Here is a 144,179-nt window from a genome sequence, read left to right as displayed (position 1 = left end):
CTGTTTGCACACAGGCATCATACAGTCTGCCTTTCACTCTGAGCAAGAGGCCCTTTGTTACTAGCAGAGGTAGGAGCTCTATGAACTTTGCGCAGCCTACTCTTATTCTCAGGGTGGATGCACAATGGCCCGGTGGTTAGGGCAGTGGACTTGCGGTTGTAGGATCGGGGTTTTGATTCCCAGACTGGGTGTTGTGAGTGTTTATTGAGCGAAAACACTTGAAGCTTCATGACGCTCTGACAGGAGGTGGTGGCGAACCCTTCTGTACTCTTTCACCACAACTTTCTCTCACTCTTTCTTCCTGTTTCTGTTGTACCTGTATTTCAAAGGGCCAGCCTTGTCACACTCTCCCCGCAAACTACATTAAGGGTACACGGGTACACATGTCTGTGGAGTGCTCAGCCACTTGCATGTTAATGTCACAAGCAGGCTGTTCCGTTGATAGGATCAACTGGAACCCTCATCAGCATAACTGACAAAGTGCCACGACTCTCTCAGAGCATCCACTCCTGCTACTAACTTGATCACTTAGGTAACGGAAGCTATCTACTACCTCTAGCCAACCCCCACGGCAGTTGATGGAATATATTTTCTGTACATGTTCCCTGTTTATTGTACCTGTGCATCTACTGTATACAAAAGCTATCTTCCCTATTAACCTACTTCTGATATTGCTGCACCACTTATGTGTCCAAGGCTTACACTGGGTGCATCTTACAGGCTATTCTTATTCTAGCAACTATACTCTCAGAGCATCCACCCCTGCTACCGACTTGGTTACCTAGGTAATGGAAGCTATCAACTACTTCTAGTTTTCTCCCCTGGCATTTGATGGAATCAATTTTTTGTACATTTTCTGGAGTTTATTGTACCTGTGCACCTTCCACACCCAAAAACTATCTTCCTTGCTAACCTTCCTCTGATGTTGCTGCACCTCTTACGTGTCCATAGCTTACACCAGGTATTATTTACTGAAAATATAATTCTTACTGAAACTTTCCATTGTGTGTAATAGAAACTTGTAATGTTTTTGCAGACTAACCAATGGATAAATCGGGCCAAAATATACTGATTTTGGCCAAACTGAATGAAGTATGTGGCAACTCAAGTACAGCAACCCGAATTAAGTAAGTGTATTATGATCACCACTTGTCTATTCTTTTATCCTGATACCATTAAATCGAAAATGCATTTTGCATGATAAAAGCTTTTTTTCATTAACATCTGTTTACATTCTCTTTCTAGATGTCACCTTGCGAAAGTAGGTTTCCATTGTATATTACAAGATGTTGGCTCAACTGAGTGTGTTGATGCTCTTCTGCAACAGCATCAAATATCAGCCATATTGGCACTGCACGCTTACCATTCAGGAAAGATTCTTACAAGTAAGAAATATCTGTATATTACAATTAACATTCATTTTCTTTATTGTCTCAGTGACAATCTAATCCATGGCTACCACCCTAGATATAATGTGACTTTTGCCAAAACACTCCTAGTTTCTCACACACAGACCTTCTATGCCTCTTCTCTCTGGTTTTTCTACCACAGCCCCTGTTCTTCACAGCTGTCTGGACTTGTGCCACGTCCACTCAGGAACTCCCAACTCACTTACCTCTTATCATCTGTATTGTAGTCACCCCCCCCCCAGCACTTTAATGCCCAGTTCTTACTTTTTAGACCATTGGGCTTTTTTTTTGGAATTCTTTCCTGTGCATTTCCTGCAGTGTTTTGAATTGTTTCTATTCAAGAGGAACGCTATTGGCACAAAACCAGCAGTTAGGGTAGAAGTGCATCACACCAGCCCCCCTCTGCTCAACTGGTTTATTGTTTTGTTGACTTAAGTCAACCTTGGAGGAATTAGAAATCAGAACATAAAGACGGCCAAAATGCTGCCAACCATTTTGCTTGGCATGCTAATGATTCTGCCAGCTGTCTATCTTATTTCAAGGGCAACTATATTGACTCACAAATGAGTGGTGGAGGTGGCTGTGAAGGCCATACATATATCTGCCCCCCCCCCCCCCGTACAATATAATAAAACCAGTGACTCACAAAAAGTAACCCTAGTTTCTTACTTTCTGTTGTTATTAAATTAATATTACAAATCTTTAGCCAGTACATTTGTATTCATGCTTTCATGCAGTGGGTTGACTGTATCTGTAAATTCACTTCTTTGCATGGATTTCTGCACCAAAAGTGAAATAATAGAAGCATCAATTTTATTGCTTGGTGCTCTGAGGTATGAGCAAATGGTTTCAAGTCAGTTTGCTGCCAGACTTTAAGCCAAAGAACTAACATTCCACCAATGGCATTGCACTGTATCCCTGTGCAAAAGTACTTAGCATCCAGTCACCCAGTGCACTAACTGTAAATATACTTTGTGGATCTAAGTTCATTGCTACAAGCAATTCAAATCCACAAATGGATGTAGCCCAGTGAAGCCACTAAGATTCACTCTAGTAAATTCTTTTTCAACTACCTTTACATAAAGTATTCAATGGGCCCCAACAAGCTATACTACTGCTGCTTAATCTACAGCAAACTAAATTTATATCCATGTTGAAAAAGCATAAACCTTGGTCTTGAGTTCTTTAAATCCTACTCTTATATCCTTCAGAATTTAAAAAGAATCAATGTTTGGTGTAACACTCGAGCATCAGATAAAAATTCTACCAACACCACTTTCGACAATGGCTAGGCTAAGCATCATTATTATTTCTCTCTTTCAGATAGTCGTCTAAACATACCATATGCTGTCGTCCTTGGTGGAACTGACGTCAATGAATATCATAGAGATACTGACAAGATGAAAATTATGTCTTCAGTTCTTAAACATTCCAAGTAATGATTTTCACAAACTATTTCTTTATAAAGCAGATTGTAATCCTTTGATGTTGTTTCCTAAGTCAGGGTCTCTTTCCTTACTGAGATTTCAGTATGTTTGAAGACTCTGCTACACTTTTTATATTATATGGCAGTTCTGAAGTAGTTTCCCTGATCTTTTAATATATTCTCCTTTTCCTGACTCAGCTTGGCTGACAAAAGCTTATACTCTTAATTCAGTGTTGAGTTCTGAGCACTAAGAATGATGGCAAAAATCATTCCTCTAACAATATATAAATATTCAAGTAATTTTGAGTTTTTAGCATGAAAGAAGCAGGAAGATGGGAGAAGAGGAATTTCTTAAACAAAACAGTGCTTCTGTTGTGTTCAACAAAACAATAACCAAGGAAGAACTGTTCATTGAAAAAATCAGGAACTGACTTAAATCTCAGATATTTACGATATCTCAGCTGAGTTTTCAGTTGATTAAATAATTACAAATTTTTAAAATTTGTGTTATTGTTGAGTAGTCAAGAATACTTTTTTTTCTATTTTTTTTTTTAATACTGGTTGTTGACTAGCAACATCAATCTTCTATTTTTTAATTTCTAATTAGGGTCCTTTGTGATAATCAGGAATATCACCATTTGTCATTTAACCCTTTAAATAGCAACCCTTTCCTTCTGTGGAGAATCTGTCATTTCTCAAATTATTTGACCTTTCATGTTTAGAAATATCCTTCAATGGGTGATTCTATTAAATTGATGATAAGAGCTTGTGACTGTCACATCAACAAGAAGAATTCAGCTCAACGCTGCTAGCTAACGAGAGATATGTTAATGTTAAATTAGGGGGGGGGGGCGAATATTCGTAAAGTCCCTTCTCAAATTGTGGAAAGTCGATTATAATGACATTTAGTCTGTAGAATAGGGCCCAATGCTCTTCATTTTTAAACTGCCTTCTTAAACTAAGGCAGATCATTGCAGCTGAGGATTGATTTGAATTTTTGTATAAAAGGAACAGATCGGAAGAGAAGTTGTTCTTGGTTGAAAGGATTAACATGGAATGAGATTCAGTATATTGCAAAGAGGAGGAGGAGGAGAGATCTGTTGCCTGTGCTAGGGAGAGTGGAAGAGTTGGCGGGATGGAGGTGGCTAATTCAGGATGACAGTTATCAAAGCAATGTTTTAAGATACTTACAGCTAGATGGACTTTGCCTTTGAAGTGTGCTGGCCACGAAATCAAATTCAATGACTGGCATCAGTGCTAGTGGAGCGCTAAGAGTACCATACGAGTGAGATCGTGGCCAGAGCAACAAGCTGGCCTCCGAGCCGATGGCACGTTAAAAACACCATTTGAATGTGATCATTACCTGCGTTCCCTTACTAGCACTTGTGCTGGTGACACGTGAAAAAACATTCGAGCGAGGTCGTTGCCAGTGCCGCTGGACTGGCTCCTGTGCAGGTGGCACAGAAAAAGCATCATTTGAGCATGGCCGTTGCCAGTACCACCTGACTGGCCCTCATGCCGGTGGCACGTAAAAGCACCCACTACACTCTCGGAGTGGTTGGCATTAGGAAGGGCATCCAGCTGTAGAAACTCTGCCAGATCAGATTGGAGTCTGGTGCAGCCATCTGGTTTGCCAGACCTTAGTCAAATTGTCCAACCCATGCTAGCATGGAAAGCGGATGTTAAACGATGATGATGAGTGCCTTATACAATATATAAACAACCCCTTAGGAAATTGTTCACTAACCAAATCTCTTCTAAATTCTACACATCTCTTCAAGATAAACATCAAATTCTGAAACATAAAAGAGATCCAAGAACTAGTATCCACAGAATAACGACTTGGCTCCTTATCAAAGACTCCAAGATTAGTAGTGCTTATAGAATGATATACACCTTGATCAAAAATTCCAAGATTACTGAAGTCCATAGAATGATTTACAGCTGAACAGTGGTGGCAATTTACAAAATTCCAGTTAAAATTTGTCAACAGAAGCAGTATCTCATTACTGCTAAATCTGTCACTTGAATTTCTTCCTTGAATAAAATGGGTTTTGTACTTTTTATTTCGTGTCTACTTTCATAGAAATCAGCCTGTGACATTTTAAAATGTCTTATATATATATATATATATATATTGTATGTCTGTTTTATTGTGATTTTGTATCTGCTTTTCCACATGGGTTGTTACACTCTACCCAATACATACAATTGTGGAAACTTTTGAATTAGATATCTTTATTGGTACACACCCATCATGTTGTCCAATGACTCAGTCATGCAACCGAATGGTAATTATAGATGTATCTTACTTGAGGTTTACTTTATGGCTGGGTTAACTGAGATAATTAAGTAATGGTGGGTGTTTTACCTGGGCCAACAACTAAAATTATTTTCTGTACCAGTTACAACTTCTGGACAATAGATATTTAGGTTAGTGCAGTATTTTAACCAGAAAACCGCTTCAGAATATTAATTGTAATATTGTTTAAAACTGCTTTGTCACTCTGCTTCTTCAATACAACTGCCTTTGCTATTCACATCAAGTAATATGAACAAGATTTTTGCACAAAAGTTAAAACCTATTGAACCATGTCAAGTTAAAATTGCAAAATCATTTGATATTGAAAGCAGTTATAGAAATATTTAGAATTTCTGTTTTGTCATTTTTACATAGAAATTTTTAAACTTTCTTTTTTCAGGTACATAATAGGATTTAGTAAACAAATGGTCAACACAGCAGCAAGATTATGGGTAATGTTGGTTTTCATTCTCCTTTCACCCACATACATTTTTATAAGTGGGTGTGTGTATTCAAAAACTATGTTAACATGGGCAAACGTATCGATATGTGACTAAGGTATTTGCTTTGCAACCACGTAGATACAGGTTCAAATTCACTGCATGACATCTTGAGCCTTCTGCTATAGATTCAACTTCATCAATATAAGTGGAAAAAGTCTGTCAACTGCACTTGTGGGACTGAAGATATATAATGTATGTGTGTATGCATATATATATATATATATATATATTTTTTTTTTTTTTTTGAAAAAAGGAAAAAGAAAGACTTTGCTGGTAGTTCTAATCAGTTTAATTTATTATTTTTTCATATAAATTTTAGTTCATAAATCTTGTTTTTTAACTTGGATGTGGGGAATTTTTTTTCAAATTCTTGGTTAACTTTTTTGGACAACTTTCCCCCACTGCATTCGTTGTCAAACAGATCTGAGGATTTGGGGCTTTGTGATTCTATAGATGAGATTTGGGTGTGTTTGGGGTGGGGTTGGGCTTTGTTAATCCGTGTGGGTGTGAACGACTTGGTGAATGATAGCTGAAAGAAAGTAGTGAATGGTCAGCACAAGATACTTGATTGGGGGTGGAGGTGGGAAGTGGTGGGATGTTAAAGGAGTGTTTTGTGAAGCCATTTGAATAGTGTACATGGGGGGTGGGCATGGTATTGGTTCCAGAAACGACGAGGGAACTAGGCTACTGGAGTTCTGTGATGCATGTAACATTTTGATCTGCAACACTAATTTCGGGAAGCCAGACAGCCACCTGATAACCTATCAATTGGGGGACTCTGTCAGCCAGATTGATTTCATCCTCACCAGACAATGGGACACAGGGTTGCTCTTAAATACAAAGACCCTCCCGGGTGAAGAATGTACCCCCCAGCATAGGCTAGTCATTAGTGACTTTAGGCTCGAGGCCAGAAGGATGTCAAGAAGCAGATCAATTCAAAAAAGAAGGATTTGGAAGCTAAAGAACCCTTCACATAGTCAGAGATTTAGGGACATCCTCATCAAGAAATTTGATGAGAGGGAGGAGGAGCTACAGACATCGGACATAGAAGGTAGCTGGAAATTCCTATGGGACAGTTTGCTGAGTGCCACAGACCAAGTCTGTGGATGGTGCAAAGTCCCTTCCAGACCTAGTTACGTGGTGGTGGAATAGTACGGTAGACAAAGCCATTAGAGCAAAGAAACGGGCCTGGAAAGCCTAGAAGGGTGGGGGTAACAGGGAATATACCAGGTAGCCAAAAGGGAGGCTGGGCAGCAGGTATACATAGCTATGGGCAAAGCAGAAAAGAAGTTTGCCAATGTCCAGTGATGTAAGGACCAAAGAACTGAGGTATTTCGGATTGCTAGACAGTGTGTGAGAGAAAATAGTGATGTTACAGGAGAGAAATGTGCCCACATGGATGATGGGCACTTGCTTTTAATGATTCAGAAAAGACAGAGGCTTGGAGAAGCCATTATGAAAGACTGCTGAATGTGGAGAATGAATGGGAGGAGGAGAGCCTTCCAAATGTTGACCCAGTAGAGGGACCAGCTATCCGAATAGACAGCTCCCTTGTAGATAAAGCATTTAAGGGTATGAAGCCAGGAAAAGCCCCCAGCCCATCAGGAATCACTACTGAGATGCTTAAAACATCTGGTAATGTGGGCTATGGCCTAGTCACCTGCATTGTAAACCAGGTAGTTCATAATGGAGTCATACCCAATGAATGGCGTAGCAGCACCATAGTCAACTGCTACAAGGGTAAGGGTGATGCTCTAAATAGAAATAACAACAGGGGTATCAAACTGCTAGATCAGGTGATTAAGGTCATGGAGAGAGCCATAGCCCATCTCATTAGGGAGAGAGTCTGCTTAGATGAAATGCAGTTCGGTTTTGTGACGGGTAGAAGCACCACTGATGCTATATTCCTGGTTTGACAAGTGCAGGAGAAATACCTAGCTAAAGATAAACCCTATACTTAGCTTTTGTGGACTTGGAGAAAGCCTTTGACAGGGTCCCCTGATCCCTTATCTGGTGGGCGATGCGGAAACTAGGGATTGATGAATGGTTAATAAGGGCTGTACAGGCCCTATACAGAGAGGCAGTTAGTAAGGTTAGGATTGGCAATGAGTATAGTGAAGAATTCCGGGTAGAAGTAGGGGTCCACCAAGGTTCAGCCCTCAGCCCCATTTTATTCACCATAGTTTTCCAGGCAATAACAGAGGAATTCAAAACGGGTTGCTCCTGGGAGCTCCTCTATGCTGATGACCTGGCTATCATAGCAGAATCACTACCAGAACTAGAAAAGAAATTTCGGGTGTGGAAGCAAGGTTTAGAATCAAAAGGCCTTAGAGTCAATGTAGCAAAGACCAAAGTTCTAGTAAGTAGGAAGGCGAACTCATCACACACACCCTCTGGTAGGTGGCCCTGCTTGATCTGTAGAAAAGGTGTAGGTAGAAACTCCATAAGATGTACCCAGTATAAGCTATGGACACATAAGAGGTGTAGCAACATCAAAGGAAGATTAACCAAGAATATAGCTTTCATGTGCGGTAGATGCACAGGAGCAATAAACACTACGGATGTTCAGAAAACAGATTCCATCACACTCCAGGGGAAGAAAATAGAAGAACTTGATAGCATCCACTACCTAGGTGACCAAGTTAGTAGTGGAGGTGGATGCTTAGAGAGTGTTACCACTAGAATAAGAATAGCCTGGGTAAAGTTTAGAAAGCTTCTACTCATACTGGTGACAAAGGGCCTCTCGCTCAGAGTGAAAAGTAGATTGTATGATGCATGTGTGCAATCTACCGTGCTTCACGACAGTGAAATATGGGCTGTGACTGCAGAGGACATGCATAGGCTTGAAAGAAATGAAGCTAGTATGGTCCGCTGGATGTGTAATGTCAGTGTGCATACACGACAGAGTGTAAGCGCCCTGAGAAAAATGTTGGACATAAGAAGCATTGTATGTGGCGTGCAAGACAGACGTTTGCGCTGGTATGGTCATGTACTACAGATGGATGAGGAGAGATGTGTGAAGAAGTACCACTTCCAAACAGTTGAAGGAATCCAGAGTAGAGGTAGACCCATGAAGACATGGGATGAGGTGGTCAAGCATGACCTTCAAATGTTGGGCCTCACAGAGGCAATGACAAAAGACCAAGACCTCTGGAGATATGCTGTGACTGAAGAGCCGGCAAATAAAGTGAGTTCATGGGTGTATCCTACACCAGTTTCGCATAACCAGCCCCAGCCCATTCAAAAGTACCTTGGATTGTCGGACGACCTGCTGTGCTTAGGGAGACCTATTGAGTCAAGTACATCAACATCAAAAATTCAAATGAAAATTGTGGTTGTGATACCTGTGCCAGTGGCACGTAAAAAGCACCATCCGAACGTGGCTGATGCCAGTGCTGCTTTGACTGCCGTCCGTGCTGGTGGTACGTAAAAAGCACCAACTAATCGGCCATTGCCAGCCACCTCTGTCCCCTGTGCCGGTGGCACGTAAAAAGCACCCACTACACTCATGGAGTGGTTGATGTTAGGAAGGGCATCCAGCTGTAGAAACACTGCCAGATCAGACTGGAGCCTGATGCAGCTTCCTGGCTTCCCAGACCTTGGTTGAACCATCCAGCCCCATGCTAGCATGGAAAATGGACATTAAATGATGATGATGACTTGGGAAAGTGTCTCCTACTGTAGCCTCTGGCCAACCAAAGCTTCATGCATGGATTTAGTAGATGGAAACTGAAAAAAGCCTGTCGTATATGTATGTGTGTGTGTATATATATATATATATATGTGTGTGTATATGCATGTGTATATATACATATATAGATATATATTGGGTCATCTCATAAATAATACAGTTTTTTTCAATTGCATCAACTAAAAGTCAGGGGACAGGATAAACTACCTGCATCAACTTGCTATAAAAGCAGGTAATAATTTTACCTTGTACTTATTCTTAGTGCAAATTTTGAAAAGTGCAGTTCGATTTTAACAGTTATTTTTTCAAAGCTATAATGGAAGTGACAAAGAAGAATATTCGGCATATTTTGCTTTAAGAGTTCAATAAAGGCAACAACACAATTGAAAGTGCGAGGAATATTAATGCAGTGTATGGGGATCGGACAATAAGCGTAAGTCAGTGTCAAAGGTAGTTCCAGAAATTGCTAGCTAGAAACTACAGTCTAGAAGATGAGCCTTGTCCCCAGAAGATCCGTAGAGCCCAACAAGGACATCGTGCAAACCCTGGTGGAACAAAATCCTATCGTAACTTTTGAGGAACTAGTAGAGAAGCTTGGATTTGGTCATTCAACCATTCATCGACACCTGCATGCCATCTGAAAAGTCAGCAAATTGGGCCAGTGGGTTCCTCACAAACTTTCTGAGTGTAATCACATGCTGAGAGTGAATGTGTGCACTTCTTTGCTGTCCTGTCTCATGAATGAACCTTTTTGGGGGCTGAATAGTGACTGGTGATGAGAAATAAGTTCTCTATAAAAATGTCAAGCACCGAAGACAGTGGGTAAGGAAACACTGCCAGCCCAGGCTAAAGAAGGTCTTCACCCATGTGAAGTGTTGCTATGTGTTTGGTGGGATATGAAAGGTTTAGTCCACTTTGAACCTTTAAACCCAAACTAAATGATAACAAAGGAGATCTACTATGAGCAGCTTGAACAGCTTAAGTCAGTACTAGAAGGAAAATGACCATCTTTTGTTTCAAGATGAAAGGTGTTGTTCCATCAGGATAATGCTCAGCCACATACAGCAAGGATGACATTCCAAAAGCTGGAGCAGTTTGAATGGGAAATGAAGCTCCATATTCCTTGGACATTGCCCCATTTGATTATCATTTATTCTGCAATCTTCAAAATCATTTGGACGGAAAAAATACGAATTCTGTAGACGAGGTGAGAACAGTACTGGAGGAGTATTTTTGATCATGGACAAGTGAATTTTGGAAGGGACTACCTACAACTCCAAAATTACCCTTGAAATTAATAAACAATGGGATTATAAAAGCAATGAAGCTAGACATTATGCAACTGAGGACACCAAGGAAAAAGTTGAAGAAAATACTATTCCATTTGTCAACACACATGATCCAGGAATGACCAACATATTTAATGCTATAAAAACAAATCTACTTTTACTTTTCGAAAGCCCCAAAATGAGAAATCTGGTTGAAGAAAATCTCATAAGGAACTGCAAACATCAACCCAAAAAATTATGAATCACCTGACAAGGGTCAAATTCGCATCAAAGGATAATTCTGAATTCTCCATGAATTGAACAACTTCAGAACAGGGCCTTAGGCTTGATTCAGAGATAATAAATTGTGGAATATGCAATAGCAATTTCAAATATAGGAATACTGGATCTCATATAAAATTCAAAAGTGGATTCTCCTTCCAAAAAAATGCCTCTCTAAATAATTGGATGAATTCTATTCCTTATCAGCCAGTGAACAGGTGATAAAAAAACAACAACTTTATCAGCCATTTAATGACTAAAAGCAACAATTCATTGCAATTAATAAAAAGTTTGACCTCTTTTAGTCTGTCATAAAATTAATTATCACAGAAAACACCTTTATCTTTTTTCTTCCTTTTCTAACCAAATCTCCAAAACTCTAATATGCAGTGTGTTCAGACTAAATTGCATGATTTTTTTGTGTCTCCTTTTCTGAGGAGCAACTCAAATTGATGTTTTGGTTAACTGTCAACAGTACTGGAGAACATTGATTAAGGTTGTAGTTGAGGAAAAATTAGCTGACATGAAGGACTGGAAGCCACCTGAATATTGGGAAAGAATTCCTTGTGTCATGATGATTCGTGATGCTGGGTCTCAAAATGCCGACATCATGACTGCTACTCAATGCTCTGTTGACTCTGTAAAGGCTGCAATGGAGACTACAAAGCTATGACCAGGAGGGACACAGCAGGTGTTCTAACTGCATTTGCACAATGGAATCGAACAACTTCAGAACAGGGTCTTAGGCTTGATTCAGATGGTTATGTCAAGCTGCTGAAGAATGTGGTCAATCCCTGGCTGGAGAGAGTTGCTGCTAGAAGGCCATCTGTGTGACAGCAGGGTCTAGTCTCTTGCCATACTTCTAGAAATTACTGGTTGTTGGAACATCTCTCCTCCACTGGCCCCAATTTCTAGCCTCCTAATTCCCAAGATTGTAATCCAGTGGATTACTATGTGTGGGGCATGGTTGAAAAACACACCAATCTCTCTCTGGTGACCAAAATCAAGGAGGCATTTAAATATCTTCCCATGGACAGTGAGGAATGCATTGCAAAAGGCTGATGGCAGCTACTTTGAGTAACCTCTTATCTTTCAGCCAGAATCTAGTTGATATTTTTTGATTTTTTCTTAAAATGCTTTTATTTTTTGATGTGATATTGTGTTTTTGGTATTTCTCTTTTATGAAAACTGTCAAATTTAGCTGGAACACCCTTTAATAATTTGTTTAAAAATTCACTACACACACACACACGCATAGATTCAAAATGAAGAACAGCTTAAACATTCACTTTATTTACATTATTTACATTTGACAGATATTTGTCCTCATCTTGTTTGTTATTAGCACAATGTTTCGGCTGATATACCCTCCAGCCTTCATCAGTTGTCTTGGGGAAATTCCGAACCACTACGCCATATGCCCATGGGCATATGGCATAGTGGTTAAGAGCGTGGGCTATTAACCCCAAGATTCCAAGTTCGATTCCAGGTAGTGACCTGAATGATAATAATAATAATAATAATGAAAAATACCTTAGAAATAAGAACCCAGGTTCAAAATTTTCCCAAGACACCTGATGAAGGCTGGAGGGGATATCAGCCAAAACGTGTTAACAATGAACAATTGAGGACAAATATCCATCAAATGTAAATAATGTACATAATTCCTCATCTCTTAAATATAGAACTGTATTAGCTCAAACATTGCTTTCCCAAAACCCAAGAAAACAAGATAAACTCTTGACCTTTTTCAACTAACTCGTATTTCTATAAAAAGGCAAATTTTTTAACAGCCCCAATAATTCATGATGAATACCGGAGAAGGAATGAAAGCTCTCAATGAATTGTGTTTATCTAAATTCTGATTCTTTTATTAACACACACACGTGGGTGGGTGTGTGTGTTGTGGATATTATTGGAGAGAATCTGATATTAGTGCAGCAGTCTTGTGAATTGGATTCTTTAAAGTATCTAATTTTGTCATACTTTCATATTTAAATCTTGTCTGAGTCAACTGTGACTTAGAGCCTTCGCTAATTGTTAAGATAAGCAACAGAAAACACATTAAGATTATTTCCATCAGCTCTGCTTAGCTTCCTTTGGAAACTAATTTCATGTTCAATTCAAAGATTTTCTAATATTTGAGAAAAAAAATGGTAAGTGTTCTGAAGTGACTGATGACATCCTCTCAATCTGTTGAATTCCCAGTTGAAGTTCTTTCACTTCACTCGCATCACTATTGCTCTTGACAAAGGCACAGATGTCATTTAGTGATTTCTTCTTCTCTAAATATTTGGCCCCTATGATTCAAAAATCCTTATTATTGCAGACAAGTAAAATGTCTATTTTCTATTTTAATTTCAGAAAAACATAGATGCTGGGATATTTATATCTATCCCTCAAGGTACCTATCATCTGTTTTAGAACCTGGTCCCTAATATTTAATACCTCCCTGCCATGTAACAGTAATGACAAACAAATGTATAAAAATATTAGAATCTAACTGATTAAGGGTTATTGGTTGGCTGCCATCTTATCCATTCTAAATTTGGATCAGCTGGGTCACTATTTCATTTTGATGCTATAAAACTAGTAATATTCCTTATACCCTCAAAGTCTTGTTACCTGTCTGTCCCATCAACATCTACACCTTGTTACCTGTCTGTCCCATCAACATCTACACCTTGTTACCTGTCTGTCCCATCAACATCTACACCTTGTTACGTGTCTGTCCCATCAACATCTACACCTTGTTACCTGTCTGTCCCATCAACATCTACACCTTGTTACCTGTCTGTCCCATCAACATCTACACCTTGTTACCTGTCTGTCCCATCAACATCTACACCTTGTTACGTGTCTGTCCCATCAACATCTACACCTTGTTACCTGTCTGTCCCATCAACATCTACACCTTGTTACCTGTCTGTCCCATCAACATCTACACCTTGTTACCTGTCTGTCTCATCAACATCTTCACCTTGTTACCTGTCTATCCCATCTCTTTTGTGTCTATTCAGTCAACGTGTACATGCTATGTCTGTCTGTTAGCCAACTTCTACACTCTGTGTCTATGTATTTATCTCTCCAACAGCTACTCACTGTGTCTGTCTCTCTATTCAGTCAACAGGTAATCACTGTTTATCCAAACTCCACACATTCTCTATCTACTTCCTACTCAACATGAACCATATTTTGGGCCTATATATCTATTCAACCAACATCTATACATCATCATCATCGTCGTTTAACGTCCGTTCTCCATGCTAGCATGGGTTGGACGGTTCGACCGGGGTTCTGGGAAGCCAGAAGGCTGCACCAGGCTCCAGTCTAATCTGGCAATGTTTCTACAGCTGGATGCCCTTCCTAACGCCAACCACTCCGTGAGTGTAGTGGGTGCTTTTTACGTGCCAACCTGCACAGGTGCCAGGCGGGGCTGGCAAATACATTGTGTACATATATCCAATTAGCACTCTGCTATCCAGTATCCAATCAACACACATTATACATTCTTTAATGAACCCACGCACGCACTATACATCTACACACTATTCAAGTGAAATCGGTTTTATATGTTTAGTCAACAGAAATAATTGAAAATGTCTTTTACATGTATTTAATGCATGAGGAACTCAGATCGAAAACATTAATAATTAATTTTTTTTGTTCAACTTTCCACCTTGATTAAATAGTTCCAGTCACGGAGGTTACGGAGAGGGTTATAGCCCAGTTAATTAGAGAGAGAGTTAGCTTAGATGATATGCAGTTTGGGTTTGTGCCAGGGAAAAGTACTACTGATGCTATATTCCTGGTAAGACAGCTGCAGGAGAAATACCTAGCCAAAGGTAAGCCCTTGTACCTGGCTTTTGTTGACTTAGAGAAAGCCTTTGACAGGGTCCCCCGATCCCTTATCTGGTGGTCAATGAGGAAACTAGGGATAGATGAATGGTTAGTGAGAGCTGTGCGAGCCATGTACAGAGACGCAGCTAGTAAGGTGAGGGTTGGCAACGAGTACAGTGAAGAATTCCGGGTAGAGGTTGGGGTCCACCAAGGTTCAGTCCTCAGCCCCCTCCTATTTATCATAGTCCTCCAGGCAAAAACGGAAGAATTTAAGACAGGATGCCCCTGGGAGCTCCTATATGCTGATGACCTTGCTCTAATTGCTGAGTCACTATCAGAACTGGAGGAGAAGTTTCAGGTGTGGAAACAAGGATTAGAATCGAAGGGCCTTAGAATCAACCTAGCCAAAACCAAAGTCCTAATAAGTAGGAAGGTGGACCAACCACAAACTTCAGGTAGATGGCCCTGCTCGATCTGTAAAAAAGGTGTAGGTAGAAACTCTATAAGGTGCACCAAGTGTAAGCTATGGACACATAAGAGGTGCAGCAATGTCAAAGGAAGGCTAACTAAGAAAATAGTTTTTGTCTGTGGCAGATGCTCAGGAGAAATAAACACTGGAATGTGCAGAGACCAACTTCTACCACATTCCAGGGAGACAAACTAGAAGTAGTTGATAGCTTCCGCTACCTAGGAGACCAAGTCAGTAGCGGGGGTGGGTGTGCTGAAAGTGTAACTGCTAGAGTAAGAATAGCCTGGGCAAAGTTTAGAGAGCTCTTACCCCTGCTGGTGACAAAAGGCCTCTCGCTAAGAGTAAAAGGCAGACTATATGATGCGTGTGTACGTACAGCCATGCTACATGGTAGTGAAACATGGGCCGTGACAGCTGAGGATATGCGTAAGCTTGCAAGAAATGAAGCCAGTATGCTCCGATGGATGTGTAATGTCAGTGTTCATAATCGTCAGAGTGTAAGTACTTTGAGAGAAAAGTTGAACCTAAGAAGTGTCAGTTGTGGTGTGCAAGAGAGACGGCTGCGCTGGTATGGTCATGTGACGAGAATGGCTGAAGATAGTTGTGTGCAAAAGTGCTACACCCTAGCAGTTGAGGGAACCTGTGGAAGAGGTAGACCCAGGAAAACCTGGGACGAGGTGGTGAAGCACGACCATCGAACTTTAGGTCTCACCAAGGAAATGACTGAAGACCGAGTCCTATGGAAGTGTGCTGTGCATGAGAGGACCCGGCAGGACTAGTCAGGCCATATCCCGTGGCCCCTACCTGGGACGTAGTCGATCCACCTGTGCATACCTTCCTTCTTGTGACACTTGTGAAGACCTGCTGAGGCAAGTGAAAATCAATCAAAATAAATCAATCAAAATAGATGAACATCAATGGAATTTGTATCTTTGTGGTACCAGTGCCTGTGGCACACAAGAAAACCATCCGAACGTGGCCGTAGCCAGTACCGCATCGACTGGCCTCCGTGCTGTGGGAACATGGTGGCACATAAAAACACCATCCGAAGACCCGGCAAGACTAGTCAGGTCATAACCCGTGGGCCCTACCTGGGACGTAGTCAGTCCACCTGTACATACCTTCCTTCTTGTGACACTTGTGAAGACCTGCTGAGGCAAGTGAAAATCAGATCAAATCAAAACAAATCAAAATAGATGAACATCAATGGAATTTGTATCCTTGTGGTACCAGTGCCGGTGGCACACAAGAATCCATCCGAACGTGGCCGTAGTCAGTACCGCTTGTGGTACCAGTGCCGGTGGCACACAAGAATCCATCCGAACATGGCCGTAGTCAGTACCGCATCACTGGCCATCGTGCTGTGGGCACATAACAAACACCATCCGGTCGTGGCCGTTCGCCAGCCTCATCTAGCACCTGTGTCGGTGGCACATAAAAACACCTTCCGAAGACCCGGCAAGACTAGTCAGGCCATAAACCATGGCCCCTACCTGGGACGTAGTCAGTCCACCTGTGCATACCTTCCTCCTTGTGATACTTGTGAAGGCCTGTTGAGGCAAGTGAAAATCAAAATCAAATCAAAATAGATGAACATCAATGGAATTTGTATCTTTGTGGTACCAGTGCCGGTGGCACACAAGAGAAAACCATCCGAAAGTGGCCGTAGCCAGTACCGCATCGACTGGCCTCCGTGCTGTGGGCACATGACAAACACCATCCGATCGTGGCTGTTCGCCAGCCTCATCTAGCACCTGTGTCGGTGGCACATAAAAACACCATCCGAAGACCCGGCAAGACTAGTCAGGCCATAACCCATGGCCCCTACCTGGGACGTAGTCAGTCCACCTGTGCATACCTTCCTTCTTGTGACACTTGTGAAGACCTGTTGAGGCAAGTGAAAATCAAATCAAAACAAATCAAAATAGATGAACATCAATGGAATCTGTATCTTTGTGGTACCAGTGCCGGTGGCACACACTTTGTGGTACCAGTGCCGGTGGCACACAAGAGAACCATCCGAACGTGGCCGTAGCCAGTTCCGCATCGACCGGCCTCCGTGCTGTGGGCACGAAACAAACACCATCCGATCATGGCCGTTCGCCAGCCTCATCTGGCACCTGTGTCGGTGGCACATAAAAACACCTTCCGAAGACCCGGCAAGACTAGTCAGTCCACCTGTGCATACCTTCCTTCTTGTGACACTTGTGAAGACCGGTTGAGGCAAGTGAAAATCAAAATCAAATCAAAATAGACAAAATAGATGAACATCAATGGAATTTGTATCTTGTGGTACCAGTGCCTGTGGCACACAAGAATCCATCAGTGCCGTAGTCAGTGCGGTGGGCACATGACAAACACCATCCGATCGTGGCCGTTCGCCAGCCTCATCTAGCACCTGTGTCGGTGGCACATAAAAACACCATCCGAAGACCCGGCAAGACTAGTCAGGTCATAACCCGTGGGCCCTACCTGGGACGTAGTCAGTCCACCTGTGCATACCTTCCTTCTTGTGACACTTGTGAAGACCTGTTGAGACAAGTGAAAATCAAAACAAATCAAAATAGATGAACATCAATGGAATTTGTATCTTTGTGGTACCAGTGCCGGTGGCACGTGGCACATAAGAAAACCATCCGAACATGGCCGTAGCCAGTACCGAATCGACTGGCCTCCGTGCTGTGGGCACGTAACAAGCACCATCCGATCGTGGCCGTTTGCCAGCCTCATCTGGCACCTGTGTCGGTGGCACATAAAAACACCATCCGAGCGTGGCCGTCTGCCAGCCTCGTCTGGCACCTGTGTCGGTGGCACATAAAAACACCATCCGAGCGTGGCCGTCTGCCAGCCTCGTCTGGCACCTGTGTCGGTGGCACATAAAAACACCATCCGAGCGTGGCCGTCTGCCAGCCTCGTCTGGCACCTGTGTCGGTGGCACATAAAAAACACCATCCGAGCGTGGCCGTTTGCCAGCCTCGTCTGGCACCTGTGTCGGTGGCACATAAAATCACCCACTACACTCTTGGATTGGTTGGCGTTAGGAAGGGCATCCAGCTGTAGAAACACTGCCAGATCTGACTGGACTGGTGCAGCTTTCGGGCTCCCCAGACCCCAGTTGAACCGTCCAACCCATGCTAGCATGGAAAGCGGACGTTAAATGATGATGATGATGATGATTTACTAGAGTCTTGTTTAATTAATTGTTATCCTCAGGTATCATATACTTTCAACCATCCTCTTCTCAGTCTCTCTTGTCTACTCACTATACACTCACTGTGTTTTCGGTCTGTCCAGTTCTTGTCATCCATCCACATTTTTCTAGGTTTTCTATTTGCCGTTTATAGAGTTTGTATCTTTGTTCTGGCCTCTACTCTTCCACACGTATTGGTTTTAGTGCTGCTTTCACAAAAACGGATCATTCTGTCACGTCTTTGGTTTCTTCCCATCATTCATGTTGACCTTCCAGCTTATGCTCTAAAATCTTACTTTATAATTGTAGTTTCTTTAATTTTGGTGTATTATATTGCATTTTTAATTTGTTAGAATTCTATCTCCTCATTTCCATGTCTTGGTGTAGAAGCATATACTTGTATGATGTTTACACATCATACAAGTTGAGAGTTATGGGAGACAAGTGTCCTTTTTGTCCACATTTATTTTTACTAAAACGGGAGATATGACAGACTTTCATAGGTATTACACCTCACAAATCTACCACAAATGCTTTTTCCTAAATGTGTGATTTTATGTTAATCATAGAAATCATTATCAAGAATGGAGGAGAAGTATGTTTTACTGGTCATGTGAGTAGCACATCAGAAAGAAAAAGTTTGCAGGATACATAAAGAGAGAGAAACACACACTGAAACTATATATGTATATGTGTGTGTGTGTGTGTATTTACATGTCTATATGTATGTATATTTTATGTATCATGCCTAAGCATGTTTATCTGTTTGTCAGCTCACCTGGATTCCTCTTCGAGCCACTATTTATCCTCACACACTTGGTCGTCAATAAAGATTTCTGAGTGTAAGTTCAAATCCTTTGAGCACTACAAAGTGTTTTCTACATTGAGCAGCATCTCTGCATGCTTACCCCCCACCACCACACACGTATATGACTGTTTGTACAGGTAATTGTGTGTGTGTGGTTATGTATTTGTATGTGTGTGTGGTTATGTATTTGTAAGTGTGCGTGGTTATGTTTGGTGTCATCCTTGTACAAAATGTCACGAGTTTGCAGTTTTCCATGTTTGGCTACTGTTCCCTTCATATTCAAAAGACAGGGATGATGGCAGAGTGAGGAGGGGATGACAGGAATAGTGTCAGACTATAGAAAATCTTTCTCTGCCCATTCAAGCACAGAAAATGGACCACGGCACCCACACCCACCAGATTCTGCCATGTAGTAATGGTTAACCTTTGGTTGAAGCCATTTGGCCAAGAGGCCACACAGTATGATTGCACTAAGAATTGTGTAGTTGTGAAGCAGCCAACCACACAATCCTGCCTCTTATGATTTTCATCCTCTCTGAGTAGTAACTAAACACTGTTACAACGGTGTCCTATGCTTGCAGACCATGCTACACACAAACACACAAATTCATATACTCTACTCAAAGGGTATTTATATGATTAGAAATTAAATATAAGTCACACAGCTGCTAGACCTGCTGTAACTCCTTCATATATTACTCCTAACATGATATATATCACATAAGTGATATATTTATTAAACCTAATTCCTTCATATATTACTCTTAAGTATTGCTAGCATTTCTCTTCCATCTGATTCTATTTAATAACAATGGTGTTATCTCATGTAACCCATCTTCAGCATTAGTGTCCTTCCCTCATTGAAGTTTTAATCCCATAATATTAATTCTCCATTTAACAACACAGACACCATTGACAATATCCAATTTATTGTCCTTCTCAATATCACTTTAAAATTTCATTCAGAATTTCTCTGCTTTTTTTCTGTTTCCATGCCTACCCTTTACCTCTCATCAAGTTTTCATTCTTCTTTTCATTTTGTCACTTCCCCACAATGTACAAGATGTAACACTCGTTAAGCTCTGCCATTCCTTTGATCTCATACAATAAATAATAATAATTTACATCTACTTCGATTCATCAACCATCACCATTGGAAACCTTAACATCTACATTTTTTTTTTTTTGCATTACTTGACAGAATTATCCAGCCTTTAGATTTGTAACAAGGCATGTAGTTGTCTATGTCTCTCAACCAAGACAGTCAGGATTAGCTATGATTATTTGCAAAAGCTATCAAAAAATCTGGGAATGTCTGGGTTCTTTTATTCCTTCAACTTAAGCTTACCCCGCTTGTAACCTTCACCAGCTGCAATGGCCAGTTCCCCACTTCCCTCTGCACTTTACTGTTCACTGCCTTGCTTTTCTTTTGCTTGATTTTAAAGCCAGAAATTAGAAAGTGTTGAAAGTCGAACACCATGTTATGACACTCTGTGCATCGAGGATAGGAAGCACCTTCTACATTATGCACGCATTTGTTTTATGTTTCCAAAGTATTCCATATTCCAAACAGTATGTTTTTTTTTTGTTTTGTTCTTAAAACTGACTCCTTTTCTGTTGCTTCAAAAGTTTTGTTTTTTTTGTTTACAATGAGCAACTTCAGCACAAATATAAAAAACAATGTAATCTTATGAATCTCTCCATGCAACTTAAATGTAGAACCCACAAGAAGCATTTTTTGCTCTGATTTAAAGTAACTTCCATCTAATTAGTAACACTAATTAAAGACCACTTTCACCCAGTTATCAACAGTGCAAAATTGCTAATCAGATTCAAGTTCATTTTGTAAATGCTTAAAAAAATGTCTGAAGAATTATATTGAGTACATTTAGGGGGGATACTTTGGAAAAACACTCCAGAAGCCAAATGTGATTGTATCCTCAATTAATCTGTTGCTAATGTTGTGCATTAATATAAGGTCAATCTAGTGAAACTATTTAGTGCTCAATTGATCTATGTAACCAGGATCAGCTGGAAGCTTAAAATTCGCTGCCCATGAAATTGTGAAAAGTCATCAGTATTGAAAATATTCTTTAGGTGAAATGCCATCTGATGATTGCAATTCAATGAAGAACTTGAAGTACTTTAAAAGTACTCAACTATAAATCAACACACACATCTATAAAAGCCTGTAGATATGAGTATGTGTATGTATATATATATATATATATATATATATATATATATATATATATATATATATATATCACACATATATGTATAATACACGCACACACATATATATATATATATATGCACATAATTATGAACTACAAAATATCTCTCTATATAAATGTGTTTTTTATTTTAGCTGTTGAAACATATCCATCAGACTTTTCCCTGCCAGAATACCTGAAGGCACACAATCACATTCCTGCTGGACTGTCAGCTCAAGATTTGGACATTTTCCTTCTAATTGGTGGTATCCGGTCAGTAAAGGACCCCCTCTACCTAACAGATATATTTTCAGGTTTGTTGAGTACCCACCTCCCATCTTTTTTTCAACATCTTTCTTTAACATTTCTTTGATGGTGTAAACATTTAAAACAATGTAAGATAGTGCAGTGCAGTGGTATTGGTGTAGTAGAGGTGTTAGTAGTGGTAGATGCTCTGAAAAGTGGAGAGAGACCATCAGAGGAATAAGGCTCTCTCGTAAAGACCGCTGATGTGCAACATAGGAGAGTAAACTTGTATGGTGCATTACAGTGCTGTTGAAATCACTGATGTTCACTGTTATTTAGCCCCGTGCTAAGCTTGATCCAACAGACCTATAATCAAAGGCATTCCATTGGCAATCGCTCTACATTTTCTGCAGGAACTTCAGGGCCATGTTACTGAGCATTTTTTTTAAGAATGTAGGACGTGATGGGAAGGAAATTTAGTTGTTACTTCTGATATTCCTTATGTTGGCTCAGTTGCTGGGGATGTGAAACCCCTAGGTGTAAACGGGGTTTTGTTGAATGAAAACATTGAATCTTAAACCCAACAGAATAACAAATATATTTGCTTGATCGTCTTTAAATTTTAATCTTGTCTGTTCCAGTGGCTCACTCCCTCACTTAATAACAATGAAGAGGAAGAGGTTAATTTGTGTAATTAAGAGCTTCTTTAAAACATTTATCTCGGAATTATTCCAATCTAATAATTATAATTACCTTGTACTTACAGAATGGCACAGAGAACATAGAACGTGTTTCTTTGTTATCATCGGTCCCAAGGTGAGTATTTCACTCAAACAAATATTGTTTTTAATTCTGAATTACATTAGATCCAAATGTAATTAACCCTGTTGACTTGTTTCTTTCTTGTAAAGACTCGTCATTAGCTCCCGAGTTTACATTGTTGATGGTGAAATAGATGAAGGGGCATAACTCAGTGCTGAGCCATTACTAAAAAGCTTTCTTCCTCAGTTCACAGAATTTTTCATATCCTTTATTGATATATATTAACAATAAGACAGACAGACAGTTTCTGTCTATTAAATTTCTCTCACGACGTATTGGTAGAAGATGGGTGGTTGAGCAGGACAGCTGGTTGGTTTCTGTCAATAAAATTTCTCCTACTGTTGGCCAACATAAATCAATGGAAGAAGACACTTGTCCGCAGTGCAGTCCACTGGGATTGAACCTCGAACCCTGTGGGCGTGAAGCCAAACAGATTAACCCCACAGCCATGCTTGTGCCTCTCTTTAAAAGCGTTCGTCTAATTTTCATTCCTATGTGTTTGTCAGTCTCTGCGCTTCCCTTCCTTTTCTCAATACTAACTTTAAAGTATTGTTGAGATGAATTTCATTTATACATAAAACGGTATACAATAAAAATAATAATGATTTTGACACAAGGCCAGCTATTTCGGGGGAAAGGATATGTCGATTGCATTGACCCCAGTGTGTAACTGGTATTTATTGTCTCAACCTCAGAAGGATGAAAAGCAACGTTGACCTTGGCAGAATTTGAAATCACTATGTAAAGATGGACAGACAAAATGCCACTCGGCATTTTGACCAGCATCTTAACAACTCTGCCAGCTTGTTGCCTTAATAATATTGAATAATAATAATAATAATACTTATTATTAATACAAAGGTGGCGGACAAAATGCTAAGGAGCATTTTGTCTGTCTTTACGTTCTGAGTTCAAATTCCACCAAGGTTGATTTTACCTTTCATCCTTTTGGGGTCAATAAATTACCAGTTGAGTACTGAGGTTGATTTGATCGGCTGTCCCTCTCTCCACAAAATCCAGGCCTTGTGCCTATAGTAGAAAAGATTATTATAACTGAGTGAGAGAGCAGTGCATGCCATCAAAGTGACACTGGGGTAAAATATATAAAACCCAGTGTTCCCACCATGACTACCCGTCTGATAAAAGTACATCACGCACATGCATCACAACAATATGTGCATGCCATAGTGATCTCATATCATGATAAACAGTGCATGACCTTGCAGGTGGGGCCCAGTTAGAATTTTCTTCAGGTCGAGTAACCCATCCTGCTCAAATGGTCCCTGAATAAAGGTTGTTTAAAAGTGTTGAACAAAACAGCCATGTTTCCAAAGGTGAATTATCCAAACCACAAAGAATTCTTCTTAACACATGGCTATGATGCTCCCCCATTACTTCTCCTCCTGATTAGAGATGCACATATCGTCAGCCACTAAGGGACATGCTCAACTGGTTGAGGTCAAACAACTGACAAGTAAATCTGTAGTATTGAACAGAATATTTGCTGTAGCCCATCTTTTATACCAAGACAAAACAATGTACATGATAACACTTCCAATCAGTTAAGATCAGAAACCATGGGAGCCACTGCCTGGCACTGCATTATTATTTCCAATACAAAGCCAACAATTTGTAAAGGACTTGATACAGTTGGCCTCAGTGCTTGACTGGTTCTTTATTTCATCACTGCCTGAAGGAATGAATGACAAAGTTGACCTCTGCAGAATTTGAAGTTCGAATATAAAGAAATGGAAGAAATATTTTGAAGCATTCATTGCAGTTCTTCAAGTTTTACTGAATTCAGCTCTGAGTTTAAATCCCACAGGGACATCTTTTTAAAATACCAATCCACAATAAAAAAAAGACTGATGGAATTGTAAATGTTGGAGAGGATTCCTTGTCTTCTGTTTTCTGACATTTTGCATTCTGAATTCAGATTCTTCCTTCGATAACCCAATTGTCCCTGGTCAGATCAAATTTAAAGCCTCAACTGCTGCCATCTTTACTTGAACCTGAATCCTGACACCTTCCCACTTTTATAATAAATAAAACATGCTCCCCACCTAATGTTTTAATGGCTACAAATTTTACTTGAAACAATTTCTTACTTTATAGATTGAAGATTGTTATTATGAAAAGTTCCTGAAGAAAATCCAAACGTAAGTTATTTGACTCCTCTTCCTGTCTCACTTCCTCCTTTGTTTAGTTATGCAGATGTGATGTTGCCCCCTCCACCTCATTTCCATCAATATTCTGGGTTGATAAACAGATATACTCTTTATGGTTAATTAATTACCACCAAATAATGACTCTAACAAGAACCAATATCAAATGGAAGCGAAACTGAAAAATGGTTGTAAAATAGAAAAATACAACACTTGGTTTAATGCCTTTGTTGACTGAAGAATTAATCCCCCAAAATAGCATTATTGAAGATAAGAACTTTTAAAAAGTATCTTATATATTAAAAGGCAAGTTGTCTGTCTGTGTGTTGTGTGAACCACTTCTACTCCTACAATTTTCAACCGAATTTCACCAATTTTGACATGTGTGCTCTCTTTGATTTAGGACACTTTTTCTTATTTTTTCCTCAAAATTCCGCACCCTCAATATAAATAGACTACTCTCAATTTGCCTAGGATTAGGTTTGAGCCAGCAAAAAAGCATGACACACACTCAGCTCTTATCAACTGCTTGCACAGTACTGCCAGCAGTATACATCTGCGAGTTATGATTTACTTGTTTTCATGTGAGCGCTCTTTTTCATATAATTATTCCAACTTAAACTAGCCACTTCAAAACTTACTCAAAATTAAAAATCCTTGATTCGGTGTTTGATTAACATTTTTGCCAACTACATTTTACTATTTTTTGGGTGCTAGACATTTACCGCTTTTTCCTTAGGACTTTTTATATTGCGTAAACTGATAATTTTCCACCATGCCTCAACACAAAAGATCCAATAGAGGTTGAGAAACAAATGCTGCAAAGGAAAGTAAACGTGTGCATGCAAATGAATCTGCCAAGGACGCCACCGGGAGGAACTCTCTCAATGCACTTAGAATGGCTTCAGCACGAAGAAGGGAAAGTGAAGAGCAGCTTTGTAATTGGTTTGCACATATTGCAGTGCAGTGAGCAACCCAGAGCAATGAGCAATGTTCAGCACGCCGAACAAGAAATCCTTCCTCTACTGCTGCTACACGAGCTTCAGAGACTGCAGCACAATGTGCAGATCGACTTACAACAGATACTGCTGCATGCGCTACAGAGACTACAGGGGAAAGACAACAATGATGGGAGGCTACAACTCAGCGAAGGGTTGCGTGATGTTCCTACTCAAGGCCATGCTCCTTGCATTGGTCAATGACAGCATTCAACTATGATCCTACAATTGACTCCAATAATCACCCTGATGTTCAAATAGGCTGCATGTCCACAATCTGCCAATTTTGCAGAGCTAAAAAGTGGCCTGGAGAAACTCCCAGCATGTGCTGCTCCAACGGTAAGATTACAGTACCTCTTCTACAAGATCCTCCACCCCTTTTGACAGGGGCATCTCCTTATTCTCATGACTTTCTCAAGCAGAAACATGCCTACAACTGCGCGCTCCAAATTACTTCCTTTGGTGCCAATATCATACAAGATGGGCATTTCATGCCTTTAAAGTACAGGGGCAGATTTACCATTGAATTGGTTCCCTGCAGCTGCATGATGCTGCCTCGCCTCAGTTTCTTCAGCTCTACTTCGTGGGAGACTACGCTGACCAGGCATACTTAACAAACAGCCCTGGGCAACTCTGGGTACGGCTGCTAGTTACCTATAAAACTGAAGGCAAACATTTTAATAACCAACCCACCTAAGTCTGTTTATTTCAGTGAAAATCTCATAACATGAATGTTAACTTGATATTTCAATTGGTTGACACCAATTCTACAGAATCCAGTCAAGAAATGGATTGGTTAGAGAAGCGACAAGCAAATTTCCTTTTTTTGCGCATTTTCTGATTTTCATTCAAATCGTGTGCTATCCATTTGTTGAGCTTTTTTGATTTTCCAATCACATGCAAATGGTTGCAGGCAGTTTTCTGGTTAACTTGAAGTTCTTTTGCCAGTTCTTGAGTGGTTTTACGTGGATCTTTAATTGACTGTCATCAATGATAGATAGGTATCCACTACATTCACGATCTTCAAGGCTCAGGTCTCCACTGCAGAATCATTTAAACCATTTTCGAGCTGACCACTCACTGGTCATTTCCTCATCAAATGTTTTGTTGATATCATGAGCAGGAGTGGCTGTGTGGTAAGTAGCTTGTTTACAAACCACATGGTTCCGGGTTCAGTCCCACTGCGTGGCACCTTGGGTAAGTGTTTTCTACTATAGCCTCAGGCCGACCAAAGCCTTGTGAGTGGATTTGGTAGACAGAAACTGAAAGAAGCCCGTCGTATATATGTATATATATATATATATGTGTGTGTGTGTCTGTGTTTGTCACCCTAGCATTGCTTGACAACCGATGCTGGTGTGTTTATGTCCCCGTTACTTAGCAGTTCGGCAAAAGAGACCGATAGAATAAGTACTGGGCTTACAAAAGAATAAGTCCCGGGGTAGAGTTGCTCAATTAAAGGCGGTGCTCCAGCATGGCCACAGTCAAATGACTGAAACAAGTAAAAGAGAGTATGAGTTTCACCGCTGTTTTACATCCTTTTTTGAAGTTGAATAGCAAAATTGATCGAATATCGCACTGAGTTCCATTTCAGATGATTGTAACAACAGTAAAAAAAATATATCAATGTTAATTTGTTGATGCATTTGGGCAAGTCTGTGTCTGTCAGGCAATTGCAAAAAAAAAATCAAAATTCTGCAAAAATCCAGTACAAATTCTTCATGATTCAAAATGTTGCTTACTTTTCACTCACCCTGATAATTGAGAATTCCTACATCTACCTCTATTTCCTCTTCTTTAAATACTGATGAATGTGATCTTGTTATTGATCAAAAAAAGGCCTCAATTCCTTCGCACTTCAACTCATAGCTCCTCCTTACATCTTGACCTTCCTTCACCCAGCCCCTTCCACATTTCTTCCTTTCACTATCCCAAACCCTCTCCATCCTTATCTGTACCCAACACCATTCTAACTCTATCACCCTGCCCTTGTTATCTCTTATCTTATAAACTACAGGTTACCTGGAGTAGTCTACATAAACGGTCTCATTCCATCTGACACTCATGCTTCAATAGAACAAAGTTGTGCTGTGGTCAACTCTTCCCTCAGCGAAGGAATGTCAACAGCCATTTTGGAGGTGAATTCTCTTTCTTTTTTTACTGCTACTATTGCTTTTGATGGGGAAGTATCCATTCATTTGCAGTGGGGGGGAGGGGTAGATAGCCTTGCTGCCAGCAGACTCCAACCTATCCTGAGATGGAAGACATTCCATTTCGTACATCTAGAATTTCATTAAGCAATGTATCTTTTTTTACAATGGTAGGATGTAATTTCATGGAATTCACTTGTTATTTCTAGCAGGTTGCCTGTGTAGATGTTCCCTCATTGACAAAGGTACCCAGTGTCATTACTGTGTGGCCAACTCGACAAGTGGCCTCCATTTAAAGCCACTTCCCTTTTGTTGTTAATGTCTTTGAAACAAGCATGAATTTCATCGATACAGAATGTGTATAATCAAAAGGAAACGTAATATTCGAGCCCACAGCATTAAGATCTACCCTAACTCCTAATCACAACACAGCCATGTATCAGAGGTGATGGAGGTTATCATCATCATCACCTCATCATGTCGCTCTGTCTCAGTCTCTCCTCAATGACTTATTTTCCAGTGAAACTGTTTCCTTGAGTCCCAAATACCTTCAGCCATCAAAGCCAAAGGAATCGACACAAGAGCCTCATGACTCAAATACCTTCTGCCCTTGGGCTTCATTCATTTCTTGTGAGCAAGCCTCTACATGGTCACTCAGTCTGCTAGAAATAACAAATAAATCTCCTTCAAACAACATGTTCGTAAAAAAGAGGATGGACATTGGATAGCAGTTGTAAATACCTGTAAAGCCACTGGATGGTCATGACAGGAATACTGTTTGATCATAAGTCTGTTCAATGAGGGCTGACCTGGGGTTAAGCAACAACGACCTTCTGAACAAGTGACCCCTGGCCAACCAATACACTTCTTGTCTCTCCTCATCATCTTTCATTCATCTGATTTACTCTAATTCTTGTCCTCCAGAAATGTTTTTGTGTCTACATTTTCCCCAAGGTAATCTCATCAGTCCAGTTAGCCCTACAAAAAACTATGGGCATGTCCCTTTTCATTAACAGGTATAAAACCAGTCATTGAGCAGTCTTCAACAACAATTCTGTACATTTTTTTCTTTTTTTTTTTGATAAGTCAGAAAAGAAAGGCTAGCACCTTTGACCTGTTATACTTTTAGGGGTTCCAACACTGGTGGAAGGCAGGAAGTTATCATCAAACCAAAGATTTCTTTTGAATGCATGTAACAGTAATCTCCATTGAACACAGTCACAGGGTGGGGGTGATTGGAACAATTACTGCCATACATTTCATCCAGTACTTATTTTCCACCAATCCACTGCCCTGGGTTGGTTCTTTATTGGAAGAAAACACTTTCTCCTCCACTCCAACAAATCTACCAGTTTACCACCAACAAAAATATAATTGTGGACAAATACTTAAATTATGAATGGCTTTATTACTTTTATTTCAGTAAATGTGTAACAAATCCATTATTTCTGTCATTCAAAACCCATACTCTCCCAAACACCATTTTCTTTTTTTATCAAATTTAAGGCAATGCAACTTGGCACTCCAGTGATTGCTCGCAACATTCCTGGCAATTCTGCTATTCTCCAGGATGGTAAATCTGCTCTTCTTTATAATACACCGCAGGTCAGTATTACTTTTGGTTTGCTTAATTTTTGTTATGAAAATACATACATACATATGTATGTGCAGACTGAAAAGTGAGGAGGATGTTGTTACATAACATTAAGGCTGCAATCATTTTGATTGGCTGGAAGAACTATTTCATTACTATACACTGGTTTGAATGCTTAATTAGTTAATTGATCAATTAATTAATTAAGCAGTTGACCATCAACTAATACCTTTCAAACCTTAAAGCTCTGATAGATTTTCAGTTTGCAAACATCAAGAGCTGCCCATCCCAGTGGTTCAATGGATGTATATGACTGACTTATCAAATTACCTTCTTTGCCAAATTCCGTCAGTGACAGGGGAAAAATGTCGTGTTTTAAAAGAATGAATTTAGAGAAAAAGAAACTTTTATATATCCACTATTATAATTGGAGATTTGAAACTAAATGAAGAAATGGAGGGGCAGTTCTATCGGATGTGTAATAAATGTATCTAGAAAATTGTCAATCATTTCCTACTTCTAACACTATTAGATTTACTTCAGACAAATTCAAATTTTCTCAGTATTTTCATTAAGAATGTAACAAATATTGTCAGTAGGAGTGATAAGTAGCTTGCTTACCAACCACATGGTTCCAGTTTCAGTCCCACTGCATGGCACCTTGGGAAAGTGTCTTCTACTATGGCCTTGGGCCAACCAAAGCCTTGTGAATGGATTTGGTAGACAGAAACTGAAAGAAACCTGTCATGTATATGTTTGTGTGTCTGTGTTTGCCCCCCCCCCCCCACATCCCTTGACAACCGATGCTGGTGTGTTTATGTCACTGTTTGGCAAAAGAGACCAATAGAATAAGTAGTAGGCTTAGAAAGAATAAGTCCTGGGGTCAATTTGCTTGACTAAAGGCGGTGCTCCAGCATAGCTGCAGTGAAATGACTGAAACAAGTAAAAGAGAGTATATGCTGCTGCCCTAGCTAAAGCATCATTATGATATTCCATTTTCTGTAAGAAAATCGAAGAAGGTAATTTGATAAGTCAGTTATCAACAACCTCAACCGACCGAATTATTAGGATGGACAATTCTTGAGGTTTGTAATTGCTACTGGAAATTCACCTTCTTCCACTGTTATAGGTTTGCCAGAAACTCTGAAGACTTTCCATAACTTTAGGATCTGATGAGAATTATTTGAGGATTAATTAATTCATTGATTGATTATACATTGAAATCATTGTATAACAAGAAAATATTTCCTCTAGCCATTCAAAATGATCAAAAACCTTGAACAAAATTAACATTTTCATTTTTGAGTCTCTGATTACCGTTCTGCAATTAATGCACCAACCGAGAACTGGAACCCATTCCCAGATTTCTCATTTCACATTCTGTCAGCCAGATTTTTCACATCAAATACTGATTGATGTAGTTCACTTCAGTCCCTATTTTCTATCAAGATATAAAATGTGTATATATGAGTACATATATATAACATAAAGGTAAGCTGACTGGGATATATAATGTGTATGTATATACATATTTATATCGTGCATATAGCTTATGGTGTTACAGTAAACTGACTCTTTGGTGCATTTTAGTAGAATGCACTCAGTCAAATGGAACCAGCTAAGTATTCTGTCTAAAGAGAACTTACTTTGTTTCTTCCATCTGTCTTGGAGACTCAGAAAATGCTAACAGACACTGTCCTTTTAATTTGAAAATAATTTTTAAATGTTGTGTCTTTTCAAAGTATATTTTTAAATAATTCTGATCTAATATCAAAAGGTGAATTCTTCAGTGAATAACTTCATTATTGCTTTTTTGCAGGAGTTCTTGGAAAAAGCCAAACTATTACTTTGTGATCCAACTTTATACAATGAAATTGTGATTGCAGCAAAACAGAGCATTGAGACATGCCATAATTTAGAAGAGGAAGGAAGATCCTACACAATGGTAGTACATGACCTTTTGTCTAAGATCCATCACTGAGTCTTTAAAAAAAAAGTATCTAAGTTTTTTTTCTACATTTATGGAAAAGCTTTAGAAAGTTTTAAAATATCTAATATAGTGTGAAAATTCATTTTCTAGTTTTCATTGGAGACTAATAATCGTTAAAAGAATGATAGCAAAGATAACTAAACACTTCTCTTGGTCATTAAATTAGTTTTAAATTTTAGTGTTTTTCACTGAGGTTACACAGATAACATTATACAGAATTATCACCTCCAAATAGGATTATTAAATTACATATATTATGGAAGTTTCATGGCAATAAAAATATTTATCCCTCCCACCAATTTTTTTCTTTCTAGAATTTAAAGGGATCTTGAAAGACAATCCTGATAATCTCCTATTTTCCCCTCCTCTGTAAATCTAGTGGAAAAAAAAAAAAAGACACACAGGGGCAGAAAGGACAAAGTAAACTTTATAGTGACTAGTCCTTTCTCTTGAGGTTCTGAGTTCAATTTCTTCTTGGATCAATGTTGTCTCAAAACAATGAACCGAATTGATTCCACACAATTTGTTTGAAATGTGAGGAGTATCTTGATATTTGCAGTTCTTGCGAATTAAACTTTTTTTTTTTTTTGATGTCTTATATAATTGATTGGATTTAATAAAATTTTACTGAAATGTGAAACTATTTTAGTCTTCTACCTTTCCCTTTCATACACCCTCCACTTTTTCTATTGATCCTCCACACAGAAATGTTGCCGAACCCATTGTCAATATTTGCCCCCATTTCTGTTTTTCAGAGATAATCTTAACATCTGTAATCTTCATGAATCCACCTCTGTATATAGTGATACCACTATGCCATACTTAGCAATATCACAGTGTGATAACCAAAATATATTGATATAGCTATACATATGTCTTATATCCAGTATCTAATGTGTAACATTATTAGTTCCTCCGATTAGATCAGCCACCACAAATGAGACAGTTATAGGAACTGAAAGGTAGAGGTAAATTTATGAAGAGTGATGTGACACGAGGACTAATTGAACCCGCAACATCCATGCTGATTACGAAGCATTTCAAGTATTGGTAAGCACCATTTATAATTAGGGGGGGTCCCCCATTTCATGAAGTATATTCCAACACAAACAGAATGTTGTTTAACTGAGTTGTTATATGGAGGGACAGAAAACGAATTAAAAATACCTTTTTGCATCAATACAAGATCACAAGAGTGAAATCAACACCAGTATATTACTGGTACTTATCTTTATATAAACCCAACAGAATCTCAGAATGTAAAATAGTTTCTAGCATTTGCACAAAGTCATAATTATATTGACCCCAGTATTCTGCTGTTGTTCACTACTTTAAGAAGGATAAACAGCAAAGTGAAGAATAGGAACATCAAAGAAAAGAATTCAATTTCAGAGACACAGCATTCTTCACTCCATTTTATCTTCTCTTCAATAATAAAGACACAACATGTTTTGAAGGAAAGAATGGTCAATTGTATAAAACGAAGTACTTCATAGGTACTTTATTTCATCAACCCCAAAAGGAAGAAAGGTAAAATTGACCTCAGCAGAATTTGAACTTGGAACACAAAGAGCCAGAAGAAATACTGCAAAGCATTTTGTCAGCTGCTCCAAGAATTCTGTTCAGTCCCCTGCCCCCCCCCCACTTCTCACTAATAACAATAAATCAAACTCAGTTTGGACGTTTCTTTATATATATATATATTGATAAATATATATATTTATATTTTTTCTTGCATGTGATAATAGTATTTTTTTCAATTTGAAATCTGTGATAATGCAAGAAGAATCACATTTTGGCAACAAAATGGCAAATGCTGCCAGGTGGAGAGAGAGAGAAAGAGGGCAGCTCAAAGTTCAGCAAGTGATACCTTGTGGCAGTGGCATGGATGGATCTTGAAACATATGTCACTTCTTCTGTTCTCCAAGATCATCAATATTGTCTTCATCAATCTAACAGAAGAAATAATAATAAACAAAATATAAGAAAAAAGCATAGCATACATGATTCTGATGATATCTCCTCAAACAGGGCTAAAACAACACGAGATCTGCTCATTCATTCAACCTCATCAACTTCCCATACAAAACTCTTTAAATCTGTTGCTTAAACCTATTCTTTTGGACTGATTTAATTTAAATTGTGAGTCACAGTTGGCCGATTCTTAATGTCAGCCTATTAAACACCAATACAGCACCCTCAGGGGTCAAAAAAACCCCACTTTCATTAGTCCACAGTAGAAATGTAGTGAAACTATGTAATTAAATTGTTGGAATAAAATCTTTTGTGAGTGTAGGCCACAGATGTAACTGATATAATGCAACAATAAGAAGAAACAGGCTTTACCAGATACAATCATTATGGTGGTATCCATTCCTGCCAAAGATGGGGTCTTTGATGGTGACCCTTAAAACCAAATAATTGACAAGACAGACCATGGCTCGGCTTGTTATCTAAATCTCCAAACACAAATATTAAGGACAACAAGTGCCTTAATCACATTATGAACAATATTTGGGATAAATGGTGCTAAAAATAGAATCTATAATAAGAATAGGCAATGGTAGACTGCAACAGAATATGGCGTTTGTTGTTCATGAAAGATCAGTTGGTGAATATTGATTGATCATTCTAAAGAGACACTTTTACATCAACAGTGAACATTTGCATTATTGTTAAAGTTAAATACAACACTGTGAGACATAAAGACACAAGTTCAAATCTTATGACAACCAGTTTCCACTCCTACGTTACAGTTGATTGACTTATAATTTTAATTGCTCTAATCAGGTAAATCCAATTCTTTTTAAATATTTCTTTTATATATATATATATATATATATATATATATATATATATATATATATATATATAGAGAGAGAGAGAGAGAGAGAGAGTTACAAAAAAGACAAAGACAGGTGGTGTACAAAACAAACAGTTGTATTAGTATAACGCTCAGGAATAGAAAAAGTCTTTTCCGTTTCGAGCCTACGCTCTTCTACAGAAAGGGACACAGAAAAAAACAAGGAGAGAAAAAAATGTGTGTAGTGGCTAACGATCTATCATGGCATCATGAGATATATATATATATATATATATCATTACCATCATTTTATGTCCACTTTCTATGCTGGTATAGGTGGGGAGGGTCATCACAATCCCAGTCAGTTCTAATTCAGAGTTACTGTCCTCCTAAACAAGTCGAAGACTATGTCGGAATTGAGGCTTTCCATTTCTGGCTTCATCTCTACTGTTTGGTGCCCTTCACACCATCTGCCTTGTTACACAGCGTACAGGGAGTTGTGTCATAACATAAAATATCTTGTCCTCTGCTGAGACTAGAGAGAGACCTGTCTCCATCGGTTCTAAGACAAGCATGATGGCAATGGTGACAAGAAAAGAGGATCAGGGTGTGATAAGAGGAGGGAGGGGTGAGGGGATTAATCGAAGAGAAGCAGGGATTGGAAGAGAAACAGTGCTGAGGTAGTAATAAAGATGAGTGACAGTGTGAGTAATGGTTAGATACAGAGAAGGGATGAGAGTGGTAGGGGTCAAAGTGACTCTTTGTAACACAAAATGTCACAATGGAAGAAAGGTGATGGTGGATGGAGGGATTGACTACACAAAGATCAAATACCATTCCAGACACAATAAATAGAAGAAAAGACAACAGTGGGAAACTTCAAGGAAATAGAAGAGGAGAGAGATAAAATGTAGATATTAGACATCTCAGCCGCCAACATCCTCCAGCCCTGTGCATCATCACTCCTCCTTCATGAGGCCAGTCATCAGCACTTTGTTCTGTATCTTCAAATTTCCCTCTTCTATAGTTAAGACACACACAAGTTTGCTTTCCATGTGCTTTCAGATTCAGTCTCACTGCAAGGCACTATAGGCAATTGTCTTCTACTTTTGCCCCAGGATAACCAAAACCTTGTGAGTGGACTTGATAGATGGAAACTAAAAGAAGCCTGTTGTATATTGTGCGTATGTATATATGTGTGTGTGTGTGTCTGTCTGTTCTGACATTGTACAATAGTTTTCAAGGAGTGTCACCTTCACACAAGCCATCTTGTTTCCAATCTTCCCTGAAAACATGTCTGGTAATGAAGGAAATATTACATTGCTTGGAAACAAATAAGGGCATTTATCCATAGAAAATTTGTCTCAGCAAATTCCATCCAACCCATGCAAGCATGGAAAAGTGGATGTTAAAACAATGAATATATATATTAAGTGCAAGCTGCTCAAAGAGGAGAGAATTCGTTGGAAAAGGAAACATACGAAGACAAAGGATGAAGTGGTGAAGACTGACCACAGAATATTGCCACTCAGGAAGATTTATAGGTTCAGAAGGACTGGCAACACAGAGGGCTTGGGAAACCATAGACACTGGTGCGAGGAAGACAAAGCAAATATTAAAATAGTGGCAGAGGAAATGACAACTGGCTGAGGTCACCTGCTCAACCTGTGATACACTGATGATGAAGAGCCAAAGACCCTTCATTGTAAAGTGGTTGGTGATAGAAAGAGTAAAAAGACATTAACCATGCAGAAAGGAAAAACCACTGATATTCACTAAGATAAAGGGTTTACTCTGTCGCTAGATAAGACAGATGTTGAAGGATCATCCCATAAAACAAGCATCTCACGATGTTTATAATTCCACCCAGACAGACAAAGTCACTCACCTGAGGCCACTTTTCTGGGATGATATCAAACAATTCATCTTTTACATCTCCCTGGATAACAATCTCGTCGGCAGTCACTGATGAACCACAAGAAAACTTGGTGGCAAAGTATTTACTGGCTTCTTTCAGATCAATGTCTGTGGATATAATCGGAAAAAAAAAATACAGTTGTCTATATCAAAAACATTGGGGTTTTTTGAAGCAGCATGGCATCAACCAACTATCTGGAACCAGTGATTGTCCCTAGAATGAAGAGATGGGAGTTTCTAATTGAGAGCTGTAACTGCCATGCAATCAGTGGATCCACATGAGGAACTATAGTTGCCATGTGGAGACAAAGCGATGCTAAAATATACCGAGAAACAACAATATACTTTTGGTCTCATCAAAAGAAAGTACCAGCATATTCCTCACAAAGATGAGCTGATATTTCTCATTTTCAATCTCTTATGCAAATAAAACAATTAGTGATTGTTTTATCCAGTTAGTAATTGATCGTTAGATGTATTCATAATTGTTTGGTTAACTATATTAATTATATATCAATGGCAGGATTTGTACTCAGCACTGCCATTTAATCACATACAGTGTTTATAAGTTATACTTCTTTGTGGTACCCATTTACAGCCACGTGAACTATGCTAGTGAGAGTGACAGAGTACAGTGAAATTACTGTGAGGAATGGAATACATTTGAGAGACTTCCCCTGGCAAATTCACTGTTTTCTTTCTGTTGGTTTTTCTAAACAATATAAGTCTTACCAACACAAACCACCTGTGTTTTTGGATTCTCTTTTTTAATCTGGATTAGTCAGTACGAATGAAGTGGCCAAAGAGCTCTGAAATAATCAGTTGTGAATGTGTAAAGTGAATGTTTTTGCTAATATATTTAAATTTAAATCTCATATTTTCTGTATCTGCTCTGTTGTTTATCGCAGTCCCATCTTTATTATCATAGTACCCCAATTTGGGGGATAAAAAAAAGCAAAATATTACATTCAGTTTCTGTATAAAATACTTAAATTCCAAAGAGAAACTGAAATATATCAATTATTTTCTCATAAAATTTCAGAAAAGAAAAAAAGCCAGCATTGTCACATGTGTTTGATAAATTCTCTCCAACAATGACCCTTTGCATCATGCTGGTCTTTTTACTTATTGCATATGGTGCTCCCTTAAAGACAGTGGATTGATATTTGGTTGCTAATTCTAGTATGTCAATCAACCAACTGAATTAATCTATGAAGGCTGGAACTGTCTTCAACCACTTCAATCATAATACTTTATTAAAAGCTTTCCTACAAAACATCAAACCAACCCTTTTAACACAACTGTTATCTTCACAAAAAGACAAGAACTTTTTAATCAGAGTTGTTGCTTACCCAGTCTTCAAGCTAAACCCTTCTCCACATGGTAGCATCTCTACAATGAGCCTAATCAACTTAAACACAGTACATACCGTAAGTAGCAAGTCCAGCAACAATTGTGACTCGTTTCTTCTTGCCTCTTGTGGCTGTGGACAGCTTCAGACCTTGCGGTTCAGTTTTCTTTTTAGCTTTTATCACACCCCTACCACCCCGAGTCTGTCGCTTCTTCTTCTCTTCAGTTTCTTCTGAACCTAAATTTTCATCTCCTGAACAATAAATATAGCAAGAATTAAAGTATTACAATAATAATGAGAATAATTGTAAAAACAGATGAAAGAGTGGTTAATATACAAGGCAAAATTTCACAAGTGAATATAGCACCTTTTACAAACCCAAATCCAGCCATTTCACCTTTAACTACCCCTAGCCTAATAACTCCAATGTGCATAGGAACCATGCCACCAAGATGAAATAGTTATGAAGTCATGCCAAGACTTTGTCACAGTTGTATAGAAAAAAAAACATGTTTAAGTAAAGATGATCCAGCTTAAAACACAAAGATTTCATAAAGGTAACATAGTAACGACATTGGATTAGAGCAGAAATGTCTAGATTAGTAGATACCTCAGGTTAATCTAGGATTATTCAAGAGTGATTATTAAAGGATTTCTTAAACTGGTAAATCTTTGGGAGCAGGCTACGGTAAAATAAGATATCAAAATGCTGAAATAATGACATTTACAATAACAAAAGCCCAAACCAACAACACTTTTGAAAATTGTGATACAGGAAAGAAAACTGCTGACAAAATACTATTTACGTTTGCAGAAGCATTTGTCAAGTGAAAATCATGAAATCATATGTGAAACATTCAGTAATACAAGAAGTTATTTGTTATAACTCATCGTGGCATGAGGCCACATGTGAAACATGTGGCATTATTGCTATGAAATACAAGTTTCTCTCTCCTCCATTCATAAGAGTGAAATAGATGCAGCCATCAAAAAGACAGAAATTGAAATGGTTGACTTTGTCTAAAGATCAATCGTGTTTGGAAATGATTATTTCTTGTTTTCAAAAGAATCCAGGCTTCTCTCAGCAACAAATATGTTTTCTTACATAACAAAAATATGTGAAACAAAACAACATTTAGAAATACTTAATAAATTCCATTAAATGCCAGAGATCTTTCAAAAGAAATTCAAAATACCTTTTTTAATGTTTCTTATTAAAAAAATATTTTTCTTTCATATGAAAAATTCTTTCTTCTTTAAAATATTAGTTTTCTTTATTTCATTAATTAGCATAATTAATATGTATTATCTAATAATCATTATTAAAATTTAGATTTTATTTTCTAAACTTATTTTTGTTTGTCCAAATTCTTTACTGGTGCCAATAATTAAGAGCTATTCATTATACCAGGTTTCCAATTATACTTCTCAATTTTTTTTCTATTTACATAAAGTTATCTAATTAAGTGGTATTCATGATACTACATAACTTATTTACTGTAGCCCTTTTTAGTAGGTAATAATGGTTCTTAAAAAAAAACTTCCTAAACAACAAAAGAATTCCTATCATTATCTCAAATCCCTGAGATTGCTGTTGTTTGGGAAATTTAACAGTAGCAGAACTTCAAAGAATTTTTAATAATCAAAATTCATTTTCACCTGACAGTTGCTTGTGAAGACATGTTGGGGCAAGCGAAATCAAAATCGAAATCGAATTGAACCAGCCAGGATCCCTGGTCTGGTGGTACGTAAAAAGCACTATCCGACTCGTGGCCGATGCCAGCACCGCCTCGACTGGCTTCCGTGCCGGTGGCACATAAAATACACCAATCTGACCGTGGCTGTTGCCAGCCTCGCCTGGCACCTGTGCAGGTGGCACGTAAAAAGCACCCACTACACTCACGGAGTGGTTGGCGTTAGGAAGGGCATCCAGCTGTAGAAACATTGCCAGATTAGACTGGAGCCTGGTGCAGCCTTCTGGCTTCCCAGAACCCCGGTCGAACCGTCCAACCCATGCTAGCATGGAGAACGGACGTTTTACGATGATGATGATGAGGTGCAGTAAAAGTACAAACCAAACTTCACCTGCAGATCAGTTTGTCAGAGTTTGTTGAAGTTGTGACATTGTCAAAGTCAGAAATTTGCTTCCAAACAGCTGAACTTCTTTTAGGAAATCACAGAATTTCTAACTAAACAATTATGAATTCAAACATAATCCTGAATCAAAATGAAGATTTAACAAACTTTCAATGAAAACAATGAAATAAAGATAATCCTTCACAGGAAAACTCACCTTTGCCAGCCATGAGTTTTTTGAATTGATCAGGCATGTTTTTTTCAAGCCAAATTTTACATCTTTCATAATTTGGATAGTATTCACAATACTGCAAGAAACCAAACCAAAATTATTAGAATTTTAAGCAACTAAAAACTCACATTCAACAGGTGGGGCCATCAATTGAGAAAACAGAGTAATGGACAAAACAGATACAGCAGTATTTCTTCTAGCACTTCACATTCCGAGTTCAAATCCCATAGAGGTCAAATTTGCCTTTTATTCCTCGAGTGTCTATAAACTACCAGTCTACAATTATATTCTGCAGTTTTAGGAGAGTATAACAAGTGAATCTAAGTGGGAATAGCAAGATGTTGAAGGAAAACTCCAGGGAACTGATCTAGACACACATCAAGTGTAAAGGAAAGCAATCGCATTTCATTCCAGATAAAGTCAGACTGCATATGGATTGTAATCAGTTGCGTGCAGAAGTTCTGATCACTTAAAGTGGATGGAATTTGTGGAAGAGGGACACCCAAGAAGTACTGAAGGCAGATCTCAAGACATTGAGTCTTACAAAGACAGAGGAGTGAGATATCTGGTATCTTAATGTACTCATTAAGACAAGTTCGCGACAACAGTACTAGTACTGGTTCGACATACAAAGCACTCGTGTTGGTGCCAGGTTAAAAGAACCCAGTACACTCTTTGGAATGGTTGGCATTAGGAAGGGCATCTGGCCATAGAAACCAAGCCAGATCTGAATATGGAGTGTGAGGCAGGCCCCTAGCCTTATCAGTTCCTCCAGTCAAACCATCCAGCCTATGCCAGCATGGAAAACAAATGTTCAACGATGATGATGAATTACAATACTTCAGAAACCATGAACAATACAAGGCATAAATCTGACTTACCTCCACCGGCATCGTACATTCTGCAGAGAAGAAAAATAAAATATTCACAGATGAAGTAGAAATTATTTTAACATTTTATATCAGGCATAAAATATAATGAGTCACAATTTACTTAATTAATCTTGATTAATAAAAGGAAAACTAAAACAGTATTGTTGTTCTAGTTGTAAGAAAGTGCATTATAAAAGATTTCCTAACACTCGGTGTAATAGGTGTTCCCATAGCAACATAACTAGGGTGGTTTTAATGAAGATATTTGTATATTGTTTGGGTCATTGTTTATATAGGTTATTTGTCCCTTTTTTAATATTAATTTTGGAAGGTCTCAAATTTGGCAGGATGGTAAAGTTGACTAAGATTGAGCAGAGTTCTTGATTGGGTTGGTAGGTAGGGCTCTCCCAAACATCAACCACTTTACACAATGTACTGAGAGTATTTTATCTTGGCATCAGTATGAGGAAAGCTGCCAACAAGAAGACTAGGTCTCCTTGACCGTTGCAGTTCATTAACCAATCATTCTTCTGTGACATACATTCTAATAATATTGCCCTGTACCCAACAAAAGAGGGATCCTCACTGTTCAATGTTGTCTCTATTCATCCAGGGTAATGTAATCAATACAATAGGTGGGAGCTACATGTGTGTGTGTGTGTGTGTGTGTGTGTAAATATAAATACGCACATCAATTAGTTAAGAGATAACTTAATATTAGTAAGATGGATAGAAAATTCACATTTGGATAAATTGTTAAGTGAACCACTGACCACTGTTATATTTAGCAAACGCCACTCAATGTGTTCAGGAAGATTACAAAATGCAAGTAAAATTAGGATTTCTTCTACAGAAACAGTAGATTCCTACTTAAAGTGAGACTGTTTGACATTCATCTATTTCCCAAGTCAAGATGCACTCCAGCTTGGCCTTAACCATGATGGCTAAAACAAACAAGAATCACAAGTAAAAGGAATTCAGTGCAATCAGAAATTGAAACAAGATCCCAGGATTGATGGCTCCCTGAGAGATAAACTCTATGGGGAGTCATTTGATCTTAGACTTAGCTCCCTGGGAGAAAATCTCTACAAAGAATCACTAATTTAATGCAAAAACAATTGTAATAAGTTTACCTCCACAATATAAAACCTCAATGGGGTAGTTGACATCTTTACGTGGGCCATCATAGACAAAAAATTTAGAATTGTCCATAATTGCTGTTGTCATTCTGAAAAGAAATTTTGAAAAGTTTTCATTAAAACATTCTTTATAATCTGTTGTGTCTGGGGAGAGTCATTCTCTTTTAGTGCCTTATTATTTAACACACTCACCAGTAAAATTTCCACTTATTTCTTATTTTTATTTTCTAAAATTTTCGTTGCGTGTTGCAACCTTTTCAATAGTCTTGACTCTATAATAAAACCTCATAAAATCCCTGATCTGTAGAACATATTCATTTGAAAGGACCCATGTATGAATAGCAACTGTATAGTGTGTAGGATGAACCCACAGGCAAACTGTAAGATTAAGACTATAGTCTACAAGTATACTGTGTGCTGCAGAAACAGGTTAATGACATACAGTGGGGAGACAGCATGTAGTATTAAGTGAACAGACAGGTGAAGACTGGTGGGAGCTCAAGGAGAAAATCTTGTCTGTTCTCTACCAACATGCTTATTTAGAACATGGAGGCTAGATAGATAACATAGATGTTATTAACATATACAACAGACTACAGAGGCCACACACATAGTAATAGACTGAGCCTCAACATAAAACATGAATGGAATATCCCTCACTCCACCACATTACATGACCTGACAACTAAAGACAGAATGAAAGAAAAGAAATGACACAGATACAAACAGTAGAATACATAGATCTATATTTATACACACAAGACATATATACACATACTAAAGACGAAATGAGAAAGGAAAAAACAATAAATAACTAAAAGACATGGATTGTAAGCAAACTCATACACATGCATACAAAACATACATACTAAACACAGCCGGGCACACACACAGATACAAACACATGCACATAAGGATACATAACAGAGGAAGACAGAATGGACTAAGCTGAACAAGAGGAAATGCAGGATAGAGAGTCACTGAAGGGATGACAGGATGTGTGACAAAAGAGCTTTGACAAAGAAACAGAAATAACCAGAAAGCACTCGGAGAGCACAGACCTCCGTCAAACCAGAAGGAGCAGCACTATGACAATGACCACCACAACTATCATACCACTATCACCCCCACCACAACCACCACCATCATCAGCAACATTGTCACTGCTTCCACTTCAACCACATACACCGCCATCAATGTTATCATGACGGTTACCTTGACAGTCACTTTCACCACCACAACCAGTATAACCACTGAAATACCACCATCACATGACTAACACTATCATCAACACCACTATTACCACCAGCACCTCAGCATCACACATCACACCGTTCCTGTCACCATTATAACCACCGAAACTGTTTTATCCTCCCCACCCCCCATACTTGTCTCGACCATTGTCATCATCAACACTGTCTCTGCTTTCACCACAATCACCACAGTCACCCATGGGACCAAGATTGTTGCAGATTTTTGATTTTTCTAATTTCGGGGTGCCTCTGTTGGCAACAAATGGTTTCTCTCTATCAAGGCAGATTGTGTGATGCTCATATACAAACAGTAATGTCATGTGGTAGTAAGATCTGTGCTCTGGCTGCAGGGAACATGCAAAAGGGAAGAATGAAGTTAGTAATTCTCCATTGGACGTACAATGTCAATGTGCAAATAGATTGAGAGAAGAACTGCAACGAAGAGCCATTGCAAGAGAGAAGAACTGCAACGAAGAGCCATTGCAAGAGAGAAGACTACACTGGAATGGTAATGTGATGTGTATGGGGGAGGGCAGCTGCATCAAGTACCAAGTGCTAAATGTGGATAAAATCTGTTGAAGATGGAGACTCAGAAAAACATGGCACATAGTAATGAAGGCTAATCCCAAGATGCTGAGCCTCACAGTGAAGATGACGAAGAACCAAGATGGTTGGCAATTTTGTTATGTGCCAAAGGATCCATCCATCCAAGTAAAAGAGAGGTCCTCTACTGTAGTCTGCAATTTTTGTCATGGACAGAAATTTGGAAGAAAACAGCGAAATGAAATTTTGTATTAAACATGAGAAGTCTGCTGCAGAGACATTGAGCATGCTTTAGCAAGCTTACAGCAATGAGGCAATGGGTCATATGCAGTTTCAAATGGCACAGGTGCTTCAAAAGTGGAAGAACATCCCTGGAAGACCTGCCACAAGCATCAACCCTAGAAATGTGAGGAAAATTCATCAGTTTGAGAATCGTTGGAGGACAATCAACGACATTCCTGATATTTGTTCATCTATCATATGGGTCCGTGCCAGCAATCTGAACCTCTGAATTGAACAGGCAACACCACCGAGTTCTCTTCACTCATGAGTTTCCCACCTAATAACATGGCATCACTTTCACACCCACCCTATTCACCAGATTTAGCACCTGCAGACTTCCATCTCTGCCCCAAGATGAAAAAGGCAGATGAAAGGTCACCATTTTAACACTGTTGTTCAGATTTGGAGTGAAGGTCCTCGACTTGCTTACAGAAAACAACTTCCAGGCCAGATTTCAAAAGTGGCAGCCATGCTGAGACCAGTGTAGTGCTATGCAAGGTGACTATTTTGAAGGAAATTAATTTCAAATTTAGGTAAATAAATTACTTTTTATTAACCATAACTAGTCTGGGATCTTTCTGATATCACCTCGTATGTCTCCATTTCCTTGCCCATCACTCCTTACACATCATTCTACCCCCTACCTTCTAGTCTATACTCCTTCCTGAGCAACCTTTCTATCACCTTAATCACTCTCCATATTTCCTATCAACTTTACCTGTGTCCTTGATCCTTACTACATTCACCTCTAACCCTGTCTCCAACCATCTTTTCTTCCTTCTTCCTTTACTCACTACCCATATCTGTTCTTATGCTTGCCTCCTTGTACCTTGAGTTCACTCTGGCACCTCATCACCACCATCTCTATCTTCTTCCCAATTATTCCCCCACCCTTATATAATGTAGGATAGCCATGCACCTCCTCTCTAGCAAGACACCTATGCTTGTCCCTCTATCACACTTTAGCTTCTCAACACCAGGCATCAAGTCACCTCCCCCTCTCAAATAATCCCCCCACTTAGTCAAGGGGGCTTTTCCTTTTCTTTTCCTGTCTTGCAACTTACTTGGAAACTACCCGAGTGCCAGTGGCATGAAGGAAAATCAAACAGTACACTTTGTAAAGTGGTTGGCATTAAGAAAGTGCACCCAGCCATGAAACCATGCCACAACAGACATTGAGGATTGTCAGATTCTATCAAACTATCCAAACCGTGCCCACAATGGAAAACAGATTCCAAATTAATCACTTTTACCAATCTCTTTCATACCAACAATAGTTACAATCTTTCAGATGGGGAGAACAGGTTAATTAAAGAATACATGCAAAGACATTAAACATTGCTGAAACACAAATTAAAAAACTTTGGCAAGATTATAAACAAGAGCAAAAGGAAAATCAAAATGTTTTCCAACCAAACTATAAATTAGACATGAGAATGGTGGCTTTCATTGAATGATTCTGCCAAGTTGTTTCTTTAGATTAAATTTCCCTTGGGTGAGATAGTTCTGCAAATTTAGAGGACTACATATAGATTTAGTGGCAGATGACTTAATCAATACAGTTGGTTCCTGTCAAGAATTAGTATGATAGTGAAGGTCTTTACCTAATTCACCACTTCAATAATATATATTTAAAAGAAAGCTGTTTTTTTGGTAAAAGAGACTGAATGGTGATGCAACACACCTTCACTTTCTCCAACATACGGTAAATGAGGGGGATTGAATGAACGAAGGGGAGACAATTTCTTACCGTCGACAGTCCACTTAGCTGTAAAATGGAGCATGCAAAAACAGAGTTTTCCCTTGAGAGTGAGGAAGGAACTCTATGGTAACTGAGTATTTTTGCTAGCTTGAAGTGCTGAGTTCAAATCTTCTCTGAACCTGAAGAAAGAACAGAAAATTCTTCCAGCATTTTCCATTGAATCTTCTTTACATCAAGTCCAACAACCCAGTAAATTAGAGAAATTAACTTAATTAAACATTACAGTTACCGGAGGTTTCTTCTTAAGTTAGACACTCAATTCGTGTGTACCATATCGTCAACTGAGGCAATCAAAAAGTAGCCATTCTACCTTTGTTACAGTAACTAATGTGTTTTATTTAAGATCAAATGTTTAATTCACTGATAAATTAAACGGTTGTTTCGACTGTAGGACTAATTAGAAGAAGCAGTAATTTTTGATCGTAATTTTAATCTCTCGGATTACAATATTATAAGAATATTAAAAAATGTGAAGAGTAGAAATTTTAATAGAAATACTTTTGAGAAAACTGGAACTTCACAGAATAGCAGAGATAAGTAGATGGAGTTCTAGAACAATATAGACCTACCGAAAATATGGGGAAATGGGACTTGAAACCAAAATTTAAATACGCAATTAAAGTTAGTTTTTAACTACAAAGTTGTGCTTTTTTTTTTAATAAAAAAAAGAGCAACTTGTTATGTATTTATGAAGAATTACAGTCAGAGAACGACCACTGGGTAGTATTTATATTGCGTGGGTTTAAAACAGATCACCAAACATTTAGTTCTTTTATGATTCTCAGTATCATACACTGGCAACTCTGGTCAAAAGTTTCATATACTAACTACTATAGTCAGGGCAAATACAAGTTACGCTCAGTTATGTATTTACAGAACGAAATCCACTTTTTATCTCTTGTTTACCATGCGGGTTGGGCTTTCTAATTCGCCTTTGTAGGATATGTTGCCGGCCAGCTGGAGTCATATACTCGAGTAATACCAGTAGAGTATTAACTGCAGTGGACAGAGAGTAGAAATGCTATTAAATGAAAGACCTGCTGAAAGTAATGCAAGGGAATCGGGAAATGAGGCAGAATTACTCAACAGAAGAATTTATTTCATCTTGGAGAAGAAAGACAGAAGAATGTTCTTGTCATTCGAGGAAGATCGACTTTTTGTCGGCGAGGAAACTAAACTCTGCAATTTGCACCTAACTGTGATCTACATAGAACAATTAACACCTCTAATTATAACAGAGTAACAAAAACGTAACAATAATAAAGCATAATTAATGTATATTAATTAAATATGGTTAATTAGTGAAGGTTGCGTATTAAATACTAACAGGTTAATCGAGTTGAAATAAGAATTCCAGTCGTAGTGACAACATGAAAGCGTTGGAGAGAAGGAGGTGAATAAGAGAGGGTGAGTGACGGTGTCTTACCTGTTTTACCTGAGTAATTAATTAATTAATTAATTAAAGACGACGGAACAAAGAATTAGTAATTTACAAGAATTGACACCGGAAGCACGTGTTTCGATTGTCCTGCCATCTGTCGAGACCGGTGCGCATTCAGAGGGGAGGTCACTCTAGTCTTACTTCAGTTCAATTCTCACCAAATATGGAAAAGAGCACCAATCTGCCACAGAGAAGGGTACCTTGTAATCAGTCGGTCACTGTTTTATGGGCTGTCGAAAGATAAGGGGAGAGTTTTGCCTCTTAAATACAAGTATGGTAGTGTCTGACAAAGGAGTCTTTATGAGGTCGCTTGACTTGCTGTAAATAAAAGATAAATCACCCTCAAAGCTCACTCAATTGTCTTAAATAAAGGAAGAACACAATAGTGATCCGGAATACAAGAAAATATGAGATGGTCGTAACTGAAACAGTTTTGATCACAGGTTTACACGATCAGGACTGACCTAGGGCTAAACAAAAACTGAATCTTCTGAAATACATCAAAGAACATAGTCTGATGAACAGTCATTAGGAATGGAAAATGTTAAAGGGGAGAATAAAATCTATGATGATTCAGATAAAAATTATTGCATTTTAATGGCATTTGCAAATAACATTTTTTTTTAATGTTCAACGTTATGTTATTGAACATTTTTTGTAATAATTTATAATTTATTTTACTCTTCTGCATTTTGTTATTTAAAATCGAGAAGTAAAAATCTTTTGTTTCCGTCATGCCGGGGTACCGCCTTAAAGGGTTTTCGTCTAACAAATCAAACCTCATACTTATTTCTATTAAGCTAGGTACTTATTTTATCGGTCTCTAATATCGATCCACTAAGTTACGCGGGACATAAACAGAACAACACAAGTTGTCAAGCGGTGGTGGTAGACGAACAGACATCATATAGTTTCGTTTTTCATCAAAGTAATCACGCTTTTTGGTATTCTTTCGATATGAATGCGGAGAGCTGGCAGAAACATTAGCACGTCGGGCGAAATGCTTAGCAGTATTTCGTCTGCCGCTACGTTTTGAGTTCAAATTCCGCCGAGGTCGACTTTGCCTTTCATCCTTTCGGGTTCGATTCAAATAAGTACCAGTTACGCACTGGTGTCGATATAATCGACTTAATCCGTTTGTCTGTCCTCTCTGTGTTTAGCCCCTTGTGGGTAGTAAAGAAATAGGTATTCTTTCGATATGACTCGACAAAATCAAAACACTTCAATTCGGCTGTTTCCGTGAAAAGTATGTGCCTGTGTCTTGTCAACTGTCGGTTGGCGGAATGGCAGGAGGAGGAGGAGAAGAAAGCTAATGGATTGTACGTGCGTGCGTACCTGTTCCTCTGTGCTTTTTCCCTTTGTGTCCGTGCTTGTTCTTGTCTGTGTGTGCCTGTTCTGTTTTTATCTATCTATTTGTTGTGGATTTTAGAGATAACGAAATTATGCCAGCAATGTTTCTACACAGGCACCGTACAGCCTGCTTTTCACTCTCTGAACTTTGCCGATTCTTATTCTTTCAGAACAACCTCCACCACTAGTAACTTGGTCACCTAGGTAACAGAAACAGTCTTTAATACTTCTAAGGATCCCCACTGAGATTTCAGGGAGTCTATTTTCTGGTACATACCTGCTGTTTAATGTACCTGCACATCTGCCACATGTAAACATTACTTTCTCTCTTAGTTTTCCAGTAATACTGCTGCACTGCTTATGTGTCCACAGCTTGCACTGCGTACACCTTATGGAGTTTCTCCTGACACCTTTTCTACATATCGAGGAGGGTCATCTCCCTGAAGAGGTCTGCAATTTGTCTGGTTTTCTACTTATTAGGACTTTGGTCTGTGCTAAATTAACTCTAAGGTCCTTTGATTCCAGTCTGTGCTTCCATACCTGAAATTTAGTCTCTAGTTCTGACAGTGATTCAGCAATGAGAACAAGGTTATTGGCACAGAGGAGTTCCCAAAGACAGCCAGTCTTAAATTCCTCAGTTATAGCTTGGAGGACCATGATAAATAAGAGGAAGCTAAAAACCAAACCCTGGTGGACTCCTACATGTACACTAGACTCCTTGCTATATTCAGTGATGACTCTCACTTACTAACAGCATCCCTGTAGATGACTTGTACAGCTGTCACTAACCAATCATCTATCCTTAGCTTCCACATTGCCCACCAGATAAGTGAATGGGGGACCATGTCAACAAAAGCCAGATACAGAACTTCTAACACAGGTGCCTCACCAGGAAGATACCATCGGTGGTGCTTCTCTCTGGCACAAATCCAAACTGCATCTCATCTATACTCTTTTTGTAATTTATTGAGCTATCTGCAACTTTCATCACCTGGTCTGGTAATTTGATATCACTGTAATTATTCCTGTCAAGAGCAACACTTTTGCCTTTGTAGCAGTTGACTATAATGCTGTTACACCAATCGTTGGGTATGACTCCCTTGTGGACAACTTGATTAACTATATGGTTGGCCAGGTCCTATCCCACTCACCAGATATGATGGGCCAGAGGCTTTCCCCGTCTTCATATCCTTAATTTATTTATCTACCAAGCTATTGTTGATTCAAATAGCCTGCCCCTCTGTTGAGTCCACATTAAGCAGGCTCTCCTCTTGTGCGTTCCCTACATTCACTAACCTTTCATAGTGGCACTTCCAAGCCTCCTACTTTGCAGAATCACTAACTGCAAGTGAGCCATCATCCATGTGAACACACTTCCCTCCTATCACATCACGATTTTCTCTGACACACTGTCTTGCAATCCAAAACACTTGAAGCTTCTGGTCTTCTCATCGCAGAACACTGGCAAACTCCCTCCTTTCTGCTTCTCCCCTGGCTGAGTATACCTGTCTTCTAGCCTCCATTTTAGCTACCTGTTATAGTTCACTGTTACCACCATTTTCCCAATCCTGTTTCTTTGTTCTCATGGTCTTGTCTACAATACTGTTCCCCCACCACCTCAGCCTAGGTCTGGTTGGGACTTAGCACCAACCACATATTTGGTATGTGGCATTCAGCAAGCTGCCCGACAAGGACTTCCAGCTGCTCTCTAGGATACAAGTCTGTAGTTCCTCCTCAAATATCACAGGGGATTTTTGTTTTTAAGTGAAGTAGATGTAAACTGCACAAAGATCCATTGTATTGTATGTATATATATATATATATTTAGTTTCAACTCAAAGCTGTGGCCATATATATATATCATCATCATCATTGTTGTTTAATGTCTGCTTTCCATGCTTGCATGGGTTGGATGATTTGTGTGAGGACTGGCGAACCAGATGGTTGTACCAGGCTCCAATCTGATCTGGCAGAGTTTCTACAGCTGGATGCCCTTCCTAATGCCAACCACTCCAAGGGTGCTTTAACGTGCCAGTCAGGCGGTATTGGCAATGGCCACGCTTGGGTGGTATTTTTTACATGCCACCTGCACAGGAGCCAGTCCAGCAGCACTGACAACGACCTCGCTCAAATGTTTTTCACGTGCCAGTAAGGCGATGCTGGTAACAATCACATTAGAATGGTGCTTTTTACGTACCACCGGTATGGAAGCCAGTCAGCTGCTCTGGCAGCGATATATATATATGCACATCATCTATGTAATAAAAATGGATGTGTGCGTGTTCACCCATAGGAAGGAAAACTGCCGTGTCAATATAAAAGCTAGAAGCTAATTCTTGTGTAAAGGTCATGCAAGGATCATCCAAGTATAAAATTATTTGACTCAACAATCGGATGAGTTTACTTTCTGCATCCAAGTCACCAGGAATGTTTCTTTTTGAGGCTGCTTCTTCATAAAACAAGAGGACTGACTCCCTTCTTCTTCCTAAGAACGATTGATGGTCAAACTGTTCATACTTATACAAAAGCCTGTTTAGCCTTCAATTTGTGAGATGACAATCCCTGGGATAGAACAACAGCTGAGGCTTCAGTGTCACACATAACTATTTCTTTCAGAGATCTTTTAACAATTCTTCTGATTTGTATAGTGAGTAATCCATTAACACTGTGGCACAAATGTAAGAATGATTTATCAGAAGACTACAAATATTTAGCACAATTAAGATTGCCTGAGAGGAGGAGAGGAGCTCAGCAAGTTTGGCTAAACTGAATCTCATCAAAATGAGGTGAATAATTTGATCCCAAAAGTTTTGCGAGAAACTTCATGATATTGATTCATTGACAAGATTCCTTGAAGAAAATGTCCCGAAACTTTTGTCAGACCAACAATTTGCATATACAACAATCACTGACCAAGTGACACATAAGAGAGGAGGATAATATTTTTAGACGCACCAGGAACTGGGAAAACTTTTGTTACAAATTTAGTACCAGCCAAAGTACGGCAAAAAAAAGGAAATAGCCTTAGCTGTAGTGAGCTCTGGAATGGCTGCAACTTTACTCCCAGGAGGTCGAACAGCTCATGCAGCATTCAAGCTGCCATGCAATCCAACTTCAAATGATGAACTTGTCTGCAATATTAGTAAAAATTCTTTTTTAGCTCAAGTTCTCGTGAAAAGTTCTTTAATAATATGAAATGAAGCCACAAAGTCCCATAAACAATCAGTAGATGCCGTTAACAGAATGCTGCAGGATTTGCGCAATTCCAATTGTTTGATGTGAGGTGTGACAGAAGCACTTTCAGGTGATTTCAGACAAACTTTGCCAGTGATTTGCAGGGGCACAAAGGCGGATGAATCAAAAGTATATTTGAAATCTTCTATTTTATGGAAACATATCAAAGTCTTAAAGCTTTCTACAAATAAGCGGACACAATTGCATGGGGATCATTTGTCGGAAAAATTTGCCCATACTATTTTGCAACTCGGAGAAGGAAGGCTAGATACCAATCATGAAGGTGACTTGAATCCATCAGAAATCTGCACCTTGGTCAGCTCGGTTGAGGAATTCATTGAAAAATATTTTCCAAGTATAATTTAAAATTCCACAAATGCTGCTTGGTTGTGTGAAAGAAAAACCATGGCACCAAAGAACATTACCGTGAATAATTTGAATGAAAGTCTCAAGAAACTTTCACCAGGAAATGAATATACTTACAAATCTGTTGACTCTGTTGCGGATGAATTAGAGTTCTTGAACTCACTCTGGCCACCAGGAGCTCCTCCTCATTGCCTTCCATTGAAAATTGGCACTTTGATCATGCTTCTGCACAACCTTTCTCAAGCAAAGCTGTGCAATGGCACAAGACTTGTTGTCAAGAAATTAATGAGAAATGTCAAACAGTAATTTCTGGCTGTGGAAAAGGTGAAGATGTTTTTATTCCTCACTTACCTTCAATACCTTCCAGTGTACCCTTTGAGTTCAAATGACCTCAATTTCCAATACGTCTGTCTTTTACAATGTCCATTAATAAGTCCCATGGTCATACTTTGAAAGTTGCTGGTTTGCAATTAAAAGAGGCCTGTTTCTCACATGGTCAGTTATAAGTTGGGACATCCAGAGTGGAGAGCAAGAACAATCTTTTCATTTTTGCCCCAACTGGTAAAAGCCGAAATATTGTCAACATGGAAGTTTTCACCATGGGATCAACAAATTTGCAGAATGAATAATAACTTTGAATTGATATTGACAACATCACACTATAGTCATCTATTTTTGTTTGTTGTACTAAATTAGAGTACAAATGGTTTTAGTTTTCCCTGAACTTTTATTTAGTGACCTTGTACTAAACATAGACCAAAATCTGTGCGATTATTGATTCATTTATAAACTGAAATACTATAGATCATAGATCAGAAGTTTATAGGCACCCATGATAATACTGGCCAGAAGAAAACACTTCTATCGTTAACACGACAGTTAACAATCATTTCTTACATATATTCAATACAATCTAAGTGAATAACTTTCAAAATTCATAGTACAATTTTGGCATCTCTTGCAAACCCAGTCAATGACAAGCGCTTCTGTTAGTATATATATATATGTAAAAAGCACTACTCACCTCGTGTGTGCTTGTGCCATGTAAAAAGTACTAAGTCCACTCTGCTGAGTGGTTGGTGTTAGGAAGGGGATCCAGCTGTAAAAATCCTGCCAAAACAGTTACAGAAGTATGGTGCAAGCTTTGGCCTGGCTGGCTCTTGTGAAACCGTCCCACCCATACTAGCATGGAAGTTGGGTATTAGACGATGATGATGATGATGATATATGCAACACATACTCTTGTATGTGTTACATACAATGAGCCCCTCTCTAGATGAGTTATACCATATTCATACACACAAGACATCAGTAAACTTGAGGCTATGGTCGAAGAATTGGCCAAGGTACCATAAAGTGGGATCAAACCACGAAATACATGGTTACAGAGCAAACTGTTTAACCAGCAATGCTCCAGTATGGCCTTGCCTGTAAACCAATTAATGATAACTAATAAATGAAAATTGAATATCATTAATTGTAACAAATTAGTTCAGAAAATCAGATAATTTAATTATTTATTTATATCACACATTGTTTACAATTTTTGAAGAAAATTTTTTAGTCTTGGGAATAATTTAAAGGCATTTTGGGTTGTTATCTCACAGACATGACTAACATCAGTTCCTTTGATTCTAGCAATGTATTCAGCAGATATTTGGATATTTTGAGGTTCGTTTCTCATCTGGAAAATAAATAATTCAGAAAAAAAGAGAAGAAGAATAATACAAGTGAGATACATACATATATATATATATATATATATATATATATATATACTATAAGTAATACTCATCGTTGATCAGGCAATTACTTTTACTGTTTCTTGGGAGCCACATTCAAAGTATTCTTATAAACATAATTTACTCCTCCTGTATGTGTGCGTTTTTATAAGAGAAAAATAATAATTGAAGTAGAAAAAAGATCAATTTCATATATGACCTTCTGTTTATTATATGACCATAATAAATGAGTTGTATGTGTTATTCCCCCCCCCCGCCCTTTCTCGGAGAGGCACAAGCACCGACACACACATATACACAAGCAGCAGTAACTTCCGCCTACCAAATTCAATCACAAAATTTCGGTTGGCCAGGTGTAAATTATATATATATCATCATCATCATCATCCTCATTTAATGTCTGCTTTCCATGCTGGCATGGGTGGTTTGACTAAAAACTGGTAAGCCAGGAGGCTGCACCAGGTTCCAGTCTGATTTGGCATAGTTTCTATGGCTGGATGCCCTTCCTAACGCCAACCACTCGAGAGTGTTGTTTATGTGCCACCAGCACAAGTGCCATTGACATCAACCATAATCCCACTTGGCTTGACAGGTCTTCACGCGCATGGTGTATAGCCAAAGATCTTTCCATGGCACCAGCTTTAGTCACAACCATTTCACTTGGTTTGACAGGTCTTCTCCACACAGCTTTTTGCCAAATATTTGAAAAGTGCATTTTATGTGCGAGTTACATGACACTGGCCTTGGCCACAACTGTGACCCCACTTGGCTTGATGGGTCTTCTCAAGCACGGCATATCGCCAAAGGTCTCGGTCACTTGTCACTGCCTCCGTGATGCCCAACATTTGAAGGTCATGCTTCACCACCTCATCCCATGTCTTCCTGAGTCTACCCCTTCCATAGGTTCCTTCCACAGCTGTCCTCGTCCATAAACATCACCTGACCATACCAGCATGACATAATATATACACACACACTCACACGGCATTTACTCATGTTTAATATCCAATCACTCTCCTCTAGTATTACAATGTATCACCAGATTTATTATAACCGGATTTATTATAACCAGATTTATTATAACCGGATTTATTATAACCGGATTTATTATAACCAGATTTATTATCACCGGATTTATTATAACCGGATTTATTATAACCGGATTTATTATCACCGGATTTATTATAACCGGATTTATTATAACCAGATTTATTATAACTTGTGTTAAAAATAAAGACACTAAAAAAGATAGACATGAAACAAAATAAGAATCGAATTTTAAAGTAACTTTTGAACTTCACTGATTTAAAAAATAAAGTGCAACAGTTTGTTAACCCTTTCGTTACTATATTTCTGACCAAATTACACCCCTTATGTGTTTCAATTAATTTCTAACGTAATCATAAATTTAGTCTGGTTTCATTAAACAACTATAACTTTTTTATTTATCGATATATTAATCTGATTTTTGGAAGATAATTTAATGAAATATTCTCAACCAATTCTATACTATAATTTTTGTCACAAAGTGACACTAATTGCAGGTAGATACAGGTAAATTCAACAAAATATAAAATTATTAAAATTTTGTTCAAACATCGCTATAGAAAATGGGTTATTAGCTAATATTCAATTGGGTATACAACAAAATTTTACGATAGAATTTGTTATTCTGGGTAACTTTCTAATACCCATAATAATATTTATGGCAAAATAGTCTTAATTTCATTTAAGGTTGTGGGAAACCACAAACTATCCTTTCTTTCGCTTTGTTTACGTTTAGCGTAATGGTTCGTTTCTGCCGTAATGATAGGCTCATTCGAAAAAGTAAATAGAAATAGCCTAAGGCTTTACCCTTCTGGGAAAGTCTGTGGCTTGGTCCAGTTTCTTCAGAAAAATCACCGAAAGAAACAGTTTTTAAATTTTCACTCCATTCAGGTGCCAATTCGTTTTCTTTATCGCTATCGGAGATCTCAGATTCACTGTTTTCACTTTCGGAAAATGAAACATCAGATTCATTATCAAATACCACATGCTTTTTTTTTTCAGTCATAGAGTTAGATTTATGAAGGTCTTCAGTAGAAAATCCTTCAAATTCTGACTCGCTGCTTGATATAATGAAATTCGTATCCATTTTTTGTAAGAATTACAAATTTTGAAAACACAATAGGAACAAATTTCGGAAAAAAATCTCCCAAAATTCACGGAATTAAAATTACACTTCGATTATTGTACAAAACTGTAGTTGAACTGTTTACGAAGTATAATATGTGTTTTCACGAATGTACTGAAGAGATTTGCTCTGATATTCTCATTTAAATATGAATAGGTAAATTCGGGCGGCTTTGGGCGGTTTGGTAACGAAAGGGTTAAGTCACGGCATCATAATTTAACATCTGTTTTCCATGCTGGCATGTCTTGGAGATGATTTGACAGGAAATGGCCAGTTAGTGGGGGGGGGGGGGCTGCCCAAGAAGCAATTGTCTGTTTTGGAATGGTTTCTACAGCTGGATGTCTTTCCTAGTGTCAACCACTTCACTGAGTGTATTGGGCACTTCTATGTGCCATGGGCACAGGTGCCTTTATGTGGCACTGGCATAAGTGCTTTTTACATGACACCAGCAGCCATGATCCCACAATAGAAGGAGCTCTTAGCTGAGAGAGGGACACAGGGGACATACCTGTATATATTGATGGCCACAATTTTACTTCCCTTGGCATGTCTTCTCATGCAGAGCAAACCACCAGAAGTCTCAAACCCTTGTCATCTCCTCTGAGACCCAACATCTGAAGATTGTTTCTCACTACATCATCCCACATCTTCTTGGGTCTAGCCCTTCTACAGATTCCCTTTACAATTAGGGATCAGCACTTCTTTACACAGCTGTCCTCATCCATATGCATCACATGACCATACCAGTACAGTCTTCTCTCGTGCACACTACACTGACATTATCCAGCAGATGGATAATGCCGGTGAATAAATATGTACACACACACACACACACACAATGTAACACTTTTACATAGTTACTCTTATACACATATAGACAAGTGTAGCTATTTTAAATCACTAGATTTATCAATCTGCCAGTCAAAGAATTTATGATTCAGCTCTGATTTAAAAAATTTTCCCATTTTATTTTCATTAACAACTTACAGGAGGATTGGCAGCAACCAGGAGCGTTTTTAGGGTCTCAGGGCTTCTCTGACGCTGGTGGGAGGAATAAGAGGAGGTTATCCTTTGGCCAGACATCTGGCTTGAAGGTTTGCAACAGAAACTGTTCACAGAAAGGCATTCAAGGGCCCAGTTAAGGTCTACCACACAAAAACAGGAACACATAATAGAGTACAGACGAGACGTAGCTTTATGGTCTCTGCGCGATGCATTCAGGCATCTTGCATGAAAATGGAAATCTGATGAGTGTGCTCACTACACGTCTGTACTGCAGGCATAAAAGCCACAAACTCCTGACACGGAAATTTCCACAGATGCACAGGAATCGTGGCATAACCTCCCACTCAAAGGATTTTGCTTTGACAGCGAACAATAAAATCAGATCCTTTATGAACATAGCTCGTATAGCCACACTGAGACACTGGACACAACTCATCCAACTGCCACCCTACACAACATCTGGGGTGCAAGACCCAGGAGTTACACTTCTATGCTCACTTAGCTGTTGCCTCGTCACATGTTCACTCTAACAGGTCTGTGCAAGGGACGGAGGCAATAGTGACAACAACAGCAACAATAAACCAAATAAAAAAAACAGCAATTAAAAGGAAAGCAAAGCTGAAACAGACCAAAAGTATGTTGACATCTTGCAACTGACCTGTTTTTGAGGCGCAAGGGCTGGGGAATCCGATTCGAGAAGCAAGCAGTCCAAAGGTAATTGTTTCACTAATTTCTCCTTCTTGGTGAAACGACAGAACAGAAAAAAGGAAAACAATTATGAATTTTGTCGATTTATTGCTATCAATATTTAAAACAAGACAAACAGTTTGAATGAAGTCGCTTAAGCTGCGGATCACAAAATGAGACATGCTTACAAGAGTTACCTCCCTTAACTCCAAGCCGGAATCTCTTCGTTGTTATTCAAACAACCAGAAATAGTAGCTAGATCTCTCCCAAATCACACCCAACCTCTTACAAAAAGAACGCACTGGATAAGAAAGGTTAGAAACACTACAGCCGAATAAAAGAGGGGATGGTCATGGCTAGATATTCTCGATTTGGCTTGATCTGAGGCGACACCATCTTTTCAATGCTTTTTAGATTTAAATGGCTCCACAATAATTGTGATTAAATTTACTTTTATTTCAGTTAACAGCTTCATTACTATCACCGATAATTAATGTGACAATGAGACATGTAAACAGCTGGAAAACATTAAATGTCTCTGGGGAATGGGTTGGGGAAGGGATGTGTACAAAACGGTCCCTCGAGTCAAAAGAGTAAGCAGGGAAGTGATCCTGTATCCCATTTAGTGCACAGAGAAGTGACCCTGTCCATGAGACTGCTTCAAGATATATTTGAAAGTTGCACCGTTGGCCCAAGTAGTGTCAAGTATAAACTGTTAGCCCAGATGATCTCAGGTACCAAATGTTAGCCCAAGCAATGCTAAGCATTAATGGTTACCCCAGCAATATTCAGTACCAACTTCTACCTCAAGGAAAGACAGATAACAATGAAAAGCGTTACATAAATACCAAAATGTCATACTAAACTCTGACTGGGTTGTCAATTCTCAGGTGGAATTGTTTCACCAAAAACTGTGGAAACAGCATCATGATGACAGATTCCTGTAACACCTTTCTTATAAATCTAAGATTCCATCTCTATGCAAGAGCAAGAAAGTCTGAAAGGAAAACATGTCCCGGTTTCACAATACCTGTTCACTTCTGACGATCGACGGTGGAATTGAGAAATAAAAACCAGCTTTAACCCCTTCCATTGCAATGGAAGGGCGTCCATCAAATGCATGAAGAAGAACATTTTCAGCTCCTGGAATTAAAATATAACAAAAATACTTTTTAAAATGTTTTATATTCTCTCTCTCTCTCTCTATTTACGCACACACAACTCTCTCAACAGGTGAAGTCTGAATCTCTTAGATGAAGCCTTTAAGAAGTGCCCTAACAATGCCATAGTGTTTACGACTCACTTACCAATCACATCACATTATTATTACTATTATTATTACTAGCTGACCTCGTGCCGTCAAAATTGACAGCTGGTTGAAGTATTTTATATCTAAATAAGGTACAAAATAAGTTACATAATCATCACAGACACAAACATTCATATGCAGGTACACACAGGAACTCCCTGAGCTGAAACACTGTTTGCTTGAATGTTCACCATCTCACTTCCATTGCACACACACACACACACACGACTCCCTCTTAAATACACATACATATACTCACACAGAGTTGAAATGCTGTTTGACATTTTTTTTCACCATAAAACTTCCATCATCCCACTACCAAGTTTGCCATCACCCTTTCCTTCCTTATTCATGTGTTGTGACAGAGAAATACACTAGAGTATTATTATAGTAGAAGATATGAATGGTAAATCAAATTAATACACTTGCCAATGGTCACATACATTCACATACTTCCCTTGTACACACACACACACACACACACATACTCAAAGTTGAAATGCTTTTTCATTTTTCATTCAGCATTGAACATTCACCATCCCATTTCCATTGCACACACACACACAAACATTTACATACCTCCCTTTTACATACACACACACAGATGAAATGTTGATTTTTTTTTCACCCCTTCCTTTTTCATTCAAATGTTGTGACAGAGAAAAACAGAAGATACACACTGTGCTCTTTGCTACTTCCTTTCTCTCACTCCCTCTCAGTCAAGGCTATTACTCTCACTACTTCTCCTTCACTGAATTACTAGTTTCTCTCCCCTCCCTTCACTTATACTACTCGGCTCTGTGTGATTTTTGACAAATATATATACAAATACATAAAAACACTATGCTCATTATTATATTAGGAGATTATGATTGTTATTATTATTATAAAGGCAGTGAGGTGGCAGAATTGTTAGCATGCTAGGCATTTCGCTTGTCACTACATTCTGAGTTCAAATTCCACCGAGGTTGACTTTACCTTTCATCCTTTCAATTAAATAAGTACCAGTGATGCACTGGGGTTGATGTAATCGACTTAATCGCCATCCCCCAAGCTTTCCTTGTGGCAAAACATCTGAAATCATTATTACTATTATGATTATTATTATTATCATAAAGGTAGCAAGTACAGGAACCAGTCAGGCGGCACTAGCATCAACCACACTCGAATTATTCCACTACCCATAATGCTACTAGTTTGATGTGCTTCAGCCAGAGTATGTGTGTGTCTATCAGATTGAACCTGTGCCCACTCACAACTCAGCCAAAGCCTATATTCACTTTCCCATTGAAGTATATAAACTACATTAAATCTGGCACCCAAGGACATGGATGTCCATCCCAAAAATTTCTACACATTTTCTGTCTCCTAAATTCTCTTCACGAGATTTCAGTCAATTTGAGGCTATGAAAGAAAATATGTAACCAAAGTAGTGCCCAGTGGAATTGAACCTGGATCTACATTTATGGAAAATGACCATAACTATATGGCCATACCTACTATGGCCTGTGACTTCAACATATAAAGAAGATCCTATTCCAAATCTAGTTTTTATTATTTTTAGATAAGACTGACTGAAGTTGGCTCAAGCCTAACCCCACAGTAACATCAATCTTGGTTTGTTGACCCAAAGAGGAATAAAAGAAAAACCAATTCTGCCAAGATGTCAACTCAAAAGAGTCAGGCATCAAACGAAATTGTCAATCCTTAGTTTAAGCCACCATCACCAACACTAAAACTTTCCAGGCAGAGCCAAAGGTGAAAAGACACCTCTACCTTTGTGAAGATGTCAAAAGTATATTGGAAAATGAAGACATATTTACCAAGTTCCTTCAAAAGGCTGATGGTGGGTCGACCAGCTGACCGAGAATGCACATTTCTGGGGAATCAAAATATTAATTTAATGAAATATTTTTCAATAGTTTGCAATAAAATGGATGATAAATCATATGAATTCATTGAACCTTGCCAAATTTTTTTTTTTTCATTTAAAGGGAAAAATTTGACAAGTCGGTCAGTCACCGGCTGACACTTGCTGACGATACATCGAAGAGGCCAGGGAACAGAAGAAAGAAGACATGCACCCAACACCTGAGCTGAAGACACCTCCGAAAGGGGGGGCCCCGCCACGTCAAAACAGTAGAGGAGTAGGGGCTGAAACCAGACGTGGTTCCTCCTGATGATGTCTTGAGCTAACTGGATCCTATAAAGGAGCTGTTGTGGTAGCAGACCACGAAACACGGTTGTAACTCCTTCCTTGGTCATTTGATGACGTTCTCTACATCACACACACACACACATTAGTCATTTGTTCATGTTATCTGTATTACATACATATAATTTTTCAAAATGTTTAATTAATATGTTTTAATATGCATGGGTGCATGTCCAATATCATCATCATTTAGTGTCTATTTTACAGGCCTGCATGGGTTGACGGCTTGACCGAAAACTGGTAAGTTGGAGAGTTGCACCAGGTTCCAATCTGATTTGGCATGGTTTCTATAGCTGGATGCCCTTCCTAACATTAACCACTCCAAGAGTGCAGCGGATGCGTTTTATGTACCACTGACATGGGTGCCAGTTACAAAAGACCAGCACTGGCCATGACTTTGGCCTCACTTGGTTTGACAGGTCTTCTCAAGCACAGTGTATAGCCAAAGGCCTTGGTCACTGCATCTGTGAAGCTAAAAATTCGAAGGGTGCTTTTTACATGCCTGGTACACAGCACTAGCATCAGCTACGACTATAATCTCACTTGGCTTGATGGGTCTTCTGAAGCACAGCATATCGCTGTTGTCCCTGTGGAGGCCAAACCTGGTTGAAGGGAATTTCTTTTTTAGTATATCTAGGATGAAGAGATCAACTAGGTCACATATGTCCATACTATCAAAAGCACCCATTACAACGTTGAAGGAGCCCTCAGGGTCAGTACATTTGGCTCAAGCAGACTTTCTACTGTAGAGTAGGGTTCTTGTGGTGTGCATAATAATGCAAATATCTCTGTTACTGACTTCAGTATGGGCCCTAGTGAAGCCCAGTGTCTTTAACAGGAGCTCCCTTGATATAGATGAGTAGGAGTTCACCATATCAATTTGGGTAGACCTAGCACTACCCCCTACTACTGTTGGCCTTAAAACTATGTAATGACTTTGTTGGTGGTGCACCACTGGGTGAAGTCAGAGATGTTTCTAACACTGTTACTGATCTTCCTGATGAGCCATTTGCTCACCTGTTCGATCTCAGACTTCACAGGGTTTATCAGCCTGCATGTGTGTATATATATAATCATCATCATCATCATCATTTAAGGTTAGTTTTTCCATGCTGGCATGGGTTAGCCAGTTTGACAAGGAACTGGCCAACTAAAGAGCTACCCAGGTTCCATGTCTGTTTCAGCATGGTTTCCACAGCTGGATGCCCTTCCTAATGTCAACCACTTTACACAGTGTACTGGATGCTTTTAGGCAGTACCAGCATGGGTGTGTTTACATATATATATAAACACACACACACATCATCATTGTTGTTTAACGTCTGCTTTCCATGCTAGCATGGGTTGGACGATTTGACTTAGGTCTGGCAAACCAGATGGCTGCACCAGGCTCCAATCTGATCTAGCAATGTTTCTACAACTGGATGCCCTTCCTAACGCCAACCACTCCAAGAGTGTAGTGGGTACTTTTACGTGCCACCGGCACGAGGGCCAGTCACGCAGTACTGGCAACGGCCACGCTCAGATGGTGCTTTTTATGTGCCACCTGCACAGGAGCCAATCCAGCGGCACTGGCAACGACCTCGCTTGAATGTTTTTTCACATGCCACCAGCACATGTGCCAGTAAGGCGACGCAGGTAACGATCATGCTCGAATGGTGCTTTTTACATGCCACCGGCACTCGGATATACTCTTAGTACTCCACTAGCACGAATGCCAATCATCGAATTTGATTTCGATTTCACTTGCCTCAACAGGTCTTCGCAAGCAGAGTTTAGTGTCCAATGAAGGAAAGGTATGCATAAGTGGGCTGGTTACACCCCTGGCATAGGCCATGGGTTATGGTCTCACTTGGCTTGCCAGGTCTTCTCAAACACAGCATATTTCCAAAAGTCTCGGTCGCTAGTCATTTCCTTAGTGAGGCCTAATGTTCGAAGGTCGTGCTTCACCACTTCATCCCAGGTCTTCCTGAGTCTACCTCTTCCACAGGTTCCCTCAACTGCTAGGGTGTGGCACTTTTTCACACAGCTATCCACATCCATTCTCGCCACATGGCCATACCAGCGCAGTCATCTCTCTTGCACACAACATCTGATGCTTCTTAGGTCCAACTTTTCTCTCAAGGTACTTACACTTTGTTGAGTATGCACACTGACATTACACATTCATCAGGGCATACTGGCTTCATTCCTTGCAAGCTTATGCATGTCCTCAGCAGTCATGGCCCATGTTTCACTGCCATGCAGCATGGCTGTTCGTACACATGCGTCATACAGTCTACCTTTTACTCTGAACAAGAGGCCCTTTGTCACCAGCAGAGGTAAGAGCTTTCTGAACTTTGCCCAGGCTAATACATATATATATATTGGAGTCAGTCAGGTGCAGTCTTCTTCTAACTATACAAACAAAGCAAACAACTTTCACAACACGGTGTCATTCGGTACAATGTATAGAATGTTATTGTATTTTGTTTTACAAAGAAATCATTAATTTCATCTTACTTACAATGGCAAATTGTATTTCTTAGCAATTTCAACCTAGAAAGAGAAAGATAACAAATAAGAATAATACACTGAAATACGTATATGGGATATTAATTATAGAAAATATATATTTGTATGTGTAACCCCTGCCAGCATGGAAAACAGATGTTAAACGATGATGATGATGCCTGTACACATGTATAGCAAGAGTCTGAGAAGAGGAAGAATAGCATTAGGAGAGCATATTTACCTGTGAAGCAAGAATTTGTCTCTGTGTCTCTCTATCTTCCTTTGATTTACAGAAACGAGGAGTAAAATCCAAGCCAACCTGCAAATTAAAATAAATGAAGAGACAAACTAGTACTGACTGTCTGTAATAGAGAACGGCTATCACTGTAAACGACTGTGAATATTTGTACCAGTTAACATCAACAGTGAACATCTGTAGTAGTGAAATTTTGTAGTATTTCATATTTGTAATAGTGACCATCTGCAGTGACCAGTCATCATCTGCAGCAGGTGCAGTGACCATGTACAGTCGTCATCTGTAGCAGGTAAGATGTCTCTCATAGCTAAACGCTGTGTATCAGCTGCAGGTTGTAAGTTTTGTAATGTACTCTGCTCACACAATTCTGTCTGAAGACCTTCATATTGGCTTTGCAGTATCTCCATGCTATGTAACTAACATATAGTTAGTTACACTACCATCAGCCACACTTCCACTGCTGCTGCTGCTACTGCTACTTGTGCCATTGCTACCCAAGTGTCCCTAACTGTTGTATTGCAGGTTCGACCAGCATACTTTCGCAGTCGATCTGGTTCAGCGACACTCACTGGCTGTATCCATCCACTGTTTATTTGTAGTGGACTAGCCCACTTCTCGTCTGGGGGCGTCCACACAATACCTCCCCCTTTGAGATTTTTCTTTTTTTTTTTCCAAAATGCGCATAGGTTGTATCAGTCTATCATTATGACTGGTAGCGCTACTACATAGAGCAACCTGACTTATAAATCCTTCCACCAAACTTAAGTTAGTATTATTTTTTCGTTCCACACAGAATCATTTCCCCCTGAGTGTAGTTCTGTGTTCTTTCAAATCCTACTTTGAAAACATTTTTTACTGCATCAGCAATGAATCCTCGTCGCCACTGTTGTATTGCAGGTTCGACCAGGTTCGACTGGCTTACCTTCGCTGTCGACCTGGTTTGGCCGGCCGATCGACACTTACTGGCTGTATCCGTCCACTATTTATTCGTAGTGAACTAGCCCACTTCTCATCTGGGGGCGTCCGCACAACACTAACATACATCACCTTCACTTTAGGTAATACAAGTATGGTATGGCAGTCACCAATATAAATATAAATACAAATGTTTCTGTAGGGGTTGTTATACCTATGCACAATATATAAACCTAGGTTCAAATCCTCACCTCTCCAATGGCAGCAATCTTGTCGTGATATTTTTCAATAAGTGGAATGGCATCTTTCAAGTCCTGTAATAGATACAACAGTAGAATTGTAGGTGATGAGGATGATGATGATGAAAATAAAGCTACCACTATACAACTGCTGCTGCCACCACCACTGTGACTATGACGATGACTGCAACTAACAGCAACACTCTTTTCTTTCTTAGCCACAAGGGCCTAAAGGGATACAAAATACAATAAGAAACCCTAACCCTCCTACCATAGGTATAAGGCTTGAAATTTGGTCAGGAATGGCAGGGGCTAGTAGATTTCATTGACCCTAGAACGTAACTGGTACTTATTTTATTAACCCCCAAAGGATGAAAGGCAAAGTCCATCTTGGTGGAGTTTGAACTCAGAGAATAAAGACAGACAAAATGCCACTAAGCATTTTGTCCAGCAATTCTGCCAGCTTGCACCTTCAATAATAAAAATAAGATGATGATGATGATGATGGTAGTGATGATTTCAAATTTTAGCACAAGGCCAGCAATTTCGAAGGAGGGAAGTAAGTTGATTACATCAACCCCAGCACTTAACAAGTATTTATTTTATCAACTCTGAAAGGATAAAATTTGACCTTGGTAGGAATTGAACTCAGATCATAAAGAAATGCTACCAAACATTTTGTCCGGCAGGCTAACAATTTTGCCAGCTCACAGCCTTCAATTATAATAATAACGAGGATTTGTTTTATTGGGCTCAAGGGCAAAAAATGAAGAAGCATAACACGGACATGTTTGGAATTTAAACTGACATGGAAGGAATGAGAGAAATAGAAAACGAATCTAAAGACAATGTATAACATTGCCTCTAAAGGGGGGCTATTAGCTAGGGTTCAGAGAGCCTGAAGATTTATGATTACCATGGAGTTTGAGGTCATTTCCCTACAAGTGCATGATGAGAGGAGACCTATACTCATCACTCTCAGCATCACCTTTACATAATTTCCCTGGAGAGCAGACCCACCCTCTTCACTCTCACCTCCTTTTCCAGATGGAACTTGTAAAGGTCATGGCCAAAGGCGAAAGTGTCTTAACCCATCACACAATCTCTTTCATTACAGCACCAGGCAGAGAAAAACTGGGTGCTCTTCTTACGTGAGGGACTCAGCCAGGAGGCTGTTGCATCTGATACACGGCAAAATCCCTGTCCACATATTTGGACATTGAACAGACAGGCCAGGCCGACAGCTTTTCCTTGTCTACAAAGCTTGCTTTGAACTAGCAATACCTCACCATTAACACTGCTAGGCCAGGAATTTCTGGAAATTACACATAGTCTTCTAAAACAGAACAGCCAAGCTGGCTGTCAGCAACATGAAGTGTTTCTCTGAGGATTTTCTCCTCTTCCACCCCACTAGGCCTTTGTAGAATCCTAATATGGAAGTTCAAGAGCCCACATTGCCTGACTGGTAAAGAGCTGTGAGTACCCAAAAACATTCTAAAAGCAAAGTTCTGGTCCCTGCTTGACCCAGGACTGCAAATCTATAACAGAATTGAACTGGAACAGCACGTCAAACAATGCATGACCAGACTTGTTCACTTTCCAGGAAACAATGCAGATGTCACAGTTTAGACAGAAGGTCCCTCAAAACCATCAATTTCTGCAGCAGTAGCTAAAGAATTAATTCACACAGAAGGGACAAAAGAGGATCCTGTTGACAGACTCAGTGATTTGAAATAGTTCTGTTAGGAGGCCATTTAGTATGAGCTCTGAGCATACTTTGAAGTACTTCAGTCTCTTAATACAGGATCAAAACCAGCTACTTTGGGGACAGCCACCAAATAATGATAGTCAACCTTATCCAAAACCCTCAACTGATTCAAATTAATCAGAGCCTCACAAAAACCAGGTTTGTAACCCACTCTCTCAATAATGCATCATGCAAGGTGCAGGGGTTATGGATAGATCTGCCCAAGACTGTGCATTTGTGCACTTTCTTGATCACACTTACAGATGACAAGTGCCAACCTAATTGTCAAAATTTGTACTGAGCAGTCATGAGCTGGAAATTATTGATAACGTCTGCTTTCTTTATCTCCTTCCTCAGCAGCACTACCGTTTCCCTGCTCACAGAATTGGGAATTTCCCCCGTTCTGCTCTTAGTCACAGTAAACATTAATCAAAATGTAAAAATAATAATCTACAATAACGTTATATCTAACAAAGACCATAAATATTCTGAATATATTTATGTTCTTAATATTATCATCTCAGAATCATTACCAAGCAAAATGCTTTGAGGCATTTCTTCTGACTTTACATTCTGAGTGGTTAAAATGCCACCAGGCTTGACTTCCCTTTTCATCTTTTCAAGGTCAATAAAATAAATACCAGCTGAGCTCTGGGGCCGATGTAATCGCTTCACTCACTCCCCTGAAATTGCTGGCCTTGTGTCAAAATTTTAAGACAATATTATTATCTCAAGAAGGATTACAGACAATTTTTCTCTAAAAATTCTGGACATATATTCTGTGTGTGTGGAATATGTGAGTTGGTTCTTCCCATTTTGTAATGTAACACAAAACAACCAAAGCACCAGTCACTGGAAATATAATTAAAACCAAATCAAAGAATATAAAAAGACAAGAGAAATATCCTACCTCATTCGTCACACATTTACTGGTTCCATCTTCTTCCTCCTGAAAATAATAAAAGGTTTCTCCATGACATCTTGGTTAGATATCATTGTTGGTTATAACACAAGAAATAAATAAGACACTAAACTACGTACAGACCTGTGTGTTGATATCCTATTTAAAACATTTCAATTTATCAAGGACATTTAATTTCCACTGCCTCAGTTTATCTAATTCTGGAGGAATTTGTTGAAGGTTTTCTAGCAGAGTTACCAGGAAAAGTAGCCAGGAAAAAGTTTTTATCCATTCAAATCAGCCTCGAAATATTGGAAGAGACACATGTGTGGTAAGAAGTCTACTTCCCAAGCAAATGGTTCTGGTGTCGGTCCCATTGCGTGGCACCTTGGGCAAGTGTCTTCAAATATAGCTTCTGGCTGACCAAAGTCATGTGACAGGATTTGGTAGATGGAAATTGAAAGAAGCCCATTGTATGTGTGTGTGTGTTGACAACTGGTGTTTGAGTGTTTACATCCCTGTAACTTAGCGGTTAGGTGAAAAGGACCGGTACAATAAAGTACTAGTCTTATATTAAAAATAAGTACCAGAGTCAATTTCATACGATTAAAAATTCTTCAAGGCAGTGCTCCAGCATGGCCACAGTCTAATGATTGAAACAAGTAAAAGACAAAAGATAAAAGAAATAAAATCTTTGAGAGATTCTGGCAGGTTTTGAAAAGATGTTAGTTTTGGAATTTCATTTTGGTTAACTTTAGGCACAGACGTGGTTGTGTGGTAGAGAATTTGGTTTTGGGACCATGTGGTTTCAGTTTCAAACCTTAAGTTATCCATAAAATACCTGAGATAACTCTACTATGTAGCCTTAGGTTGGCCGATACTTTATGATGAAATTTGATAGATGGAAACTGTGTGGAAGCTTGATATAGGGACCATTCCTGTTGTTGAGTAGTGGACTTGATCCATTATCATGGTTTAATCCAACCATGGCCTTTGAGTTCCTTTAGTAGAGTTCACTCTGCTGTAAGTATAATGTCCTCCCTCGATCCCTTTCACCAGTAACAAAGGCCCTAAAATGTGTCATGGCTGTTGTCATGATGCATTTTTATAACTAAACCATTAAAATAAAAATAACCAACATTTTAGATGTGAAGTGAAATTATTTAAATATTCCTACCTGAACTGGATGTACTCCAAGACAAGGAACAACGAAATCTGGAAATCTGAAAAGAGACCAAAGTAGTAAAATGTTTTGGTGATTTTTTTCTTTTTTCATTATTTTCCCTAAACTAGTTAAAACAAGAGGCTTTTACATATTTGAGGCATGACTCTTTCTATCATTCCCTTTACACCCATCACTGGGGAGGGGGGAATGACCTTAACACTTCTGCTGTAGCCATCCATGTACTATACTTGATGTATATACATCATTGAAAGACAATTTATGTGGTATTCATTCAGAGATAACATCTTTTATGGGTGTGCTGTGTTCATAAGATGCAGAGGAAGATGAAAATCATCTCAGTATCAACTAGCAAGAACACCAGATGCATTTCAGTCTAGTTGGGCCTGATTAGTAGAGTTTGAGCTTACAATCAACCACAAGTGTTGATGAAATTTGTTGCTTCAGATATACATAAAACAGTGGATAAAACATTAATAGCTGTCCAGCTGGTTAAAAACCTGTTGTAGGCAACAGAAGCAGGATTAAATTAAGATGGCCATCCACGTATCATGTGTAATGTAAATGCAATGTTGAAAGGCAAACTGATGCAATATCCATCCAGAATCCAGAGATAACATCAGTGGGACTGAACCCAAGGTTACACAGTTGGGAAGCAAGTTTCTTAACCACACAGCCATGTCTATGCCAATCAAGTAAAAAGAGGTTTACAGCATGGAGGTTCCCCAAGCACCTGTCTAAGAACTAATTAGGCTCAACATTTCTTAACTTCGGTGATCAGATGAGAACTGGTGTTTTCAATGTAATATAGCCATATATATGTGTGTGTGTTTATATATATATATATATATATATATATATATATATATATGGACAATGGAAGTTAAATGATGATGATGTGTATATGTGTATATATATATATATATATATATATAGACACGCTATTATTCGAGATGAGTGTTTCAGTTGATTTGATCACTGGAATAGCTTGCTCATGAAGTTTACTTACAAGTGGCTGAGTACTCCACAGTCACATGTACCCTTAATGTAGTTCTCAGTGAGACTCAGCATGACACAGAATGTGACAAGGCTGGCCCCTTTGAATTACAAGTACAACTAATTTTTTCCAGCTCAGAGGACTGGAGCAGTATGAATTGAAGAGTCTTGCTCAAGAACACAACACACTTCCAGGAATCAAGCTTACAACCTTACTAACATGAGCTGAATACCCTAATCACTGAGCCATGCACCTTCACACACGTGTGTGTGTTCTTGATGAATTTTCTTCCTTTGGTATGAAAAATTTTTGATCTTTTCGGTTTGAACTGCAGTTTTTTCTAGCGGTGTCATATGAAATTGTCACCCATAATTATGACCATAGTATCAATCTATTGCATTTCAATCTGTTTTAGGGTTAGGGTTAGTTAGGGTTAGGGGTGGGGGGAAGGATATCTTTTTTTCTTCACAAATGTAAATAAACCCAATCTGTTTCTTAAATGAGGGACATATTCATACGGCACAGAATGTTTTTTACCTCAATACACGTCATTGATTGGTTGAAATCGCAGAAATTGAAGAAACAAAACAACATATATCTTACAAACTATAGAATTTTCTCAATAAAGCCAAGAGAAAAAGATGTTTTATAAACACACTCTACCAGTATACAAAGTTTAAAATCTTTTAGTTACCTAGAAATTATGTTAAAAACTGCCGTTCAAACCGAAAAGATCCAAAATTTTTTCTTGCCTTGTTCCAGCATGATGGACTGTGTCCTCTTTGTCCAGATATTTCGGAACAGTATCCACAGTCTACGAAATTGCTTGTGCTTTTGATATTCACTTTTGGGACTCCCAACTTTATGCTCAATCTTCCCCGTCACTAAGATTCAGTGATGACCATAAGTAAATAAGAGTTATTACAAGTGGTTGCTAGACTTACTAAAAATAGCAGCCAAATCTCCTTCAACTTTCTTAAGAAATGAAAGACACGTCGGATAACTTAATTCCTGATATACAAAATGATAGAATGAGAATGGCTGAAAAACATTTGATCAAAGTTTCCCCCAATCAGCGGGAATTAGGGTTGAACCTAAACAACACTGGAGAAACACCCAGTATTTTATATGAATCATGCAAGTTTTTAACTCACCTTTTATTTAAAGATATTATCTTCTCAAAGTCTGAATGTCCAATGGCCACACAAAGAGCAGATTTCACACCTGCCTACATATAGAAAAGTCGAGAGAATTATATTACATATGCACACACACACAGATAGACCAAAGCAAATACAAACAACAAAAGTACAGGAAACATTCCTATTAACATTAAAGAAGACACTCAAGGAAGGAAAAAAAGTTATAGAGCAAAAGTTATAATATTTCGGACAAAGTCTTTCATCAGATACAAAAGGAAAGTCCAAGAAAGACTGGGAAGAGAAGAGAAGGCAAAAAGAAAAGTGATCCAGAAAATAAAAAACAGATGTGAGTTAGGTTGCCATGCTCTACCTCTGACTAACAAGAAGAGTGAGAAATAATTGTGGCTTTAATGGCAAGTGATACAGGGGTGTATGTGCATGCGAGGGTACATGCATATGTAGTGTATGAAGAGAGAGAAGAAAAAAGAAGCAGTGTATATATATATATATATATATATATATATATATATATATATATATATATATATATATATATATATATATATATATATACACACTTGATTATATCAAAAGGAATGTTACTCAAGACCATAGCAGAATGGTCAGTTAATCTGGAGTTTCCACAATGTTGCTGATAATAAAATCAACTGAGTAATTAATGTGTGTGCCCATGCGTGTGTGTGTGTGTGTGTGTATGTGTTTGTATATCATACAAAGATTCTGTAAATAAGAGCCAACAATGAGGTCAGTGATGAATTTAATGTAACGATAGGAGACCAGCAAGGTGCAGTCCTCAGCCCTCTTCTATTCATCATAATCTCATAGGTTATTATAGAAGTGTTCAAGACCAGCTGTCCATCGAAACTCCAGTATAATGATGATATAATTCTTATAGCTGAGTCTCTAATGGAATTAGGGAAGAAATTCCAGGCAAAAACCTAGAATCTATAGGATGCAAGGTAAACTTAGTAACGACTAAGTTATTAGTAGGTAGGAATGAAGACAGGACTGAAGTTTCACCAGGGAGATGGCCTTACTCAAAACACAGAAAAGGAGTAAATATAAAGCCTAAATACTGTGCCTGGTGTAAGCAATGAACACACATGAGGTATGGTGGAATCACAGAAAGGCTAACAAGGAAGACAGGCTTTGAGTGTGGGGGAAGTACTGGAGCAATATACACTAAGAAAACATTAGAAACAGAAACACTTAAATGCCATTTTAGTTCCCTTTCATATAATCAAGCTTTGATAATATAGAATGGCCATGAGAGATCATATAACATTTGTAACATTCGTAGTTTCCAAAGGCATGAGGGTTGTGATAAACCAAGGGGTACGTTAACCCTATCAGCCATGACTGCTGCCGAAACCAGTATTGTGCTATGGTTCTATTAAGTCTCTACACATCTGTCACTTCAAATGCAAAATTGTAAGAGATTGATTATCAACTAACCTTTAATGCCCTTTCTATAACTGATTCAATGTCCTGCAATAATAAAAATAGATTTTATTAATAAATTCAGAGTGTGATAACAGAATCATTTGAAAGCTATCATAAATAGCACACCACACTAGACCCCTTATGCTTTGTATTTTATCAATTTATTACTTGTTAGAGATAGAATGACATTTAAAAATATTCAGACCTATTCTTAAAGGAGTTTGTACAAGTAATTTGGTTTTAGCCAAGTATCAATACCCTAACCCTTGCCAATTCAACTCAAAGGATGCACTCACTTAAAATAAACAGATTTGAAATTCTTCACACAAAATACAGTAGTTTATTATAACCCTCAATATAAACTGAACCTCATAACCACTGCAAAGACACAAACTATTGAGAACTAGGTGAGAAATGAACTCACACTTTCAGGATAACACTCCAATATCTTAATACAATGCTACATTTAAAGTCCCCCCAGAAATCATGTTTGACTTAACAATAAATGGTTATAATGGCCAACACAGAGGACAAATGAAGACTTTTACAGTAATTTCATCTTCTTTAGTTCTTTCAGTTCACCAGGGTTAGTAACATATATACAAATAATTAAATCAACTGTCCTCTCTCCTTTCTATAAATACATCTACATAACATGGATATTTGTCAACCTGCTGATAGATATTTTATTCATGTAATTTCAGTTTGTATAAAAGACAAAAAAAGCGTAAAAATGAATCAGAATTTTATGTAATAGGATGTCTAATGCCTATAGATTTCTCTCTTTAACTTTTGGCTTCTCTATTTGTGAACTTTTCATATTTATTCTTCTGTTGACATGGTTCCATACAATAAACAATTATTCCTTACATATCTCCCCAAAGTAACTTAGCAACTCTGTTTCTGAAGTTAAAGCCATCAAATCTTATCCAACCATGACCATTTATTTTTAGGGCATCCTAAACTGGTGGATGGGGGGAGGGGGTAGAAGTTATTCTCAGAGAGATGTGATTGCTTGCAACGGAATATACTCTAAGGAAGTTATCCAAGAGTCATAGTGAGGTGTTAAACTGACAAACAGATTAAGTTTACATCCAGGATGAGGAAGAGTCCATTCTAACAAACCCCCACACAACATCATGCATAAAGCTCAATGTTATGGTAGAAGACATTTCCAAGATACTGTGCAGAACAACAACTGAACAAAATGTGCAGCTGCTATCGAAGTATGGCTGAATGTTCCTGCATAAATGAACGTAAATATATCTACATCTACCTTTAATTACCTGGGTGTGTGTAGGTTCTTTCACTGATCTTTTCACATAGGTGTATAGGTAGATAAATGTGCATATATCAACATGTAGCTCTTTTACTCAACAAGCTGGCTTCTCACTTTAATATGACTGAGCAGATATATGATCAAAGACATTCCAGTCATGACCATCCTATCTTGCTTTCAAATATATAGTATAAAAGACAATATTAACGAATGTCTTTCACTTCTCAAGATGCTAGGCTGTGTGATGTGAGGGGGATTTGGCTGCTATTTTTCCATTCAAAATTGCAAGCTTTTGGGGCTTTTTGTTTTTTTATTTCAATTTATAATTTTTATTTCTTTCCAACAGCCATTATAATTCCTGCATGTTAAATCTGAACATTTTAAAATTCTTTAGTTTGTTTTAGGGTTAGTGAAAAGGGAAATTTGACAAGACAGTCAGTCGCCCGTCGACACTATATCGAAGAGGCCAGGGAACAGAAGAAGGAGAAAGAAGACATGCACTCAACACCAGAGCTGAAGACACCTCCGAAGGGTGGGGGGACACCACGTCAAAACGGTAGAGGAGTAGGGGCCGAAACTGGACGTGGTTCCTCCTGATGATGTCTTGAGCTAACTGGATCCTATAAAGGAGCTGTTGTGGTAGCAGACCACGAAACATGGTTGAAATTCCTCGACTATACTGAAGCACGGCCTTCAATGACAATCAGGTATATTATGGTTTCCAAAGATTTCAGACACTTTCCAGTTAGCAAAGCAATTAGGATTATAAGACTATGTGGGTAGAAATGACTGTGATCGCACGATTTGCTAGAAATAGCAGCTAGATTTCCCTCAAATCACGCAATATTTTCTTTAAAATGGTTTAGACAACGTAGTCATGAATATACAAAAAGATGAGATGATCACGACTGAAATACTTTTGATCATAATTCTATTCGGTTATCAGCGACCCAGGGCTAAACAGCAATAAAACAATACAATTACACAGAATGGGAAACCAGCTGTGTAAATGCCGCTGGACTTGTGTGGGAGGTAAAAGTTTTTCATCATTTAAATCACACACATCATAAAAAAAAAAGTGGGGGGCACTGGATAATGTAGTACAGGGTTCACTAGGGGTTAAAACCCAGGAGTACCAAGGGTGGAATGACTTATTAAAATTCTAAAAAGGAGCAAAACAAAGGAAGCGGTGTACGCTGAAAAAGTACTATCATAAAATTATGACCGGCTTTAGAAGAATAGAAAAAAGGTTATAACAAGTAGGATTGCCTGAATATTTCTACAATATAGTGTCTCCATTTTCATTCCTCGTCGATATTTAGAAGTATTTAAAGCATGCAGTGAAATAATAGTGAGATGGGGAGAACAATTAAATCAATTTGGCGCGTCGGGAATTCCTTGTCAACTTCAATGAATGGAAAGTTACGTCTAAGAGCGGAATATTTTAACAAAGCAAAATGAATCCAAATAAATCTTGGTACGAGAAAGTAGAATCGTTTATTAAACAGACCTAAGTATATGACTGGGATTTATTTTCCATAGAATGGAAAGAAAAGTAAAAACTGATGGAAAGCAATCGTTTAAAAACCTCTTTCCTATCTTTAGGTTATAAATCAGGAAATCTATCTGTAAATATTTAAATCCTTCCCTAAATTATTACAGATGTCATAATGTTCTTACATTGGTAAACTGCGAGTCTGCCAGATGACAATGAGCATCGATACAGAACAAAGAAGGGTCGCCAGCCATGTTGGCGGGAGTAATCACGTGAGTGACGTATTGCGGTCGGATTGGCTGAACCGGTTGAGCGCAGGAGAAACACATTTCAATATTTAGTTGATGTTCTGAGTTCAAATCTCATGCGGTGAAGTCTGATCTTCGTTTTTTGCAGGGGCGGCTAAGGGCAGCTGTTACAGCGCAGATATTTTGGAAGACTTCCGCCCGTCCACCCACCCCCATTTTCTCCTAAATTTGTTTATTAAAAGAATTTTTTTTGCCCAAACGGAGGTACTGGAAAATTGCCAAAAATCGGCATCGTTAAATTCCACCCCCTTTCCCCCACAAATTCTTCAATTTTGACTTTTTTCACCAACACTAACCCTAACCATAACTACAGAAATGTTTGGAAATTTTTTTCAGAATTATTATCTCCGTATTTTTCTGCATATTTTGAAAAAAAAATTTTAATGAGGGAAATGGGGAGGGGGGTTAAAATGCCGATTTTTGCCATTTTTTTTTTTTTTTGCAGATTCATATTCCCCGAAGCCGAAAAGTGGGGTTTGTGTCCCAAAAAAAAAAAAATTTTAACGGATGGTGGGAGGGGGGGGGGGCGGACGGAGGTCTTGCCTATATTTCAAACTCAATCTAGCATTTTTTTTCTTAATATAAAGGTTTCGGGTTATTTGTGTTTTGGACATGAGATTCAGAAGCTATAAAATGAATAATAATAATAATAATAATAATAATAATGATTTCTTTATTAACCACAAGGGTCTACATTAAGAAAAACATTATGGACAGTACAGGACAAAACAAAGAATGTGTGTGTGTGTGTGTGTGTGTGTTGTGAGGGTTTTGCATGTAAACAAGATGAACAAAAATTTTTTTTAAAAAAGGAAGAAAGAAAGAAATCAACAATGTGTAACCCTCAAGAAAAGGGAGACGTTCAAGGGCTGCTCTTGGAAAAACTCCATAAAAAATCATGGGTAACCTGACTTTTGGCTTAGATGCCTTTTTCCCTTTCGGAGTGCGTGTGTGCGAGTACAGCGATGGGTTTGAGAGTTTTGTTTCTTTATGCAGGGATTTCCTATTTTCACTGGAGCATAAAACCTACAATGGTGATACTTAAAAAAAAAAAATTTTAATCAAACTTAAAAATTTCCCAATAACCAAATGTTCATTATTTATATCCCACAACGAACTACAGTACGTTTGATTCACCTGCCATCATTGAAAGACGCTGAAAACACTTGAATTCTATGCAATATTTTCTATAAGGATTTCATTTTGTTCACTTTCTTTTGCATATGAATCAACCTTCATCTGTGTGTGTATAGATCATGGTGTACTTATGTGTGTAGACGTGTGAGTACATACATAAATACATGCTATTTTTATATATAGTGTGATGCTCTGAGAGTGTTATCACTAGAATAAGAATAGCCTGGGCAAAGTTAAGAAAGTTTCTGCCCCTACTGGTGACAAAGAGCCTCTCACTCAGAGTGAAAGGTAGATTGTATGATGCATACGTGTAAACTGCCATGCTTCATGGTAGTGAAACATGGGCTGTGACTGCAGAGGACATGCATAGGCTTGAAAGAAATGAAGCTAGCATGATCCGCTAGATGTGTAATGTCAGTGTGCACACACGACAGAGTGTAAGCGCCCTGAGAGGAATGTTGGACATAAGAAGCATTGGATGTGGCATGCAGGAGAGACGTTTGCACTGGTATGGTCATGTACTGCGGATGGATGAGGAGAGCAGTGTGAAGTGCCACTCTCAAACAGTTGAAGGAATCCGGGGTAGAGGTAGACCCAGGAAGACATTGGGATGAGGTAGTAAAGCATGACCTTTGAACATTGGGCCTCATAGAGGCAATGACGAAAGACCAAGACCTCTGGAGATATGCTGTGACTGTGAAGACCCAGCAAATAAAGTGAGTTCACGACTATCCTACACCAGTTTCACATAACCAGCCCCAGCCCATCCAAAAGTACCTTGGACCGTAGAGTGACCTGCTGTGCTTGAGAAGACCTATTGAGTCAAGTGCATCAACATCAAAATGAAAATTGTGGTTGTGATCCCTGTGCCAGTGGCACGTAAAAAGCACCAACCAATCGTGGCCGTTGCCAGCCTCCTCTGGCCCCTGTGCCAGTGGCACGTAAAAAGCACCATCCGAACGTGGCTGATGCCAGCGCTGTCTTGACTGGCATCCATGCCAGTGGCATGTAAAAAGCACCAACCAATCGTGGCCGTTGCCAGCCTCCTCTGGCCCCTGTGCCAGTGGCATGTAAAAAGTACCCACTATACTCACGGAGTGGTTGGCGTTAGGAAGGGCATCCAGCTGTAGAAACACTGCCAGACTGGAGCCTGGTGCAGCCTCCTGGTTTCCCAGACCCCAGTCGAACTGTCCAACCCATGCCAGCATGGAAAACAGATGTTAAACGATGATGATGATGATTGATCAAGAGACTGCTGCCGTACTGTAAACACTAACCTGTTGTGCTGTTCCGAGTTAAGGCAGTTTGTTAAAACCTGATCGCAAGGTCATTGTTCAGCAGTTAGACAAGGGACATCAAGCAATGGGATGGACAGGTCAGTGTCTGAAACTTTGAAGTTGCTGTCACCCCTCTTCTTATAAAAGTAGAAAGATAATAATGCAAGAGAGTTAGTATTAGTAATAATTACAGGTTAATAAAGTTTTAATTGAGCAAAAAATTACTTTTTCAATGAAACAAAGTATTATTTATATTATAAACATGTAGAATCCGTAAATGTGCACAAAATTTCCTAGTTGTGCTCTATTCTACGTCTACAATAAAACTATAATTAATTCGGTTTAATTAATCTTAGTAATCACTAATATCAAATGATGATTTCTTTGTAAGTTGTGGAAAGAATGTAGTAGTTTGTTTCTATGTGAACCTTTTTTGTTGGTTATAGACAGGTTCAACAAGTTCACCAATATTTAATTATTTTACACCTGTGAAAACAATACACATACATACACAAACATACACATACATACACGGCATACACCCACGGGTTATCAAAGCGTTGGCTCCGGTCATCTGCGAGCCCTTAACACGACTATTCAATATGTCATTGGCGACGGGTGTTATACCTGCAGACTGGAGAACAGCGATAATCTGCCCAATTTTCAAGAAAGGGAGCCGCGAAGACCCGCTTAACTACCGACCGGTTTCCCTTACATCAATAATCAGCAAGATGTTCGAAACCATCCTTAAGAAAAGTATGATGCTCCACCTCCTAAACACAGCCTCTATCTCTGATTCCCAACACGGCTTCGTGCCGAAGAGATCATGCTTGACCAACTTACTAGTAATGGAAGAATTGGTGACGCGCATCCTTGATGATAGTGATGCTGTTGACATCGTTTTACTGGACTTTGCCAAAGCTTTTGACTCGGTAAACCACCGCCTATTACTTGTCAAGCTTCAAGCATATAGTTTCCATCCGGATATTGTACGATGGGTTGGTGCCTTCCTCTCAGATCGCTCCTTCCAAGTCCAAGTTAATGGTTCGTGGTCCAACGTCTCCAGTGCGAGCAGTGGCGTGCCTCAAGGTTCAGTGCTTGGGCCCTTGTTGTTCTTAGTCTTCATAAATGACTTGCCCGACGACCTCATGCAACACACCCTTCTATTTGCCGACGATATCAAACTGGTCGCTCCTCGTGGTAATATAGAGGATCTTCGTCGATGCCTCCACCAAATTTGGAAGTGGTCTAACGATTGGGACCTGTGTCTGAACGTGTCAAAGTGCTGTCATCTGCCTGTCGGCTCTACTCCTGCAACTCAACTTGATTTCGAGCCGGGTCGTCTGCTGCTGGAGCGGACCGATCAGGTAAAGGACCTAGGTATCTTGGTGGATTCCTCCTTTTCGCCTTCGGCCCAGTGCGTCCATGCTGCCAACAAAGCACGCGGAATTCTGTTCTTGATTCAACGGTCATTCGGAATGCTCACAGCAGCCATATTCCTACCACTCTATGTCACGCTGGTGAGACCCATATTGGAGTATGGGATTCAAGCCTCTTCTCCTTATCTCCTCAAAGACATACAGCATCTCGAAAGAGTCCAGAAGCTGGCTACCCGCATGGTTCATGGTCTCAAAAATTTGTCCTACGAAGAAAGGCTGAGGACGCTCGACCTTTATTCTCTTGAAAAACGCCGCCGCCGTAGTGATCTCATTCTCGCCCACAACATCATAAGCGGAAAGTGTAACCTCTCGAAAGAGCTGTTCTTCACTCCTGCTCCAGAGCGTCGGCTGCGGGGTCATTCCGAAAAGCTCTACCTGCGACGATTTCATCTCAATCGAAGGAGAGGAGCTTTCTCCGTCCGGGTTGCGGATCCGTGGAACAAGCTGCCAGACGAGATGGTGAAGATGCCGACGACCGCTTTGTTCAAAGCCTCCCTGGACCTCAAGTGGCCTGAACTCTTTACATGAACACCACCCTGTACTTAACTCCATGTCCCCCTACATGGCCTTGCTACTTGCTTTTGAGCCAAATTAACTAACTAACTAATAGGAAATTAGAAGGTAATTACATCATCATCGTTTAACGTCCGTTCTCCATGCTAGCATGGGTTGGACGGTTCGGCCAGGGATCTGGGAAGCCAGAAGGCTGCACCAGGCTCCAGTCTGATCTGGCAGTGTTTCTACAGCCGGATGCCCTTCCTAACGCCAACCACTCCGTGCCAGGCGAGGCTGGCAACGGCCACAGTCGGATTGGTGCATTTTACGTGCCACCGGCATGGAAGCCTGTCGAAGCGGCACTGGCATCGGCCACGATTTGGATGGTGCTTTTTACGTGCCACCGGCATGGAAGCCAGTCGTGGCGATGCTGGCATCGGCCACGATTCGGGTAGCGCTTTTTACGTGCCACCGGCACAGGGATCACAACTGCAGTTTCCAATGATTTTGATGTCGGTGTACTTGACTCAATGGATCTCCTCAAGCACAGGGTCGAATGGTATTTCTTCACTTGCCACCTGCACAGGAGTCAGTCCAGCGGTCCTGGCAACTGCCGAGTGCCAGTCATAGGATTGGTTCAATTTTGATTCCGATTTCACTTGCCCCAACAGGTCTTCGCAAGCAGAGTTTAGTGTCCAATGAAGGGAGGTTGGCATGGGTGCAATTACAAATACTTAGTTCATTTTCGCAAATTAAGGTGTTTAATTTATACCTAATTAACCTTTAATGCAACGTGTAAGTAAACATGGACTTCGATGTGTGTCTAACATCAATATATTGATTAATATTGAAAATGTTAGAAATCAAAAGGTGATTTACAGGTAAATGTTTTAAAAAATCATTAAATTTTCTGCTTTAAAATCTAAATTTCCATAATTGTTTTTAAAATAATAATATACAGTTATCTCAATTGTCTGAGAACGAATCAAGATTTTGAGAAGGAATAAAGTAAAATGGATTTTAAAGACAACTGTTTTGTTAATAATGGTTCCAAATGTTGCCACAACGGCAGCAATTTTGTGAAAGGAGGGTAAGTCTATTACATTGACCTCAGAGTTCATCTCGTATTTATTTTATTAACCCCTAAACCCTACCCCTCCGACACTCTTTGTCCCTGTCTCCCACTCCCTCCCATTTCTCTTTCTCTCCCCTTTACATCTCTCTCTCTCTTCTAATAATCAACAATTATTTTATCAAACCCTTCTTTTATTCCTGATTTCACAATTTAACACAGGTCAGCATATTTCTTATATCATTCGATCCTTAATGGTTCCAGGTTCAGTCCTACTGCATGGTAACTTGGGCAAGTGCCTTCTGCTATAACATCAGGTCAACCAAAGCCTTGTGAGTGGATTTGGTAGATGGAAACTGAAAGAAACCTGTCATATATATATGTGTGTGTGTCCCACACCACTGCTTGATAACTGGTATTGGGGTATTGATGTTCCCAGAACTTAGCAGTTTGGCAAAAGAGTCCAATAGAATAAGTACCAGTGCTGATATTGTTCCTTGGTTTATTTGCACATATAAAATAAATCTGAATTTTCCAAAGGAAATTAAATAAAATCCTGCTACCTCCATCCACTACTCTTGAGAGGGCGGTTGGGGTAGAGTCCTTAGGTACATCCTCCATAGGGTCTTTTAATCAGAAGCAATGATTTAAAAAGGATTTCATTTCCTTAGAAAACATTCAAGGAATTTTTTTTGTTTTTAAAATAAACATCATTAGTTTTGACTAATCTTTCTTTTTATATTATTCTGTACACAACTAAGAGTGCTTTATATATAAATATATACACACAGATATATATACCACAGCAGAGGAATCAAAGAGTTTGGTGTCTAAAATCCTTACACAATGAAAAACACTGTATTAGTTTCATTTAATGACTATAATCTCTCTCTCTTGCTTTGCAGGGAGTTTACTGCATCTCACTGGACATGTTCGATGGACTAAGAAAAGTCTAAATGGCAAAATGTCGGCTCAGCTACAGATATCTAACCATTTCAGTCAAAAACGGATCAATGTTCCGGTTATCTTAAAGAAAAGACCTGATCCATTGACACAACGAAAGCCATGCTGGATGTTGTGGCAGAAATCCTATTCTCAACTGGCTTTTCTATAATGGACAAATTGCATGTTAGCAAAGTAACAAAGTGTGGCATCTTGTAATTGTAAGGTATTGGTTCCTGGATATATCGATTTGTTCTGCTGGGATTCTTTATTTGTACCTTTGATCTGAGGGTGAGATATTACTCAATATAAGTAAAGGACATCGCCCACCCAAATTGTAAAATATAGTTACACATATTATCATCATCGTTTAGCGTCCGCTTTCCATGCTAGCATGGGTTCAACGGTTCAACTGGGGTCTGAGAAGCCAGAAGGCAGCACCAGGCCCAGTCTGATCAGGCAATGTTTCTACGGCTGGATGCCCTTCCTAACGCCAACCACTCCATGAGTGTAGTGGGTGCTTTTTATGTGCCAGACGAGGCTGGCAAACGGCCACGATCGGATGGTGCTTTTTATGTGCCACCGGCACGGAGGCCAGTCGGGGTGGCACTGGCAACGGCCACGTTCGGATGGTTCTCTTACATGCCACTGGCACTGGTATCACAGCTGCAATTTCCATTGATGTTGATCGATTTTGATTTTGATTTTCACTTGCCTCAACAGGTCTTTACAAGTAGAGTTTTGTGTCCCCAGAAGGAAACGTATGCATAAGTGGACTGGCTACATCCCAGGTAGAGGCCATGGGTTATGGTCTCACTTGTTGTGCCGGGTCTTCTCATGCACAGCATACTTCCAAAGGTCTTGGTCTCTAGTCATTTCTTCGGTGAGTGTGTGTGTGTATATATGTATATATATATATATATATATATATATATATATATATATATATACACACACACACACACACACACACACACCTGAAGTTCATGCAAGTTGATCACATACATTTTGAAAGTGGAAATCAAAAATACTAGTTTCTCTTTCTCTCTCTTTCACACAAGATATGAAATTTTCTTTCAATATACTAAATCTACTTGTTCCTGAATAATATGTTCACAATGTTTGGTGAACATGTTCAATTTTATGCATCAATAAACAATAAACCCCAGAAAAAAAACAAAAACATTTAAAATGTTTTCTTTATTTCTGACTTACATCAATCCTGGTGCTTGACTGATAGTCATTTGATCAAAGAATGAAAGACAAAAGTTGATCTCAGCAGAATCTGAGGAAGAAATGCCGCTAAGCCCTTCACCCAGTCTGCTAATGATTCCGCCAGCTTGCTGCCTTAAACACCAGCTTAATAAGGAAACTTAGTTTTTTAAATTCTTTATTTGCAAAATCGATTGAAACAAAATGTGAGAACGTCAGACTAGATGCCTTGTGGTATTTATTCCTTCTCTTTGTGTTCTGAGTTCAAATCCAACTAAGGCCTACGTTGCCCAGTTTAACACCATCCCCACCACCTGACACTGTTGCAAAGGGTTAGACCAGGACTCTAGTCCTCCTCCCTCCCACCAGTATGGATGGCCCTGTGAAGGCTCATAGGCATGGTCCCTCCCGACAAAACAAGAAATAGTCAAGCATGGCCGTGTAGTTAAGAAACTTGCTTTCTATCCACATGGTATCAGGCTCATTTCCATTGCATTGCACCTGAGCCAAGTGTCTACGATTGTAGCCCCAGGCCAATCGATGCCTTGTAATGGAAACTATGTGGAAGCCTGCTATAAGTGTTTGTCTCCTCACATAACTTGACAACCAGTGTTAGTTTGTTTACACACCTAACTTAGTAATTCATCAAAAGAGACTGATAGAATAAGTACTGGACTAGATTTGTATGATGAGAATCTGCTGTGGTTGTGCCCAAGCATGGCCACAGTGCAATGACCAAAACAGGATAAATATAGTCAATGAGTATGATCGAGTATTTCTTAAATTTTATTAATAAACTAAATTCTGTCATTTGGTATTAACAGCAACTGAAGAGAAAGTTTGTTCAACTAGAATCGAAATATCTCCCAAGAATTCAAAAATAAAATGAAGAACATTGTCATAAAAAGAAATTGTCAGTGATTATAATGAGGAAAATGAAAGAGGGAACCAATCGTTTATCCACACTGGTCAGATGGGGAATATAGAAGAAGACATTTGCCAAAGAGGCTGTGCATTGGGACTGAAACGAAAACCACATGGTTGTAAAACAAACTGACTGTTCTTTTTTTTTTTATACATTAGCTAGAAATGTTCTCTTCTGGGTTCACGAGATCCTCATTAATTAATGGCACAGTGGAACAACAACTGCTTCCTATCAGTGTATCAAATATTTCGTAACAGACGGAATTACGTCCAGTAAAGGATTTGATGCAGCATTCCATCATCGGCAAATTCTGACCGTTTCCCTCACTTGAATGGATTCTCTCCAAGCAGCTTCTAACTTTATTCACAGCTTCTGCATCTGATATAAATTCCAATGGGGTTATGTTATTGAAGAATTTCACCTGAAATATTAAAATATTCAATTATAAAGAACAGAAGCAAAACGTATTTCTTCAAAAATATAAATAATTTAATAAAGTAAATTTCTTAAAACCTACATTAAAAAAAAAAAACCTGAATATATATACTACATACTTGGTTACATTTTGGCCAAAAATTGGTCCAGGCAATGTTTAACTTTAAAAGCAGCACCTGATAGAATCTGCTTAGCATTTAGATTTCTATGTCAAATCTAATACTTATTTATTGCCATTGTTTTGAATTAATCCTGCTTTATCTCATAGCTTCAAGATTTCAATGATGTGATTGCACATTTTTATTTTGCAAAGAACATTGATGGATAGGTGTAAGAGGCCAGATCTGGTCAGTTTGAACATAAAACAGAATATTTTAGTTAGATCTGGCCAGTTTAATTGCTTAAAAGCTTAGGTAATTTCGAAGTCAAGTTTTGTGGGATCATGGCCCATTCGAGTGGGGAGTTGTTGACTGAGGTGTATCCAGGTGTCCATGGCTTACTTGGCATCCCTTGAAGAAATTTGTAGATATCGTTTGAAGGTAAATTTGTTTTGGGATCATGTTAAACAGGGAAAGGCCTGTTGAGGGAAAGTAATCATGTTGCAGTGTATTTATGTTTTGTGACAGCCCCATAAAGAAATGCTGATCTCCCAGAGTGGATGGATCTCGTGGAAGAGGGAGACCCAGAGGGGACAAAATACTGAAAGACGACCTCAGGACATTGAACCTCTCAGACAAGATGACAAAGGGCTGAAATATCTGGTGCCTTGCTGTACACATGAAGACTCATCCTGCACAGCAGAAGTGTTAAGCCCAACCCCACCCCACTGGGATGGGGAAAAGGATTCGCTGGCATGAGTCCTGTGACAGTGTCACATTAAAAGCACCCAGCACACACTGTAAAGTGGTTGGTGTTAGGAAGGGCATCGAGCCATAGAAACCATGCCAAATCAGACTGGAGCCAGGCACAGTGCCCCAGCTGACCAGCTCTGGTCAAACCATCCAACCCATGCCAGCATGGTCAATAGACATTAAATGATGATGACGAGTGTGCAAATGATGTAGCGCTTAGTGTGGGGCTGGAGAGAAGAGAGTTTCAATGTCTTAAGATGGTCCCTAGAATCAAGATTGGTCATATTTTTGTAATTGCTCCCTGGGGTCTCTCAGTTCTCCATAATATGTAAACCCACTAAATTACAAGCTATTTGTGGTGCCTCGATATAGTCACTCAATCTGCTAGAAATAGCAAACAAAGTTCTTTCAAATCACACTAGTATCTTAAAACAAATTGATACATTGGATAGTACAGCTGCAATATACAACTCTGACCTATGGTCAGTTTGACCAGTGCTGGCCTCATTTAAACAACATTGAAGTTCCTTCTTCCCAATATATTAAAAGTGACCAGTGGTTTTATCCTAAGCAGAGATAAGACAGCGAGGATGTAGAACTAATATACTATTGGGGTCCAGCAGTGGGCAGGAAGATGGGTGTGCTTTAGAGTGGAGGGGCCAGGAAAGGGGGTTGGCATTTTTTTTTTCTTTTTCTATTTTGATACTTCAATGGCTGTGGTTTCAGGTTCAACTCCACAGCGCACTATCTTGAGCAAGTTTCTTCTACTACAGCCTTAGGCCAATCAAAGCCTTGTAAATAGATTTGGTAGATGGAAATTGTAAGAAGCCCATTGTATTTGTGTGTTGACATTATGTGATAGGATGTTCTTCGTTTCATTTCCTGTCTTCTATGTAAAACAAGTCTGACTATAGGGAAATATTACTTTGCTTGGAAACAGGTGAAGGTTGAGGACAGCGAGAGCATCCAGCAGTAGAAAATCTACCTCAATAAATTGTCAGACTCCTGCAAGCATAAAAATGTGGATGTTAAGATGAAGAAACGTGTGTGTGTGTGTAGGTAAGAAAGATAGTGGCTTAGTGCGTGTGTGTGCGTGCATAATGCTGAAGGGACTTTCATATTTCACCACTCCCTCCCTTCCTATACCCCTCTCTTTCCATTCCCCACTTCAACCATCATTTATTGTCCAGTCCCAATCAAATACTGACCAGTAAACAGGCTATTCACTCTCAACGGCCGTGTGCTTTGCAATAGAAGTAATTTGTCATATTGCAGTTTTCTTAGTTGCCCATTCCTCCACCCATCTTCACCATTTACTGCATTGCAAAGAGGATGTAAAGAGCTGGAACAAACACCATGATGCTCTAAAAGTTTCCTCATTTCATTATCATCATCATCATCAACATCCGTTTCCCATGCCCGCATGGACTGGACAGCTGGGCCAGGGACTACACCGGGTTCCATAGTCTGTTTTGGCTTGGTTTCTGTGGCTGCATGCCCTTCCTAATGCCAACCACTCTACAGAGTGTACTGGATGATTTTTACGTGGCATCACCTTGTAATTGTTCAGAATAATAATAATAATAATAACAAGCATAATTTGACATCTGTTGCTATCTTGCTACAATACAATATTGGTCAAGATGGAATCAAAAGTCAAAGTAGCATCAGTAATTTTCTTTTTTTCAAAGGTATCTGTTTCAATACATTGATCCCATTTATCAATGTAGGGATCAAATTAAAAAGTGTGAATCTTTCCGGTTTGAATGGCAGTTTTTAACATAATTTCTAGGTAACTAAAAAATTTTGGACTTCGTATACTGGTAGAATGTGTTTATAAAACATCTTTTTCTCTTGGCTTTATTGAGAAAATTCTATAGCTTGTAAGATATTTGTTGTTTTGTTTCTGCAATTTCAACCAATCAATGATGTGTATTGAGGTAAAAAACATTCTGTGTCGTATGAATATGTCCCTCGTTTAAGAAACAGATTGGGTTTATTTACATTTGTGAAGAAAAAAAAATACTCTTTCCCCCACCACTAACCCTAACCCTAAAACAGATTGAAATGCAATAGATCGATACTAGGGTCATAATTATGGGTGACAATTTCATATGAAACCTCTAGAAAAAACTGCCGCTCAAACCGAAAAGATCCAAAAGTGTAAAGGTAACTTACAGCTTCGTCTCTCCAAAGGTTGGCGATGATATAATAGACGCCATCTGTCAGAATAAACTTCATCAAAAAGATATATTCCATCACTGGAATGTCTGTAAAACAAAAAAATTGCAGAAATTCTGTTATTCTGTCAACATTTGATTCTGGTTGTTACATATGTGTGTCTTCAATGAATTTGAATTTTAAAATTTATTGCATAAAAATAGATGGCAATTTTCTTGTCGTCATCATAATCATTGTTTTAACATTCACTTCGCTATGCTTGCATGGGTTGAAGTGGCTTGCTCAAGGACACAACATACTGTCCAATCCATAAATCAAACCCTCAAACTTACGATTGTCCACCCAACACTGTAACCATTCAGTCACATGGAGGATAGAAACAAAATGAAGGCAACAATCTAGAAAAACAGGAAAATCATTTCACCTAAAATACAAATTAACATATTTTCTACTCTTACAAAGAAAAGAGAGGAAATAGAAAGGTTTGGTTAATAAAACACACAAAAGACAAAATAGGGACATTAAAGAAATATTCAAGTCACTGGGTTTTTAATGAGCATCTTTCCATGCTCTCATGTGTTGGACAAAATTTGCCAAAAGCAGATTTTTTCCATCTGGATGCCCTTCCTGTCATCAACCCGCATCTGTTTCCAAGGTAAGATTTTCTCCATAACCAGACATGTTTTCATGGAAGACTGGAAATGAACGACCCTGCTTATATGACACTGACACTCATCTACAACTATTACACAATGTCAAAACAAGGAGGCAATAACACACGCACACACACGATGGGTTTCTTTCAGTTTCCATCAACCAAACCTACTCACAAGGCTTTGATCAGCCCAGGGCTGTAGAAGACGACGCCTAAGGTACCACACAGTGGGACTGAACACAAGACCACATGGTTGGAAAACAAGCTTCTTACCACACACCTGGGCAAATTATTAAACATGCTTAATTACACCATTTTATATAAGTTACAATATAATTATTGTACTAATGGTGACCTTATTTTCTCTCTCTCTTTTTCAGTATCCTTCTAAATTCACCAACACCCCCCCCTGCTCTACCACTGCACTCTTTCCTCTTCATGGCTAACTTTCTTGTCTCCCCATTTTATTCTGGGTACCCTACAACACCCATTGCCATTTCCCTTTCCTGTCCCCCCTTTGTTTTCTCCTTTCTCACAAACCGCATGGCTCCTGACCAGCATTGGATAGAATTAGCTCATTACTTCTTCAGCGCTAACAATGTTTTGAAAAACCTCCTCTTTGAGTCTGCTGGCATTTCCATTTTTCATGACTGGACTCCAGAAGACCTGTACCCCACAGCAGAAGTTTTAAGACCATTCCTTCTGGTTGTTTAAAGTACTTGTGGTGGTGCCGAGTAAAAGAGCCCATGCGGTTCCACATAAAAGGGCCCGTGCGGTGCCACATGAAAGGGCCTGTGTGATGCCACATGAAAGGGCTTGATGATGATGATGATGTATCTTCCAATATTTGAGATGACTCACTGGTCTGCTCCTGAGTTCTTTTCTTTATTCAGCTTCTTTCCCTTTTAATTTGTTGATGTATGAAATGTGATCTGCAGCAACAACCCCTTCTCTGCATGCTTGCCTCCAATTCCTACGGTTCTCAGCTAGGGTTTCCCAATTGTTAGGCTAGATGTTAAATAAGGGCATGGTCCTCTTGATGGGGTTACAAAAGTGTTTCTTAGGTGCACCTCATGAGAGATGATCTTCTTCCAGTCCAGATTACAAGATCTATTTGGGCGTTTTTGTATCCTTTTCAAAATGTATCCATTGGAGTTGATGTTATTTCATGAGAGTTCAAAGAGTTCTTCTGGATTGTCCTTGCCAGTATATCATCATTACAATAGTCATTGCATTTAACATTCAGGATCAACCCTGATTGAACTTGATGAAACCTTTTAAGGTGATCTTTTTAATTGCATAATACCCAAGTCTCACAGCCATAAAATATGGAAGCACAAGCAGCATGAGTCACTAAAACTTTTGTTTTGATTTTCAGGACATGGTATTGAAAGACATAGGTTAAGAGGTGCCAAAAGGATTTGTGGGCCACAGTCCAAAGAAGCAGGAGTTGGACAAGAGATGACAGATGAAACTTCTTTTCGATTCGTTCCCCCCGTAGACATATAATCAGAAGAAATCTTTCTGTTCTGAATAACAGAACAAGAATCTTAGGCTTTTGTATACCATTCCACAATTAATTCTCAGCCAGATCTTTCCTGCTTGTTCTTTGTGCTTAGTGGTCCAGTTCTTGTTTCTGCCAACAGAATGATGTCAATCCCATCCAAACATTTGCCTTGGAAAGGGTAAAAGAAGTACCAATTTCACTTTAAAAAAAAAAGGTCTTAGCCACTACATAAACAGTGTTGAAAAACTGAATTATGTTGAGTAGAAAAGCAGTAAGGGAAAGTGTCATTTGCGTGCAATTATGTTGTTCGAGTTGGAAGGATTATGGGAAATCTTGAAGATGAGGATTGCTGACAGGAAGAGCATCCTGTCGTAAACCTGCCTCTCTGAATCTCATCTGACCCATAAAAATGGAGACAAATGGGTCTCAAGTGATGTTGACAATGATTATCAACAACCATTCAAGCCATGCTAGAACAACCCAATCACCACTTACCATTAGAATTGGTCTTCTTGGCACAATGGGGGCAGCGGTAATATTCAACACCATCCTTTATTTGAAAAGTCGACGGTTCTAAATTGTAATTATTTATTGGAGTTCTAAAGAGAGAATTAGGATAGAAAAATGGTAATTAGGACAGACAATGGTAATTAGGGTGGTAAATATCAGTTGAAAACATACAAAATCTAAATGTTATTTCGAAGAAAAGAATATCGCTATTTATTGAACGTTACATTTATTACAAAATGACACTTTAAATGTAAATTTTTTAAGTTACAATGAAAATTTTTAAAAACTTGATAAACCCATAAAAACTTGCAGATTCTTAAAAAATTTTAAAGGTAGTAACAGCAAGTTTTAAATGGTTAAAACAAAAATGCAACAAATATCAGTTCTGTACGCAGTTACAAATAACTGTCTTTTTACCACAAAGAATGTCTTCAAAGTCTAATGCAAAAATATTTTACCAATTCTTGATAAAACATACGTCTTAAAATATTTTTAAGTGAAACCCTATAAAACCAGTGTTTTGGGATTTGTCATGAGAATTAATCATTAGGTGGCAATTAGTGGATTAATACTTACAGATAATGACATTGAAGACAAAATAAGCTTAAAAAGTCTGATACGCTGCTAAGTTTGGGGCTGTAGTCCATAACTCTGGCCAGAAGACGGAATTTCATGGGAGCAGTGGCGTTCTTAACATCACAGAAATGAGACAACTTGACAGATTGATGGCCTTGAATAACTGGAATTAAAATGGAAAACAATTTCACAGAAATTAATTTTTTTTAAATGACAGAAGTAAATAGACATCAAGAAGATTTATGTGTTTCTTATCCATCGACTGGAGCTGAAGAGATATGATGAAAATCGATTTTTACCAGAGTCTTTGATAAAAACTTCCTGTTTTAAAATGATTTTAAATTGACCATCAAAATTCCATGCTAATTTAGGTTCTAAACATCAGCTTAATAATGCCAAAATTAATTGAAACAAAGAAAAGGTGTTCTAACAGAAAATATAGAAAACAGGGAATAAAATTGTACATTTCCATATCAGGATAGATTTTTTTTATTTTTTTACAATTCTTCCACATTCAACATCGTTTAACATCTGTTTTCCATAGGTTGGATGGTTTGACAGAAAGCTGCACCAAGCTCCAATTTTGGGCCTGGTTTCTATGGCTGGATGCCCTTCTGAACACCAACCATTTTACAAAGTGGATTGGATACCTTTTGTGTGGCACCAACACAGTAGAAGTATCTCTTCATATTTTATAATCTTTCAAACATCTTTAGAGATTATCTCAAAGGCTTCATCTCTTTAAGAAATAATCACTGCCTACCTTGAAATAACAACACATATTTATAAACAAACAAAAACTGGTACAGCTGCTGTGATGAAAGCTCTTCCTCAGAGGAAACTTCTGGTCGTACTTATATTGTTTGTTGGGTAAATTTTTACTATTGAAGACCAACAAATGATTGCCGACTCTTCAAACTATAATCAAAAATATTTTTTTACACTTTAATGGATTTTGTTAAAACAATTACCTGTGACAGTGGATAAAACTGCTTCAGGTGCATAATTCTCTATATTAAATTGACTATTTGCGATGATTCCAACTGAAGTGTCATCCGATTCTTTTGCCATTTCACTTAAAACTGTTTGTGGCACCATCTTATTGGGAGAACTACCAAGAGCTATTGACGAAAAGAAAAGAAAGTCTTTTAATACACTCTCATTGGTAATTTTTAACTAATTCTTTTGTTTATATCTAATTTCATTTTCTTCCTTCATGAATATTTTCATAAAATTAAAAATGTTTTGTTAATCAGGCTCATTCTTATTTCAACGACCCTTTGTCTCTCAATTACATCAATAATCTGCAGATTACCATTTCTTCAGATTATATTTTATCACACCTTTTGCCTACAGCAAGAATTCTTCTCAATGGTAAACAGCAGTGAATACAGCCTTTATTACAGTGAACAGCTCGCGGTTTCAAAGCGACGAAAATATTTTGACAAATTAATTTTAAATGCTGAAGTGAAACTAACGGTATTTGTGTGTTTTTAAATGGCTTATAAAACACCTTCCATGCTGCAATTGTCTATATACACACACACACACGAGATAGAACTAGTGCTACTGTAATAAATGTTACTGACCACACATACTTAACAAAAATGATCCGTGTGTTTGCCAGCAGGCTACAATTTAGTGTGGTGGAGATTACTCCTTCGAAGTACCAGGTGTTAAAACACCTGATAGTCATGAACAGTTATGCCCTACTTGTCCATGACTTTCAGGTGTTTTAACACCCGGTACTTCGAAGGAATAATCTCCACCATGCCAATTCACAGCCTACTGGCAAACATACTGTGTATACACATTATGTGTGGTCAATAATGTTTATATAGATATAAATTTAAGTCACAATATATGGATTCAAGAAATCTGGTAGTACTCATAAAAAAAGCTCCTTAATGTATCATTCTACAAAATGCATAGAATATATAATACAAGACAAGAGAAGTCAAATATTTTGCATTAATGCAGTAATTCATTATTAAAAATAATATAAATTATTTACATGTTTTCAAGTTACGAAACAATTTGTTGTGATATTAAAATTTTCTTATTGTTAAATAAAATCTCATCAAATTATTTCTGTCATTTATGACATATGTATATATATTTTGTTATCCCATAAATAATGCAGTTTTTTCAATTCCATAAACTAAAAGTTGGAAGGGAACGGGATAAACTACCTGCATCAACTTGCTATAAAAGCAGGTAGTAATTTTACCTTGTACTTATTCTTAGTGCATGTTTCAAAGAGTGCAGTTTGATTTTAGCAGTTGTTTTTCCAAAGCTATTATGGAAGTGACAAATAAGTTCAATAAAGGCAACGACACAATGGAAAGTGTGAGAAATATTTATGCAGTATATGGGGATAGGACAATAAGTGTAAAACGGTGTCAACAGTGGTTCCAGAAATTCCAAACCGGAAACTACAGCCAAGAAGGCGAGCCTTGTCCTGAAAGATTTATACAGCTCAATGAGGACCTCCTGCAAATGCTGGTGAAACAGAATCCCATCGTAACTGTTGAGGAAATAGCAGAGAAGCTTGGATTTGGTCATTCAACCATTCATTGACACCTGAATGACTATTCCATTCATGCCATCGGAAAAGCCAGCAAAATTGAGTCTAATCACGTGCAGAAAGTGAATGTCTACTCTTCTTTGCTGCCACATCTCACGATTGAGCCCTTTTTTTTTTTGGATAATTCAGCAAGAATGACATTCCAAAGGCTGGAACAGTTTGAATGGGAAACAATGCTCCACCCACCAATTCGTCAGACACTGCCCCATTTGATTATCATTTATTCTGCAGTCTTCAAAATCATTTGGATGGAAAAAATATGAATTATGTAGATGAGGTCAGAACAGTACTGGAGGAGTATTTTTTCATTTCAGACAAGTGAATTTTGGAAGATATATAGAAGACATTGTAGAAAATGAAGGAGAGTATATTTTAGATTAAAAAGGAACTTTGTTTATCTTAATTTTGAAAAATAAAAGAAGTATAAAAAGAACATTATTTATGGGATGACCCAATTTATCAAAAAATCTATTTTGAACCAATAACATGTCCATCTCCCAGGTGATATCTGCAATCTGTATATTTTTCGGGGTTTTTTTTTTTATCCTGACGTAACCTGGGTCAATGACATTTATAATAATATCAACCAAATAATGATGTCAACAATCAATCTGAATGTGTCAAAACTTTCTTAGGTTAATGGAGATGTCAGAAAGAAAAAAAGAGAAAAGAAGCAATTATCAAATTTAACAAAAAAGAAAACCAACTTTAAATGGCAAAAGAACATTTAAAAGACATCAGAACATAGGTGCAGAAGTGGCTGTGTGGTAAGTAGCTTGCTTACCAACCACATGATTCCGGGATCATTCCCATTGCGTGGCATCTTAGGCAAGTGCCTTCTACTATAGCCTCGGGCCGACCAAAGCCTTGTGAGTGAATCTGATAGACGGAAACTGAAAGAAGCCCATCATGTGTGTGTGTGTCCATCCGTCCGTCCGTCCCCAACATCGCTTGACAACGGATGCCGGTATGTTTACGTCCCCATAACTTAGCGGTTCGGTAAAAGAGACCGATAGAATAAGTCCTGGGGTCGATTTGCTCAACTAAAGGTGGTGCTCCAGCATGGCAGCAGTCAAATGACTGAAACAAGTAAAAGAGTAACACAATTTTCTTTTGCATATATTCAGAAAACTTATATTTTCAAAAGTATTTCTTGCCTTTTGAGCAGATTAATCACAAATTATTTTCAATAAGTCATTGCAGGCATGGATGTGTCATTAAAAAGTTTACTTCCCAACCATGTGGTTCCAGGTTCAGTCCCACTGCACAGCACCTTGGGCAAGTATTTTCTAAATTCACTAACTAGAGCCGTGTTAGTGAATTTGGTAGACAAAAACTGAAAGATATTGATTGCCTGTGTGTGTGTGGAGGGGCATATGTGTCCTTCCCCTCCCCAACATGTGCACCCCATCCCTTCAACCTTTCCCAATCTTTACAAATGCTGTCTACCTCCCTCCCTCTCCTCCTCCATACACTTGCAAACCCCCTACTCCTCCTACCTGAGCTACCACCAGGACACCTCACCACCAACCCATTCTCACTCTCTCCCAATGTCTTCCCTCATACCTTAGTCCCCATTTAACAAACTCTCCCATCGCTCCACTGCTTGGGTTTGTACACTTGCAAGCTACGTGGCAATCTCAACACTACTGGTGGCACAAAAAGGGGCACTCAATACACTTTGTAAAGTGGTTGGCATCTAACCATAGAAACTATTCCCAAAGCCTACATCGGGGGCTCGATGCAGACTTTAGACTCATCAGCCCCTAGTCAAACTGTCCAACCCATCCCAGCATCAAACACAGACATTAAATAATGGGCTTCTTTCAGTTTCTCAGTTTCCATCTACAAAATCCATTCACAAGGCTTTAACCAATTTGGTTGACTCATGGCTATAGAAGACAGTTTACCCAAATGCAATGCAGTGAGATTGAACCTTAGGTCATGTGTTTAGGAAGCAGCCTTCTTAACACACAGCCATGGCTAAGGCCTAGCTGTGTGGCATAAGAGGTTTGTTTCCCAACTACACAGTTCCAGGTTCAATCCTGCTGCATGGCACTTTGGGCAGCTGCTTTCTACTATAATCTTGGGCCGAACCAAACCTTGTGAGTGAATTTGGTAGATGGAAACTGAAAGAAGCCCATTGTGTGTGTGTGTGTATGTATGTCTCCTTGCCTTCATATCACATGACAGTTGTAAATGAATGTCTCTGTCATTCAAAATCAATGTCCTTCATTCCCAGTCTTCCATTAAAAATTATAAAGAAATATTACCTTGCTTACAATCAGGTGAGGGTTGGCAACAATAAGGGCCAAAGAAAATCTGCTCCAGCAAATTCTGACAAACTGCATGCAAGCATGGAAAAGTAGGGGTGTGTGTGTGTGTGTGTGTGGAGGGGCATATGTGTCCTTCCCCTCCCCAACATGTGCACCCCATCCCTTCAACCTTTCCCAATCTTTACAAATGCTGTCTACCTCCCTCCCTCTCCTCCTCCATACACTTGCAAACCCCCTACTCCTCCTACCTGAGCTACCACCAGGACACCTCACCACCAACCCATTCTCACTCTCTCCCAATGTCTTCCCTCATACCTTAGTCCCCATTTAACAAACTCTCCCATCGCTCCACTGCTTGGGTTTGTACACTTGCAAGCTACGTGGCAATCTCAACACTACTGGTGGCACAAAAAGGGGCACTCAATACACTTTGTAAAGTGGTTGGCATCTAACCATAGAAACTATTCCCAAAGCCTACATCGGGGGCTCGATGCAGACTTTAGACTCATCAGCCCCTAGTCAAACTGTCCAACCCATCCCAGCATCAAACACAGACATTAAATAATGGGCTTCTTTCAGTTTCTCAGTTTCCATCTACAAAATCCATTCACAAGGCTTTAACCAATTTGGTTGACTCATGGCTATAGAAGACAGTTTACCCAAATGCAATGCAGTGAGATTGAACCTTAGGTCATGTGTTTAGGAAGCAGCCTTCTTAACACACAGCCATGGCTAAGGCCTAGCTGTGTGGCATAAGAGGTTTGTTTCCCAACTACACAGTTCCAGGTTCAATCCTGCTGCATGGCACTTTGGGCAGCTGCTTTCTACTATAATCTTGGGCCGAACCAAACCTTGTGAGTGAATTTGGTAGATGGAAACTGAAAGAAGCCCATTGTGTGTGTGTGTGTATGTATGTCTCCTTGCCTTCATATCACATGACAGTTGTAAATGAATGTCTCTGTCATTCAAAATCAATGTCCTTCATTCCCAGTCTTCCATTAAAAATTATAAAGAAATATTACCTTGCTTACAATCAGGTGAGGGTTGGCAACAATAAGGGCCAAAGAAAATCTGCTCCAGCAAATTCTGACAAACTGCATGCAAGCATGGAAAAGTAGGGGTGTGTGTGTGTGTGTGTGTGTATATATATATATATACACACACACACACATATACATACATACATACATACACACACACACGTCTATATATAGAAGACTCGTACTCTGTAACAGAAGTGCTAAGACCAAGCCTTCTGGTGGTGTAAAGCACTTGTGGTGGGGCCACAGAAAAGTGCCCATGCAGCACCATGTAAAAGCACCCAGTACACTCTGTAAAGTGGTTGGCATTAACCCTTTCGTTACTGTATTTATTTTGAGATGTTCTGTGTTTCTTTCAATTTCTTTAAATATAACAAAGAATTTAGTAAAATAACTTAGTTATCATTAAGCTAGTGTTGGGAACATAAATTGTGACTAAGGTTTGGTGGAAGATTTTAATTCAAAACTTATGAAAGCAAGACATTTGTACTACAAAGCCAGAGGTGGTTTCAGCCAGGTTGGTATCGAAAGGGTTAAGAAAGGCATCCAGCTATAGAAACCATGCGAAATCAGGCTGGAGTCTGGTGAAGCTCCCCAGCTCTGGTCAAATCATCCAACCCATGCCAGCATAAACAATGGACGTTAAATGATGATGACGATGCTGTTTAGAACGTAGTAGGGTACAGTATAAAGCTTGTCCCCCTTCAGACTTCACCCTATGCCATCCACTAGTTGTATTATACGTACTTCCAAGTTTGTGTTTGGACATCTGTCGTGTGTGAATAAATAAATAGAAATATTTTGAACTTATGGAGACAATATTTACATATCGTCTGAGGAAATACAACTAGATCTCGTAATGAAGGGAAATGGTTGTACAATCAACTTCCTGCACACCTGGAGAACTACATTGTGTAGAAACAATTGTAGTGATTGAAAATAAATGTTTGACCATACTCTTTGTTGTTGACTCCAAATTTTTTCAGTTATGCATTTATATATATATTATTGTGTCTGGGGAAAGTCGACTGGCCCCCATGCCGGTGGCACGTAAAAAGCAGCATTCGAGTTACCAGTGTCGCCTTACATGAAAAACAACATTTGAGCAAGATCACTGCCAGTGCCGCTGGACTGGCTCCTGTGCAGGTGACACGTAAAAGCACCATTTGAGCATGGCTGTTGCCAGTACTGCCTGACTGGCCCTCGTGTAAAAGCACCCAATGCACTCTCAGAGTGGTTGGGTTAGGAAGGGCATCCAGCAGTAGAAGCTCTGCCAGATCAGATTAGAGCCTGGTGCAGCCATCTGGCTTGCCAGTTCCCAGTCAAACTGCCCAACCCATGCCAGCATGGAAAGCGGACATTAAACGATGATGATATATATATATATATATATATATATAAGACAAGATGTGTGTGTGTGCGTGTGTACGTGATTGTAGTTTATGCACATTCACAAATTAGCACGCATGTCGCTCAAATTTTAGGACATTCGTCAACACCCAATCTGGGTTTTGTCAACTTATTTTTCTCCCGAGGCACCTGCGGATAGCTTTTAGCCATAAAAAATATCAGCCATAGCTTTTTTGACAGCGTCTAACAAAAAAAAAAAAGAAAGAAAGGTGGATGAGGGGCAGAGAGTTTCATGGGAAAGACAAAGTGAGAGAGGGAGAGAGAAAGTGACAACGTTCATAAAAAATAAAATGTTTTGTTTTTGAAAGACACTATATTTTATAATCATAGTATATATACTTTCTCACAATCATTTATTTTAAATCGTTCATCTTTCTCCCCCCTCTCTCTCTCTCACACACACACTACTTTGGGTGCGAAAGAGTTTTGCTTTTATTTTATGCTGAGTAAAAATGTGTTTTGTTGAGAATCCATTTATTTAACAACAAAGAAACAAAGAGGTAGGTAACAATTTGTCAGTGAATTACACAATATAAATAGGTACAATTTCCGAGGCTTCCACCACACCCCACTCTGTTTCACAGACCACAAAAATGGTTTTGTAGCATATTACGATGCCTTACTTTTTTTTTTTAGTGAAAATCGTGCGAGTATTAATCTACAAATTTAACAACATTTTTTCCATTCATTTCTGTTTATGAACATGTATGCATGCACACAACATGCAATAGGTGTACGTACGTATGTGTGTTCGTATCTGTTGCCCAAATATATTTATATATGTATAATATAACCAATTTCAACGGATTTCACCCAAATTTGACGTCGATATTAGTTTGGTTTGAAATAAAGAACTTGATTAGCTTAATAATCATAACTTAATCCCAGGTTATACTGCTAGTAATATATATATATATAAAGTTAATCCAAACAAGAAAACAAAAAGACAACAACGCAAGGATGTGGAACAAAGTATTATTGGACGCTCATAGAAGTATAACCTGGCTTTGCCCAAGATTAACTTAGGATTATTAAGCTAATCAAGTTCCTTATTTCAAACCAAACTAAGTAAGGGCGAAAGCCATTGAAATTGGTTTATATATATATATATATATATAAATATATATATATATATATATATGGGCAACACACACACACACATGTACGTATGTACACCTATTGCATATGTTTTTTGTACGCATACATATTCATGTGCGTGTGTGGGTCCTGTATATCATCAAAGCACTTTTTTCCTCGATGGTAAAAAACCAACAAAAGTCTTAACAAATGCTTACTCGTCGCTAGAAGGGGACTTAACTCCTATTTGCAAACAATGGTGATTTTTCTGACTTGAAAATTGCTAAAAGTTTTGGTTGAAAATTTCTTTTTACTGCTATTAGCTGGTGCCTCTGGGAAAAATAAGTTGACAAAAATACAGCTAGGGTCATGACAACTGTCTTCTTAAAATTGGAGCAACATGCGTGCTAATTTATGAACGTGCATAAATTACATTCATATACGTACACACACACACACATCCTGCCTTTCATATATATACAGATAAAACTTACTTGGAAATGGCTGCATGGCATTTGATCACATATATATGCATATAAACATACATATATGTACATACCTACATATATATGTATATATACAGGCATATATGGGTACAGGATGTCAAAAAAACGTAAACAAAATGGAAAACAAAAACATATAGAAACAAGAACATGGAAAATGAACTTTTTCGAACAACGAAAGAAACGAGAGAGGCAACATAATGAACAATCCCTTCATCAGTTGTCCCGTTTTATCTACTCCGTGTTTCGAACATTGGGACAAGACGCAACTTCATTAAAGCAGTCGTTCCCGCAAAGCAAATTAAATAAAATCTGGGATTTGTGGAGGGTTAAAATGGTAACAAAAACAGGACAGTGAGAACAGTGAAGAAACGAGCTTTGACAAGAGACAGGCAAAAGTGTGGTATCTCTATATATAAATGGCAAAATGCCTGCGTGTGTGTCCTTTATACAAATTCACAATTTTTCAGTTAGAGGGCTCGCACTTTCTATAGTCATTCAAAACCATCCAAGGGTGGTCGTGCACATCTTTACATTTCCCCAGTCACCCCACAAAGCCATTAAAAAATCAAGAGAAGTGGCTTTTTTGTGAATTTTCTTTCCAAAACCCAATCAAAATGCCCGAAACTTGATACGCTAATTGAATGCCAGGTAGCTGTATGTGATTGGTCGGAGATTTGGACAGTACTCGCGTGTTTGTGCACACGCAGCTGTATATGCATGCACTAGCACTATGACCCAGCAACGCCGGGTCATAGTGCTAGTGTATATATGTATGTGTATATATATATATATATATATATATATATATATATATATATATATATATATATATAGATAATTTATATGATATATATGTATCCACAGGTAAATTATCAGTAATAAATTCTTACCTGTTTTAACTTTGATCCCTTTAACAGTCTTGTAAGGGGAACCCTTAGGATCTGTAAGACTTGTATGAGTTCTTTCCACTTTCTTGGTTAATTCCTCTAATCTCTTTTTGAGATTATCTATTTCTGGATCTGTTCCAGAGAGTATCTTTATGCCCCGACCATAAGATGTCCCTCGATGTAGAACAAGCTCCAATTCTTCATAAGCTGGTGGATTAACTAAATCCGGAGTTTTATGCTTTGGGCAATGAAGGTTGAAAAATTTTATAAACATTCCTGGCTGTAATAGAAAATAATCAGTTTATCAAAATCCTAATTCAGGTTTAATTGAGGTAAAAAAAAATTCAATACATTTCTTTTTTCATAAGTTAGACAAAGTTCTTAAGAAGTTTACTTTCCAATCAAATGGCTTGAGGTTCAGTCCTGTAGCACAGCACCTTCAACAAATGTCTTCTACTTAAGCCTTGGGCCAACCAAAGTCTTCAGAGAATTTGGTAGACAGAAACTGAAGAAACCCATTGTGTGTGTGTGTGTGTCCCTTTCTCTTGACATCACATGAGTCGTAAACAAGCATCATCATCATCATCATCATCATTCTGTAAGTGACATTATGTTCCCAATCATCCATGGGGAAAAAAGTTTAACCAATGTGAAATATTACAATGCTTGGAAATAGGTGAGGGTTAGCGACAAGAAGGGCCTCTGCCCATAGGTATTCTGCTTGAATAAATTTTGTCAGACCCATGGAAAATCATGGAAAAGAGGACAGTAAAACAATGATAATGTTGATGATGATGCTGTGTCAAAGGAAGAGGAGCATTCCTAAGATCTTTGCAGGACCCCAAAAGTGGAGAGATTCATTGAATGTGAGTCTGCAGGTAAAATAAGAGGAGACGGGGAATTCATTTGGAAAATAGATGCTCATCAGTGTGAAAATAAGCAGGCAACACCTAATTAGGAATAAGGCTAACGAGGCTTTTTAGGACATAATGAGTGCAACCTTTCTATTGGGCAGCTACATTGAAGTGAATCTGACATAGTGTTGCAGGATTGATGATAGGGACAGGTGTGGCCGTGTGGTCGAGAAATTTGTTTCCCAACCACAGGGCTTCAGGGTCAGTCCCATTGTGCAGCACCTTGAACAAATGTCTTCTAATGTAGCTCCAGACCAACCAATGCCTCACAAGTGAATTTGATAGATGGAAACTGTGTGGAAGCCCACTGTGTGGAAGCCCACTGTGTGGAAGCCCACTGTGTGGAAGCCCACTGTGTGGAAGCCCACTGTGTGAGTGTGCTTATTCCCCCCCACCACCTCCCCACTGCTTGACAATGAATAACTTAATGGCTTGGAATAAGATATTGATAGAAGGAGTACCAGATTTAAAAATAAAGTACTAGGGTCAATCTAAACCCTTTCAAAGCAGTGCTCCAGTATGGCCAGTCAAGATAAAAAATAAAAGATAAACCATCCTTTAATCTGTGTAATTAACACTTCACCTAAGAGTTTATCGTTACAGACTTTCCATTAATACTTTTATTTGCTCTCACTAATTAATTATATTACTCTAAATTAATTTAATTAACAAGATGAGTGAATTATTAGCACACTGGACAAGGCACTTCACTGCATTTTGTCAGTCTTTGCTACGTTCTGAGTTCAAATTCCACTGAGGTCAACTTTGTCTTTCATCCTTTCGGAATCTATAGAAATAAGTACCAGTTATGCACTGGGGTTGATGTAATTGAGCCCTTTCCCCAAAATTTCAGGCCTTCTGCCTATAATCATCATCATCATTGTTTAACATCCGCTTTCCATGCAAGCATGGATTGGACGATTTGACTGAGGACCGGCGAACCAGATGGCTGCGCCAGGCTCCAATCTGATCTGGCAGAGTTTCTACAGCTAGATGCCCTTCCTAACGCCAACCACTCTGAGAAAAAATATATCAATTTAATTAACAACACAGCATTAATAAGAAAACAAACCTTTATGGTCGCAGCTTTGTCAAAATGGTCATCAAAGACACAGACATCAACTAGCCAATCTTTGGCTACTTCCCTTAGTTCCATGTCAGTTACCACAATCAGATTCCTTTCTACTGTTTCAACAGTATAGAGCGGACTGTAAAATATAAAAAAAAAGACAGATTTCTGAGTTAAAAAATCCTTTGAACTCTAAACTCTAAAGGAACATTTGACAAATGAACATGAAATCAATTTTAAGAATGAACAGTCACAGAAGTCTGGTGCAGGCTTCTGGCTGGCCGGCTCCTGTCAAACCATCCAACCCATGCCAGCATGGAAAGCGGATGTTAAACAACGATGATGATGATGATGAACACAAGAGAAACATTGCTTCTTTCCTAAACTTTAATCTATTTAAATAGAATAATGGATTTTCCTTTGTTGCATGGTTCAGACTTTTCTATGGTTGGACACTTTTCCTCATGTCAATGCTCACCTGCTTCCGAGTAAGGTAATAATAATGTCCCAGTCTATTAAAGAGCACACAGCCTGGACATCATTCCACAGTGAGCCAGAAGCAAATGCCACTTTTAGCAAGAGTCTTATGCCAACAATCCACTAAACTCCTAAACATAGAATTCCAAAACAAGCTTCTTGACCCACAGCTAAGCCAATCCCTCTCCTGGACAAACTGTGAATGCCATTCTACTTTTTTCAAAATATTCTTAGTCATGTGTTCCATTTTTCACTTGCTTTTGAAGTTTTAAAAATTACCAATTCTAATTAGTGGAAATTTGATTCTGAAAATATAGGCTCTTGAAGAACCCTGATCAAAGGAATTGTTGACAAGGAAACAATGCTTATTTGGGGTGGGGGTAGGTCACAAGTTGTTCTCTTAATTTGTATTGATAATGTATCAGAAACGGTTCCAACTGTGAATTAAAATCATCAGTTACAGACTGATTTGAACAAAACCTTCCACAGCACCATTATTACAAGAGTTTTTACTTTTTTCTCCTTGAACCCTAGGACTGACTCCTAATGCCAGTTCCCATGGTGAATAAGTGACTGATATCACAGCATTCTTCTTGAACAGGACATGTCAGATCATCACTTTGTGAGAAGGCAGCAAGTCAATTACATCAACCTCAATGTATGACTGGTACTCTATTTCATTGCCCCCCACCCCTCCAAAACAATAAAAGAAAAAGTCAACCTTGGTGGGATTTGAACTCAGAACGTAAAGAAGTGGAAAAATTGCAACAAAGCATTTTGTCTGACATGCCAGCTCCCTGCCTTCTTCCGATATGAAGAAGACTAAATCTCAGATTGAATGCAGTGAAAAGAGGAAAAAAAAGTTGCTTTACTCACCAAGAAGGACGGGTGCCATCCCAGACTTGAATTAAGAAGCAAACGCCTTCTTCAACAACAGACACAGCCACAACCTAAAGCAGTTTCAAGACCACAATTAATATTCCAATAAAAACAATAATTGATTAATAAAACAATATTAACTGAATAAATTAAATTCTTCCTGAATACAATTCTAAAGACTTACAGCAAAGTTCATTGTCTCTCTAGGATTCCATACACCTCAGTGAAGTTACAATGTAATAGTTTTCTGATAACCATTGGCTTACTACCCACCCATTCTGCTTCCCTTATATTTACCTTTAACTTGAGGGTGCATGCCAAGACATCATCATCTCCTTTCGAACCGAGGTAACCATGTACCTCCTCCACAGCAAGATATCTGTTCCAGTTCCTTCCATCACACCTCCTTCTACAGGACATCCTCTCTCCCCACCTCAGTTGACTTATAAGTCACTTGGTGACCTCTGTCAGTGTTGGTGCCACATAAAGAGTACCAACCCAGTCTACTCTGTAAAGCTGTTGGCATTGGGAAAGGCACCCAGCTGTAAAAACCATGCCTAAACAGTGGAGTTTGAAACAGTTCACTGGTTTGTCAGAACCCATTCAACCATCTCACCCATTCCAGCATGGAAAACAGACATTAATAGTTTAGGAGATGACTCCTCACTGTTTATAAAGTGCTTAAGAAGGACAGGTTGTAGTTGTGGACAAACTTTCATCATCTTCAGTTTACTAAATCAAGGACAGCTGCATAATGAAGTGCCGATCACTGAAAGTGGATGGTACCCACAGAAGAGGGAGACCCAGGAAGACATGGGATGAAGTGGTAAGGACTGAGCTCAGGATGTCTGGCAATATGAAGTTCTTGAGAAGACCTACCCACATTAGTGAAACCGAGTTCTAGAAGGTTGTCTGTGCGTCCCACCCACACTTAACAAGCAAACTTCTCACACACTTTACCACAATGAACCAAACTACGTCTCTTCTCTTCCTCACATTTCCGCTTCGGGCACCAGGCTTACCTCCCACACCATAATCATGTCCTCTTGACCCTGTACCACTGTATCATTGCTATCTGCTAACCCCCGACCTGTGTGTTCCACCCACACATAAGAACACTTTTCACTCATCCTAGCTCAACAAACCAATCTACATCACCACATCTCTTCTCTTCCTCACATTTCCTCCTTCATATACAATATATACCCCCCCACCCCTTCGATCATGCTGCCTTCGCAACATTCTACCACTTACATTATGACGTTCAAACCTCAAGGGTATGCCCTGGCACTTGCCACCATCTATATCTCTCTCTGCCTTTACACAACCATCCCATTTATATTCTGATGCCCATCCCTTGTGAGTATGCCTAGCACTTTGCCATCATCTCAATCCTGCTGTCTCCCTCTCTCTCTCTCCTTCTCCTGCACATTCCTCAGGTTGGGTAACCATGTATTTCTTTTGCAGTAGCACATCTGTTCCTGTCTGCAGTCCTGATCTCTCCCCAGCCGGGGTAACCTTGTACTTCCTCCACAGCAAGACACCTGTTTCTGTCTCTTTGTGTCACTATAACCTTTTCATCATCTGACACAAGATCCCCTTTTTTTTTTTATTTTGTCTTGCAAGTACTGTAAGTGCAGGTGCCACTTAAAAGCACCCAGTCCACACTGTGAAATAGTTGTTCAGAAGGGCACCCAGCTGTAAAAATCCTGCCAAAACAGTCACAGAAGCCTGATGCAGGCTTCTGCCTGGCCGAGCCCTTGTGAAACCGTCCCACCCACCCACGCCAGCATAGAAGATGAACATTGAACAATGATGATATCTCACTTCCTTTACTGTCACATTGAGCCATAAAAATCACCTGTTCCAGGTATCACCACCACCACCACCACCACCACCACCACCATTATGTTATGTCTGTTTTCCATGCTGGCATAGGTTGGACAGCCATCACTGCTCCTCCGGATGATCCAAAGGACCATATCTCACTTGTAAGTTTCATTTTGTTTTTTGGTTTGCTTTCTACGGCTGGCTGGATGTCCTTCCTAACACCAACTACTTTACAGAAAGTACTGGGTGCATCATTTGACAACACACAGACTAGAGAGGGACCCTACAACGTTCCCCCCACACTTAACAGGGTGCACTGAGTGCTTTTTATTGTGGCCCCAACAGTAGAGAGTGATGGATGGCAAGAGGTGGTTAAATGGGGATAGTGAATAATAGACGTCAATACTAAATGGCTGGTGGTGGAGGGGGGTAGAACAGGTAGAGCGTTGGTGGGGTATGTGAGTAACCGATGGGTTCCTTTAACCCTTTCGTTACCAAACCGCCCAAAGCCGCCCGAAAAAAATTTTGGTTAATGAGACCAAACCGCCCAAAGCCGCTCGAATTTACCTATTCTTATTTAAATAAGAATATCAGAGCAAATCTCTTTAGTACATTCGTGAAAACACGTATTATACTTCGTAAAGAGTTCAACTACAGTTTTGTACAATAATCGAAGTGTAATTTTAATTCCGTGAATTTTGGGAGATTTTTTTCCGAAATTTGTTCCTATTGTGTTTTCAAAATTTGTAATTCTGACAAAAAATGGATACGAATTTCATTATATCAAGCAGCGAGTCAGAATTCGAAGGATTTTCTACTGAAGACCTTCATAAATCTAACTCTATGACTAAAAAAAAAAAGCATGTGGTATTTGATAATGAATCTGATGTTTCATTTTCCGAAAGTGAAAACTGTGAATCCGAGATCGACAGCGATAAAGAAAATGAATTGGCACCCGAATGGAGTGAAAATTTAAAAACTGTTTCTTTCGGTGATTTTTCTGAAGAAACTGGACCAAGCCACAGACTTTCCCAGAAGAGTAAAGCCTTAAACTATTTCTTTTTACTTTTTCGAATGAGCCTATTTGAAATTACGGCGGAAACGAACCGTTACGCTAAACGTAAACAAAGCGAAAGAAAGGATAGTTTGTGGTTTCCCACAACCTTAAATGAAATTAAGACTATTTTGCCATAAATATTATTATGGGTATCAGAAAGTTACCCAGAATAACAAATTCTATCGTAAAATTTTGTTGTATACCCAATTGAATATTAGCTAATAACCCATTTTCTATAGCGATGTTTGAACAAAATTTTAAGAATTTTATATTTTGTTGAATTTACCTGTATCTACCTGCATAGAATTGGTTGAGAATATTTCATTAAATTATCTTCCAAAAATCAGATTAATATATTGATAAATAAAAAAGTTATAGTTGTTTAATGAAACCAGACTAAATTTATGATTACGTTAGAAATTAATTGAAACACATAAGGGGTGTAATTTGGTCAGAAATATAGTAACGAAAGGGTTAAGACTCTTGTGTTGTGATGAGCGAGAGAGTGTGGGGTGTCGGTGAGAGGGTCGAACAGGTGCTGTGGCAACTTTTGTTGTACTGCAGAGTAAACATACCTCCAGTCAATTTTTAATTATTTTAAATTTCAAAATTGTCTTCTGTAACTCATTAAGTGGGGTACAGGGGCTTTCCTCACTAGAAGTTTCTTTTTAGCCCCACCCAGTTAAAGGGGATCTTACTCTTGCTAGCTGCATGGCAACCTCATTGGTGCTGATGCCATAAAACAACACACAAGTGGTTGGCATTAGAAAGGGCATCCAGCTGTAGAAACCATGCCAAACTGGACAATTGGAGCATGATACAGCTCTGGACCGGTCAGGTCCTGTCAGCATGAAAAATAGACATTAAATGATGATGATGACTTCAAGCTTTCAGTTACAATGAGTCAAAGAGAATTCCAAGTTTAACAAGTGAAAAAAAAAATCACCTTTTATTAAAAAATTGTATTAAATTCCAGAAAAAAAAAAAAAAAAACTCAAAATGAACAAGTCAACTTACTTGGCAGAGGAAATCAAAATAAATTCCTTCTTGGAGTTGTTCAAGATTTTTTACCAAATCTTGGCAACTAAATTCTCGTCTATGCAGTGTAACACGAATCAATCTTTCAATCTACAAAAGACAAAAACAAACAATATTTTACTCAAATAGAAGCAAACCCCTAATTTTTCTTACACTTAAAGATCTCCTTCTTAACACATCTTTAGTAGAGATATTTTTTCACTTAAAGTTCCCTTTCTCACAAAGTTCTGTGACTACAATCTCCAAATTGGTGTTGGAGGTTGTAGTCCTCTTCAATGTAACAGGAAAAGGGGTTTACAGAACTGCATCACTCCAAGAAGCGGTCAAAGAATTCCCTTTCTAAATGATGTTATTATGTTAGGAGAGAAGAAGAGGAAAGCTGAAGAAGTCAGTGTATGAGAAAGATTAGTAAAATCCTTGCAACACCGGATTTCGTATGATGAGAAAATAGAATCCATAATAATAATGATGCTTAAGGAAAAGGTATTGGGAAGAAATGGCAGCAAACCTAAGTTTCAGAAAAACTTGGACTTGAAAGAAAACTTAAGTCATCCTCCATTCTTTTTCAACTCTACAAGACATCTACCCCTGTCCTTCGATACCTCCTAATCTTTCATCAACTGGCACAAAGCCACCACTGCTGTCACTACTACTCCCTCCTCCAAGTTGATGGGGTTTTTGCATTTGCAAGTTACAGGGTAACCCTGACCGTGCTGGTGCCACATAAAAAGCACCATGTACACTCTGCAAAATGGTTGGCATTAGGAAACCATGCTGAAACAGATGACTGGTATGGCTCTCCGGCCTTGCCAGCTCTGGTCAAACCATCCAACCCATGCCAGCAAAGAAAACAGAAGACGTATGATGATGAAGAGAATATTCAATCAAATTTATCCCAAATCAATCATACCAATATGGATAGATATGCATGGTAAATTAGTGATACGACAACTTAGGTTCAAACATCTCTAAAATAATACGTCTTAATAGCAAAACTCATGAGAATAATCTGTAGCACGGTAATGTTCTCACCATCTTTCTGTCAACATTTGTGAATGTATAATTGAGACTGGAAGCTTTAGGAATCAGGCAGCCATCACGTCGACTATCAATAACCAACCAGGAGAAGCCTTTTCCACTCGTTCCTTGCAATTCCCCGTTATGGAGATTAACCTAGAAACATAAACCACAATTTAGACAATTTGTTAAAGAACTGGTCACATTTATAGTTTCAGAGTTGTAAAGGACATGACATTTTCAGTATGTGTGTGTGTGTGTGTGTGTGTATGATCTTTCTTCTTTGGCATTTCATCAGTTACAACAATGAGTATTCCAGTTTATTCGATCAATGGAACAGCTTGCTGGTGGCATTACTGTGCATGTGGCAGAGCCCTCCACAGACACATGTAGCCGTAACATGGTTCTTGCAGAGATGTGGTGTGATACAGAATGTAATAAAGCCAGCCTTTTCAATTCTGTGTACAGCTCATTTTTATCAGATGAGCAGAGACAAAACATGTGTATCTAGTGATAAATGTAGCAAAAGCTTCAAGACACTTTCAATGACTATTAACCAGTTCACAGCTCTGAGAGTAAATGCCATCCATCAGGAATCGGATTCTCTTCTTTGCTCAATTCCAATGTACTGTAGGTTATCAAAGCAGTGAAGCCTTCCTTGTGTGATCTCTTTAAAATCAAGCAGCCCAAACAGGGAACTATAGAGATCTGTCTAATAATAACAGTCATTGTTTGGCCCTAGGTCAGTCTTGACCAAGCAGACCAATGGTCAAAGACATTCCATCTTTTCTGAACATAAATAGATAGAAAGATGGCTACAGCCTTTATCATTTCTTGCTTCTTGAGGGGTTTGCTCCAGCAATCCATCACTACTGTCTAGATTTTTAGCAATCGTCTCTGTAATTGGTAGGTTCTCATAAAAATGAAAAAATGAAAGAAAAGTATTTATGGGAAAAAAAGAAAAGAAAAACAAGATTTGGATATTTACTTGTAATCTGTGGAATCTAATGATGCTACCAATTTTGACTTGGGGTAAATTTTCTTCTTCATGTGCAAATAGCAAACATTTTAACTTTTCATCAGCTTGAATCAGTGATTCATCAACAATTGTCACAATCAGCAAGTAATCTGAAAAATAATCAGAGATTATTTCTATTTATTTCTATTTCTCAAAATACATCCTGATCTCTCTCTCTCTCTCTCTCTCTGGCCAGGTAACTTTGTACCTCACCTACAGCAAGACACCTGTTTCTGTCTTTCTGTCTCACTTTAACCTTTCATCATCTGACACTAGATCACCTCCTCCAATACCCCTTCCCCTCTCACAAGCTTTTTTTGTCTTGAAAGGTACTTGGGTGACCCTGTCAGTGCAGGTGCCACTTAAAAAGCATCCAATCCACACTGTAAAATGGTTGACATTTGGAAGGGCATCCAACTGTAAAAATCTTGCCAAAACTGACCTTGCTTCTGCTTGTTCCACGTAAAAAGCACCAAGTCCTCTCTGCTGAGTGGTTGGTGTTAAGAAGGGCATCCAGCTGTAAAAATCCTGCAAAAACAGTCACAGAAGTCTAGTGCTGGTTTCTGCCTGGCCAGCTTCTCTCAAACTGTACAACCCAAGCCAGCACAGAAGGTGGATGTTAAACAATGATGAAGATGAAAAAAACAGAAATATATGTGAGAACCATATGAACTATGTATAGGGGTTGTCAGTAATTCACGAGTATAGTGATAGAGTGATAAATTTAATGTGCAGCTAGGAGTTCACCGGGGCTCAGTCCTCAGTCCCTTCTTATTCATCATAGTCTTTCAGGCCATAACAGAAGAGTTTAAGACTATTTGCCCATGGGAACAGCTTTAGGTTGTTAAACTTTTTTTTTCTTTAGCTGAATCTGTAATTAAATCAGGAAAGAAATTCCAGGTGTAGAAAGAAAACCTGGAATCAAAACACCTCAAAGTTAACTAAGGCAAAGATCAAAGTCTAATAAGCAGGAAAACAGACAGGACCCTACCCACTTCAGGTAAATGACCCCCAGCCTGATATGTAGGAAAGGTATAAGCAGAAATTCCATATGGTGTACCCAACAGAAACTGTGAACAAACAAGAGTGAAGTCAGAGGAAGATTAACAGAGAAGTAGACATTGCATGTAACAGATGCAGAGGAGCAATAAACCCTAAGAACACAAAGGGGAACAGATTTGTTTTGAAAGACAAGAGAAGGGGTTGGGTAGGAATAGAGATAACCTGGGAGAGAGTGTGTTGATTGGTGATCAATTAAAGCCCTTGAAGATGGTGCCCCAGTATGGCCAAACATCAGTAAACAAATGAACACTCAAGAAATTAAGAGATATAGAAAGGATTAAATATTGAGAAAGCTCTTTTTAATTAATAACAGCTAAAGAATAAGTAGTTGTCAGTGTTATAATTAAGGCAGCGAGCTGGCAGAAACGTTTGCACATTGGGTGAAACGCTGAACGGTATTTCGTCTGCCGTTACGTTCTGAGTTCAAATTCCGCCGAGGTTGACTTTGCCTTTCATCGTCAATAAATTAAGTACCAGTTACGCACTGGGGTTGATGTAATCGACTTAATTCCTTTGTCTGTCCTTGTTTGTCCCCTCTATGTTTAGCCCCTTGTGGGCAATAAAGAAATAAGTATAATAATAAAGGATTAATCACATGAAAAAAATGACAATGGCCTTACCTGTGCCCTTGGTTTTAAATGGCAACTTATGAAATTTTACAATTCCATACACATCAACCAACATGCCTGGTTTCAAAGTAATTAAGGATTTGTATGAATAGGTCCTTGATTTCTGGAAGAATAATAAAAAGATTTTGAAATTTTAAATCCAAACATCCAAAACAGGATGGAGGCAGGTTTATAAGGTTTTACAAAGTGAAAACATGAAAATATTCAAAATAATCCTCTATTTCGTCCATCTTAACATTTTGAGTTCAAATTCCACTGAAGTCAACTTTGCCCTTCATCCCTTCAAGGTCAATGAAATAAGTACAAGTTACACACTGGGGTTGATGTAATCAACTCGTCCCCTCCCTCAAGATTTTCACCTATAGAAAAGATTATTATTTGGTGGATGACAGTATCATTAGAGCAGCTGATAAAATACCTTGTGGTATTTAGTAAAATCTCTCAATGTTCTCAGCTCAAATCTCACCAAGGTCAGCTTTGTCATTTCATCCTTTCCAAGTCAATAAAAGAAAGAACCAGTCAAGTACTGCATTTGATGGTACTGATTGGCCCCTTCCCTCTCAGGTTGCTGGACTTGTGCCAAAATTTTAAACCATTGTGATTATTTTGGGGAGAGGGAGCAGTAAATGCCATCAAAGTGACACTGGGGTACAATTATACAAAACCCCAATACACCCATCATGACTGCCCATCTGATAAGGGTAAATAAATCACAACCGCATGTGCACAACATGATGATCTCATATAAAGATAAACAGCACATGACCTTGCAGGAAGGGGCCAGTCGAAATTTTCTTCAAGTCAAGTAGTCCATCCTGCTTAAACAGTCCTTGAATAAGGGTTGTTTAAGGATGATCAATGAAACACCCATGTTTCCAGAGATGAATTATTCAAATCCCAAAGAATTCCTCTCAACACATGGCTATGATGCTCCCCCACTGCTTCTACTCATGATCAAAGATGCACATATCATCAGCCATTAAAGGACATGTTCATCTGGTTAAGGTCAAACAACTGACAAGCAAATCTGTGGTACTGAGCAGAATCTTTTATACCAAGACAAAACATGTACATGATAACTCTTCCAATAAGTTAAGATCAGAAGCCATGAGACTCAATACCTAGTACTGAATGAGGGAATTTATTATTATTATTGAAGGCGGCATTATTAACATGCCAGGCAAAATACTTAGCGGCATTTCGTCTATCTTTGAGTTCACAGTTCAAATTTTGCTGGGGTCTACTTTTCCCTTCATCCTTTCAGCACTGATAAAATAAGTACCAGTTGAGCACTGGAATTGAGGTAATCAACTGGAACCCCTACCCTCTCCATCAAGTTGCAGGCCTTGTGCCTATAGTAGAAAAGATTATTGCTATGATTAAGAATTGATTAAATCTACAAAGAAACACATCCAAAGCAGAAAAGACATTCAAAAGAAGGAAACAATGTCAAGTCAGTTTGAAAGTGTTGCCATAAGTCATTGATAGAAAGAAAGAAAAAATATACTTACAGACGTGTTTTGTTCCATTTAAAAAAAATCAAAACTGCTTTGCTTTCAGATCAATTGGAAATGTTTCAAATCACAGTTCTTTTGGTTTTTAACAAAAACGTTGCCGGTTGGATTAAGAAGTATTCTTCTCCAAGTGTATTCCTTTGTAAAAAAAAAAAAAAAACACCTGATAAGATTAAAATTCAACATAAAACTATCATTATCAATGAGTTCATAAAAATATCAGAAAATAGGGATGCATTAACTTTCTACAAATGTTTTTATCTGAAGAACACCAGATTTCATCCACATCATTACAAATTTCCATTATTTCTGGAGAATTACAGGAAATGGAAATTTGACATATGTCCAACCCATGGACAATGATTGTCAAAGAATCATGGTGAATTTTGTATAATAGAATCAAAAGTAGTCTCAGATGGGTTGGTTTGAAAATGGCTAACGATTAATTCGGATTAAAAAAAAAAATAATGGAACAATGCATGGGAGAAAACTCTGAAGTCCAAATTGGAGACATTCAATGAAGAATAAGGGTGATCTTATTTCACTTTTCATTGCAAAATCATTAAAACTAAAGACTTTTTTCTCATTGCTATGAATGGAATTTTAATTAAATATTTTTAAAAATGTTTGGTTCACTTAATGTGAAGTTATTCTAAACTGTCTACAAAGTCTAATCAAACAATGGTGCTTTCAGCAAAATCTGTTCTTCAATAATCACAATGAACACTTCACTGCTTCTCTCATCAACAATTTTATGAAATGATTTTTGTTAAATTTATTTCATGGCTTTTTAAGTCAATCATCATCATCATCATGTTAATGTCCACTTTCCCATGCCAATTAGGTCAGAGAGAGGCTTTTGAGGCAGTTTTTCTATGCTGAGATGCCCTTATCATTACTAATGCATAACTGTATCCAGTGAAGGTGTAAACACATGGCATCCTCCTCATCATTACTCAATGTCTGTTTTCCATGCTGGCATAGGTTGAACTGTTTGACAGGAGGAGCTGACAAGCCAGAAGACTTTGCCAGGTTCCCTTGTTTCTTTTGGAAGGGTTTCTATAGATGGATGCAACCACTTTGCAGAGTGGACTGGGTGCTTTTTATGTATCACTGGCACCAACATCAGTGGGGTCACCAACTAACTGCAATACAAAGGCCCTCTTAAGAGGGAAGAGAAGTAGTATTGATGGAGTGGCTTTGTACCTGTTGGGAGATTAAAATAGGGATAAAGAATAAGTACCTTACTATAGAGGAGCAACATGGCCGCCCCAGTTGGAAAGGAAAGGAGAGAAAAGGGAGAAGAAGAGCAAGGAAGAAAGACAGGACAGGCAGAGACAGAAATATGGTGATGGAGATGTGTTGGGACATGCCCACAAGGTACAGTGGGGTGGGGGTGAATATAAGTGGGACAGAGGTTTGGATAGGGTGAGTGAACTGAGGCAGTAGAAGGGGCTGTCACATAAGTGTGAAGGGAGATGGTTAGAGATGGGGAAGAGGTGACTGAGCAGGTGATGGTTAGAAATATAGGAGTGGCTCTGGGCAGGGATGGTGGAGGAGGTTTGGTAGATATGTGAGGCGAACATAAAGAGAAAGTAGCAATGAGGTGTTTAACATCAATTTTGTCCAATTAATTAACAGGCCTGAAATTAAACTACTACTACTCTTTTGGGCCTATGAAAGGGATGTTCTGCTGGTATATCAGTGCAGAAGCCTGAAGAACCAAGGAGTGGCCCATACCTATCTGCTCGGCACCTCCCTAAAGAAGAAAAAAAGCAGCAGCTCAAAATTCCTTGAATTCTGAGAGGAGCCTCCTCCAACTCCATTCAGATGGTGGTGGACACCAAAAGCAATTTTATTTTAACTTACCAAATTTCTCTGAGATGCCCTGCTTCTGTTAAGCCAACATGGGTCGTTTGACCTGCCATGAATAGCAGTGATTACAATTAGCTATCTTTTAAAAAATGGATACATAGTGCATTTATAACTCTATAGTATCCCATGTTTAAAATTATGATTGGTTTTTCATGGTTGGAAAGTTTTTCTGCTCAATCAGGGCTGATCCAAAGTTAAGCAGGTTACTTCTCTCTTCTGCTGTATTATGGTCCTCTGAATTACCAACACCATTTAAACCCCACTGTTCTCCACCTGTTATCCAAAAACCTGTAGTAAATCTATTCCATTCTTCCCTGATACGAAAGGTAAATGTGTAATGTGATTTTTTTTTCTTGTTTTCACCCATTTTATTTCCAACTTATGGCTTTCCAGAACCTTTTAAACAATTATCACACATCACTTCATTAAAACTACATTATTCCAATATTCTTAACAGTACCATCCAACTTAAAACCGTGAAAAAAAGGCAGAAAACTAGAAGATAAAGAAGGCGAATGTAAAGAACACGTATGCCCGGTGGTTAGGGATTAGGGTTTTTGTTAAGATGAAAATGGATGGTGTACATATAATCTTTATCTCTGCCGACAAAGACATACAATAGAAAGACGGGCAGACGTGTCGAATACGCAACGCTTTTGTCCCAAACACGAATGTCATTAAATTTTCTAAACAAACCAGTCATCCACCAAGCCATTCCGTCTCCAAAGTTTCCAACAGGGAACACCTGTTTCACCCCGATGCGATGTGTAACTGAAGGAGTGGGCATGCCACTGTTTTGTTTATTTACTGCTTATCCTATTTTTCTCCCGTTTTCTTAATGTTTACCTTCGTAATTTGGGTGATACAAACAATAACAGGAAATGTATAAAAATAACCTTGGTTACCCTAAATGATGGAAACGAATAAGTAAATGCTTAACCCATTAATGCATTGTTAAGTAGACAACCTATTGAGCTTGTTTTTGGTATAGTCTGCCTCTAAACTAGAGCTTGATGAGTGAGCAAGCGCTGCACACAAACTACGCACGTACGGGATCTTTTCTGTTTGAACGTCAGTTATTTGACACCGCTAGAAAAAAATCACATTTTCCATAGCGGTGTCGTATGAAATTGTCACCCATAATTAGAACCCTACTATCGATCTATTGCACTTCAATCTATTTTAGATTTAGGGTTAGGGGTGGGGGGAAGGGTATCTTTTTTCTTCCCAAATGTAAATAAATCCAATCTGTTTCTTAAAGGAGGGACATATTCATTATGCACAGAATGTTATTTACCTAAATGGACGCCAGTGATTGGTTAAAATTGCCGAAATGCTCGAAATTAAAGACGAAATATGTTACAACATATAGAATTTTCTCAATAAAGCCAAGAGAAAATGATGTTTTATAAACACATTCTACTAGTATACGAAGTTTAAAACTTTTTAGTTACCTAGAAATTATGTTACAAAGTGCCGTTCAAAAGGAAAAGATCCCATTTTTTTCTCTTGGCTTTCTTGAGAAAATTGTAATTTGTAAGTTTAACGTAGTTTAATTTTTCGAATTTTGACCAATCAATCGCCTCTATTGAGCTAAAATCATTTGCTCACTAACCCTAAATTTTAGCCTTTCGTTTTTTTTTTAATTGTTAAATTGGATCTTTTCCTTTTGAACGGCACATGTCAACACAATTTCTAGATAACTAAACACTTTAAAACTTCGTATACTGGTAGAATGTGTCAAAATAAAACATTTTTTTCTCTTGGCTTTCTTGAGAAAATTGTAATTTGTTTGTTTAACGTAGTTTAATTTGTATTTTGACACATTCTACCAGTTTACGAAGTTTAAAATTTTTTAGTTACCTAGAAATTATGTTAAAAACTGCCGTTCAAACCGAAAAGATCCCAAGTGCGAAACAAGTAATAGTAATTTTTCCTGTGTCCATCTTTTTTGGACGCTATGCATTAATGGGCTAAAAGTGGTGGTTATCATAAGGTTTGTTATTTAAGACTGTTGCTCTCGACACCATCGTTTAATTGAGTTATTAAATTCGGTGAAGATCTAATACCAGATTTGAGGAAACGGTAACACAAAGATTCGGTTGTTCAGGTGTCCTTTTTGGGGGAATTATCTGCAGGCATGTTTTGTCACCTGCACAATAACTTAGTGGAACTACTACTAGCAATACTCTTGTAAAATATATATATTTTATACTAAACATTATTAAACATATATTTGAATCATTATTGTTTGTATCTATAGAAAATCTAATGACAGTGTCTTCAAAGAAACCCGAAATTAGATCTTCATGTTTGATTTCCACGTATTTTCGTTTCGGGTGATAACGGAGGTACGACTGTCAAGAATGACAGCTATTATCCCGAAAAGGCAAACATATTTACTTAAATGTTATTACTATAGGAAATATTTACTATGGATTTTTAAACTAATTTGTCAGTAAAACAACTTCCCTTGTGAGTAGAGCTGGTACTAAAGCAACAATCTTAGAAATAAAATAAATTTTCTATCAGTTAGTTGAATTTAACAAACACATAAACTTAAAGAAACATTTATAAAAATACCTTAACGGTAAATGTTGTCTTCGGGGAAGCGTGTAGAACGTATTTTGATGCAAACACACGTGTTCAAAAGTGGCGCGTAATCTGTTAATCTCTAACCCGGTTGCATGGCCATTTATTTATACCGTTTCTATATTCAACAAGTTTATATTATTATTATGTTTTTAAAATATTTACTGGAGCAAATAGGACTTATTTCGGATCTTTTCGGCTTGAACGGTAGTTTTTAACATAATTTCTAGATAACTAAAATATGTTAAACTTCGTATGCTGGTAGAATGTGTTTCTAACCCTAACCCTTATTTCACAAAAGGAAAGGTTTTTAGAAAGCTTAATTTTTAAAATATTATCTTATGAATATAATGTAATAAAGCTGGCCATTGTCATAATAAGACATTCCTGGAAGTAATTGCGAAGCTGAAGCAACAGGTGTCCTTCCAAGTTTCATCAATAAGGCAGATCCCTAACGAAGTCAAAAACCTCCCTATCAGTAATCCAGCACCCACCAACGCCTCAAAAAACATGGGCTAAAAAATATAATTTACCGACAAACTACGATATTTCAGTGTTTCCTTTTCTTTTGCTCACGAACGGGGGGTGAAGAGGACTCGAAAAATTCACATCGTCAGACCTTGACCTTTAGACTCCAGTATTTGGCTGGGCCCGGCAAAGACACTTTATTTCGCATTGCTCCAGTTCACTCAGCTGTAGAAATGAGCTGCGACGTCACTGGGGCGCATCGGCCCCTTTGCCTTTATCTTGGATAACGCCGATAGAGAGGGGAGGTTGGCAAGCATGGGCGACTGCTGGTCTTCCATAAACAACCTTGCCCGGACTTGCGCCTCGGAGGGGAACTTTCTAGGGGCAATCCTATAGTCATTCATGACCTAAGAGGGTCGGGGTCCTGTTGTGTTAACATTTACTGTCGTATCAAATATATTAACATAGGGCAATCCATTGTTTTAACTCGAAGGCGTGTGCGCGCAACCCAGCTGTTACCTTACGGTAAATTCATTAAAAAAAGAAATTTATTGGGATCTTTTCGGTTTGAACGGCGATTTTTATAATAATTTCCACGTAACTAAACACTTTTAAACTTCGTATACTGGTAGAATGTGTTTATAAAACATCTTTTTCTCTTGGCTTTATTGAGAAAATTACATATTTTGTAAGATATTTGTTGTTTTTTTTCTTCAATTTCTGCAATTTCAACCAATCAATGACGTCTATTGAGGCGAAAACACTCTGTGCCGTATGAATATGTCCCTCGTTTAAGAAACAGATTGGCTTTATTTACATTTGTGAAGAAAAAAAGATAACCCTAAAACAGATTGAAATGCAATAGATCGATACTAGGGTCATAATTATGGGTGACAATTTCATATGATACCGCTAGAAAAAACTGCCGTTCAAACCGAAAAGATCCCAGCTGTTACCTTACGGTAGATTCTGTAAAAAAAGAAATTTTATTGTACTTAAAGCAACTTTAAACATATTTTGGTCTTATTTCGATCTGATCAGTGAGGAAATGGTGTCCTCAGTGAAGGTATTTAACGTCGAAGACGAAGAGCAAACCACGGTCTGCGCATGCGCAAAACGACATTTGAAACGCGTTTGAATGAAAACGAGGCTAGCTTTAAAAATGGCGGCGGCAAGCGAAAATCGCGAAGAAAATATTTGTGAGGAGCCAAGAAACGGGGAATTGAAGCAGACCATTCCGTCCGATGCCGTCCAGTCTCTACAAGACATTTGTGATGTATTGTGTGAAGAGGCAGCTAATGGCTTTAATAAACAATCGCGTCTTACACGGGATGAGAAACAAATCTGCCAAAAACGATTCTCGGAGGTAAGTTGGCCAGAAAACCGTCAAATGTTTCTTTCTCTTCATTTAGTGACAACACAGCCATATATTTATACGTTTATACATCTTATACGTTTATACATTTACTGACACACCACAAATACATTGCAGTCGCTGTTTTATATCGAGTGATGCCAATATTTCGTGTCTATGACAGTCTTTAAAAAGATATCGACCTTTTTGGGGGGTTTATAATTATTTACTTGATAATTACACAATAAGTTGCTAAAACTATTTAATAATGTTTTTACAACAAACTAAAGGCATTAAACAAAGCAAAAATGATCACCTGTCAGCAGTTACACAGTGATCATATGAGTTAGAGCTGTACGAGTTCGATCCTCGTTGGAGACTGTTTATAAAGTTTGAAATTAATAGGAAATGTCTCCGTTTTATTGTTATTGGGGAATCGTCCCTTGACTGAAGACTGGTAAATGTATATCACCTGCCTGTAATGATGAATATTGAATTTCTTTTTTTACTGGAATTAGTATTTGGTTCGTTGGAAAGGGACCGGGGATAAGAACCTAATTCGTCCCCTTAGCATCATCTCTGTTCTCTCTTCCCTCTAATTTCGACAAACGTCATTACTCATTTCATTGCGACACAGTATTTACCAAACTGAGATAAAAAAATTTCTATTTCTCGCCATCTAAGGATTTGTCTGTCAAATAATGAAGACAAAGTGATGTGAGGAAGAGAAGGAGGACGAGGAAGTTACAGTTGTTTTATTAATGTAAACAAACTTCGGTACGACTTGAGAACAGTGGTCCCGGTGCGCGCACTCCAGTACTCGCGCATCCGCGCTAGCTAGTCATGACTAGTCGATCCTTACTTTGTGTTTTTGTGTGTAATTTACTTTGTTTAAAAAATTATTTATTTTGTGTTTTATTTACTTTGCTAGGTAGTCTTTGTAGGGTCGACTAATCACGACTAGCTAGCGCGGATGCGCAGCTACGTTAGTGCGCGCACCGGGACCACTATTCCCAAACTTCTATTGATTCACCACGACCAGTTCTTATTTTAAATGCTTAATCATAAAAGTCGCAGTTAGTTGAATTAATGACCACTTGTAGGGGGCTAGATTGACCTGTTATATCACTGGTATTAAAATGGTAATATTGTTTCAGTGTAAAAAGCTTGTAGAACGGTGATATCTTCGTCGCTTATACGTTTTTCCTCTCAATAAAGAGGGTTACTGTAGAGGAAAATATAATTGTGATAATTTGCTAAAGATACACCAACTTCGACCTTCATTAATGACCTAACGATGATGAAATTGACCATCATCAACTCATTGTCATCATTTAACATCCGTTGTCCATGCTGGCATAGGTTTGACCAGTGCTGGCAAGCTGCACCAGACTCCAGTCTGATTTGGTATGGGTTCTACGGCTGGGTGCCCTTCCTAACGCCAACCGACAGTGTAATGGGTGCTTTTACGTGCCACCATTTGTGTGACATCCGTATCCGTCACAACTACTATTTTACTCCAAGAGTGTAGTGAGTGCCTTTTACGTGCCACAAGCACTGTCCACAACTATGATTTCACATGGCCCGACAATCTTTTCTCCCACTTTTTTTTTTTGTATAGGTTTAAGAGTTTTTCTCTGACACAACATCTCCCCATTTGTTCTAATGCTTTGTCATTTCATTCGTAAAGTTCAATCTCCTGAGATCAGCCATCATTACCTCTTCCTATGTCCTCCTCTTCTACAAATTTCTTTCACTTGGACCTTTACCCAGGAGTCATCTTTCCTACGCAATGTGTGTCCATACCAAGGTAACCTTCTCTCCTTGCCACTGCATCTGGCTCCTCATGTGATTTCTGCTCCGTTGTCCATCCACACTAACATTACACATTCAGCCGAATATGTTCAATGCTCATATTTCATTTCCATGTAACACAAGCTTCATACAAGCTGCCCTTGATTTGGAGAGGAGTCACCCTTTGTTGCCAAAACCTCTTAAAACTATTGATGAAGCAACAATAGATCCCTGAACTTTCTCCACTCTATTCTCTTTACAACAATGCTTTTTGAACACTTTCATTCACTGTTAATTTGATCACCTAGGTAATGGAAATAATAATGATTTGGTGAGTATTTGAAAGAATTTTTTATAGGTGTACTTAATGATAATTATGCGTGTGCATCTGCTGCAGGCAGAATTTTCTTCTGGCTGCCAGTGATTCCACTATTTCTTGTGCACTGTTCCTATCAACTGTTTTTCGGTATATTGAATATGGCCACTCTCTTATAATTGTTGGGTTCTAGGTTTCACTAAAACTTTTGCCTTTGCTAAGTTCCCAACACCTTGTTGACAGAGAAGTTATGAAGGAGGAGTATTTGTTCTCTGAGCCAGTGGCCACCACAGCTCATGGAGAAGATATTTTCAAAATCTTAGAAGCCTTTCTCTTTGAACATGGGCTGAGCTGGGAAGCACTTGTTGGTCTGTGTACAGATGGAGCTCATATGATTGGTTGCAAATCCAACTTCAAAACCTTTGTGAAAAATGTTGCTCTGCATGTCTCCTACATTCATTGCATCAATCATCATTATGCTTTGGCATTTGAAAACTCTACCACCTGGCCTTCAAGAAGTGCTTGCATATGTTGTGAAGATTGTGAACCATACCCAAGGGAGCACAACAGCATTAAGGATTTTGAAAGTGCTTTGTGAAGAAATGGGCACTGGCTTCTCTGTTCTCCTGTTTCACACACAGGTCTGTTGGCTCTCATGTGGCAAGGTTCTGAATTAGGTGCTACAATTTCGAGAGGAAATCCTAATACTGTTGGAACACTGTTGTACTTTGAAAGTTCGTCTTCTTCATGAAAAGATACAAGATGACTATTTCATAACAAAGATTGCCTACCTGGTTAATTTGTGAATCCCCTGAACATTTCACTGCAGTGTTCAAGAGCAAGATTCAGCTTCAGCAGAAAAGAGTTCAGGACGATGACACCACTTTCTTCCTTTAGATGACAACCTCTGGGATTCTATGCTAGAAGCCGAATGCAGTTTCCATGACGATACCTCAGTTCATCATCTTCTGGCAGTGAATGACTCCCCAGGATTGGATGTCTGCTATAGTGATGCACGGATCTGCAGACCCTTTTAAACAGCGAAGGACAGTGTCATTAGGGATACTGATGTAGCTGCAAAGGTATAATTTCTTCAAATTCCTGAGGCTACTCAGTTGAAAATTGATCTTTCTGATCAAGAGCTGACATTTTAGGCAAAACTGGAGGACGACTGCCCTGTTGTTTTGATGCATGCACTGACCATACTGAGCCAATCCAGCTTAACCTGTCACTGTCAGGTTGGATTCTCAACAATGAAGGCAGGCAGCAGGCTTGTGATTGATGCCGACATGAAGTCTGTCCAGCACTGCTCCTTGCTTTGATGGACTTATGGCTGCAAAACAATATCAACCCTCCCACTGAGTGGATAAGTAGGTTGTGTATGATGTTCAGTAGTCCCATGTGGGTTTTTTAGCACATGTAGCATTTTTCAAGGTCTTTTATTTATAACAATTTCAATAGATTATGATCTTCATGTAGTTTTGTTTTATCTTACCTTTACACAAAGTTCACCATTAAAAAATTTATTATAGGGGTTTTGGTAATACCTTGGGGAGTCTCAAGGTAAGACAATGAAAAAGGTTAAGAACCACTGTACTAGGCACTCTATCCCAATTTCTTTTATATTCCTCTTGATACCTTCTGATACTGTCCCCAAGGACCCAATAATAATTGGCACTATCTCCACCTTCTTCATTTTCCATAGCCAGGTTATTTCGTACTTAAGAGGGTTGTATCTGTCTATCTTTTCACCTTCCTTTTTGAGTATTTGTGGGTCAAAGCGACACACAACATCAACTGTTTAGCACTTGATCTGTTTGGATTAGGAAATTTCACAGGATTCTGCTGCTCTCCAATTCCGTCACTCTTTGCAGTTTGGGTTCATTCCACGTCAGGATCCTCTGTCAGGATCCCACTTTCAACTCAGTTTCCAATTATTATTATTATTTCGCCGAGTTTGACTTTGCTTTCCATCCTTTTGGAGTTGATAAAATAAGGACCAGTTGAATAGTGGGGGTCACCCCACCCCCAAATGGCTGCTCTTGTGGCAAAATTTGAAGCCATTGTTGTTATTGTTGTTGTTATTATTATTATTATTATTATTATTACATACACACAGGTGTTTAAACAAATGTTCATGTCCAATGTACGTGTTGAACAACCAGACTTACAGATCACAGAAGATGGAAACAAAGGTAAATTTCTTTTCACTATTATCTCTCATAGACTTTCCCTATCTTTGGCATCATCTCTTTAATGTCCTTTGTTGTGGCTGATGTGGAACATTATCTCTGTGTTTCAACGGACCTACACTAATACAGGAATTGTTCAGCAATTGTCCAAACATTCTATGTGGATCAAGAATTTCTTGGCATTTCTCGACCTGCTTCTTTCTATTCTTCTCTGTCATTCATGGCAATTTTAAATTCTTCGATTGTGCAGCAAATGTTTCCTAGCAACAGGTTGGTGTTTTTTTCTTTTCTTGGTTTAAGCCTTTCCAGTTATGGTTGCCACTGAACAACTTCAGCTACAAGATCCTCTTTGTTAATCTAGTGTCCTATACATTGTGATACTCAAGGGTCACCATATATAATGAAAAAGAGCATTAAAAATCTAATAAGAAATACATAACGAGTAAAAAAAATTTAATCATTAGTTTAATCATTTTGGTAAGTTCAGGAGACAATTTTGAATTGTGATTTTAATTACTTTAATATTTTTCATTTCCTCATCCCATTTTCTTTCTTGCTTATTCACGTTCGATTAGGTTGGATGGTCATCATGCCTCATATCACCTTATAGACACAAACCAAGAAGTCCAGCCAAGTGTGGTGGTGGTGGTGGTCCTACTAATGTGTAGTGCAGAGTATGTGAAGTCATTATCAGTTAAAGCAACAATAGTGTTGATGACAATCTCATAACGTTCCATTTGTTGATCCCAGTGGACAAGTAGAATTGTTAGGACAAGTAGAATTGTTGGGGCTGTTGGTGCCTTGTGTTCTTTGCTTGTAATCTCTTCTGGTTTTAAATTAAACTGAAGCTTACATCACCTTTCTGTGAGGAACTGATAAAGTTCCAGTCAAGTAGTAGAAGGAAGGCGGGGTTGATACTGACTCTGCCCTTCTCCAAAATTGAGACCTTGTGTCTAAGAAATCAATAACTGACATATCTTAATTATGACCTTAATTCAGAATTAACACCAGTTCACCACTACCATCCAAAGCATTAGCACTTTATTGTCTTCTATTCTACTTCCTGTTTGCAGTAAGACACCCCTGAAATATAAAACATTCACAGCCTGTAAGGTTGAAGGGTTTTTGCCAGAATATGTTCTTTTATCAAACTATTTATATGCCATGATGACCACCCTTTTTCAATTCCTCTTCCAGATTCTAGTGACATGAACTTAGAAAAGAAGAAATCAACAAGTGAGGCATTAACAGTACAACTTGATGATGCAATCCTTAATATAGCCCAGAAACGAAAGGAGTTCCCTAAATTGTGTGTCAGGAACTTGAAAACCTATACAAAACTAGAACTTGGTTATCTTGTAAGTATATTTCTCTGGTGATTTTATTTACTTTAAAGATAATAATAATAATTTTGAATGACAAAAAAGCTGGCAGAACTGTTGAAAGAGAAGAAGAAATACTTTGGGGGTATTTCTTATGTTTTTCCCTTTACATTCTGAACTCAAATCTTGCTATGGTCAACTTTTCCTTTCATTCTTTCAGCAGTCGATGAAATAAAAACTACTGAAGTTAGTTTAATTCACAAAACCTTCCCTAAAATTAAGGTTTCTTTATCAGAAATCATTTAAGATGACAAAAAGTCTTTTGTTTACAGAAATTTGTGACATTTAGTTGTGTTACCTCCCTTACACTATCTTAGCCTTAGTGTTCCATTGAACACAGTTTTACTCTCATCTTCCTTTGAACACAATGTGTCCTGTTCATAAAATGCTCTCACACTGTAACATGGCCTCACTGATAGAAATGGCTTAAACTTCAGTTCTTTGTCTTTCTCCTTCATCTTGTTGATGAGTTTTACTTCTGACATTGATAGGTATTCCATCAGTGTCCAATGATGACAAAGTCTGTGTTTTCAGTGATGAGAGTGCTACATGTGACTCTGCAATCCAAAGCTGGCAGCCCACCGGTGCCCACAGATGTCACAACAAGAGTCTGTTGTCTGGATTGAGGTGTCTGCTGCCCTGTGATGTCTTTCTCCTGCAGCATCGAGACACCGTTACCATTCCTCTTTGAAGACAGCTGCTGCTGGTGAGGTGAAAGACCTTCATGCTGACCTGTCTGTGGCAGAGGCTTTGAGTTTGCATGATCTAATGCCACTCCATTAGAGGTTACTGTTTGGAGTGTCTTTGTACCTCAGTTTAAGTCTTCCTCATTTGCATGAGCCAGGTGTGAGCTCGCTGTACAACAGCTGTTTGGCTACACTGTTGTTGTCAGTCATCCTCATGACATGTCCAGTCCAGCATGACTGAGCCTTCAGCAACATTGACTCTGTCCAGTACTTGTTGGTTTGTCACACTGTCCTGCTAGCAATTTTGCCAGGATCCTGTGCAATGCCCTTGTGGGAAACTGTTCCAGCTGTTTGATGTTTCAACAGTATGGGGTTCATGTTTGACATCCATAGAGTAGAAATGACTATAGCCTTGTCCAACTTGTCCTTCACACAGGTCCTACTTTACACAGTGAAAGACCTAGACCTGGGCATATATATCAAATATCGCTCTGACAGCCCTGTTTTTGATCTCTGGACAAACCAAGACATTGGAAAAGCTTGTCACTGAAGCCCTATTTGCAGATAACTGTGCCCTTGTGACACACAAGGAAAATCTTCTGCACACCATTGTTGCTTGCTTTGGCATTATAGAGAGGATTAATTAAGTTAATGTGGACATGTTTGGACATTATTTCAGTTTCTTATTTGGGCAGTGCTACAAACAGATTGTGTTTCTGGGAATTATTTTATTCACAAAATCTGGGCATTGTAGAACCCATTGCAATCCTTAAGCATAAAATAAAGATGAAATTATAAAAATAATTTTAGCTTAGCAAGGACTTTTTTCTGATTTTCTGCAGAATTCAGTTCAGATCCGAATTCCCCCCAAACCAGCTGTACCAATACCACCTGTGTCTTTTCATTCACCTGAAGAGTCTGAAAGTTTATCCAAATCTTTAAAGTTGTTATCTTCACTATCTAAGGTAAGTTAGCGAGTTTCCTTCTTTCTCCCTACTTAGCTCTGTCATTCTGACCAGGCTGACAGTTCTAACAAACTCTGCTATGTCAAGGTAAGGGCTGCAACTGAATATCACTTTGTAAATGACATCAAATTTAGACATTTTTGCATTTTTAACAAAATTACATCCTCAACAATAAATTGTTTTTGAAGCAACAACCTTTCTGTTAAATAGAGAAAAGACAAGTTCTAGAGATTGTTTACGCAACTCACCTAACGCCACCTCCAACTTTTCAAAGCCCAACGTTACCAACCTGTTTAATTATCTATTCATATATGAGACAATTGACACAAATCTTATTTCAATATAGACAAACACACACTAGGGTTAGCAGATACTGGAATACAAGTGGTTCCTTTTGCAACCCCTAGTTTACCATTGTTTTGACAAAACAAGGTTTAAAGTTGTTAGTACTTGCATGTAGAAGACACCAGCTTGCAAGTGTGTGCAAAGGTTTGGACTTCATTACTTAAAATAATGCAACTGTTTTGTACTTTATCTGGAATTTTATGTGCCATTTAAGGAAGACTGCAGACATTGTACAATAATATCATATGTTGGTGCAAATGCTCTACAGTTGTGACGTAACAATACATATGTGTTATTATTGAATGTGTATATGCATGTTCAATAATAACAATACAGTACAGTAGTGGTGCATAACAATATATCAACTGTATAGTAATGACATGTAGCCATACATATAGTGTACAGTAATGATACACAAATACAAAAGTGACTAAACTATTTTTATTGTGTTAAATTAAACTTCAAGATAAATCTTCCTCTGGATTACTCACCAATTGTGTCTCTGCTAATATCCCTCAGCTACCTTTTTTTTTATTCTGCTTGCTGGGTCAGGAGGAAGTGGCAGTGGTGCCTATGACCCTTGCAGGCTGTCCATGAGATTGATGAGTTGTTATGTAAACTAACCACGTGTTTAACTGTTGTTAGTAGCTTTGTAAAACAACCAGGTTAATTATGGTTTGCAATTTTGTAAAGTGGTGTCCTTAAAAATTCATTCAGGATTCTCTGCCATAGTATCTTACTTCAAGAAGCCTGAGAGACATCATCATCATCATTGTTTAATGTCTGCTCTCTATGCTGGCATGGGTTGGATGGTTTGACATGGAACTGGTTAGCAGGGAGCTCTCCAGACACCAACCACTTAACAGAGTGTGCTGGGTGTTTTTTTCTGTGCCACCAGCACAGATACAGCACTGGCACAGGTGCACCTGGAAGTACAAACCTGTGTGTGTGGAAGACAGGGATTTTAATTAGCTTGACATGTCTTATCAAGTACAGCAAATCACCACATCACCCGGTCCCTTGTTATTTCCTTAGTGAGGCCCAGAATCTAAAGGTCCTTTCTCACTACCCCTATCCACAGGTACCCTCCACAGTTAGGGCTTGGCACTTCTTTATGCAGCTGTCCTCATCCATATGCATCACATGACCAAACCAGCACCGTCTTCTCTCTTGCACACAACATCTGATGCCTCTTACATCATTTGTCATGTGTCCATACTGACTTACCCATCCAGCAGAGTGTGCTAGCTTCATTTCTTCCAAGCTTTTGCAAGTCCTCTGTAGTCAAAGCCCATGTTTCTCTGCCATGTAAATTAGCTGTACATACACAAGCATCATACAATCTACCTTTCTTTCTGAAGGAGAGGCCCTTAGTGTTTGACTAGTACTTTGTGTGAATGTGTATTTGTGTATATGTTCCACCCATGCCAGCATGAAATGCAGATGTTAAACAGTGATGATGATGTATATATATATATATATATATATATATCAATATCAGTTCTAATAATGACACAAAAAGAACGAATGAAGCCTAAATGCATTGGTTGCAGGCATTAATAGGCTAAGGTTAGAGGAAGGGGTGTTCACTTAAAATATTCAATGAAATGGAGGAGGGGGGAGGAGGAAGAAATACCGAAAATATCTGGCAGCACAAACTAGAGGTTAATTTGGATGTTTGGCTATTGTGTTCACATCTACTACAGACATCATGTTTGCTTCCTCTGAACTCGACATTTAATTCTACCTGCTTTATTTTATCAAAATAAGTGCAGAATTTCTCAGAAATATAATCTTATATTCAACACTCATTGATGTCTCTCTGTAATTCCAGTCAATGTCCTTACTGTTTTCTTGTATATTCTTTAGAAATAATTTTTTTAATCTTTATCCTGTCTGTTTAAATCTTTGAATCCTTTTGCATTTTAGACGACAGTCAAAGATTGTGGTCAATTAGAGAATCTGGAGACAGTAAAGACCATTGTGAAGGAAGTGAAAAAGAGTAAAACTCACCAGCTAATATTCCAAACAGATGATTCACCAGTGCCTTCGAAGATAACTCGATCAGTTAGCCATTGTCTACAGAATCAACAAATGCATCGACGACAATCTCCTCGCTTTAAGAGACGAACTCCTTAAATTTCTCACAGCTCAACTTCCCATTTTCTGCTTAAAATCAACTGCAAAGCTTTTATTTTCCCCTAAACTTTGGCACAGAAACCTAATCAAGCCTTCTTCTCTGCTGCAATCCTATCTTTGGCAAGTATCAGCTTTGCTTGATTAAACTGTTTATCTCCTTCCCTGTGAATTTGTGTAAGAACTCCTCCTCCTCCTCCTCATCATCATCATCATCATCTTGCTCATGTCCACTTTGTCTGTCATCCATCCTCAGTAAAGAAGGTTCAAATCAACTTTGTTGTAACCCACCTCGCTCCCATGCTGAGGGCCACATCCAACAGAGTTGTGCGTAAATTTCCTCTTTCATTCACCACAGATAATTTTCATCACAACATCAAACATGTAATGACAGTCATTTTTATAAAAATTAGAGGATCTGAACTATTGATTTGTCATCTTGGATCTGTTCTTCAAATTGGTTTTCTTTACAAACATAATTGGAGCAATTAGATTCTTAACTATTCTTTAAATCTCATTACCAGAGAATTAGTAACCATGTTGGGTACCTTGTTCTTAGCTGAGGACAGGGACCAACCAAATAAGCACCAGTTACTGACTTGATTGAGAATCCTCTATGTGAGTGGATTGTAACTTGATGTTCTTGAGCGAGTTTTTTTCATAGTAGTCTCCAAGGCATGGATATTTATCTGAATGGATTTACATTTCAAACAACAAACTGATATTTACAAAAGATATTCTAGTTTTATGTGGATTACAAATATTTGATGCTGTCTCAAAATTAACTAAGATGCTTAACACCTTTCACATGTATCCCAGCCAAAATAACAAAAGCCAACAATTTGTACTTTATTAGGTCTTCCTACAGTTGAAGGAAAGTCTTAGGGAATTATTTAATGTGACTGTCGGTTTTATGAGTAGAATGTTCACTAGATGCAATGCCTTAGTGATGTGATTTTTTAATTGGAGAAAGTCAGTGCATTTTAGTGTATTTTGATGTTCAGTCCATGTAGCACTAAATTTGTAGAGCTGGTGTCTTGTTGCTTTATTTAAACTAATAAATAGTGGACTACAAATTAATAAAACATCATTTATTCAGCTTCCTTACCACATGTTTACAACATTGGATTCTACTTACTCATGGTGCTTATTAAGAGCCTAGTAAATTGGTACACCATGAGTAGAGTATTTTGATCCCTTAATTTAGCTAACTGATGCCCGGTTGTGTCATCTGAAACTGTCTACAGAGGATAGAGAATAAATAGTGATCCATCTGGATCCGTGTGGTAGCATTCAGCAGTAAACTCAATTGCTGACTGATCCATTTAGCATTTTAGAAACAGCAATGTTCCATAGAGCTGGTACTTAATCTCTTTCCTTAATTTGTTTAACCATCTCTTGGCTAGGAAGCTAGTAAACATTGCAAGGGACTTTCTCCACTACTACTAAGGTGCAATGTCAATTGAAATGTCTTCCTGTGGATTTGAACTAAAAACCTATGAATTGACAGTCTAGTACCTGATCTACTCAGCTAATTTTGCCTCTCTTCAACATTAATACTCTTACAGAATGAATCTACTTGACAACTTTCATTTCTTTTCTATCTGATAGTCTCAGTCTTTGCTGAGCATGGGAAAATAATTATTTTTCCATTTGTACATAATGTGTGTAAATACTTGTGTGTGTGTGTGTGTGTGTGTGTACCTGTAAAACGGAATATATTTTCATTAGTTGGTGAAATAAAGATTGAATTATATTGTTGTTGTTTTTTTTTACCTGTTTATTTTATACACCTCTCTCATTTTATATATCTACAAAAGCAGAATAAAATGAAAATGTACACATTCAAACATTATTATTATTATTATTATACTGAAGTGTTATCCATCGTATGACGGATAACTCTGGAAATATCTTTTTGCCATTATGGGTAATATCAGGAATTTATGTTTGAAATAAGTAAATATAAACGATTTTTTATATATTCAGTTGTTTTGTTTAACCAGAAAAAAAAACAAAAAAACTATTTCTATATATTTGACACTTGGGTAATGCTGGATGCATCATCTCTGTACACTTTTCTTGGTTGACATCATCATCATCATCATTTAACATCCATTTTTCCATGCTAGCAAGGCTTGGACGGCTTGACTGGAGCTGCACCAGTCTCCATTGTCTACTTTGGAATGGTTCCTACAGCTGGATGCCTTTCCTAACACCAGTCACTTTACATGGCACACTGGGTGCTTTTTATGTGGCACCAGCACTGACAGGGTCACCAAGTCCCTTGCAAGACATAAACTCCTTCACTGGTGTTGGGATGGGTGGTGAGGATTGTTGGGATATTCCCTTGAGGGACATTGGGGGTGCGGAGAATAAGTGAGGTGATAGAGAGGTTTGGACTGGGTGAATGGTCAATAGAAGTGACTGTGGCAAGTGATAGAGTAAAATATGGGAGAGGCCTGAGGGAAAGGGATTGCAGTAAATGTGTGAGGTGAGAGCAGATAAGCAAGATATTAAGGATGGAAAGAGGAGACAGAGGAAGGTGGTGGAGGATAGAGAAGTGATGGGTGTTAGGGGATGAAATGTGGGGGAAAAGGATTGACATTTACAAAAGCATGATTTTTTTTCAAACTGGTGGAAGAATAAGCTCTGTGAACTTTGTCCAGCCTATTATTCTAGTAGCTATGCTCTTGGAGCATCCACCGCCACTGCTGACTTGGCTACCCTAGATAATGTTCAGTACAGTATAATTCCTGTTATGGGAATTGCACTCACATGTGACTTTCAGGACCCTTTTCTTCAGAGTGGAGACAATCTTCAGCCCCTAACAACTAATAACTCTTTATAGAGCTTAAGAAAGACCCACAATAAAATAATGTACCCACATCTTAGATGGAGCTGCTACTGCACTAAAAGACAATCAAGATTGCATTAAAAAATGGTCATTTTACCAACTGGCAGCAAGTTAGTCATCAACATCTGACCCCACAGACATTCAGTCTCCTCTTTCTACAGTTGTCTCTGCTTCTGGGAACTGGTAGGTCTGATTCCTCTCTACTAAATTCCTTATCTATGGTAGGTTTTGTACAAACACTATTTCTCTTTTTGCCAGTCCTTCCTCCCCAGAACATCAGTGCTCTAGAATTCCCCCAGAACTGTAATGGCTCTGGGTGGCACATCAATTGAGCTAGACCCCAGAAAAAGGACTTCCCAGCTACAGGCACCCGTTGCACACACACAGGCTTTGGTGTCAACTTGCCATGTTTGTCAGGCTGACAATTTTGGTAAAATATAATGTTTAGACATTGGGTGAGAGCAGGAGAGTTGGATGTTTTCATACCTGTCATGTAGACATTTATAAACACAATTATATATGTATATATATCCTGTGTTTATATATATATATATATATATATATACACACATTCACACCTGGCCATCTACATGTCAAGTGCCAGAGTGAGATGGTTATATTTAGAGAGAGGGTGGAGAATTAGGAGTGAGAGGGAAGGCATTGGATTACATTGAAGTGGCAGGTGGGGAGAGGAAAGCAGGTCAAATTTAGAAATTAGGAGAATGGGTGTGAGAAAGAGACATAGAGATGGGGGAGGAGAGAAAGACAGACAGACTAGTAAAGAGAGAGAAAGCATCGTATCTGACCGCATGGTTGTACCTCAGTTGATAACATCTTAATGTAATTTTAAGTTGACCACTTTCTCTCCTCTGATATGTTAAAGGTGTTATTCCTCTTCGCAGCTTCTCTGCTCATCATTGATGTCTCCACAGGTAAATCTTTTACATCTACAATATCTTCTTATTACATTTGCACCTTTTTATAATGTTATCTCACTTAGGTGGAGCCTCAAATACTTCCAACCTTGACTCACCACCACTGAAGGGGGCGGAATCATCAGAAGTGGATGACTCAACATAAAACTGGTTCATATCTCTCTCTCTCTCTCTCCCTCTCACCCTCTCTCTCTCTCTCTCTCTCCCCCTCTCTCTCAGTACAAATTTCTGCAACATCAGCAAAAAGGGAAATAAAAACGGTACCAATTTTGTTAAATGAAATAATTGTAATGTGAAATTTATTCGAAAAAAGTAAATGTAAAATATGGAAAAAAATTAAAGGTGGGGGAGTAAATAGATTTATAAACCCAAACTGTTTTATGGTGAACCTTTTTGGTGGTTGTGGTTTTTATCCTACTTTGTGATACCATTAAAAAACAAACTATATTCTCTCAAAACAATGAATATATATATGTATAGATGTGTGTATGCATATATGCACACACATGTACATACATGTATGTATGCACACACACACACATATATCATTATCATCATGTAGCATTCCTTTTCCATGCTGACATGGGTTAGATGGTTTGACAGGAACCTGGTAAGCCAGACAGCTGTACCAGGCTCCCGTTTTGTTTTGGCTTGTTTTCTTCAGCGGGATGCCCTTCCTGATGCCAACCACTCTACAGTGGCACCAGCCGCAACCATCATTTCTCTAAGCTTGACATGTCTTCTCAAGCACAACAAATTGACAAAAGTCTCAGCCATATGTCATTGTCTCCTTGAGACTCAACAACCGAAGATCATGCTTCACCACCTCATCCCATGTCTTTCTGGCTCTATCTCTTCCACTGGTTCCTTCCGCAATTAGAAATTGGTATTTCTTTATGCAGCTGTCCTCATCCATATGCATCACATCACCATACCAACACAGTTTTCTTTTTTGCACATTGCATTTGGTGTCTTTTATAGTCAGTTTTTCTCTTATGACACACACTGTTGTATGTGCACCCGGCATTGCACATCCAGTGGAGCATACTAGCTTCATTTCTTTCGAGCCTTCATTTGTTCTCTGAAGTCAAAACCCATGTAGCATAGCTGTTCCTACACAGGTATCAATCTGCCTTTCACTCTGAAGAAGAGACCCTTTGTTATCAACAAAGGTAGAAGCTTTCTGAACTTTGCCCAGCCCATACTTATTCTAGCAGCAATGCTCTCAGAGCATCCTCCTCCACTGTTAACTTGGTTGCCTAGGCAACAGAAGCTATCTACTACTTCCAAGTATCCCTCCTGGGCATTTGATGAAGTCTATGTTTTGTAGATTCCTAGTGTTTAGTGTACCTACACATCTACCACACACAAAGACTACTTTCTCTGTTAACTTTCCTTTGATACTGCTGCACCTCATATGTGTTCATAGCTTGCACTGGGTACACCTCATAGAGTTTCTACATATTAAGCAAGGTCATCTCCCTTAAGGGATCTGTGATTTGTCTGTTCTACTTACTAAGTCTTTCGTCTTTACTAAATTAACTCCAAGGACCTTTGTCTCTAGACTTACTTCCACATCTGAAACCTTTTCTCTAGTTCTGGTAGTAATTCATCTATAAGAACAAGGTCATCAGCATAGAGGAGCTGTCAGGGACAGCTCATCTTAAATTCCTCTGTTATGACCTTGACGACTATGATGAACAAAGGGGAGCTGAGAACCAACTCCTGGTGAACCCCTACCTGTACACTGAACCCATTTCTGACTTTCACTGTAATGACAGTATCCCTGTATATGGCTTGTACAGCTCTCGCCAACCACTCATCTCTCCTTAGTTTCCACATTAACCACCAGATAAGGGAGCATGGTCCCTGTCAAAAGCTTTCTCCAAGTCGACAAAAGCCAAGCAAGATGGTTTACTGTTGACCAAGCACTTCTGTAGCTGCCTTACCAGGAATATTGCATCAGTAGTGCTTCTCCCAGGAACAAATCCAAATAGCACTCATCTAAACTAACTCTCTTCTAAATTTGCTGAGTTATGATCATCTTTGCCTCTGTAGCAGTTGACTATAATGCTGCTCTACCTGTCATCGGGTATGACTCCTCTATGGACAGCTTCATTAACTATATGGGTGACTAGACCATATACCACTCCATCACATATTTTAAGCATCTCAGTAGTGATTTCTGGTGGGCCAGGGGCTTTCATGACCTTAATAACTTTACCAATCAGGAATCATTGAAATGTCAATGTGGCAACCACAGATAACAGACTGGTAAGTTCCTGCATATATTTCCAACTTGTTGTTTATACACCCATAGCCACATGTACACATATACCTTCACAAAGATCTCTACGTGCAACCTTCCCTTCTGCCCCAACTGTTAAAAAAAACTTTAGCTGTGTTTATTTCCAGCCCCCAATCTACAAATTGTGAATGGTTTTGCAGCCAAACGGTGTGAGTTCCCTTCAGTTGTTCATTTAATGATTACGGATCAATCAGATGAGGGGGAAAACAACAGCCGGTGTGCTGCCACCATTATTGACTCCACCCATCTCCTGACAGCAGCTCATTGTCTGTAAGTATTACAATCTCTTTATATATGAATTATGGCAACCAAAGGTGAAGGCAGTGTGCTGGCCCCAAATGAACTGATCCCTATATCTGTAATTATGATTTATGGCAGATATGAATCACATCTGTGACTAATACTTTACAACAGATGTGAATGACACTATGATAGATGTGGATGATACTGCATGATAGATGTGACTGACACCATATCACATGCATGACTGTTACAATACAACAAATGACTGACACTGCATGACAGATACAACTGATATTATGACAAATGTGATTGATAATTATCTTAACATGACTTAACCTGACTGAGGAGGAAGGACAGCCTGCTCCACAACCTTTTTCAGGGTCTCTAAAACTGGTGGCAGGAGAGGAGGGGTAGTTATCCTTAAATTGATACAAAGTGGACTCATTAAAGCTATTTGAGGGTGATGAGTCAGAGTTGCCAGACCAATTAATAGGTTGACTCTGACACTTAAGGTGAAGAAAGGTTCCTCTCACACAGTTTCCATCTACCAAACTTCACTCGCAATGATTTGGTGGATCTGAGATTAGGATGAAATTGAGCCTGAAATTATGAGGTCGTGAAGCAAACTTCTTGAACACACAGCTGCATCAAAAGGCCAAAGACAGATGTGTCAGGTACTATATGGTGTGTGATTGATGTTACTGATACAATATAATAGATGTGACTGTTGCTATTTGATAGATGTGATTGACACTATGTGACAGGCATGACTGATACTCAACAATATAAAAGTATGATAACAGACATTTGAAAGCTCTTTGTTTTGTAGCGAAGATGGTGACCCCAGCATCAAGATCAGTATTGGTTCCGTGGTTGAAGAAGAGACAGTTGAATCTTTAAACACATCGTCATTCATTGTTCATGAGAATTACACAAGAACTAATACTTTCATCTGTAAGTGCTTAATACAGTTTTGTCAAGACAAACCAAATTTTACTATGCATTACAACAACAACAGTAACAACAAGATGACAACAGCAACAATAATCTTTGCTTAATTTTCTCTCTGTTTGCTCAGAATTAACCTTGATTAACCTATAAGTTAGCCCAAATAAACCCTATCACTGTGTATCAATGGGACAAATATGAAATACAATAGAGTTGGCCTTGGTTAAGCCTCTTCTTGTCTGTCAAGGAAATATCAACGCTTTTGCTGTTTATTCATACTAACCAACACAACTAAAGATTTTTGAAGAAGTTCAATACTCCCTGTTATTATCATCATCATCATCATCGTCATCATCATCATCATCATCATTATTATTATCATCATCATTATTATTATTATTATTATCCTTTTTAACTCAGATTTTGCTGGACCTTCTGGAGTCTTGCATGCATAGAGGGCTTACATCCTGCAGCCTATTGTACCATGCTATCTGTTCTTTTCAACTTTCCTGATTATTCTGGCCATGCCAAGGAGGCAAGCCTTTTTTAAAAGTTCCACTGGGCCCTCTATTCTGATATCCTTTATATTCCTCTTGATGCCATCTGATGCTGTCTCCAAGAACCCAATAGTAATTGGTACTATCTTCACTCCTCCTAGCTTGTGGCCAAACCTTGGTCTTGTGCTGCCATCATAGTACTCTCAGCTTCTTTCTTTCCAGTGCTCCTTTCTTCAACCGATTCCACTTCTACATGGAATTGGTTTGTGAAGTCCTTTGTTGCATATGCTTCTTCATATCCTTTTTGTACTTACCGTTTTGTTTTTTCCCTTTTCTCTGCTTTCAATATGCCCTTGTCCTTAACTGACCCTAGCATGGTTTCCTTCCTTTAGGATTGGTATCTCATTAAGCTCCCAAGTTTGATAAACAAGTAGTCTTCCACACTTATCAGTCCCCTTCCCCCCCACTATTTGCTATCTTCATGTATAAGCAATCAGTGTCTGTACATGAATGATGGACTCCATGCATCATTAGGAACTTTCTTGTCTTCCTGTCCAACTCCTTTAGCCCCCACCTCTCTCCACTTCAGGATTCCAGTTGTCAGTTTATTGTCAAAATTCTATTTCTGGCATCCATCTTTGGATCCAATATTTTTTCTCACTCACTGCAGCTTTCCTTTCATTGTCTTTTCTTTTATACCATTGTTTTTAATTGTTCTTCTATGCCATTTTGCTTAATTATTATAATTGTTGATTTGACTCAGGTTTGTTCTTATTTCCGGTAGAATATTTGTAGGTAGCATGTTACAACCAGTAACCTTAGGGATCCACAATCTTTCAATAGTCTGTCAGGTGCTCAAAAGCCTTCCTGATAATCTTTCCTGTCCCCAAGAGGCAAACTTTCTTCAGAAGCTCTACAGGTCATTCTATTCAAATCTCCTTCAACCATTTCTCTATATCTTTGCTCACAGTTCCCAATGCAGCACCAATTATCACAACCTTCACAGTTTATATACTCCATATTCTTGCAATCTAAAATTTCAAGGCTTGGGGTATTTTTTTAATTTCTCATCCTTTTTTTCACAATCCTAGAATCAAATGAACATGTTGGATCAATTAGAAAGCAGCTTTGCTTTTCCTTATCCTTTATTCTTATGTCTTGGTTATTATTTTCTAGTTTCTTATCTGTTTGAATAGGAAAATTATTGTTGTTGTTGTTGTAGAAACTCTGCCAGATCTGACTGGGCCTGATGAAGCCTTCTGGCTTCACAGACCCCAGTTGAACCGTCCAACCCATGCTAGCATGGAAAACGGACGCTAAACGATGATGATGATGATGAATACACTGGGGTTATTTCCTTCACCACAGAACATTATCCTTATACAGAATAAAAATGAAAAACACCTCCAAAAGGTTATTAATAATTAATCTAATGTCATTGTTTCTTTTATAGTTAATGACATTGCCATTGTCATCCTGCACCAGCCGATAAACTTCACAAAATGTGTCAAAGCAGCAAAAATTGCCGAGAAAAATGCAACATTTGACAACAGGACGTGTGAGACCATTGGTTGGGGAAGAACAAAATGTATGTAACTATATAAGTATACACACACACACACACACGTGATAGGTATTTATATATATAATACTTAACATAAAAGCATCATTGAAAGGCATCTTATGGTGGTATTCCTCCACAGGCAATATGTCTTATGGCTGTCTAGGTTTAAAGACACAATATATATTTTGGAGAGAGAAAAATTGTGAACACCAGCTACATTTCAGCCTCATTGGGTCTCATCAATGTTGTGTACTCACAACCAGCCGCAGACTTAGATGAGATTTGTCTCCTCTGACATATGGGAAACAATGAATAAAATATTCATTTATATTGGGAATAGCGTCCAGCTGATAAAAATACAGGGTGTTTGGCTTAAATTTGACAGTTTGCATTAAAGGAAAAATAAAACAATATCCCATGCAAAAATAAAAGTATTTTAAAAACCAAAAAATATCAACTGGATTATGGCTGAGGGATTACCATTTACTCAGCGTAGTTGACATAAGCTTCCACCACCTCCTCATGATGACCCCAGAACCTAGCACATGCATTCTTAATTGTGTCTCTGGGAAGACCTTTGAACACCTTGAGTTTTGCTATCAGCTCAGACTTGGTTTTGCAAATAAAGTGGTTAGCGCCTTTCTGAACTGTGCCCCACACAGTAATCTATGGGATTACAAGTGGGGAATGAGGAGGTCAAAAATTGGGGTAGGTGGACACATAGGAATTCTCTGAGAACCATTTCTGATTCTTGCTGGAGGAATGGCAGGGAGCTGAATCCTGCTGGTATTTAGATGACCTTCAAGCAGCAACCCTGTCCAACCAAGGATCAACCACAATCTTCAGCAGCTTTGTTTAAGGCCCTGTCCAAGGATGTGGGGATGTATCATTGCAGTCAGAATGCCCAATGTATCCCTTCCTCCCAGCCATGGCCCCATAGTCTCCATTGCAGCTGCCCTGTCACATTTTACAGCCATTACAAAGCATTGAGCAGCAGCCACAATGTTGGTCTTTTGATGCCCTGCATCAATCATCAATGATAACCTTTTCCAATATTCAGATGGCTTCCAGTCTTCTATGTCAGCTAACTTTTTCTCAACTACAGCCATTCACTGTTCACCAATACATCAAGCTGCTCTTGACAAAAAGGAGACATAGAAAATCATGAAATTTGGCCGAGGCACCCTGTTTGTAATAAAAGCCTTGTGAAACTATCAACTGCAGAAAGTTATTGCTGTATTTGAACCCACCTTAACTAGGATTGCCCTGATAGGGGTTTTGTTATGGATGTGTAGTGATATACTACAACAAACCTTGTTCAAGGGTACATTCTATTGAAAGACTTCTGGTTCTATAAAAGGGGAGGGATTTCATTTTATTTCAGACATTTTATTAACTGTTCTTGGATTTATTTTTCAGTAAATGGGCCAGCATCGAAGATTCTTCTCAAAACGAAACTGACCAGCATCTCTTTTGAGACCTGTTTAAATCAATCACAGTTGATCATCTTACCTGGTTTTATATGTGCTGGAGATTTTAAACCCGGTGGAGCTCATACATGCTATGTAAGACTCTATTGATTAATTTTTCATTTAATAATTAATTTTTAAACATTTGTTTGTGATTTGGCCAGATGGGAGGGACATGATCATAACCTCTGCAAATCATCTTAGACTGGGGTGGTTGACTTTAGACATCAGGAAAAGAAACAAGGGTTAGGTATAACTAGGGAGCCTTAACATGGTTGCTGAATCCCTAAAAATAGTAAAGAAAGCTATCTCAAATCCATCGTATCTGTGGTTTTGGGTGCAGGATGGTCATGGACGGAAGGCTTTTGGAAATAGGCAGAATGGTCATAGATGGAAGACTTTTTGTCTTAAATCTGGTTGATCAGAATTAATCTTGTGATAAACAACAGCAACAAAAACAACAAAATGGGAGGAGAAGGAATTCTAGACAGTTTGGTGAGAGTAGGAGGAGTGGGGTGGGGAAGCTTAGTTGGTGTGAGAGTAGGAGGAGTGGGGTGGGGAAGCTTAGTTGGTGTGAGAGTAGGAGAGTGGGGTGGGGAAGCTTAGTTGGTGTGAGAGTAGGAGGAGTGGGGTGGGGAAGCTTAGTTGGTGTGAGAGTAGGAGGAGTGGGGTGGGGAAGCTTAGTTGGTGTGAGAGTAGGAGGAGTGGGGGTGGGGAGTTGTGTTGTCCTAAATGGAGGGAGCATGCAAGAAGTTAGATCAGGAGTCATTGTTGTAGTGTTATAAGGGGTAGAAAGAGGGGACAGAGCATGTCTCTGAGGCTGGAATCGTAGCCAGTTGGTGTGAGTGAGTGAAGCACAAAGTGACAATGTGAATCAGCCATGCTGTAACTTTGAACTCTGTTTGGCAAGAATGCTGGCCGCTACACACTTAATTCTGAGGAAAGAAAGAACAAATTTAGAATTGATAATTAAGTTTAATGAAGACTATTAAATTAATCAATAATTAAGAATAAATTTGGATTGGAAATTATTTCTAGAGGTAAGGAGTTTGTTTATGAAATCTTTTTTTTCTTTAATGCTTTAGATGGAGGAGTAAGGTCAGTAGCTGGACCCTGTTTAGGGGTCCATGTAACTTGTAGGAGGAGAGCAGGAAGTTGTCTTTTGGTAGGCAGCCTGGTCTGAATGTTTGCAACAGGTTGAACTCTGCTGAAGGTCCTTAAGGGTTTGGGTGGTGGTGTTCTACTGACTGACAAATGAAGTTCACCTCCCAACAACAGGAATGAACCCTCTGACAGGAATGGCCCCTCTGACAGGAATAGCCCCTCTGACAGGAATGGCCCCTCTGACAGGAATGGTCCCTCTGACAGGAATGGCCCCTCTGACAGGAATGGCCCCTCTGACAGGAATGGCCCCTCTGACAGGAATGGTCCCTCTGACAGGAATGGCCCCTCTGACAGAAATGGCCCCTCTGACAGGAATGGTCCCTCTGACAGGAATGACCCCTCTGACAGGAATGGTCCCTCTGACAGGAATGGCCCCTCTGACAGGAATGGTCCCTCTGACAGGAATGGCTCCTCTGACTGGAATGGGCCCTTCAACAGGAATGGTCTCTCTGATAGGAATGGCCCCTCTAACTGGAATGGTCCCTCTGACAGGAATGGGCCCTCTGACAGGAATGGTTTCTACAAAAGGCTTCCATATAGTTTCTCTTTACCAAACTTCACTCGCAAGATTTTGGTCAAACTGAGGCTATGGAAGAAGACATTCACCTAAAGTGCCATGCTCAGGGATCAAACCCCAATCACATAGTTGAAAAGCAAGCTTTTTAATTACTCAGTCATGTGTGCACCATGCTGTTGAGAAGCCTTGGACTTGCTCATCAACTGCAATTTCTTTAAGTGTATTAATTATATATATTAATAGATATATTTAATTAGATAATAATAATTATATTTAATTAAATATTTAGTATATTAGTGGTGGTAGTGAAAATGACAATGATCATGATGATTCAATCCCTTCATTTAATTTTTCTAGGGCGATTCCGGTGGGCCTCTTTATTGTCCAGATGCCAATGGGGACATGGTTTTGGCTGGAATAACATCGTTTGGAGTTGATTGCTACAGTGATATCAATGTGTTCAGCAGTATTGCTTTCCATTCTGACTGGATAATGGAGCATATGAATTGAGAGATTCATATGAAAGGAGCCAACCAGAAAACACCGAGAGGAAGGATACACTGGAGAATATGACCTTCGATATATTGTGCAGGCAAAAGAGAAAACCTAATAAAGACAGGATGGTAACAGCTGGAATGGGATTTGATCAGAGGTTCATGTCATCAGAGAGAGTCAAGGTCAAATAATAACTTTAATATCAGATACGACAAATAGTTTTCCACAATTCTCTTTTGTTCTCCCTCCTCCCCCCTCTCTCTCTTTCATTCTCTCACATTTCTGTTTGCATCAATAAATTTTAATTCGTTGAATCTTTTTCCTGTCTTCCTACCTTCTTGATTGCCAAGGTAGACTTATCCATTCTCATTGCTGGTCTCTAGGAATTAACACTTTCTAGAGAAGTTGTTCTTTCTCATTTCACAGGAATTGAGAATGTTAAATTCCATGAGAAATTTTTCTGACATACAGTGGCACCACCACCACCACCACAAGTAGTACCAATTTTACCATTACTACCATCACCCCCACGTCACCCCAGCCCCCACCAGATCAAGTCCCTCAAATAGTTCCCTCATAATTGTACTACAGCTGTTGGTGAAAAGCAACTTCTATAACAACTGCAGACTTTTACCGATTCCCTCAAAATTCGATGGCATTGTGCATTACATGGCTGTCAAGCTTTTGCTGCCTCACAACTGGAGCTGAATATTCTGATTTGGGATCAGAAGAATCTCCAATAATTTTGAAAGTCCTCGTTTCCTCCTCCTCTCAACAACAATGATGGCTCTGTATGCTGTATCTTGTTTGAGAAATTGTCCACCTTCATGACTCCCTTTGCATTTGATCCCACACAACACACTCTTGGATGATCTCTTCCAAATTCCTCTCCACTCCACCAGGTTCCCACTTTAAATATGCACATACCAAATTCAGAAATACCCCCAGCTGCTTCAAACCAACAAACCTGTCAGCCCTGACAATGTCCTTTCCATTATGCTTCAACATTGCACTCCAGAACTTTCCCCTACACTCAGCAAATACTATAATCTCTCTCCCTCTCTCTCTACCAGACATTTGGAAGCACACTTCATTGCTTCCCATTCCAAAGAAAGGTAACTTCTCTGACCCTGTTAGTTATCTTTCCATTGCTCTCATTTCTAGCATCTCCAAGGTATTGGAGATAACCATTAACCTTTCTTTGGCACCTTGAGTCTCTCTCTCTCTTTCTTACTCATGAATGGCCACCAGTATGGCTTCTGCAGAGCCAGATCCCTTAGTGACCAAATCATTTTTATGTCCCTCACCTGTGGGATTCTTTCTTTAAAGAAATTTGGTGAAAGCAATATTGTTACTCGAGATGTCAGCAAAACTTTTCACCATGTCTGCAATGCAAAAATCCTCTCAAAACTTCCCACCTATGAGTTCCACCCATCAACAGGTACTATGGTACCTGTCTTATCAGACAGGTATCATAGTGACATACATAGATGGAGTGCTTTTCATCCCACTCTCTTCCATTTATACATCAATGACCTATCTGCTGCTATATTCAACAATATACACTATCATGTAGAAAACATGACTCCTCATTTTTCTCTCATTTTCCCCAATTATGCCTCATCCTATGTAATTACATAGCAAACATGCTTTTATTCTATGAACTGAGACCTCAAGGGGATTCTCCTCTGAGCAATGCCAACCTTGTCTCTTTGAACAGCAAAATATTCAAATACTACACAATAAAAAAAAGAAAAATCACATCACACCCAAAATATCACCGGGACTCAGCTAACTCCCTTTCTATCATTAAGGGTATTTTTTTTAGTGAAAGCACATCTTTAACACAGCTAGGACCACATACCAAAGTCTAGCACTCCTCTTCAGAACCAGAAGATATTTCTGCCTTTAACAGCTGTTGACATTCTACAAAGTTCAAGTGAGACTCATAATGGAGTACTGCTTTCACTTTTGGGGTGGTGTTGCTGCTACTTATACTGATCAAGTGAAGGGCCACTCAGCAAAGTGGCATTAAA

At 38.7% G+C, this 144,179-nt stretch overlaps 7 protein-coding genes and 1 long non-coding RNA gene across 19 annotated transcripts in view; 4 read left to right on the top strand and 4 right to left on the bottom strand.

The window, feature by feature from the left end:
* Positions 1–31,822, top strand: part of LOC115224249 (glycosyltransferase 1 domain-containing protein 1) — a 42,642-nt gene extending 10,820 nt beyond the window's left edge. For 3 of the 8 annotated variants that reach the window (XM_029795052.2, XM_036513401.1, XM_036513403.1), the window contains exons 2-12: positions 1,037–1,127; positions 1,246–1,385; positions 2,733–2,844; positions 5,538–5,589; positions 13,246–13,285; positions 21,560–21,718; positions 22,417–22,466; positions 24,588–24,631; positions 27,653–27,773; positions 29,292–29,390; positions 31,199–31,822. In XM_029795052.2, the coding sequence (XP_029650912.1) occupies positions 1,045–1,127; positions 1,246–1,385; positions 2,733–2,844; positions 5,538–5,589; positions 13,246–13,285; positions 21,560–21,718; positions 22,417–22,466; positions 24,588–24,631; positions 27,653–27,773; positions 29,292–29,390; positions 31,199–31,360 (1,062 nt within the window). In that variant the 5' untranslated portion in view covers positions 1,037–1,044 and the 3' untranslated portion in view covers positions 31,361–31,822. Of the gene's footprint in view, positions 1–1,035; positions 1,128–1,245; positions 1,386–2,732; positions 2,845–5,537; positions 5,590–13,245; positions 13,286–21,559; positions 21,719–22,416; positions 22,467–24,587; positions 24,632–27,652; positions 27,774–29,291; positions 29,391–31,198 lie in introns of all 8 variants that reach the window. The other 5 variants (XM_036513404.1, XM_036513408.1, XM_036513407.1 and 2 more) reach the window with 3 other exon arrangements.
* Positions 31,823–32,362: 540 nt separating this feature from the next.
* On the bottom strand, positions 32,363–47,180 carry LOC115224250 (density-regulated protein homolog). 3 transcript variants are annotated; one of them, XM_029795054.2, is made up of 7 exons: positions 47,026–47,180; positions 41,754–41,848; positions 40,630–40,649; positions 39,734–39,824; positions 37,519–37,692; positions 36,061–36,197; positions 32,363–33,321 (listed from the first exon to the last, which is right to left on the bottom strand). In XM_029795054.2, the coding sequence occupies exons 2-7, from the start codon at positions 41,845–41,847 to the stop codon at positions 33,277–33,279; spliced, it is 561 nt and encodes a 186-aa protein (XP_029650914.1). In that variant the 5' UTR covers position 41,848; positions 47,026–47,180; the 3' UTR covers positions 32,363–33,276. The 3 variants fall into 3 exon arrangements, with proteins under 3 accessions (XP_029650914.1, XP_036369304.1, XP_036369303.1); XM_036513411.1 differs by lacking the exon at positions 47,026–47,180 and adding an exon at positions 45,588–45,611; XM_036513410.1 differs by lacking the exon at positions 47,026–47,180 and having other exon boundaries at positions 41,754–41,867.
* Positions 47,181–53,489: 6,309 nt separating this feature from the next.
* On the bottom strand, positions 53,490–75,707 carry LOC115224302 (putative deoxyribonuclease TATDN3). Of its 3 annotated transcripts, none has more exons than XM_029795132.2 (12): positions 75,418–75,707; positions 72,471–72,503; positions 71,007–71,080; positions 68,850–68,895; positions 67,682–67,720; positions 65,037–65,099; positions 63,856–63,933; positions 63,628–63,659; positions 60,730–60,785; positions 58,628–58,740; positions 57,569–57,649; positions 53,490–53,674 (listed from the first exon to the last, which is right to left on the bottom strand). In XM_029795132.2, the coding sequence occupies exons 1-12, from the start codon at positions 75,559–75,561 to the stop codon at positions 53,528–53,530; spliced, it is 906 nt and encodes a 301-aa protein (XP_029650992.2). In that variant the 5' UTR covers positions 75,562–75,707; the 3' UTR covers positions 53,490–53,527. The 3 variants fall into 3 exon arrangements, with proteins under 3 accessions (XP_029650992.2, XP_029650993.2, XP_029650994.2); XM_029795133.2 differs by having other exon boundaries at positions 57,569–57,646; XM_029795134.2 differs by lacking the exon at positions 72,471–72,503.
* Positions 74,291–82,084, top strand: LOC118767844. Its single transcript, XR_005003742.1, has 2 exons — positions 74,291–74,444; positions 81,866–82,084. It is a non-coding gene; the product is annotated as an uncharacterized LOC118767844 (long non-coding RNA).
* A 2,103-nt stretch (positions 82,085–84,187) lies between these two features.
* On the bottom strand, positions 84,188–108,526 carry LOC118767945 (protection of telomeres protein 1-like). The gene is made up of 10 exons (XM_036513425.1): positions 108,497–108,526; positions 107,781–107,891; positions 103,874–103,947; positions 102,524–102,659; positions 100,541–100,817; positions 91,726–91,875; positions 90,755–90,917; positions 90,164–90,267; positions 87,504–87,595; positions 84,188–84,460 (listed from the first exon to the last, which is right to left on the bottom strand). The coding sequence occupies exons 1-10, from the start codon at positions 108,524–108,526 to the stop codon at positions 84,194–84,196; spliced, it is 1,404 nt and encodes a 467-aa protein (XP_036369318.1). The 3' UTR covers positions 84,188–84,193.
* A 256-nt stretch (positions 108,527–108,782) lies between these two features.
* On the bottom strand, positions 108,783–111,608 carry LOC118767843 (protection of telomeres protein 1-like). Its single transcript, XM_036513147.1, has 3 exons — positions 111,519–111,608; positions 109,807–109,946; positions 108,783–108,974 (listed from the first exon to the last, which is right to left on the bottom strand). The coding sequence occupies exons 1-3, from the start codon at positions 111,580–111,582 to the stop codon at positions 108,798–108,800; spliced, it is 381 nt and encodes a 126-aa protein (XP_036369040.1). The 5' UTR covers positions 111,583–111,608; the 3' UTR covers positions 108,783–108,797.
* Positions 111,609–119,119: 7,511 nt separating this feature from the next.
* LOC115224476 lies at positions 119,120–130,960 on the top strand. The gene is made up of 5 exons (XM_029795384.2): positions 119,120–119,342; positions 123,560–123,635; positions 124,830–124,990; positions 126,543–126,665; positions 128,940–130,960. Exons 1-5 carry the CDS (start codon positions 119,139–119,141, stop codon positions 129,147–129,149), a joined length of 774 nt encoding a protein of 257 aa, XP_029651244.1. The 5' UTR covers positions 119,120–119,138; the 3' UTR covers positions 129,150–130,960.
* Positions 130,961–132,606: 1,646 nt separating this feature from the next.
* LOC115224449 (chymotrypsin-C-like) lies at positions 132,607–142,462 on the top strand. The gene is made up of 6 exons (XM_029795352.2): positions 132,607–132,935; positions 135,354–135,516; positions 136,319–136,443; positions 138,388–138,522; positions 139,918–140,063; positions 142,006–142,462. The coding sequence occupies exons 1-6, from the start codon at positions 132,878–132,880 to the stop codon at positions 142,156–142,158; spliced, it is 780 nt and encodes a 259-aa protein (XP_029651212.1). The 5' UTR covers positions 132,607–132,877; the 3' UTR covers positions 142,159–142,462.
* The last annotated feature ends 1,717 nt before the right edge of the window (positions 142,463–144,179 follow it).

Source organism: Octopus sinensis, linkage group LG25, assembly GCF_006345805.1.
Source record: "Octopus sinensis linkage group LG25, ASM634580v1, whole genome shotgun sequence".
Lineage (NCBI taxonomy): Eukaryota > Metazoa > Mollusca > Cephalopoda > Octopoda > Octopodidae > Octopus > Octopus sinensis.
This window is presented reverse-complemented; position numbering and strand designations above follow the sequence as displayed.

Bases quoted from the DNA above. Each gene is read 5' to 3' on its own strand.
- LOC115224250 (XM_029795054.2), bottom strand. From the start codon at position 41,847: ATGACAACAGCAATTATGGACAATTCTAAATTTTTTGTCTATGATGGC. The intron at 37,693-39,733 runs GTGAGTTTTCCT...TTTATTGTTCAG, and splicing joins AAAACTCATGGCTGGCAAAG to GAGATGAAAATTTAGGTTCA. The intron at 36,198-37,518 runs GTATGTACTGTG...TTATATCCACAG, and splicing joins TGCTGGACTTGCTACTTACG to ACATTGATCTGAAAGAAGCC.
- LOC115224302 (XM_029795132.2), bottom strand. From the start codon at position 75,561: ATGTGTTTCTCCTGCGCTCAACCGGTTCAGCCAATCCGACCGCAATAC. The intron at 67,721-68,849 runs GTAGGAATATTT...TATTATTTTCAG, and splicing joins TTGGAGTACATCCAGTTCAG to GAGGAAGAAGATGGAACCAG. The intron at 53,675-57,568 runs GTCAGTTGCAAG...TTTATTTTCCAG, and splicing joins CCCTTGCGCCTCAAAAACAG to ATGAGAAACGAACCTCAAAA.
- LOC118767945 (XM_036513425.1), bottom strand. From the start codon at position 108,526: ATGTGGCACCAGCACGGTCAGGGTTACCCT. The intron at 90,918-91,725 runs GTAATTGTTTTA...TTTTAATTCCAG, and splicing joins AGTTTTATCCACTGTCACAG to TTATTCAAGGCCATCAATCT. The intron at 87,596-90,163 runs GTAAGTGGTGAT...TTTGTTTTACAG, and splicing joins CAAGAAGACCAATTCTAATG to ACATTCCAGTGATGGAATAT.
- LOC118767843 (XM_036513147.1), bottom strand. From the start codon at position 111,582: ATGTTGGTTGATGTGTATGGAATTGTAAAATTTCATAAGTTGCCATTT. The intron at 109,947-111,518 runs GTAAGGCCATTG...ATTATTTTTCAG, and splicing joins ATTTAAAACCAAGGGCACAG to ATTACTTGCTGATTGTGACA. The intron at 108,975-109,806 runs GTAAATATCCAA...TTATGTTTCTAG, and splicing joins TTAGATTCCACAGATTACAA to GTTAATCTCCATAACGGGGA.
- LOC115224476 (XM_029795384.2), top strand. From the start codon at position 119,139: ATGGCGGCGGCAAGCGAAAATCGCGAAGAAAATATTTGTGAGGAGCCA. The intron at 124,991-126,542 runs GTAAGTATATTT...GATTTTCTGCAG, and splicing joins AACTAGAACTTGGTTATCTT to AATTCAGTTCAGATCCGAAT. The intron at 126,666-128,939 runs GTAAGTTAGCGA...TTTGCATTTTAG, and splicing joins TGTTATCTTCACTATCTAAG to ACGACAGTCAAAGATTGTGG.
- LOC115224449 (XM_029795352.2), top strand. From the start codon at position 132,878: ATGTTAAAGGTGTTATTCCTCTTCGCAGCTTCTCTGCTCATCATTGAT. The intron at 135,517-136,318 runs GTAAGTATTACA...TTTGTTTTGTAG, and splicing joins CTGACAGCAGCTCATTGTCT to CGAAGATGGTGACCCCAGCA. The intron at 140,064-142,005 runs GTAAGACTCTAT...TAATTTTTCTAG, and splicing joins GTGGAGCTCATACATGCTAT to GGCGATTCCGGTGGGCCTCT.